General features: G+C 44.4%; 2 protein-coding genes, 1 long non-coding RNA gene and 1 other non-coding gene across 15 annotated transcripts; 2 read left to right on the forward strand and 2 right to left on the reverse strand.

Moving 5' to 3' along the window:
- The first annotated feature begins 29,600 nt into the window (after positions 1 to 29,600).
- slc12a7b (solute carrier family 12 member 7b) lies at positions 29,601 to 75,634 on the forward strand. Of its 10 annotated transcripts, none has more exons than XM_076085402.1 (26): positions 29,601 to 29,983; positions 49,161 to 49,255; positions 51,442 to 51,573; positions 53,267 to 53,413; positions 56,634 to 56,688; positions 57,480 to 57,610; positions 57,703 to 57,944; positions 58,060 to 58,271; positions 59,468 to 59,635; positions 59,733 to 59,831; positions 60,163 to 60,220; positions 61,423 to 61,597; positions 61,695 to 61,813; positions 61,962 to 62,060; positions 63,008 to 63,127; positions 63,768 to 63,872; positions 65,070 to 65,238; positions 65,714 to 65,909; positions 66,291 to 66,460; positions 66,667 to 66,798; positions 67,100 to 67,207; positions 67,543 to 67,659; positions 69,492 to 69,667; positions 71,235 to 71,249; positions 72,035 to 72,144; positions 72,431 to 72,564. In XM_076085402.1, the coding sequence occupies exons 1-25, from the start codon at positions 29,872 to 29,874 to the stop codon at positions 72,108 to 72,110; spliced, it is 3,228 nt and encodes a 1,075-aa protein (XP_075941517.1). In that variant the 5' UTR covers positions 29,601 to 29,871; the 3' UTR covers positions 72,111 to 72,144; positions 72,431 to 72,564. The 10 variants fall into 10 exon arrangements, with proteins under 10 accessions (XP_075941517.1, XP_075941520.1, XP_075941522.1 ...); XM_076085398.1 differs by lacking the exon at positions 72,035 to 72,144 and adding an exon at positions 73,239 to 75,634 and having other exon boundaries at positions 29,603 to 29,983; XM_076085399.1 differs by lacking the exons at positions 71,235 to 71,249; positions 72,035 to 72,144 and adding an exon at positions 73,239 to 75,634 and having other exon boundaries at positions 29,603 to 29,983.
- Positions 36,101 to 38,844, reverse strand: LOC142943722 (uncharacterized). Of its 3 annotated transcripts, none has more exons than XR_012952133.1 (2): positions 38,763 to 38,844; positions 36,101 to 38,036 (listed from the first exon to the last, which is right to left on the reverse strand). It is a non-coding gene; the product is annotated as an uncharacterized LOC142943722 (long non-coding RNA). The 3 variants fall into 3 exon arrangements; XR_012952134.1 differs by having other exon boundaries at positions 38,613 to 38,836; XR_012952135.1 differs by lacking the exon at positions 38,763 to 38,844 and adding an exon at positions 38,178 to 38,293.
- A 929-nt stretch (positions 75,635 to 76,563) lies between the features above and the next one.
- On the reverse strand, positions 76,564 to 76,635 carry trnag-ucc (transfer RNA glycine (anticodon UCC)). Its single transcript has one exon. It is a non-coding gene; the product is annotated as a tRNA-Gly (tRNA).
- An 8,336-nt stretch (positions 76,636 to 84,971) lies between these two features.
- Positions 84,972 to 115,850, forward strand: gfod1 (glucose-fructose oxidoreductase domain containing 1). The gene is made up of 3 exons (XM_076085440.1): positions 84,972 to 85,758; positions 107,471 to 107,664; positions 107,891 to 115,850. The coding sequence occupies exons 1-3, from the start codon at positions 85,506 to 85,508 to the stop codon at positions 108,629 to 108,631; spliced, it is 1,188 nt and encodes a 395-aa protein (XP_075941555.1). The 5' UTR covers positions 84,972 to 85,505; the 3' UTR covers positions 108,632 to 115,850.
- Positions 115,851 to 118,049: the final 2,199 nt, after the last annotated feature.

Genomic DNA, 118,049 nt, shown 5'->3' on the forward strand with positions numbered 1-118,049 from the left:
TTACCGACTTTGTGTCAGCCCCGTGGCATGGAACCCTAAAATGTTCAATGTTAAATTAGTTCAAGCGGTTAAGCAGACATACATTCGCCAAACCATAAAGTTGTGCTATTCATGAAGTCTTGTCCCTTGTAAAAACAAAAACAAACACACTTCTTAAAAGCCATAAAAGTCAAACACGGGTTAGCAGTTTGCCTATAAGTACCTACAGACACCTCTAGCTGCATCCGTATTGATGTCTGTATCGGACGATTTCAGAACTGAAATGTGCTGAAGGGAAGAAAAGCATGTGGAGGAGGTTAACTTTGACCAATAAGGAGATGAATTGAGTTCTTCGGAAGAGGTGAGGTCAGAGCATTGACCAGTCTTTCCACCTTTTGCTGCTGACAGCATTGAACGCACACGCTAACTTAAGTGTGGCAGATGTTCCCCTTCCCCTCTGTGACTGGTCCTTTAAGACGTTAACGTAGAAGAGTGTCATTGACCGGTATTTATGTTGACTTGATCGAGATAATGATTTGATCAGCGCCTGAGCACAGCAACTCAATAGTTACCAGCAATTAGCCAGTGCCCTCTTGCCCAAGCAATGACTTTGTTGTCAAGTGTGACATACCTCTGCGCTGTTGCAACGGAACAGATGAAACCCATGTTAAGAGTTCAGATAGAATTCTACCTGCCTGCTTGCGGACATCCATCGGCAGGTCTGGATAGATATAGATAGGGGAGACGTGTCTTCTACATACCTCACTGTAATGAATCTAAATCTAAATTCACTCTCTAATAATTTGATAACTCAACAAAATTTGTATAAGAACAGAAAACCCTCTTCTTCCTTTTCATCGTAACACTTTCGACTCAATTTTCTCTCTCTCTCTTTCTCTCTCTCTGCTCCGTCTGGTTCACCAGGTGGCAAAAAGCAGGTGAACTCTCCTTAAAGGAACATTCATGTAAACGTCACCAATGCCTGAATGACAAAAAGCCATCACCTTAACAGATAGATGAAGCCAGCGATGTTGTCAATGTCTTTGAAGAGGGCTTCAGAGTCAAGCAACCTTACAGATGGCGAGTATGACATGACTGTTGTGCATTAATTACAAACGGCATCAACAGCAAATTCAAACAGAAGCAGATCAGGAAACGTGCAATGGCTCCTGCCGTTATTTGAGAATGTAAAGATATTAAAGTTGTGAGGTTCCATAGTATGGCTACTTAACGCTTTAATCGAGGCCTACAGTCCGACTGCTTTCTCTGTCTTTTCTGTTTGTCTCCGCTGAAACGGACAGACGCAGACAGCATTGCTGTCAGAAATGTTTCTAGTAGTCTGAGGAGGTATGGACTCACTCACCCTGCAGACGAACTACCTCGGTGAGCGATGCGGCAGCAGTTTCAGCCAACTAAACAGGTACGAGTCCCACCTGCATACCCACGCTGAAGAAACGCCGCGCTGCTGCAACAAATGCGGGAAGCGTTTCAGTAGCCGGAGCTTGTATGGAAAAACACCTCTGCAGCTGCACTGGACCGCACACATGCGACCAATGTGGGAAGAGTTTCAGCTACTTGAGCCATTTCACCAGGCACCTGTGCGTCCATACCGGAGAGAAGCTGTGGCTAAGTGGAGAGCAGGGCCGTCTTTCAATCACAGAATCGGTGGTTCGATCCCCGGCTCTGCTAGTCGCATGTCGATGTGTCCTTGAGCAAGACACTTAACCCCAAAATTGCTCCCGTAGCTGAGCCTACGTGTATGAATGTGATAGAATCTGAATTGTAAGTCGCTTTGGATAAAAGCGTCTGCTAAATGACTGTGATGATGATGATGATGATGTGATGTAAGCTGTAGCAGTGTGACCAGTGCAAAAAGAGGTTCAGCTTGTTGAGCAGTTGCAAGGACCACCGGCGCGTCCACACCGGAGAGAAACCATACTGGTGTTCTCAATGCAAGAAATGATTCGCTTGGCCGAAATCCTTGAAGGTACACCGTTGCGCTGATGTAAATGATGAGAGCTTGACTGAGTGTAGGAGGGATTTATTTTATTATACCAGCACAGAGAATAGTGGCGGAGTCCGCCACTCCCGTGCTGGACTCGGATTGTCTCCATAAGTGTTGGGGATTGACAGGGAAATGATTTATGCATGTAATCTCAGCAAGGTCACCAACTTCACTGTGTGGAAAATGACTCGCACTCTGCGCAGCAGGAAATCAGAATGCTGTAGCAGTTATTACAAATGTTAATTTATTTAAAAAATGTAATTGAGCTGTATGGATCCATCAGACAGACACCAGACAAACAGATTCTGTTGTATTTCTTATAAAGCAGCTGCTCAAGGAGTGTTTTCTGTACTGTTGAAGCACTCTTAAAATATGTACATATACTGAAAGTAAAACAGAAACATCGCAACGTAAATATGGAAAACACATCAAAAACATCACTAACTTAACTTCAAAATGACTCAACAACACTTTGGGACTGGAACACTGCTCTCCTCATTGAAAGTCCTGTGTTTGTTTGACCCATCCGAACAAGGACATTAAAGACAACAAAGTAGAACAGAGAAACTAAGCATAAACATTTAACATTTAAGTGCAATATAAATATAAACTGACATGCAAAAAGCAAGAGTGGTGTTGTTATTGCACAGTGACTTACAATTTGTCGTGTCCATTCGGTGAGACTGGGCTGGAGTAGCAAACTGGTATTGATGAGTAACATTTTCTTCTTTTTTTTTAACAGTAATAACGCCCACTGGTGTTGGATTTCCACTAGTTCAGCACAGTAAATCTACAGCGTTTTCTTCTCTAAAGATGACACTTTACAAACAAAGAACAGTTTCATGAGGCTTGCTATGATCCAACATTATGATTATTAGATAATAATTTCATGAATCCAATATTATTAAAGCTGTAAACAATTCTAATTTAAAAAGTCCACTTCTATTTCTACCATTTTGTCTGCATCATGACGGAACCGTCATCTTTCATGTTTTAGCTACCCGGCTGTCGCTGACTCACCCAGCTGTGATTCACCTGCACACGTTGTACACGTGGTTACTGTCACACACACATGCAATGTGACTGTTTGACACAAGTCCAGATGTAAAGTGCACTCATATTCTCTCACACACACACACACACACATCTGTCCCTTATAGTGCAGCCTGTGGGATCTCGTTACTAACGGCGTGCCATCAGTCCCGTCACTATCTCCTACCTCCTCTGTAATCGCTGCCTCTGAGCTTCAGCGTGTCATCCCCTGTGTTTTCTGCCTAACAACCTTTCATCCGCTATCATAGCTGCTTTACACATTCAATGAAATCACATTTCATCTATTCATCCTATTGTTCAACCAAATGATCATAACATTCCATGTGGGGTTAAAAGGTGTTTATGAACAAAGAAAACAGCTCAGTGTCATTCTTTATGGTAACTTTTTGTAATTATTTTGTTTGCCATTTTTGCCTCAGATAGGACAGGTCAACTGGAAATAGGGGCAGCAAAGGGCCACAGGTCAGATTTTCCCCCAATTACACTAATTTTTATCCAATTATTAATTTAGTTCAATCAGTGTCTCACAAACTTTTTTTCTGGGGACCCATAATTAAAAAGAAATTCACAGAGGGCTCTATAAATCATGAGAGGAAGTTAAAGGCCGTTTTTTTTCCAAACATTTCCACGTCACCATCAGGTAAACCAGCCATTTAGAAGATATGTTCATTTAGTAAAACACAACTTTGTTTAGTTCATGTTATTGTCAACATGTTCTTTCAGGATGACAGAGTAGGGAGTGTTGGAGATGTGCTGACCACAGCGAAATCACAAGTGTAAAGTAGCCCAAAATATATTTAATCATTTAAATATATATAAAATATTTGTTTGCATTGCGGCTACGAGTGTGTGACTATTCTCAGGCTATCTCGTCAATTATCAGAACAATACATGCAGGCTCCCTCGTGCCGCTTAAAGGTGTACTGCTGCATAAAAGACTATTTAAGAAATTCTGCACATTGATTTGGAGAGCCTGATCAAGTCTTTGGGCATGACGTGTTTATATGAAGCATCTAAAAACCCTTACAGAGCAGAAGGTCAATACTTCAAATGTCTTGAAGATGGAAACAGGGAAAACCACACCTTAGTATAAAAATACAATTAGATATGATCACTACTGTTATATTGTCAATTGTTTATTATCTGTTTAGTTAAAGAATCATCAAGAGGAGTTTTAGCTGTTGACAAAAACTTAAAAATGTTCTCGTATATGTTTTATTTAAAAGCATATACGAGAACATTTTTAAGTTTTTGTTGTTCTCGTATATGCTTTTAAATAAAAGAAGCTCTTACTGTTCTCGTATATGCTTTTAAATAAAAGAAGCTCTTACTGTTTTTGTGTGAATGCATTTTCTGGTTCATCAGATTTTAAAAGCTTAATGTTAAATAAATGAACAAGCTGTAGAATTTCCTCATCACACCGGATCATTTTATTCTTCTAGATTAACACACCAAAATCCTTAAATTTAAGCTATTACCTAAAACAAAATCTTAAATTCATGATACACAAAAAGCAAAGAGAGTGTGTGTGTTAACATATATGTTATTTTGTAAATCCCGAACAGGATGAAGCCTTTCTCAACACGTGTGGGCGTGGCAGCTGGGGCCTCGGCTCCTCACAGCGTCTCACTCTCTTACATCACGGTCCCCTCTGAGATAACGTTCAGCCGGAGCAGCCCGGGATGTGCCGCCAGTGACCCGACGCCGTCTGTTGTGACAGGGGGAGCACAATGACACAGCAGAGGGGGCACCCGTTTCACAATAAGGGCTTCCCTTTCATATAGCGCAGACCCACATACACGGAAGCTCAGGGCACGCATCGCTGGCTGCAGTATGCACCCGAACACAGCTGAAGCAGACTGACGTAAACCACCGGGAGAGAACACTTAATCGCCCCATACCCACTCTGGATTTAGAACACCAGCAGGTTTGTCATGAACACCAGCAGGTTTCATGACATTATCATTTGAGTAAACCTTGGTCTCAGTTCTGAGACTGCATTTAAAGAGGGTCTGTGAGCAATGCTTAGAGTAGACTCAGCTTTAAAATGTGTTTACATTAGAATGGAGTGACTTGCAAAGAGAACACGTACAGATAATGATATGCCAGTTCCATAGGGATACATGTATCTGAGACCAGCACCCTGACAACAGCTTCACCTCAGCAGCCAGTCTGTTCAGGTCCCTCCCAGAGGACGGTCTCTATGACGACAGAGACAGATGTGAGGAGACTGTTTGTCTCTATACTTCTAATGAGCCGAGACTAATCATGAGAAGTGCAGTCAACACCAAACCTGCTCTGTTCTGTCCCTCCATGTGTCGGGGGAAAGGGAAATTTACAAGAAGACTAATAATAATCAAACTTAAGTGATTTTTTTTATTTATTCAAAATGACAGTATGGATTCAATATTCCGTTTATTTTCATAGCTGATGTAGTCAAACAAATGTAGAAAAGTATTTCTTTTATTTTGATAAAGAAAACCAAAATAAATGCTCTTGTTACAAAGAAATGAACTTTATCAGGCTCCCCGCTCCATCAATGCAACAATAATGAGCTGTTGATAAGGATCCCACGGAAGCCCACTTCTGACAAGAAAAGATAAAAAAGTAAAGTTAGACGTGATAAAAATAAAGATAGTCATGATAAGTCAACGTTTTTATGTCTTAATGAGTAAAAGTCAAAACTTTGACATTGTAAATCAAAAGTCTGATTAACTAAATCAAAATGATGAGACATGTAACATTTTTGAAAAGGCAAGTCATATATATACATTGTTACCTTTCCCCTTGCCATGTTCCTAGTAATATATATATTTATATATATATATATATATATATTAAGAATCATAAAAGAAGAACTACTTTGATCAGGCAATGTCTTTTAATGGTAAATGGACTGCTTGTTTGGCGCTTCTCTAGTCTTCTGACCACTCACAGCACTTTAACACACGTCATCGGTGGAGCCGGGGATCAAACGGCCGATCCTCTGATTACAGGACGGCCCTGCTCTACCAGAGCTGTAGGAAATCTATTTAGTGTCACAGTGCTTTTCAACAGCACTGTGACACTTCACATGAATGTCAGTTACAACGACCGAACAAACGTGTTTTTCTTTCTTCTCTTCAGAATTGGATCTCCATCATCTGTTTTACTGAAGGGGATGATGAAGAAGGCTCAGAGATGAAGGCTGACGTCCGTCGTCCCTAACAGCTGTGATTGTGCTGTAAAGGCCACATCTGTTCACCCAGCTTCAAAAAAGAAATAGTAATCTGCATTTCATTTTGTCCAGACTGAAGTCCCCCTGAGGAGCGGATAAGTAAAACAGCGTGGACGTGCAGGATAACTAATGACTTTGTCAGTCATGTAAACCAAAGGCACAGCCCTTCATTTGTAACGTTTGTAAAGTGAACTTTCTCATGTAAAGCACTTTCCCGTGACTCTGTTGTCATTTTTATCAGGAGCTGAAATGAATCAACTTTTACTCAACAGAGCCTCCCACCCCCCCACCCCTCACCCCTCACCCCCCACCCCCTCGCTCATCCAACTGTCCTGCCAGCTGTCTATTTTAGCTGTCCACGTAACACCCTTTAAGCAATTACTGCCTGAGTGGTCTCCTGGAGTTCAACCACAGTAAACGGCAGAGTATTTGACATGGTTGATGTGCCGGCTGAGAGGCTAATAATAGACAGCGCAAACACACCCAATCAGGGCTGGGTTTAGAAAGTCTTGTCAAGTATAAAGCCGTGGTCCTTGGCAATAATAAACTCTACATTATTTGTGTTGTTTTAAGTCATTTTATGTCACTTTGTAGTCATTTTGCATCTTGCTGTAGTCTTGCGTCTCTTTGTGCTCATTATGCGTCTCTTTATAGTCGTTTTGTGTGTTTTGTACTCTTTTTGTTTCTCTTTCATAATGTGTCTTGTGCACATGTTGGGTCTCTTTGCAGCAATTTTGCGTGTCTTTGTGTCGCTTGGTTGTCATTTTGCTTCTCTTTGAAGTCATTTTGTGTGTTTTTGTAGTTGTTTTGTGTCATGTTACATTTTGTGTCTTGTTGTGATACTTTTGTGTCTCTTTATAGTCATTTTATGACTCTTTGTGATCATCAGTCCCTTTGTTTCCAGGTCTAAGATACCAGGGAGTCTGTGCCACCCCTGGTCACCCTTCTGACAACAATAGGTAGTGTCCCATCATAGAGATTCATGGGCAATGTCTAGGAAAGTTTCAGTGTATGACTTAAACAATATTCATTCAGTCATTTATGGATTCATCACGCTGACGTGTGAGTTGCATTGGGGTGGGCTGTTTTATTATATCAAAAACAATTGAGTGGTCTGTCTAAAAAGCCAACAGGCTTTGTGCTAAACTATATTTGTATTGACCATGACACCATTGCAAGGAACTGTCTTGTTATGGCGTGTTACAGTTGTTCTGTGAAACAACCTGTTGTATTTAACAATGCAGCTTCTTGCGTAATTCACGTGATGGGGGTATGTTTTCAACCCTCCGACTTTATTCATCAGAGGGACGTGTGAATGGATTCCGCTTTAATTTTGTCGAACAGATGGGTCTTTTCCCAAAGAACAATTCATTAAATTGGGGTGGTGATCTTGATCTGGGATTTCCAGCACCAGATAATCAAATGTTTTAGTTTTTTTATGAGACCAACAGAGAAAGAAAAGCGTCCAAATTCAAAGCAGATATTATAGATATACACAAGATATATGCTGTTGTTGTGTATTGAAAATCTGGAGAATGCTTGAAGGAGTGCCCTGTGCTTTACAGTACGTATTTGGGTAACAAGGAGTTCTGAGGCCTGTCACTGTAGACTACAGTATGTGTCAAAACCTGCCTGGAAACATGAGAGGTCATCCTATCCTGAGGTATTGACAAACCATTTATTCTAAGCCGTAACATACCACAGTTGTTATGGCGAGGTGTTGGCAAATGACTAAACCATCACTGCTTTTAAAATTGGAATTATTTATTAAGTTTCCGTGGCAGGCTGTTGATAGTGGAGGAAGTGCAGAGGGAGTGTTAATTAGCCCGTCATTTTGAGACCATTGAAGAAGCTTGTAATGGGTTTAGTGTGAGATCAGGGCACCGTCTCACATGCACAATTCTAAAGCCATAATCAATCATTTATATATTTTATATATACTTCAGAGTTTGTTTAGAGTTAAGATAATGTATTTGTACCGGTTTGACATTAATTAAAAATATTTGATGACTGGAGGAAATATTAAGCTGAAACAGTATAAGGAAGTGAGTTTTTTTTAAATAAAAAAAATATATATACTTAGAAGGTATCATTAAGTTGATGCAAAACTTAGAAATTGCTCATTCCACAGTTTACAATTATTAAGCACTGTGATTTGCTTGCTGGGTGTGATTGACAGCGCTCCTTGGCCCTCCCAACCAATAAGCGAAGGCCAGGGGCGGGAACGCCTCTACTGTAATTAATCCTCCGATCAGCCCGTGAGCGCGTGTGTGTTCCGTTAAATGCCGTCCAGTGTGTTCGCCCTCACTTAGTGTGAACCGCAGAGGAAGCCGGACGGTGTGTTTTCCCCCCCTCCATTTAAAGTGCGACAAGAGGGGAGGGACATGGGCGAACGATTTGTGGTGGTCCCGGTTGACAGAGGAGTTGCGGTCGCCGGCGTGGGAGACCACTCGGACGCGGTCGTCTCTGACCCGGCGCTGGACTCCGTAGTGGAGGAGAAAGAGGCGGGAGAGGACTCCGTGTTCGAGCCGCAGGAGGACCCCAACGCCGTGGTGCCGATCCTGAAGTACAACAGGGAGCCCAACAAGTACGGTAAGACAGCTGCCGCTCACACACTCCCGTGTCCCACTTCTTATCTCGTTGATCTGTCAGAGGATTAGCTGTCGCGGTTCACTCGTTTGTCCTCCTCTCGTTAGCGCTAAGTACGTGTGCGTCAGTACCCCCAAAAACAGAAGCCGCGGCAAAACAGACCCACCGAGAGTCAATATGAATCACACTACAGTGTTTTTAAAAGTGCCGTAAAATCTTCATCTTCAGTTGTTGTGAAAATGTAATTAGTCAAACAGTCCACGTAACATATTGGCACATTACAGACAAGGCGGTGGAAGGTTTTGTTAGCTTAAAATGAAATATTTAAATTAGCATAAAATGTGTGCCTCACCTTAACGCGAGTTTTCTATTCACTAGCGTTACTGAGCATACACCGGCAGGAAAGACTTGACCAGCTATGACTAGCTTTTGTCACTTCTTGTTCCCTTTTTTAAATAGTGTAAATAACACAATTTGACTCTTAATTAATGTAGAACACACAGAAGAAACGCTGGTGTTCAAATAATCATCATAAGTTCTGCCTGCTTTGTCATACAAAATGGTTCCCCACTATGGGTTTGTATTTTTTTAGAGAAAATTATAACTTTACATAAATGACATAACATAGTCCGTTGTATGCACTTGAATGCACTGTAGGTTGACTGCTGCAGGTGTGTCATATGTAGAGTCTCTGGGTCTGAGCAGCAGTGGCTGCAGCTTAATTCTGAAGCCTTGTTCAACCAGATGCTCACAAACAAGGTGCTTCTATAGCAACAGGTTGAGGGATGGAAGGTTCTGGAATAATTGCCTAGCACACTGGCCGAGCCAGCATGCTGATTTACAGTAGGCCTGTGTGTGTGTGTGTGTGTGTGTGTGTGTGTGTGTGTGTGTGTGTGTGTGTGTGTGTGTGTGTGTGTGTGTGTGTGTGTGTGTGTGCGCGTGTGTGTGTGGACAATCTCTTCTTGTGTGTATTGATTGTCAATAGTTAGGGCACCACTGTGCCGAGCTGCAAAGATGGGCCTCTTTTTAAACGTGTGGTTTCCTTTGAATATACTTTGTTCTGATGAACATGGGTCTCTACTTTTCATTTACATTGTATTTCACGCAGACTTTTTCATGCGTCGCAGTAAAATGATCAAAAAGGAGGACGAATAGAAGTTTTGACCAGTAAGGAATAAAAAAGGTAAAATATGGATGAAAGATCTCTGATTGCACTGTACTGCTGATGAATCATGGTGAATGCAGAAGGTGTAGTTGCTGATGATGTATGTCCAACAGAAAAATGTCACACTGGGCCCAGTACCAGTCAGTCCCTGGCCCAAGTACAGCTACTGGTGGTGATTTAGAGTCCCGAAATGAGATGAGTACTAATGTGTTATATATCTTATCTGATTAAGTTTCTAAAAAGAAGACGGGTGTGAGTGGGCCTTGGCCTCGCGTGTCTGTCAGCTAGACCGTGACAGAGTATTTTGTGTGTTAGCAGTTATGATAGACACAGTTGATTAAGTTATTCAAGCCTGTGGGGACATTTGTCCTCTTCATGTGACCCAACCTAACTGACCCACAGGAGCGGAAGACGGCAATGTCCTCTACGTTGAACGTCTTTGTGTTTTGGACTGTTGAAGCTGTAACCTATTGACTGGTAGCTACTGGATGTGTCTGCTTAATACATTCCTGGATGATGAATTTGATAACCATGGCAGATAATGAGAGTAGATGATTTTTAGAGAATGGATGGTCAAGCTTTTTCCTTCACAGCCTCTTAGGCCGGGTTGCATCAACAAGGATTCATTTAAAAACCTGATTCAATCACAGACCTTTAAAACTCTCTTAAAATGAAGAATGATTCAATCTAAACCTGTCTTTAAACCTAGATTACATTTAATTCTGTTGCACCAAAACGTTAAACCAGTATTAACTTTAAACTTACACTGGAGGAGGTTTAGCTTCTTCTTTTTTAAATGGCTGCCTTTTTTGAGATGGATTGAGCAGAATAATTAAGTTCCTTGAAGAAAATGAAGGAACTGACTGAACCCAGTGGAGTTTTTTGCTGCTGATTTTCTCTCAAGATACCAATTTAGCAAGGAAACCGTTTTAGAGCAGAACAGGAAGATTGGACCAACATGCAGTCTCTTTTAATCTCACTATGCTGTTGTCTGTTGTTTTGTCTTCCGTTAATTTGGCCAACAACTAACAGAGCCCTGATTCTTTTTGAATCTGGATTTACTCATTTGGTTGAGTGTTATGCGATCAATAGTAAGATATTTGAACGTTTGGCTGAACAGGGACATTGTGTTACCCTTGCCATTGAGGTTGCTCAACACATGTATCGGAGGAGATTAAGTAACAGACTGTAAAGAGGAAGAAGCGGTTATGAAGAAGTGGAAATTGTAGCAAAGAAGATGGTGTTGTCTGAATGGGTGTGTTGCTCTTCTGTTGGAGCCTTCCAGGCGATGTGCTTGTTCCTTGTTGTGTGAAGCAGAGGCCAAGCTGTGAGAAGGGGAAATGAATGAATGAGCAAGGCTTGATGTATAAAGTATATTGTACACATTCTAAGAATGTACTGTACGTGTTTGAACTAGAATGCTCCGTAAGCACAGTGTCTTAACAAGAGACGTGATGAATATATAATGAAATCACATGAAGAGCTTTCAGGGTACAACAGATGATTCTCGCCTCAGAGACGTAGGATGACTGAGATTACATTTGGATTTATGAGAGATTAAGCGGGCAGTGAAAGATGAATGAGGTTCTACAGGGATAAGGGTCTCCAAAAGGTGGAGGATTTAAACGTTGGCAACACTCGGGGAAGAAACTGTCCATCTATCCCTCTGACAGTTCCAGGCAGCCACCTCCAGGTCTGAAATCTGAAGCCAATGCAGGAGTGCTTTAAACCTGCATTCTCTCTAGTGTCCACCAGGGGGCGACTCCTCTGGTTGTATAGAAGTCTATGAGGAAATGACTCTACTTCTCTCTTGATTTATTACCTCAGTAAACATTGTAAACATGAGTTTATGGTCTCAATCTCTAGTTTCAAGTCTTCTTCAATACAGCATGATGTTCATTTAGTACATTATGGTCCATTTAGGGTCAAACAGACCATAAAGCAGGGTATGCTTTAGGGCGGGGCTACACAGTGATTGACAGGTCGCTACCACGGCGTCCGTTCTGGGAGTTGTCCCTTTCACGGTGTGTTTTCAGTTCATGAAAGTTAATTAGAATGTTTTGAGTCAACAAAAAATGCACCACCTTCTTGTGTCACTTCTGGGTAATTTAGCAAAAAAACAAAAATGGCGACAACCAAAACGCCGAACCTGAGCCTTCAAAACGGCATACGTCCACTTCTTAAATACAGTCTTTGGGACTGTTCACACACGGCGGCTGCAGTGTGAGCGGGTTAGGTTTATGAATGTCCTCACCATGCATACGACGTTGGCACGCGTGTACGTGCGCCCTCATGTTTAAAAAGGCATGCACCTTGGGCTATCATGTGCTGCCCTCTGCTTTATTTGGAGCAAGCCGGCACTCAGACACCAACTGGGCCCCGGCGTCCACTACCCTCTCTGCTCCCCGTGTGGCCTCCCCGGGCCAATCCTGCAATGTGGGATGTTTGTTCCAGTTGCTCCTTATTTACACGCGACGCTCAGGAGAAAAGGGTGTGTCCCTCTCTGGGCAGACAGAAGGGTTTTCACAGAACTTTCCTCCTCTTTTGGGAAATGCACGCCGGCACAGTTTAGCCCAATACCAAGAAATGTCCTTTTCATCAACAACAGTGTACTTATTATAATGCAAGTTTAACCTGCCCGATGGGAAGAAACAAGAATGGGAGTCTTTCAGTGTCAATTTCAGCCGCAAATGAACTTTTACTCAATCCTGATCCAAAGGTATGCAGGGACACATTTATCTGTTCTCACTATTCATGACTCACTGCTTTATCTAATCTAGCTGTGGAAAGTCTTCACGTTTAGCTGTTGTCTGAACTGCAGAGGTTTTTGTTGACTGGCTCCAATCTAAACTGTAAGTCACATTGTTACTTTCAGCAGATACACATCACATTCAGGTACCACATATCAATTACAATTTCTAAACAATCTGCATTGCCAACTCCTGTCACGACTCTTCAGAGACAGTTTTCCGTAGCTATTAGTACCTTTAAAAATAACCGCATACTTTTGAACTCCTATGACACGTAAGTGTGTATCATCATCTGAGTTTTTTTCACAGAGCTTTACTCTGCTGCTTCTGTTTCCTTTTTTCCTTTTACCAACAGAAATATAGTTTGACACAACAGCAGCGTGTTATGTTCATTTTGGAGTAGCACATTAGAAAAGCTTTGATGAAAAGGGAAAATTAGATAAAAGAGTCGAGTTAAATGGATTATGGAAGTTGCCAAATAAATTCTGATGTCGCAAACGTTTAACTGGCATGACTGGTCAGCTGTTCCCACTTTCTGCGTCATCTCATATATATATATATATATATCTCTCTCGTCTTTGTCTCAAGACAGCGTTAAACATGGCCAATACTAGCCGACATGAAAGAACAATTAATACTTTCCTAACTTTCCTAAAATCCCTGAAGACTTCTCTCCATTTTCCTCTCATAGACTTGTTTTGTTTCTGGTTGGCGACCTCTACTTCTTCTAATCTGTTAATTGGCAGATTACAGCCATGCGTAAAGCGTAGCCTATGCTGCTAACTTCTGACCAAACTATGCAACTACAGTAGTTTATTTGCCACCAGTTGGTGGAAATGCACCTAATTTGCATTTCTTATTTGCAACATTTTAAAAGTCTGCTTAAAATTCACATGACAATCGGATGGAAGTGCAGCTTATGTCACAGCTGTCAACAAGTATGCTTTAAGGCTTACTGTGATTGACAGGTCGCTGCCGCTACCAGAGCCGTATACGGCATCTCTATGTAAATCCTTCGCATTCCAAATATGGTAACTTCGGTTCATTGGTTGCGAAATATACAACGGCAAAATTGCCGAACTCGAGGTTTCATAACGGCAGTCCACAAAGCAATGTGTGACGTCACGATGACTAGTCCACTTCTTCTAAACAGTCTATGATTGAGACAAATACACAGATTTGTTTACAACACCAATGAATCTGTCATCTCTCCTCTCTCTTTCTTATTAGCAAAGATCAGAATACAAAACATTCAGGATGCACTGACCATCACATTTGCCGGTTAAACGTTGACAGCGGCTGACCATCACTCTTATTCCATGAGGAACATGATAACAGGCCAAAAACAACAGCCCCCCGTGCTGCTACCTTGATGTGGTGGGGAGGCTTGCGTGCCTCAATGACCCTGTGAGCTATACTGACGGGGGCTTAGGTCCCTGGCAGGTTTAACCATGCCGGGCAGGTTACGGGTGAGGGGTCTGACAAAAGGCGGCACCTGGTCCTCCAGGTTTGGGAGTTGGGCTCAGGGTTAACAGCTCTGTCCTGTAAAAAGAAGTATTGTTACGGAAACAGCAACAAAAGTATCAAAAGCAACTAGATGTGATGGGTTTCCAGGTGTATCAATTGATGCCAGCATGAATGCCAGTGGTCAAAGCCATAAGGAAGCCACTGACAGGAAGTTGGAAGTTCTTCATATCAAGCACTAGACAAGGATAGGCTATTGGAATGTGCGTACAATGTATGAGTCAGGGAAACTTGCACAAGTGACAAATGAGATGAGAAGATACAACCTACACATACTAGGAGTAAGCGAAAGCAGATGGACAGGATCGGGACGTCTCAGAACCAGTACAGATGAAACAGTATTATACTCAGGGAGGGATGATGGCCACCATTCCGAAGGAGTAGCCATCATTCTACAAAAAGGAGTCGAGAAAAGTCTTATAGAGTGGGAACCGGTCAATAGCAGGCTAATGAAGATCAGGCTAAAAGGAAAACAAATCAACACAACCATCAACCAGTGTTATGCTCCAACAAATGATAGTTGTGAAGAAGCAAAAGACGAGTTTTATGAGCAGTTACAAGCTGAGCTCAACAACACACCAGGACATGACATGAAGATAGTGATGGGGGATCTGAACGCAAAAGTTGGAAGTGACAACACCGGCTATGACAGGGCCATGGGAGGACAGGGCTGTGGCATCATGAATGAAAATGGGGAAAGATTAGTGGAATTTTGTGCCAGTTATGACCTTGTCGTCGGAGGGACCTTATTTCCACACAAGAATATACATAAATTGACTTGGAATTCACCTAATGGGCGAGACAGGAACCAGATAGATCATCTGATGATAAATGGAACCTGGAGACACTCACTGTTTGATGTCAGGGTAATGCGAGGAGCAGATGTTGCTAGTGATTATCACCTTGTGTTAGCAGTGCTGAAAGTAAAGTTAAGGAAAGCTGGGAGCAGAAAGATAGGAAGACAACAGTTTGCCACTAAAAAGTTACAAGATCCTAAAGTGAAAAGCTCCTTCATAGTGCAGCTAAAGAATAGATTTCAAGCACTATCTGACCAAAGTGATATGCAACAGGATACAGACACAGATACAGATGAGATTAACACCAAATGGGAACAAGCAAAGCAAGCATATCTAGAAACCAGTAAAAAATGTCTGGGCATCAAACAGAAGGATAGAAAGGAGTGGATAACCGATGATACATGGCAAGCCATTGATATACGCAAGAGAGCAAAGAAGAAAGTCATGGAAGCAAAATCAGATAGGCTAAAAGAAAGATATAAAACTCAATATCGAGATGCAAACAAGGCTGTGAAGAGGAAGACGCGAGCTGACAAACGGGAATATCTGGATGACCTTGCAAAACAAGCAGAAGAAGCAGCCAAAAAGGTGAGCAAGGAAAGGTCTACAAGCTAACCAAGATTATTAGCGGCAAATACAGGGGGACATCTGATATACCAATAGAAGATAAACAGGGAAAGCTTCTTACAACGGAAGCAGACCAAGAAGCTAGATGGGCGGAGCATTTTGGCGAGATGCTGAACAGGCCTCCACCAACAACACAGGCCAACATCCAAGATGCAGAAGCAGATTTGGATATCAGCATTGAACCACCAACCAAAGATGAAATTATAATGCCGATTAAATCCTTAAGAAACAGGAAAACCCCTGGTCCAGATAACCTCAATGCAGAGCTCTTCAAAGCAGACCCGAATCTGGCAGCTACAATTCTTCAACCACTTTTTACCTCTATATGGGAGAATAAGAAAATACCTGATGACTGGTCAGAGGGGATCATCATCAAATTACCAAAGAAAGGTTCTCTAAGAAATTGTAACAACTGGCGTGGAATTACACTTCTGTCAATACCAAGTAAGATCATGGCAAAGATTATTATTAATCGAATAACAGATGCTGTAGACCAACATCTCCGAAAAGAACAGGCAGGTTTCAGAAAGGGTAGAAGTTGCAACGATCACATATTCACGTTACGTAACATCATAGAGCAGTGCACAGAGTGGCAGAGGGAACTGTATATAAACTTTGTTGACTTTGAAAAAGCATTTGACTCCATTCATCGTGAAAGCCTTTGGCGTATATTGCGGCATTATGGGATCCCTGAAGATATAGTTCATGTGATCCAAAGTTTTTATACCAACTTCACATGTAGGGTTGGAAACAGTCTCCAAAAATTCCAAGTAAAAACAGGTGTGAGACAAGGATGTGTGATGTCAGCTAGGGCTGCACGATTATGGCCAAAATCATAATCACGATTATTTTGATCAATATTGAGATCACGATTATTTATCACGATTATTCATTAATTTTAGGGACAACATCTTTTTATTGCACTTTCACGTTTAAATGAACAAGAACACTGCTTCCACTTCCATTGTTGTGCTACATTCTGGCTATTGTACAAATCTTTGCATCAGACTGGTCCTTATCACAGTGCATCTCGTAGAAGGAAAATATAAATAAAATAGTATCAACACTTTTTACCCAAAATTAAATCCACAGAGCACTGCTTTCACTTCCATGTTGTGCTACATTCCAGCTAATGTACGTCTCTGCATCAAAATAAAACGTATATGGTTCTTATTCACCTGAAGCATTTGATTTACCTTTCACACGACACCCGTGACCGTCTGCTCTCTGTTCTGTTGTCTGTCTCGCTACTCTTCTACTAATACCGGAGTCGACTGCAGACAGAACTTTTTTTGAGGCTGCCGCTGCAGGGTGCGCGCATGACACCTCCCATCTCGTTCGCCCCCTGGTGGTTGGCTGACTGTTAGTTGAAGAAGCACTTGATTTGATATGTAGCAGAGCACGCATTTTAAACGTCAATATCGCTGACGATCATGCTCATTTAATTGTGGCAGCCAAAATCGTGATCGCGATTAAAATTCGATTAATTGTGCAGCCCTAATGTCAGCTTTGCTCTTCAATATTACTATTGACTGGGTAATGAGACAAACAACTGAAGACCAAAATAGAGGCATTCTATGGACACTATTTTCATCACTTGAAGATCTAGACCAGGGGTCTCAAACTCGCGGCCCGTGGGCCAATTGCGGCCCGCGAGCCGATATTGTGCGGCCCCCTACCTAACATAAAAGTGTAATGTTAATGCGGCCCGCGCGTTTTTCTCACGCGCACCTTTTTGCCGAGTTGTTGCGCGAGTCGTTGTGGGCGTTTTATATTTACAACGTGAATTAGCGAAACTCGTCACTTGGTTGAAACGTGATTCAAGAGTGACACCAAGTGGAAGGAAAATATATCTCACCCAGTCCCAGTCATGTCTTTCTCAAAACCTGCCGTGAAGAGAAAAGTTGGCGAAGAGCACAGACAATTCCAGGAAAAGTGGGAGACGGAATATTTTTTTGTTGAGCACCGGGGCACTCCGACGTGTCTTATATGCACAGAGAAAGTCGCGGTACATAAGGAGTACAACCTCAAACGTCATTACTGAAAGAGACATGCCGAGGAGTATACAAAATACCAGGGAGATGAGAGAGAGGCCCGGGTCGGCGATCTTAAAACATGTTTACTGAGGCGACAAGATTTTTTTAAGAAAGCGAGTGACGCGGCAGTTGAAGCGAGCTATGTGGTGAGTGAGATGATCGCCAAGGCGGGAAAGCCATTCAAAGAAGGCGAGTTCATAAAAATTTGCATGTTACAGGCTGCAAGTATAGTCTGTCCGGAAAAAAAGAGTCATTTTAGCAACATCAGCCTTTCAGCCAACACAGTGGCAGAGCGCATTTCTGACCTGTCAGGTAACATATATGATCAACTGCGGGAGAAAGCCAAACATTTCTGTGCACTCTCAGTTGCTCTTGATGAGAGCACAGACATCACTGACACTGCGCAGCTCGCAATGTATGTCCGCGGAGTTGATGACAGTTTTGAAGTGATGGAGGAGTTGCTCACAGTGATTCCAATGCATGGCCAGACCACCGCTCAGGAGATATTCCGCCAGCTGTGTGATGCCATTGTGGATGCCGGTTTAACATGGAAGAGGTTTGCTGGAATAACAACCGACGGAGCACCATCAATGACAGGGAGGAAAAATGGACTGGTGGCACTTGTTCAAAGAAAACTGGAAGAGGAGGGTGTGGAGGAGGCCATTGCCCTGCACTGCATTATCCATCAGCAGGCCCTTTGCAGCAAATGCCTGAAGTTTGACAATGTGATGTCTGTTGTTGTGAAATGCATCAACCATATTAGATCCAGGGGCTTAAAGCACCGGCAGTTCCGCGCCTTTTTGGAGGAAATAGAGTCAGCATATGAGGATGTCCTCTACTTCACCGAGGTACGTTGGCTCAGCAGGGGAAACGCCTTGAAGAGGTTCTTTGAGTTGAGAGCAGAAGTGAAAGCCTTCATGGAGAAGGATGGGATGGCTGTTCCTGTGCTAAGTGATCCCAAATGGCTCATGGACTTAGCTTTTCTTGTTGACATCACACAGGAGCTGAATGTACTGAACAAGAAGTTACAAGGCCAAGGGCAGCTTGTCAGTGCTGCCTATGACAACGTCAGAGCATTCTCCACAAAACTTGTGTTATGGAAAGCCCAGCTCTCTCAGACAAACTTCTGCCATTTCCCAACATGCAAGGCACTCATGGGTGCGGGGCACACCATTCAGTGGTGAGAAGTATGCTGATGCCATTGTAAACCTACAGGAGGAATTTGATCACAGGTTTGCAGACTTCAAGACACACAGAGACACTTTTCAAATTTTTGCTGATCCCTTCTCCTTTGATGTGCAAGATGCCCCTCCTGTGCTTCAAATGGAGCTCATTGACCTGCAGTGCAATTCTGAACTCAAAGCCAAGTTCAGGGAGGTGAGTGGAATAACAGACAAGCTTGGACAATTTTTGAGAGAATTGCCCCCCACCTTCCCTGAGCTTTCCAGGATGTTCAAGCGGACCATGTGCCTTTTTGGGAGCACATATCTGTGTGAAAAGCTCTTCTCAACCATGAACTTTAATAAGTCAAAGTACAGGTCCAAACTTACTGATGAGCATCTTCAAGCCATACTGAGGGTCTCAACTGCTTCCTCCCTCAAGCCAAATGTGGCTGAGCTGTGTGAGAGGAAGCGCTGCCAGGTCTCTGGTAGCAAGGAGTAGGCAAGAGAAGCCTATGTTCTGAAGAACCGTTCATGTTCTGAAGAACCCGTTCATGTTCTGAAAAACCCGTTCATGTTCTGAAGAACCTGTTCATGTTCTGGAGAACCGTTCATGCTCTGAAGAACCCATTCATGTTCTGAAGAACCGTTCATGTTCTGAACTGTTATTAATGAAGATTGGATCAGTTGTACTTTTTTTTGGAATACTTGATGCGGCCCAGCCTCACCCAGACTCTATCTCCAGCGGCCCCCAGGTAAGTTGAGTTTGAGACCCCTGATCTAGACTATGGAGATGATCTCTCTCTTCTTTCACATACTCATCGACACATGCAGGAGAAAACATCCCGCCTCAGTGATTTTGGTCAGAAGATTGGCCTGAAGATCAGAAAAAAGAAAACAGAAGTGATGACTCTGAACATTCCCAATCCCTCACCAATTCAGGTTAACGGAGAAGATCTCCCTAAAACTGACGAGTTCACATATTTGGGCAGCACTGTCAGACACGATGGGGGCACAGATAAAGACATCAAGAATCGTCTTAATAAGGCAAGGAACGCTTTCAAAGTACTGAATAACACATGGAGGTCACAGCAGTACACCATCAAGACCAAATTTAAATTGTATCAGAGCTGTGTTTTATCCACCCTATTGCTCTATTATAATAATATATGATATTAATATAAAACCTATTGTACGGTTCTGAATGCTGGAGAATGACACAAGAAGACCTCAACAGACTATCAACCTTCCACACCAGAGTTTAAGACGAATACTGCACATTTTCTGGCCAAACACCATTTCAAATAAAGAACTGTAGGACAAATGCCAACAAGAAGGCATGGAGACCATCCTAATGAGAAGAAGATGTTAATGGATAGGACATGTGTTGAGAAAAGATCTTGCTGATATTACAAGAACAGCCTTACATTGGACACCAGAAGGGAAAAGAAAAAGAGGCTGACCAAGAAACACACGGTGAAGAACTGTGGAGAAGGAGATGCAGAGCCTAAACCACTCATGGGCCACTATCCAGCGACTCGCCCAGGACAGACAGGAGTGGAGACTTTTGTTGCTGCCCTACATGCCAAGAGGCATAAAGGGAAATGATGATGAGGCCAAAAAGAAACTTGTCTGTTGTCTGGTTGATGTGCTCTCTGCAGCCGGTGTATGTACATGGCCAAAGATCAGCGTTTGTGTAGTTCCAACAAATCCAACAGAGTGACACATCGTCTCCCTGATCGCGTCTCATTTCAGTCCCATTCTCCAGTTAGACTTTCATCCCCATCATCTCAATAATCCTAGCTTATTTAATATTTTTGAACCAGAACCAAGTTGCTAATGAAAAATAAGGCGTGTGAAATTCATATGCTATAGCTGTTGCTCAGATACATATTTAATCAACGTTTAGGTAAATATAAGTCTCAGATTTGACGACACCCAGCATTTAAGGACTCAAAAGGAGATCGGGGCCAAAAAGACTTGATCGGGACATCCCTAAATACTATGAATCAATGCACTGGACTGACTGGGTATGGAATCAACCTGAAATCCAGTTCTTATCTCGTCTTATGCTCTGTACATACACGGTATGCCAGTGTTTATTTCAGACACACAATGCGTGTGGCCACATTGATAACGGTAACAATTTTCCAGCAGCTGGAAGCCGCTGCTATGGACACTGAACAGACGTCGTGGGAAAAACTACGTAACATGTTCTTCCCCTGGAGGTTCTCTATACTTGCTGTTTGTTGGTAGTCGTGGGGGCTTTCCGGCTCTTGGTCAGCAGCATGTGGACGTCTAAGTCGGGCATTTACAGTGACTCATTTTGGCCTTATTGCCTTTGCTGTTGCAATAAATAGTGTTGTAGGACAAATTGAAGCCAAATGTTGCCTTTCTGTTATACTGTCTCAACCAGAATCATGCGTTTCATTTCTGCGTTCGATTCTGATGGTGTTGGTGTTTATTGTGTCCACCCCGGGTTTATGCAGGGGGGGGGGGGACAGCTATGTACAGTTGGTCGTGGTGTCGGTGGGTGTCAGATGTCAGAAATGTGTAGGGAGACGTGTGTGAGTATCATGTTCTGACCGTCTGTGAATGAAAAGGATAACCTTCTTAGCCCCTCCCCCTGTCACAAACAGCCTCAATAAGTGCAGGACAGTGAAAAGCCATGAACTGATACAGTGGAAGCGTCAATCATTTCCAGCATCTTTCCTCTAGGCCCCCTTCTGTTTCTGCTGAACTTGCGTGGCTGATATTAAAGTTCAGCTACTTGGCGTATTGAGAGATGTATGAGACAAAGCTGAACTGGCATCATGATATGCGTGACTACGTTTTCAAGCGCAGGCAGAAGTATTGACGTGTAAAAGGGTGATCAGGGGCCATTCCACATCCCTTTATGGCGAGATCACCACTTTACTTGCTCCTAAAACAATTCATGGAGCCAATACGGTTTCATTCATAATGTCAGCACTAAGCGTCTCATGTATTTGCAAGTAGCTCTAAACCTGAAATGGAGTTGTAGTTTGGAATAAGCCCTGAACCAGCATTCTCCAACAAAATTGTATTGTAGGAAGACACGCGTTGGCCTTCAAAAGGGAGGACAGTGTCACCTGAGTCTGCTGAGTCAAACGCCGTTTCATGGATGACTGGCGGGCAAATGTGCCGTTACCTGAGCCGGTCGAGGTGTGGCTGTGTCTGTCCATGTGTGCAGTGAAGTCATTACAGAGAGATACCATGCAGTGAGGAGAGTTTACCTTCATTATCATCGTCCCAATGGATTTCTCGTAGACGTTACGTTGCTCTGCAGACTACAGGTGTCACGATTTAGATTCTAAATCCATCCAAATGAATGTTCGATTTTAGACCTTCACAGTCAAAAGCAGGATGGGCGAGTTTGTTTTTGTTTGTCTCCACCCTCGCCTCTTCATGCACGTCTATAGACGAAAGATAAAGACACAGGGCCGGGGGATATGGAGAAAATCATTTATCAGGAGATTTTTGATAAATAATCATCAATAATATGGATATAATGACTAATGTGGAGGCTGAAATCTTCCCCACCGAGAGAAGGCCGGAGAGCACGCTCCACTGTTGTTCTACAGTAGAGTCGCTACTTAATAAATCTACCATAAACTGGTTTACAATTAAAAAGTATTTAATCCTACTGAAGCTAATACAATTACAGAATGAAGTACACTACTAACAGAATATATAATATATGATCCGCGCGGAAAAGCTATTCACTCGCGACTCAGCCTGGAAACACAGATGTTTCCAGGCTCAGAGCCGAGAAGAAAGAGTGAATTCCTTTCCAGCACTTCCTCTTACAGTTTGAAATCCCCTCCCTTTTGTCCATCTTAATTCCTATTGGCTAATTTCGGTTGCCTCCTCCTGGCATCAGGCTTCCGAAAACCCTCGAGCGGGTACAACCTGCAAATGTCTGTCTAGAAGTCTGACTTTCCCTTGGCTATTCTTCACAGTTTAATACATTCAATGACTGTCTTTTATGGCTTAACACTTCTACAATAAACATTCTATATAAAGATAAGGATTTGCAACTTTTGGTAAAAGCTTCACAAGTTTCACAAGCAAATATAAAGGTGCTACTAAGATACACTTCTAACTACAAATTCTAAAACACTTCTAATTATGATTTCTTAATTATGAATCATAAAACACTTCTATTATAATTTCTTAAAACATAGTTCTAAACCCAAATTTCCTACACTAAGTGGGTAAAGTCAAATAAGAGCAGTCTTGTAAGATGCTGTAATGGAGCCTTTAAAACCAGCAAAGGCAACACTTATGCCATATTATGATATAAGGAAATCCAAACTCCAAGACGATATCTGGTCTCATATCACGATATTGATATAATATCGATATATTGCCCAGCCCTAGCATGTCTACATCGCTTTGTACGGTAAAGCATGTGGGCGTCAACATGGTGCATTCAGGTGTACCTCGTAAACTCTGAGAAGCTCAAGCTGTCGTTGTACCCCCCTGCCATTTAGTGGATCCTTTTGTTGTTGTTAAACATTTACATGTGACCATACGGCCTTAGTGTGTGGCCTTAAAAGTCACATTGATCCGTGCCCCCCCACCACAGTTTCCCTTCAACACCTGAGTGTTTTCAGAAAGGAAACCATTTCACACTCCGACATTTGGAAAATCTGAGTGAGTAGAACTTGTTTCCACTCAGCTTCACTTGAGTCAGTGCTTGTAAAAAAACAACAACAAAAAAAACCTTTCCATTTGCCAGTTCCCCACCAATTATACTGGTTACGGTAAACACTGCCCGGTGTTTTAGATCGGTGCCACTTGGCAGATGTTATTTCAGCCTGTTGGTGAAAGTGCGTACAAATCATGGAACAAATAGTCTGTCATGATGGCGGTGTAACTGGTGAGCAGAGCGTCATTATTAGTCTCTCGCTATCTGCTGCATAATGGTGGGAGCAGTCAGTCAAATATGGGCCATCCTATTGCCAGTGTGTGAGTTTGTATTCTGTCGACTCAAAACTTCCAGCAGTCCCGGTAACAAATGTAAGGTCCATTCTTCAGGCGGCTCGTGTAAGGACATAATCTGTCACAAACAGCAAAATGTCTCCCGTGAGATGCCGTAGTTGCAGCATTTCTGCTGAATGGATAAGTGACGTCATGTTCTGCTCTCACACTTGAGCCCTAACAGCTTATAGGGAAACACAGTGTAGTATATGAAGGGGTTTTCTTTTGCCTACCTTCTGGCCTCTGTCAGTCAAAAATCCTGCAATGCAGTTTTAAGAGCAGGAGGAAGTGATAGAGGGAAGGTGTCATGTGACAAAGGCTATGACCCAAACTCACATGACACAATGAAGAGATGATGTCGCGGCTTGTTAGCCACCATGACTTCTTTTTCATTGTGTTTTCCACAGTCTTGCATTCAGTACAGTGATCCTCACAGGAGAGTTGTCCTTCCTCATGCCTCCTCCAGAGGGCGCAGTCAATTACTGGTGTCCGTTCAGTGCATGCTTCAAAGCTCTGGAGCAGGGCAGAGGGATGATGTCACAGTGAGCTTTTGTGACCTTGCTGCTGTCAGATTGTACCAGTGGTTTGAACTGTTGATTTGTCCGTGTCCTGCAGAACAATGTGCACTTCTCTATGGAGATTCAATCAGTATTTATTTGCAATTAATATGACATTGTATGCGTCATTTTACTCCTGTGTTTACTAAAGCTCAGCCATCTTGAACAGCAACAAACCACATTACAGGTTGTTGTTATCTTGTCTTGGTTATATTAAAGGACTTGTTAATCAATTGGAGGGTAACAACAGGTTGAATCCCCCTTTTGTTTACATTTTGATCATGTGTTGTGCTTTCAGAATGAATTGGAATATTGAAATTCCTTTTTCCCCATTTGGGCCCTCAAACATCTCTTCACAGTCTAATCTGTTATAAAGCATCCATACCGTGACAGAGAAGAGGAGCGGTGGAAAGAAGGAAACAACAGGTGGGATCACCTCCGTTGTGATTAAGGCTACATCCACACTAATACGTTTTAATACTAATACTAAAACGTATTACGATCTCCGTCCACACGGCGTTTCAGCATCGTTTTCAAATGATCTCTCCCTGAAAACGAATATCACGTGACTATTCACGTACACTGGGCATGCGGGTGGGTGCCGATGTAAACAGGAAGTAGTCAGTAGTGGTCTTTAAGAATGAAAGGTCGTGTTTGAGACTTAAGACCTTCTCTAAAATAGTCCTCTATAATAGTTCGTGGGAAGTTTTAGAAGTGTTATTTTTCAGACTTAGTTACAGCGCTGCGGGTCTTTCTCTCTCTTTCTCCCTCTCTCTGTCTCACACATCTAATTTACTTTAATATTAATACTTGCACATAAAGGTTTACTAGATTATGGGTCTGTAAATGTGGTCAACACACGTCTCTCACTCGTTTCCTCGGTTTCGTTGTGTCTGTTCTCACTCGTAGCTCTGCTGGTGGCTGAAGTCTCTGTCCTACTGGAGAGCAGTTCACGTGTTGTTCCTTTATAGTTTGTGTGTGGATTTCACAATAGTTGTGCAGAACAAAATAAGCATTAATAAGGACAGGAAAGTCCTCCGTTTTGTGTCCATCGTCCCCCTCAACACCGCTAACCGTGACTTCAGACGTCTGCTCCGTAGGGCTGATAACGCCGCTGGTCACGCCGCTCGCTAATCGCTCCAATAACAGCTGCTTCCTCCGTAATAATGCAGACTTTAACTGCACAACAGCTGCTAGTAAAGACAACAAGGTCAACAACGCCTGTAATCAGTTGTCCATGTAAAATTAACCTGGTAGTCGATCGATAATCAAGGCTGTTGTTGTTTGTGATCTTCCGGTAAAAGGTCACGTGATAGGGGCGTGACCAATCAGGGAAGGACACGTCGTGACTGCGAAGAACCAATCAAGTAGCGAACGCAGGTGTGGGCGTCATCGTTTCCAAACTTATCCGTTTTCCACCGTCCACACGAAGAGGCAACCCCGGCGTTTTCAAACTTGTCCGTCCTCGGGAGCGTTTTCAAACTCCTCCGGCGTAGTGTGGACGCTCAGTGTAAACGTAGCAAAACATCTGCGTTTTGAAATGGAAACGGAGTAGTGTGGACGACAGAGCTGCATGAGCTACTTCAGGGCACCCTGCTCTGAGTCCTTGGGATGTGCTGGTGCAGGCTGTCTCCTCCCACCCCCCCTCACTAGAATCAATCAATACATCTATTCTGGGGTTAGAAATGTGAGCCTTTAGAGAAAAAGTTCAGCTCAGTGGAACGGTTTGTTTTCTGGGCAGATGAATCCCTCGTCCAAACCATGTCCCATGCTTTTCAATGCAGTAGTGATCAGCAGTTTTTTGTTGCTACAGATCATCAGACTAGATTAAAATAAATTCAAAGCTATGGGTATACATACTCTTACCTTTTTAAATGAGGAGCGAGTCCTTCAGTGACCACGTTCACATTTACGTTAATCGAAATATGCACGGCTGCGTGTAAAAGGGAATATTAGCGGTGCCCATGTAAAAGCACAGAGAAATCCCAGATACCCTGTGACTTCAACGAGCCTAAGGCCAATAAGTGCTGACCAGCCAATGTTTTAGACTCACTGTTTATCTAAACCACCCCTGAACTTATTAATAACTGTTCTGACTAATCAACACAGTGAAGTCTTCACATTTAAGGCTATCATGTTTTCAGCCACTTCACTATTTTCTCTAGTGCTATTTATCCGTTCTCTTGTTCTGGTCGACTGTAGATATGTCTTTGATTGGTACAGACACTGCAGTAATCTTTTATAATAATTAGTGCTGGGCAACGATTAATCGCGATTAATCTCATTGTTATGGAAAAGTTCAACAATGAATTCAAAAGTAGTGTATTGCGCACTTTTATTTTAAAAGTACTGCTATATGAACAAAAGGGCAATAACATTTGGTTCACGAGATGCAGGTAGCATGTTTTACACTTAATGTGAATATAATTCATACTTTGTTGGCATCTTATTCTGAAAACCGGATGTTCATCTGAAGAAACCGGATGTTGTCTCACGTTAATCTGACTGACTATAGGATGTTTGCTGGCTTTTATCCCACTGTTCTTGTCGTCCTCTTGTTGTGTATATGTATTTGTCTTTCAATTAAAAAAAAAATAAAATTATAATAAATTTTAAAAGTGCGTTAACGCGTGATAAAATAATTGTCGGCGTTAATTAATGAATGCGTTAACGCGAAATTAACGCGTTAACTTGCGCAGCACTAATAATAATACAAGTATTCTCGCACATAAAGGCCTACGACAATGTACATGTGCAAAACGTCTACTACACGTTAGAAGCAGGAGGATTCTCGTGTGGTCCTATCATATTGTGTCATTGTTCTCTGAATGAGATTCACTCAGGAGTGCCTCTGTAAAGACCTTTCTTCATAGTATTTTATAATTTGATCATTTGCTCCTGCTCTGATTATTTTGCAGCAGAATGTAGAATGGGGTTACGTCATGAACACCCTTGTGTTCCTGTGTTTTCACATTGTGCATTGGCTGTGAGATATTGCATCACATCATGGTGAAAAACTTTTTCTAGCCTAACTAGTTTCCAGCCTCCACTATGGATTGTGGAAAAGTCCCTCATGAAAGGGACATTGTCCTCCCGGCCTGTCCCTGAGAAGCAGTCTGACTGTCTGGCCACTTAATCAGCACATGCCAGTTACATCACAGAGCAGGCAGCAGATGAGTGCTCTCTTTGTTACAATACTCGGTGAACGTTGAGTTGTCAGATCACAGTGTTGAATAATGCCTTCCTTTCACCGTGCACAGAAATAGTCCCCATGATTCTACAAATGTAGCTGTACAACCAAGCGGGCCTAGCCGGGAGCAGAAGGTGGAGTCGTAGACTGTTTATAAGAAGTGGATGTAGTCGTCGTAGTAGCCCCGCCCTAAATCATACTCCACTTTATGGTCTGTTTGACTCTAAATGGACCATAATGTACTAAATGAACATCATGCTGTATTGAAGAAGACTTGGAACTAGAGATTGAGACCATAAACTCATGTTTACAATGTTTACTGAGGTAATAAATCAAGAGAGAAGTAGAGTCATTTTCTCATAGACGTACCATGCAGCGTAAACACGGCATACATTAGTGTCCGCGCTCATCCACTAAACATTTGATTTGCCTGCAGCATGGAGCCAGTCTCTCATTTGCAACCACATCCACTTTCCGGAGTCATGATGTTTCTTTGAAACCTGACCTTCCATCTCCATAGCAGGACGTCTGGACTAAGTATTTCTGAAACATCTGGTTGGATGCGTGATGCTTTACAGATGGACTTATTACAGTATGTGACAAGAGAAGTGGTCAGATGAGTCCCTGAAAGCACCCCAAAAATGTTCCCTCTTGTTTGAGTGTAAGGTTTACAGGTGGACTATATTTAGGCTAGTATTTGTATGCAGGTGTTCTGTTGTGGCAGATTAGGGTCAATAAATAATCAATTATAGTTAAGAGTTGAAACTCTTGACTGGAGGTGTAAATGTAAACTGTTATGGGATGGAAAAGGTGATGGGTTTTTTACATCACTACCTCAAACAAATCATTATAGTTGGTCCACTCTGGTAAAGCCTTGTTATGGAAAATAAAGCAATCTAACTAAGCCGGCCTAAATATTTCAAAGCTCCCTCAAGATGTTTAATGAATCTTTACGGTCCACCCTGTCTTTGGAAATGAACTCTAGCCACTCCTCCTCCTCCCTCTCCCGTTCCCTACAGGCCTCCCACCCTCCACTGTATTGATCTTTGCGTGTTGTCATGTTGGGGGACCGAAGGGGGAGAGTGTAACTTGTCCTGGGTGGGTCTCCAGATGTTGAGCAGCCACACGAGGCTCCAGGGCCGTAGCAGTATGAAAGAGCTGCTGAGCGGCTTCTTTCCTCACGCGAGGTTTGCGATCAGCCCTTCCCATCACACAGGGGCGTTGGTCAGCCGGGGTGAGACCTAATACCCTGCACTCCTGACTTTGAGGAAATGACTCATTGTTTTTGGATTATTTTGGCATGTGACATTATTATTCACCTTCTCCCCCCATTTGTTGAAAAGAGACACTCTCTCAGGGTTTGAATCTGATAACAATGCCATAATTGTCGGGCGAGTGTGTGTGTCTGTGCTGTGCACACTGCACCCTCGCTCTGAAGAGATAACAGTGGAAGTTGACACTTGTATTGATTCTCACTCAGTGCCTCCCTCAGTAACATACCGTACATTACACTTATGAGATCTAATGCAGAAGTGCATGCATGTGTGCTAACCCTCCAGAGGGGCGTGTGTTTAGACGGCCAGCGTACGGCTTTAAATCGGCCCTGCCCATTTCTGACTATGCACATTGGGGTTAAATAACACTGCATAGGAAGTGAGGAAATGTGTGTATATATGTGTATATACTGTATATATACTCTATGAACAAAAGGCTTACATTGCCGGCTTTTGTTGCGCTCCACACGGAGCAACATTCCTGGTTAGAGGATCTGCCCTCGGGAACAGAGAGAGCCATGTGTGTACGCTCTCACACACTCATGAGCACAAACGCATGTCATGCTTTTTTGCTAGTGTGTGTATGTGTTTGTGGGTACTGCCCCCATTGGGCGGGGCAGTACCTTATTTGGATAGTGTGTGTGTGTGTGTGTGTGTGTGTAGGTGGACGGTGGGTTGGTCGGGGGTCACATGGGTGTACAGCAGAATCCCAGCAATAGAAAACAAAAACTCAGAAAGACCCGAGAGGGAGAGTAAAGTACACCAGGGCAGCGAGTCTAGATGGGAAAAAACAACCGACTGGGAAGGAGAAGAGAGGAGTCACAGCTGTTGGACAGAGAGAAGAGGGAGGAGGAGCAGCAGCAGAACAGAGAGGGAAGAGAGAGCAGAAAGAGATAAGAGTGTGGCAAACAGGAGACATTGAGGGGAAGCACATGTTGTAAAAAATGCCCACCAGCTTCACCGTGGTCCCAGTGAAGGACGGAGCCAGAAAGGGGAGCGAGGAGGAGGATGTGGACGACAACAATGCGCTGAAGGAGGAAGACGAGGAGGCCACAGGTGAGATTAGGATTTTTTTTTAGCTCAGTCAGGTTGTTGATTAACGCAAATGAGATATGGTCCTTAACTCACAGACGTCTGTTCTGAAGTGACACTTCACCGGTTTAAGTTGAGAAACACGTCTTCACTTTTCTGTGACAGTAGATGGAGAAGTGGGCACGGAAAGTTCCAGACTTTTGCTTACAGTATCCAGTGCTAGCTGACAATGTGGCTTCAGATCACGGGATGCTGTTTCCTATGTGGCTGGATAATGTGAGGGGAAGAGGGTGGATTTTAGGGAAAGGCTTGCTCATTTTACAGCAACTGCACGAGATGAGGGTTTCCCTCACGTGCCACTGCCACTCAAGGGAGTTTGGCATGACTGTTTGTTCCATGCCAGAGTTTCCCCTTTTTGGCCCCGTCTCTCCTTCCTGCTTCCCTTTATTTACCCCCCTCCCCCCCAACACACACACACACACACACACACACACACACCACCAGTCCCCTGTTTTTGCATTCAGTGTATTTAACCTGTTCCTCAACAAACCATTCATCTTTAGCATTTTCTGATCTACTTTTTTCTTTCTTTAATTGCTTTAATGTGCTGTCAGGTCTCCTAGTGTTGTAGTCACAAACACAGGGCCAACACAGATGCTCATCTCCTGACACCTCTCTGTGTTGATTGCCAGTGACACACAGCCTCCGACATGACTCCCCCCTCTGAAAACCATTCGTTGAACTTTAGTGTGCAACAGGATAACAGAACCGTTACACGGGGCCGTGGCTCGGGCAGGATGCATATTCCCAGTTCAGAATGTGAACACCAGGACCGCACTGTGCGAAGCCCGATATGTAACCTGTATTTATTGACAGGTGGTAGAAGGCCTGGGAACTAATCTGAACACATCTGAATACCTTTTTTCCTGGAATGGAGTTCACTCTATCTGGACATCAATGTAACATTAGAGTAGTACTGGGCGGTTGTGGTGGAAAATTTCTAGGTTAATCGGGAGGAGAGAGGTTTTGTTCTCCAATCAATAATGAAGTCATCAGAAGATTCGAAGTTGTCTTTTTCCGTTTATTCTCTTGCAAGAGGGAAGAAAGCACAGCAACTACGTATTCAGTAGACTGCGTGAAACCTTCTTCGAAGTGCAATATTCAACATCATTTATGCATACAAAAGTTCACGCCTTTACAACTTCAGATAATGCGTCAAAAGGGGAGTAAAAGTATTTCAGACAAAGGATGTCTGTTAGTCAAGGTCTCTGTGTCTCCGTCTTATCAACAAAGAAACAGTGTACAAGATAACAGATAACAAGACACCTGGATACTAAACTAATTAAAATCATCTCCTGACTTCCTCACATCGAGTAGTACATTCTTTAAACATTACACATGATACCATAACATAACCTAACTTATATATGTGGTCAAGATATCTGTATTACGATCTATACTATAACATAACCTAACTTATATATGTGGTCAAGATATCTGTATTACGATCTATACTATAACATAATTTCCCATTACACGGTATGACCAGAAATGTGTATCACGGTATTTTTTAAGATTCTGGCGCTTTCACGGTATATCACGGTATTTTTTATATAGGTTTATAATGGCTTCCTCTACTGTCAGGAGTACATAGAATATAAAAACATTTTAATGTCATCATGTATAAAGGCTTTGCTTACTAGAGGGTGTGCTCGTTTGTTCGTATTGTCGCCCCGGTCAGATGTACCTTGAATCCAGTGTTTTAATCATTGCTCTGAACCCGTCTTTCTCGACTGTCTGTAGCGGGACCATGTCCTTGCATCGGTGGATCCTTATTGCGTTCGTAATGTCGCTCCTCCGCTTGCTTTTCACTCGCGCTAACGTTACTGGTTGACGGCCGTCATCAACACGTTTTCTGCTGAGGTGATGGAGTAAGTTGCTCGTGTTACCACCAGCGGCTACAACAGCAGACCCAGCTCCTCTCTTGGGCTCAGACTCTATCGGTGCATCTCCGGTCAGTCTTTGTTCATCCTGCATCGCTCTGTTCTGTTCTTTAATGTAGCAACGGAGCCTCTCCCAGCTGTTAGCAGACTGTTGTGCTAGCTAGCGAGCTGTACCCAGCATGCCGTTCGGCGGTGTAATTTTATAAATGTACAATTATTGGTGTTACTAATTGTTAATGTGTCACAAACTGTTGTGTCGTGGTGTTTTGCTGTTAAAGAGCGTTAGTTGTGGGTTGTTAATTGTTGTTATAAAGTGATAACCATGACTAGAGGTCCCTCTCAATACACTTAACACAACTAGCTCCGACCGCAGCACGCTCAGCGGCGAACAATACATTCTGCTGCCTGTTGAAGAGCGACAGCAGTTGTTTCGGCTGTGCACCGGTATGACGGTGTGTGAAAAATGTATATCATACGAGAAATTAAAACCGGTATACCGCCCAGCACTACATTAGAGATCCGTTTTGGTGTATTAACCTGTCTGTCTTCTAAATATTCAACACAGAGAGGTCACGGAGTGCTTATTTAACAAACTCCTCTGTAACACTTCCTTTTCTTTCCGCCGTCAGACTGTTGTTAGTGAAGCTGCTGCTCTTTACCCACCTCACATGGCGCTGGGCGAATCGGTATTTAATTTCTGCTGCGGAGCTGCAATTACGGCTGCACGCCGGGTAGGACTTCACAGACGGTGGGAGAGAGAATGGCACCGGTTTACCTCGCGCATGTTTGTGCGCACGCAACCGTTTGCTTCAGACAACGGGCGACAACAGAGCACCAGGTCGGGGAAAGGGCATGCACCGGATCCGAAGCCACAAAATGACGTGCTGCGACTCGGACCTGTCGGAGCATCGGGACACTCTGTTGTGTTTGCACTGGTGCTGTCTGAAGGAGGACAATTCTGCCGTCCACATAAATCCACAGGTCAATGTTCAACGTGCAGAACAGAGGACTCAAACTGTATAATATGTGTACATTTTAGAATCAAATGATACGGACATGCTGGGCGGACTGGGTGGGGGTGGGTAGGGGTTGAAGGTTTTCATGAGTGTGCTGTGTAGGGAGCAGTCGCTGTTATTGATTATCCTGCTGGCTCGCTTCCTGTTGGCTGAGTGGGGGGAGGTGAGACCCCCCCCCCCACTCTGTAATGTAAAGCACTCTAGTTCTTCTCCGTCCCCCTCCAACCCTCCCTTTCTGGTTTCTGGGTTCCGTCTCTGTTCCCATCGCTTCTGAAAATAAAGCTTGTGTCCTGGTGAAGTGAAGGCATAGAGCAACGAATGACAGACCTCAGTCCCCTTTTTGGCTGTTTTTGTGTCGGCCCTTTCTACCTCTATTTCACCCGAGGAAAAGGTTAAAGCTCTGTGTTCTGCATCGGTGAAGCAGGAGCTGTTTTACTCCACCAGCCACACAAATATCACCCGTTCAAGCCTCATGGCCTGAACCGTAGTGGTTTTTATTTGCTTTTCCTTTTCCTTGCTCAGCTTACTCACACCAGACTAACCACTAGATGTTTCACAAAGCCGTCAGCTGGTTTGGTGTGGTGAGTCTGTCCCGCCTTGTCCTTTTTAGAACAACACAATAAGTTAATACAAAAGAAAAAGAGGGATTGTATGTGGAGCTGTGGTGTTGAAAGAAAAGTAACAAGTGTTCAAACCCCAAAGCAACACTGAACATGCCGACATGACACCTCGGTCAGTCCAGCGCTATTTGTTCTATTTGTTCCTCTCTTCTGCATGAATCCACATTCAACTACTTTGAAACACTTGAGTTTTGCCAATGAAACTCTCATATGAAACTGTTCTTGACTGCACTTGGAGAAGTTTCACTTCAGCACTTGACTGTGTGCTGCTGAGTACTGTAACTAATCTGTTAGTCTCCCTGGAACTACCAGCGCTGTGGTGATCTTTCTTATATTCTAAGAATTCTCTGGTTTAAAAATGAACCGTCCCATTTATTGTACAGCTCGTTTTTTTCTGTTGGTGATTCCACCGTGACTCAGTTTCAGGCTCTGAGGATCACACTGCCCTCTGTTGAAGCGGCTTCCTTTTGCTTTTATAGTCTTTTAATTAAAGGACTGTTTAGCCGTGTGGTTGAGATTGCAACCAACTGAATACCCCTTCGTTCACTCCTGCCTTTCCAAGACTGTGGTAACGTGAGCCACCGAGTGCAAAACGACATGCCAACGCCGTTCCTCTGCTCGGAGGCCATCCATACCATAATAAGACTACTTTAGGAGCAGCCGCAGTCAGACGGAGGCTGGCAGCACCAGGGCTTCACACTCTGCAGCTCACGTTTCACAAGCGTGTCTGTGAACATCGGTGGCCTTCAGGTTAACGTTAAAATGTGAATGGCTCTCTAGAGCCAGTGTTTGGTTTGTCCATTCAGGGCTTCTGTAGGAACATGGTGGTGCAACATGGCGGACTCTGTGAAGAGGGCCCGCTTCCTATGTCGATATGAAACACAACAGTTCTTAGTTTCACGGGATGACACACTAATGAAAACATAGTTATGAATATTCCATTTCTGCTTATAGATCCCTGAAATCCCTCACACTGGCCCTTTAAGGCTTATTTTCAGTTATCATCTGAAGCTGATCCATTCGGCAGTTGTATTAGAAATAGTTTAGATTAATAAAATCCATAGGGAGACCATATTTCCACAGAACACAGTGTTACAGATGTAGGTGATCAGAATCTCCACGGGACTGGGTGGGGTTGGATGATTTGCGAGAACCTTTGTGGTAGACGGCTGGTGCATCATGGGAAAAGCAATCCTGTGCAGACCTCCGGTATCGACTGCTCAAGAGAGAATGTGAGCCCTCACTTTGGCCACGACAGTGTCTGTTCATCTGCTCGGTGCTCAAAGCCACGCCTTGTGCGTGCATCATGTGTGCATGATGTGGAGCGTATGGCTTCTGTAGCAGTAGTGTGTGTGTGTTGATAGGGGTTGGTTATGACCCAATAAACGAACCCTTGTTGACTAAACGCAAAACTGTCCCTTGGTCCGTTTGCACCGTCCGTCCTTGAAATGTATTTCCTGTTTATTTGCCATTCCCGGTCCGCTGCTGTCCAGAGCTGCCGTCTGTGTGCGGCTCTTTTCTGGTCCTCCTGCTCCACTATTACGTTGATGACCCTCCAGGCTTTTGCATTCGGCCCTTATTGCTGGCTGTATTTTATAAGCGTCACATGCAATAGGTTTTCAGTAAGCTGCCATGCAATCATGATGGCAGTCTGAGTTTAAACTAGTTTCTTACAATCTATTTGAGTAATACATGTGTGACAGCCTAGATTATATTTTGGGTGACTTATCCATTTTCAGTGTAAAAGGAAACGTTTACCCAATAATCCTGATTTTACTCATGAGCATGGACCTTTTCATCCTCCAACCATTGTACCAAAACTCACAAATTGGATTGTTCACAACCAATACTTTAATCTCCAACCTAATCTTCATGTGTATATAATCTGTCTTTTTCTGTCAGAATGTACAGTAAATCTGGGCACTGCCTTAGCTTAGCCTTAAGCTACCATCAGTGTGGTTGAAATAAAGCAACACTTAGCCAGAGGGGAGCTTCTCAAAACCCCCAGTGATTCAGGGAGGGCTCCCTCAGTGTGGGAACACAGTGACCTGTGAGCATGCCTCTACACCATTCTGTTTTGGGTTATGACTCTAATGTTGAGAAAGAAGCCAGATTAAATGTATTATGAGATGTATGTGGAATGGCTTATTAGCTATAATCTACTTGTTTATGTACTAGTCTTCCTGTGTGTCCTTAGCAACATGTCTTTTCTTCTCTGTGAAGACAGACTTCCTAAATTCAGGTCAGGTCTTATAAAGTGGTGGTATGATGGTCAGGTTTTAAAGACTCGGGTACAAACCACTATAGTAAATTAAAACTGAAAGTAAAACGAAGGTAAGCAGTGAAACATTGTGTTCGTAAACTGAAACTAACTCAAAACTAAACGCTAATCCATTTCAGTTTTCTTTTGCTTTATACCTACCAAAAAAATCAGACGACATGAAATTGCGTCACCTCTCGGGGCGTCGAACCACAGGAGTTGAACAGACTCAACATTCCAGGAGATTGCTTAACATCGAACACTAAAGCAGCGCGAAGATTAAACCTACAACATTACAGCCGTTCTCCAAACATGTATTTTATTATGCAGCCTACATGTACTACATACTGTATATACTACTACATGTTGAATACTTCTGATACATTGTACCTTACAGAGACAAATTAAAACTATTGTAACAAGGAAACTACACATATAAAAACTGAAACTAAACCCAAATTAAAATCCAAAAGTCAAAACCAGCCTCTTGCAGGCCGCTGGAAGTAGCTTGGAAGCTCTGCTTTAGGTTATTGTTCCTGCAATGTTGCTCAACTCTGAGTGTGTGTTTGTGTTGGCCATCACTCAGCTTTGATCCATCTGTAACACAGCAGACCAATCACCCGCAGTTATTCAGTAGTGGCACCATAAACATGGGCCATGGAAACATTAAAATGAATCCCCCAAATGTAATATTTGCCATGCCCTTGATTGCCACATGCTTTTTGAATATTGAAAGCGTGGCATCACTGCTGACTAGAATAATCTATTGCAAAATCAGCATTAGCATCCATTCAATTCAGCTACAAACAGCTGTGCAACATACCCTATTCAAATAATTCAAATGTATGTCCACTGTATAGGTATTGGTCAAGGATGTCCATTGTTTCTGTGGAGTATGCTGATGGGCTTGTTTTGTCTGAGTGAAGACTGAATGCAGGCAACAGAGCAGATAGTTCCTTCAGGAATGTAGGGAGTGAGACACGAACTAGGACATGACATATCGGAATACTTGATTTAGCAAGGCCGGCCCTGAAGATAAATAAACATCTGTGCATTACATATTTAAAAAAACGAATAACAAACACCTCTGTTAAGCTTCAAGCATTTCCTAATCTGAGATTTGGCTAGACATGGGAGGTTCCCAAAGCTACTAAACTAGTACGAACGAACACATGTGACCGTCTTGAGGCTGGCAAAGATAAGGACATAAAAGACAGTCTTTACTTAGCCTGCACCTAGGAACAACACATCCTATGTAATCACATCTAAAGACCGTCAGAAGAGATGCCCAGCATCTTTCCAGATGTCCACGTTCTGATTCTGTGTCTGCCTTTGAATAAATCCTTCATAAAGCCACGACTTCTTCCAGAGCATCTCCTGGATACATTCCAGGGTAACGCTAAAAAAAGTATTTAACAATCTGGAGCCGTTCAGCCAGGTGAAACGTTTCATTCCCGCTGAATGGATGTTTTTACTCAGACTGTCCTGCCTTCACTGACCGCCGTGTCCTACTTCCTGCTGACTGATCTCCTCCCCACCAGTTCCCTGCTCTCAATGTGGTGTCTCTGATAAGCCCTCAACCAATGAGCACACAGTGTCGCTCTCTTTTCTCTCTCTATATTCTGTAGTTTGTGTGAGGCCCTTTAGGGTTCATATGGTTTTCACATAGACAGGACAAACATGGTAAACTCTTCCACTTCCTTATCTTTCGACTCTGGTCGTGGTTTTTGTGATCACATGCACCAGATGGTGAACTCAGAGATATTTTGTGTTCAAAGGAGCGGATAAACACATTTAATTTCCTATAAATTCTTCACAATAACAGCCCCCTGCTATTGTTGCTGCTTACTCTTCCACCTTGCAGCATTAGTAGACTTGTTTTTATTGAAGAATAGCCGCAAACAAAGCGCCGCTAATTCAGTAATAAACACATTTTCCTATAAATTCTTCACATTAACGTCCCCTGTTATTTTCTTATTGAAAAGCGTATATTCTGAAGCATCACAATCAGGAAATAAACACTCAGACAGCAGCGCTCAGCTGTGGGCTCCAGCCCCGGTTTTCCCTTTGCCCTCCTCGGTAGAGGAACTCCCATGTATATCTTGTCCGGATTGTAACCACATGCTGTCCACACCTCACCGAGATCTCAATGCGAGCCGGGCCACCTCGGCATGTGGTCTGGCTGACTGGATCCCAGTGCGAGCAAGGTCCGATCTCTGAGCGTTCAGCTAATGGGTCCTGGCGTGATCGGATGACAGAAGTCACATTGATAAGACAAGCGTAACCACATCCTTTGTTTACAAGCCTCGCAATTCAGATGTATCAGATGCCTATTACAGTGGACATGGTGTGACTTTGCTGTTCCAATCAGAAGCCTACCAATAAACATGATTAATGTGTCTCTCTGGTTAAAGTCTGGTTAGGACCAAGCTTCATTTTAATAGCTGTAAAATGTCCCCAGCCTTGGATGTGGTCACCAGCAGCTATCAGCAGTCCTCTCCACAGCTAAGTGCTGGGTCAATACGATTGATGTCTCTACATTTCCATTATCAAATGTGAGGAGACACCCATTTATTCATAGTGGTGGTTTTGGATGTAATCAGCTGTTTAAAGGTCCTCACTTTTGTGTTACAATTTCTATCTTAAAGACAGTACATCTTCAGCAAATTACAAGGAAACTATTTCTTTACTAATTGTTTACCAGCCACACAGCTGGTGAGCATAGCCAAGACTTTCATAAACGACAAATAGGGTTGCTATCACTTCTATTTGATTGATTCCATTATTCTTTGGAAAGAAAAAAAATAGTCCTACCTTTTTATTCATCAGTTAACTGTCAAATGCAGGTGATGTTGCATCATAGTCAAGAGGACAAAAGACTGAACAGTAGTAGCCAGCCTTGTATGCATGTGCAGCGTTTTCTTTAAATGATGACATAGTGACAACATCTGGAGAAGGACTGACCTGCTCTGTCAGCGTGCGTGTGCTCGTGTGTGACTTCCGTGGTCCACCTTCTGTCTGAGGTCGTATCAGAAGGAGATGCTTTGTTGCTTTGGGTGGAGACTGCTAAGTTAGAGGGGAAAGGTTCTGTCTGTCTGTGAGCAGTCAGGTGATGATGATGTTGTCCTCCTCACATGACCGTGATGCATTGGCACAATTGGGAAGCACTCTGTGATATAAGCAGATGCTGTTTCACTGTATTTACTTTAGATGACTTTGCAATTGAAAGTACAGGCGGATGTGAGCTATGTCTACAATTCCATCTTCCTTGTGTGCAACTGCCAACCAATATGTTTTCAGATTCGGTGGCATTCATAGTAATTAAAAAGCTGGTGGTGCTCATGATTTGTATGTTAGATCACAGCAGAGTACTTTGACTTGTGGAAGATTCATTTCCATCTATCTATCTATATATAGATATAGATATACTGTATATCTATATATCTATATCTATATATATCTTTGTCCATCTCATGCTCAGTGTGTACACATGGGAATGAGGATTCAGGCGTAACACTGAGTAACATCGATCCCGTAAGTCTTGGCTGACCCTCTTTCTCTTTTCTTTTTTCTGACATACTCTCACACGGTTTCATCTGCTACCACATATATGTTCCTCTTCTTACATGCTTAAACAAGTTCAATAAGTTCAATTTAAAGTCGCTCCATGATGAAAGATTGACTTGGACACGGTCCTCATTTAACCAGTGTCAGTCAGATCAATTGCCATGATGTCCCGTGTCACAGGGTGGATGTTGTATAATATCCGATAAACCCTCCCACCCCATATAGACACTGTACACACTGTCAGTAACCATCATCTCTCTCCTTCCTCTCCCCCTATGCTGTGTATTACATAACAGACAGTGTTGTTTACCTGAAGGGTTTAAAGGCTTAGGATATCATTAAGTGCAACACACACACACGCACACACACACACGCACAGAAAAATAACTATGACAGCAGCCATCTGACATCAAACCAACTGGAGCTTGATACTACTCAATCCGTCTTACTGCGTGATTTGATAGTCCCTCTTTAAGCTCTGCCTTGGACACATCTGTCAATTTAATAATGCAGGCAGCTGATGTTCAGTTCAGTCTTCACACAACGGGTGAAAGCTGGGTGGACGTCGCCGTTTATGAAGTCAAGTAGCCGGCAAGTTGTTGCTTTAGGAAATGATATTAATAAAGTTATCAAATCTAGGGATGGGTCATGATTTCTTTCAATTTTCGTATAGTCATCAAACAGTAAACAATGTAATTGTGTGATGCGACAGTCGTAGTATATTTGACTGTCTCATCCTGATGAAGGATACTCTTCTGACTGACGGCAGCAGAAACTGAGCTGCCGTCATGTCTGCGGCTTTAAAGGAACAGTGTCTAACTTTTAGGGGGGTTTATTGGAAGATATTCTATATCATATTCACGACTATGTTTAATCCTTAGATTAGACAAAAACCATATCTACGTAGGGAGCAGGTCGTCTTCCAGTATTGATGAGAGTAGCCCCTAGTTGTACTAACATGCTAAAGACACCTCTCTCTACCTGAAGGCCACCGTAGTTCTCTAACCTGCTTGGAAAGGGAGGGGCTGAGCTGAGGGGTATTTAGTTGGTTGCAATCTGCCACAAACCACTAGATGCCACTAAAACCTACACACGTCCCTTTAATGCAGTGTCTTCCTGCAGCCCGGAGCCTCTGCGTGGCTGCTGTGCTTTATAAAAAGTTCAGGATTAGCCTAATCTGGTTACGGGATTAGTGCCCCCTTCACATGCTCCGAGACGGGCAGATTACTGGGCGGTCCAAGACTCTGCTGGGACAGCGTCTTGATCGGCCATTGTCTAGCCCGCGGGCGGGGCAGCGGCACACCCTGGGCTCCTTATAGCTCACATTAGGATGGTGCTTTTGTCTATTAATATTTAGTTTTTTGACGATATAACAAAAAAAAAGTTTAATCAACAGTAATAACGGTGCAAACTACAGGATTTACCTGAATGCGTTGATGCTTTATTTGTTTCCATGGTAATCACGTCAGACATTGTATTCAAATCTCAAATATTAAAAACACTTATAGTTTGAACATTGTCATTCATTCATTTCATTAAAAATACTTTTGTGTTGTTGTACCTGTCTTACATCATGGCCTTATGTCGTGAAACGATGAGTCAATTAATGAATTAGTCGTCCAACAAAAGGCAGTCCACAAGTATTTTCATCATCAATTATTATTTTAAGGCATTTATCAAATCAACCAAATCCTAACTGGTTGTTCTTTGAAGACCTCACTTTAATTATGATGGGCGTTTTATTATTTTTTGGACATATTTCTAAACCAAACTTAATGATGAATTAGTCCACAGATTAATGCTCAGTTGCAACCCGACCTGTGTGTTTACGGGTTCCCCAGTCTCCGTTAACCATGTTCTATTCTATACGACCGGTCTGTTGGCGTTAACAGTGGTTGCCTGTGGTTGCATGGCTCCGCACCAGTACATCATATACATTATATATCTTATAAGATACAGGATGTTGTCGCAGCCTCCAGCTGTGTTGTCCTGCGTGCTCTCTGGGCCTATCCTGATCGATTGTCCGTCTCCACCTGGAGGTCAGATGGAAAATGAAACTGCTCACTGAGGCAGCACCTGCAGTTTAAAATAGTAGAGGATTATCGATTCACAATGATACCCTGCGCTGCTTTTGCTTCGGATGGCGAATGTTCGCTCCGCTTTCTCAGCAATCACAAATGTTTTCCCTGAAAAAAAGAAGCCCATTTTTGCATTGACATCCATCCATCATTCTGTCTCCAGCCACACAGCCCTAAAGCTGTCTGTCTGCTTCACTACTGCTTTTGTCGCTGTCTTTGCTCCTCCCTCTTTGTGTGTGTGTGTGTGTGTGTGTGTGTGTGTGTGTGTGTTTGAACATGCACGCATGTGTAGCGGGGATCAGAAGCTCAGGGAGGTGTGTGTGTGTGTGTGTGTGTGTGTGTGTGCGTGCGTGCGTGCAGGTCGGTGGGAGTGCGAGGGTGCTATGTGATGCATGGCTGATGTCGCTGACATCGTCGTCACAGGCCACTTTCCACACACACACACACAAACCCACGCGCTGTCACAGAAATAGCTGATCCTGACATTATCCACACAGCACAGGCTGCATTCCTGACTTCTGCACCTTACTAACAGTACCTCTGTACTTTGGACTGCCATTTACTGGAGTTCCCCAGGGACCACTACTAGGACCCCCTTCCCTTCCACACCCCCTTTTTCAGCCCCGCTCCTCAGAATGGAGCCGAGGGGAAGCTCTCGACGGAAGGGTAAGTTTTTAATAACTGAGCCCTTTGCTAGCGCCACTTTATGTAACCTATGTTGGGGATATTTGGTTACGCGTGTTGTGTTTTTGTTCTCTGCAGCTTTTCTTATTTATTTTTTAAAGGATTGCTTTGTAAGGCTGGTTGTTTTATTGATGATCTGGTATTATGTTTCTCCGTTTCTCACTTTAAAGGAGGCGTTGTTGTGTTGCCTACTAGATTAAGTGTGAATTGTTTAAGTGAGGAAAAGCCAATAGCTCTGCTCCGCTTCCGTTGTTCTGGGGCTCACTAAGTCAAAAGTCACGATCTATGAATGAACTGTAATGGTCACTGGGCAAAGAGTTGATGAATTCACCTAAACATGTATGAACTTTGCTGTCCAGCAGTTTAACTAAATCTGAACTAAAGAGCATGTAAATGAAGTCCGTTTGCGTTCATGTTTCTGCTGATTCTCAAACCTTAAAGCTTTCTTTTTGTACATGAAACTGGAGCTAACGGAACTGATTTTTGAACTCCCACTGCCTCCTAAAGCTAACCCTCTTTTATTTGATCAGCCATGGGCTAACTCCGCCAGCGTTAGGCAGCTTACAACGTCATCACAGTGTTGCAGCTTAGTGGTTATAAATAGGATGCGTGGTCATTTATCACCACAGTGACCATGAGAGGCGTGAGCCTTCGCCATTTAGCACATCCTCCGTGTACCTGTGCCTTGCAGGTGAATCTGTACCAATCAGTGAGCAGAGGGCTGATGGAGTCCCACTTTAGCCCGAGCTTCTCCTCAGCGAAGGGATGTGAGCGACAGAAGAAGGCGGTTTACCAACGTGACATTCAGTCTTTCAGCAAATGACAGACAGACGGACAGCAGCCGCCCCGATTCATAACTCCTTTCAACTGTGCAGTGCGTTGGCACAGGGAATCCCACTCCCTTATGTAACATCACTGACTGTGATGCTCTTTAATGATCAGATGTTGGGGCAGTCTAGCATGCATCAACAGGGAGGAGTTAAAAAACGCCTGCACTCGTAATAGCTTTTATCCTGCAACGATACCATGACTTTGAGCGAATGTTTTGTTCTCTGGCACTTGTGTCATCACCTATTTGAAGTAAATTTAAAGAATGAATCAAAAACGGTAGCTCACCAGGTCAGAGATCACTCCTAGAATGTTTTGTTGAAGATAGTCGGTACGGGCCTGGCATATGTGATGGAATCCACACCTCCTACTAACATGCTCCTGGTGACACCACTCTAAATGTTGCATCCATTTTTTCGACAATGCTCTGAGCACAACGTTGTCTTGGGCCAAAGCTTGAGCTGTCTTTTGGCAGCGAGCTCTTTCATTGATTATAATTTATTAAGTGTGCAATCAACTGAAGGTAGAGGGCTCAAAAATAATACACAGAGATGAGCCTCATGTTCCTCTGCAGGGTTTTTGGTGTTTGGGCCAATCGTGAATCATGCAACATCTGGTACAGTACAAAGAGGGAATAACCCCTTTTGAAACATCTGTGCTAAAAGGATGGTATTTCTAATATATATATATACCCATCTAACAAAAGTAATTGGATAAATGTCATCTACAAAGGATTTAACTGAGTTGAGCGTACGGTCATTGCCATTAAAATTCTCTATGCCCTCTAGCAATGTGCTATAGCGCAGGGACACTGCTGCCCACCTGCAGAAGTGGAACACACCTGCATTCATTCATCGACAATTACACAAGAGGCTTCACCTCCTCCCTCTCTCTTATAGACACATCAGCGGCTTCCTCGGAGTCCGTATTCAGTCTGGCTTTCAACCGCTTAAGTTTTGTGCTGTTGCTATTCATTTCTGACAGAGTAGCATAAATCATAGCGGCTCGCTAACAGGCTCAGACTGATGTAGAGAAGAACACCACGGTGAATTAGATTAAACAACACAATCATTGCATTGTTTGTTAGATCGGCTTTACTGTCCACAGTGATGACAAGGGCTGTTTTATGATCGGACACCTCTATGTTTACGTATATGCAAAAGAAAAGGAAAGGGGAAGTGTCGAGAAGAGTGCACACACACACACACACACACACACACACACACGGAGATGCAGTGTAGCCCCACATGCACTCTTTTACTGCCAAACAGTTAAATACAGCTCATGAACATCTTTCATACTACCCAGCAGTAAAGAAGGGACTCTGGGTCTCAGTGCAGGCGTGTTTTTGGTGAATTATCGGGATAATCGTGAATATCGTCACGTGTGACTTTGAAACAGTTGTCTGACTCACTATCATGGTAGACATGTAAAAAATAGAGAATTATAAAACGTATAAAATTGTTACTTAAAAAAAAGGTATTGATTTCTTTATGCAGGGGAACCTTTATGATGACCTACTTTAGGGTCGTTTGATTGTTTGTTTTTCACTAAAAAAGGATGTTTACTAAAAAAGATAGAAAGAAATATTTGTTTTTAACAAAAATGTTAAGTGATTCTTTTAGTGCCATTTTAAGAGTTTTACGCTGATATAGATAATTATTGGGATAATGAAAAGTCAATCACAATTACTGTGTTTTCCAGACCGTTAACTGCACCTCAATACTGTTTGATAAAAAGCCTTCAGGGTAGTTTCAGTTTAGAATGTGATACAATTTACTGTTGTTGTTGTTGTTGTTGTTGTTGTTGTTGTTGTTGTTGTAATATAAATGGAATATTCACCACAGTGCAGCTCCACTCATTAGTATGTAAGACTCCACTTGCCTCCATCATAAACAGACTCCACATCAGGATACATGCATTATGGTGCACACATGAGAGAATCACAGGATAAGTCTCGTGCCATTACGGAGGCATTGCTGGGCTTTAGAGATTGGACGTCCTTTGCAGCCATTATCAGCTTCACTTGGAGCTTTCATCTGCATTGCTACTCTCATTCCTCCCTGTAGAACAGGTGCACATTTGCCAACATTTACGTCATTTGCTCCTCACAAACACGTGTGCACGTGCAGTGCACTCTCAGCATTCCCTGAACTGACATGAGCAGCTGAGGTTGGGACTTTTTCGCAATGCAGGGTGGGTAATAATGTGAAAGAGCAGCACGTACCTGGTCAGTCATCATAACTGTGCTGGTTTTGGCTCAGCATGATCTGAACCTTTTTCTCCTCCAATTTCCAGCCTACAGGGAGGGACAGCTTAGGTTTTTATGATCCTAAGCCTAAATCATTCAGTTATTATTATTTCCAATAAGGCGAACCCAGGTTGGTCAGTTAAAGGTCAGTCGTCCAGCACCTTTTGTGTTGCCACATAAGATGATGCCCATATATGTATCATACAGAGGACATACACATGGATTTCCAGGAAGCAGAGTGAATCAGTCCAGGATAAATGGCGACTTGTGTAATGTGCACAGAGGCTAACATCTGTCACTGCTACTGTACAAGAATCTGGACCATGTCCCCGAGGACTGTTTGACAGCACACACCGAAGCACACTCACATGTACACACCAACAGTTAGATATGTAGACAGACATGTACATCTTCCATATCGCCCCCCTTATGTTCTTTGTCCCTGTGCTTCTTCTTTTGTGTATAATCTACTACCATTACTGCTGGAACTGCAGTATTTGGTTTCTACGAGGAGGATTTGTGGCAGATGGCACCTTTGCTTAGTCTGGGATAGTGAAGTGCAACTTGAGTTCACGGGAGGATTTAATAACATGGAGGTGGGACAAAAACCTTTGCCACACATCTGTCTCTTTAGATATTATCTAGCTTAAAGCGGCACGAGATCCTGGCTCCCATTGAACTTCAAGATCTTTGCAAACCTTACTTTTTTGAGTCCAATGTCTTTTTTTTTTTTTATTCCTCGTGAAAATTTGCAATACAAGACCAAACTGAAGTAATTATGTGGGTGCAGTGGTTAGCGCTCGTTCCCAACGCGGCTAAAGAATGAATTACATTAGCAAGAAGCTATCGTTAGCTTGCATTTACGGTGGCTCTGAATGGTCAAACCGCAGAAAAACCAACCTGTTCCGAAAGATTCTATGATGGACGAGAGTTTCAGAGTTGGTGTGTAAAAGTGACGGGCACAACGTGAGGTTGCATTTCTTTTTAAACGACAATTTCAGATACAAAATACAGCAAAGAGACATTTTTATTCCACATTAGGCAAAAAACAATCACGACCCAGAGCTCCAGTACAACGAGACATAATCTATTTAATTGAATTACTGTGTCATTAAATATGTTTTTAACTGTGTTGTCTGACTTATTGCAGCAGGTGCAGTTTGACCATTACACCTGAAGTGACTCCAATGATTCTGTTCCCTCCATGACTGACGTCAGGAAAACTCACCAGATCTGGAAACAGTGCTGCTGGTTTTAGCCTGCCACTGGGCCTCAAAGAGGATTTAGCTAGTATCATTTAAGATTACCTGTGGTGTTTAGAGTCCTGCCAAGCTAACCGGTGACTGACGGGTCCATTCACCCGTGGCTGCATCCTCGCTGTACAATGGTCATCTTAAATTCATTCCCCTTCATCCCAGCTTATTGAAACATTGTGCCGTCACCTATTATGTTCTGCTATCCCACTCACACTGCGTTTTAAAGAGCTACACAGAGCAAGGACATAGTGACTTTCCCTGTGATTACCAGCAAGCTAAGCCACGCTGCAAGCCTCTTATTCCCCATGCAGCTGGATCAAGCAGTAAAAGTTACACATAAAATCCCCACTGAGGGTTCAGAGTTCAGTTCCACTGATGAATAAAGAAGACAGGACGATCAATGGTGTTGAACGCAGCACTAAGGTCTAACAGGACAAGAACAGAGACTAGTCCTTTGTCTGATGCAATTAGGAGGTCATTAGTTATTTTCACCAGAGCTGTCTCTGCTATGATGCTTTCTAAATCCTGACTGAAAATAACTCCTCAAATAAACGATTGTTACGCAGAAAGTGACACAACTGATTCGCGACCTCAAGGATCTTAGAGAGGAAGGGAAGGTTAGAGATCGGTCCATAGTTAGCCAAGAGTGGGCTTCTTAAGAAGAGGTTTACTCACTGGTAAAACGTCTTCAAGCAGCCTAGTCGGAATGGAGTCTAAGAAACAGGTCGAAGGTTCAGACGTAGAAATTTTTGAAGTCAGTTTGTGAAGGTCGATAGGAGAGAAGAAGGTTCTACCTGTTGGTAAGCTGCCTGTGTTTAAGGATGCTGGTTGAGTGCAGGAGATTATTCATTTTATCTCTAATAGTCAGTTAGAACCTTTGTTTTATTCTTTGTCTTATTTGCTACGGCTGAGTTTTATTATGTGTTGGACTGGATCTACTGCAGCTGCTTACACCTTTTCTCTGAGACAGCAGCCTGAAGGTCATACTATGTTGACCTTCAGTATTATTGAGGAGAGAACAGGGCGAGTGGCTCTTCCTCCTGTTTCATTTGGATATTCTTTTCTTCCCTAAAATAACTCAAAATGTTTCTTTAGTGTGTACAACACTCTGCCTCCCAGTCATGAACCTGTGTGAATGCGTTTATGCTTTCAATCCTATGACGCAGGAAGGGACGCCCACATAGATCATTTTCTGGATGTAACATCCCTCGCTCTTCACACTTGGACTTGACTGCAGCGTGGGGGCTATCTTAGCCCCGAGCACCGGCTGTCAGTTCATTCAAAACATTTGCTCAGTGCGTTGCCGCGTCGGTTGCCGGGCCCCGGCAGCAAAGAGACAAACCAGCTCACAGTTTGGTTCTAGAATGTTGTCTCTGACGGCAGCGCGGCTGCTGCATGTGACGACTGTGTGACTTCTGATGCGGCCGGTAAAGTGGAGAGGAAGCAGAGAAGAGGGCGTGCTTCTCAAAATGACCATTGACTGAAATATAGGTGGTTTGGTTGAAAGAGTAAATGCCTGTAGAACCTAAGCTCATGGGGCAGGAGTTCAAAACAAGATCCAACTGTGTTCTGTTAAAGCGTATTATCCATTCTTCTCCAAGCATCATGAGTACTCGAGTGTACATCTACGATGACAATGAGACAGACGCTTACTGTCACATACGACTGTCTTGAAATACAAATTTTGTTTTAGTTAAAAACATAATTATACTTCCCATGAATATAAATGACATATAATCTTTATCACAAAGTTTTTTGCTCTTTAATTGGAAAAAGAAAAAAATGTCTCCTTCAAAAGGTATAAATATGGCGACTATTCACCACAGCAGGGGTGCTCATCAGTGTTCTTCTCTTTAGGAGAGTGTGTGGCTGCACATGCCAGGAAGAAATAATCTGTCATTTTAGAACCAATTGAAGGACAGACAGACAGACGGACACTCCTTCCATTTTAGTGAGAGGGTTAGTAGATCCCAAATACATAATCATAAGACTTGTTGCTAAGTACTCATTCATTTGCCAGACAGGCTCAACTTTAAGTGTGTGTGTGTGTGTGTGTGTGTGTGTGTGTGTGTGTGTGTGTGTGTGTGTGTGTGTGTGTGTGTGTGTGTGTGTGTGTGTGTGTGTGTGTGTGTGTGTGTGTGTGTGTGTGTGTGTGTGTGTGTGTGTGTGTGTGTGTGTGTGTGTGTGTGTGTGTGTGTGTGTGTGTGTGTGTGTGTATTAGCTCAGTTACATAGAGTGAGTCCACTTTTCCTATGAATTATTAATGCATATTATGAGAAGTCCTCATCGTGATCTGGATTATTAAAACGTAGATGCACATTAGAGCAAAGCAGAGACTCCAAAGTGGTTTTGGGGCATTTAGTCTCTCCACTGTTTTATGAATGGAAAAATCCTTTCACATCCATAATGGTTTGGAATTGTTGGCTCGCAACGTGATTTATTGTTTTTAGGTGTTATCATGGCAACATCCGACGTGCTTTCTGTGCAGAAGCAGAAGGTTGGTAGTGTGAAACAAAGTGAAACAAAGAAAGGACCTGAACACGAGACCATGAAATAATGGTTGGTCTTTGAGAAAGCTGGTTTTTGCAAATACACTTGACATTGGAAACGTGGAGTATTTCTTTGCCGTCCTACACTCATATATGTTAGACTGATACTTCATTTATTGTAAAGTAACAACTGTGCTGTGTTTCCACAGGGGATGGCGTCCCAAAGGAAAACAGTCCCTTCATCAACAACACAGACAACGACAAAGGCAACAACTACGATGGCACCAACATGGCCCTTTTTGAGGTAACCGCCTCATCATCAGCTGGATGTAGCCCTTGATCTCTGCGCAAAGGGGGGGTGCTAAGAGACATGACAGTAGCTGTGTTTCCATTCACATACTGTATTTTCATTCGCATATTGAAGTTTCACATCAAGTCTTCAATACAGCATGATGTTCATTAAGTAAATTATGTTCCTTTTTAAAGTCAAATAGACCATAAAGAGGAGTATGATTTAGGGCGGGGCTAGCTTGTGACTGACAGGTCTCTGCCACTACCAGAGCCGTATACGGCGTCTCTACGTCACTCCTCCGTAGTTCAAATATGGTCACTGGTTGCAAAAAGCCAAGATGGCGACGACCAAAACGTCAAACTCAAGGCTTCAAAACCGCAGTTCACAAACCAATGGGTGACGACAAGACGCCTACGGCCACTTCCTCTACACAGTCTATGCCCATGACGTGTGAATGCTGGTCTTCATCTCTTGACAACATGAAACATGACCAATAGAAGCTGACATGAAAGAACAATTAAAAAGCTGCTCAATTCAAACAAATCACTGAAGACCTCTTTCCATTTCTTTCTGGTAGATGAGTTAAAAATAGCCGACTGATTTAGTTTACTGGCAGATTACAGCCATGCGTCGCCTATAGCGCCAACCTCTGAGCAAACTACGCGGCAGTCGAGTCACTCCAAGACAGCTGATGCTAAGTGCTAAATTTGCATTCCCTTTTTTTCCCTTTATTTTTGTTTTGCAGCATTTCAAAGAAATTTCTTAAAATTCGCTCGGCAATTAGACGGAAACGCTGCTGATGTGATTCGTTTTGCAAATACATCAACATCTTTCATTCACGCCACAACTCTTTCTGCACTTTAAATGAGAACCAACTTGTCATGCTTAAGCAGGGGTGCCCACACTTTTTCAGCTTGCGAGCTACTTTTAAAATGACCAAGTCAAAATGATCTACCTACATTAAAAATGCTGAATATCTATTTATGTATTTATATATATATATATACTGAGTATACTTTATATTTACAATATATGTTGGCGTACCTTGCATAACTGCATGAACCCTTATGGCACAATACAATTCTGTACATCTTTTGGTCATTACTCAAGCAGACTTCAAATGATCATCAGTCATGGTGGAACGGTGTTTGGACTTAATGTTCTTCATGTGGGAAAAGGATGACTCGCATAAATGAGTAGAGCCGAATAATGCAGTCAAGAAGGGATCACATGTCCTCATGTTTGGGTACTTTTCCTCTGTGAGAAAACTGTCCATGAGCCCTGGACTTCAGCTGAATGTCAGCTTGCAGTGTCAAAATCTCATCCTCCACTCCAGACGAGTTCATGTTTGATGCGAGTAAATCAACCTCAATATCTTCCCGAAATGTGCAGCACATAAGTGTAGCGACTGGCTCGAGTAAAGCAAAGTCTCGAAAGCGTTTGTCAAACTCTGACAGACACTTGTCAATCTGCTCTGTGTAGCGCGCACTGTCAAGTTACGCGCACGCCTTCCGTTGAGTCTCCAGTTCTGACGCGAGGTTTTGGAAGTTTCCCAAATCATGGCGCTGCAGCTTTAGCTTCTTTAGTAGAAATAAATTGGAAGGCTAACTAATTAGCTCGCCGGAGTTTTGCAGTAGCTCGCGCGGTTGACCGCACTTACGTGGTGACCCGTGTGTTAGAAAATCAAGTGGCAAATGCCATGCGGACATCTCATTTTTTTTGAATGGCATGCGATCCACCCGCACTACCTCCACGATCGACGTATTGGGCACCCCTGTGCTAAAGCATCAGGGTCAGCTGCAGTGAACTCAACAAATAAACCAGGAGGTGGCTCTTTTCTTAGCTCAACAATGCGTCAATCAAAGACTTTACTTGCCATAAAGGCCGGTGCGCTCCTTCTGGAACTCTCGGTTGAACTCTTTCCAGGTGCTTTGCGCTGCCATTTGGCAGACCTTGGCGGTCTGTGGTCACTGGCCCCTGTAAACAATCAATTAGGCACCGCGGCTTGAGTTTTCACCACTTAGTCTGAAAGGAGCTGACCCAGCCGCTAAGATGCTTTGATCAGTTAACTAAATATTGCACTGTTTATTTTGACCCTGGAGGAGTTTGTCTTTTGAAGCATATTATATATATGGTGATGTAAGTTTGTGATCCTGCTCTTGTTCAGCATATTTACAAAAATATTTTCCTTATTGCAGGATGAGATCGAAAGCAACCCCATGGTGTCGTCCCTTCTCAACAAGCTGGCAAACTACACCAACCTCACCCAGGGGGCCCAGGAGCACGAGGAGGCTGACAATGATGAGGGGCCCAAGAAGAAAGAGGTCAAGGTACAGCAGCCTCGTTTGACACAAAGGTTACATCAGAGCGGTTAACAGTTGCATAATAACACTGAACTATCATTGCATAACGGGGGGGCCTTGACCCATGAAGCCCCGCTGTTTCTTTGTTTTTATTCAAATCTTTCTGGGGGTACGCAAACTTGATCACCTTTATTTCCCACTATAACATATAGTTATCCTGTTACTTTTGAGTGCAAAAGTATTCAATTTGGGCAAGTTAAATATTGTAAGAGAGTAAGTACAACTCCAGTCAGTAAGCCTGTTTAGCTTCATTCATTGGTTTTGTGCTTGAAAGTAGAAACTGAATAATTGGGCCCTTAAAGTTGCTGTGAGGAACTTGTTGTGAAACCGTCTCAGTGTAATACTGAAGCCTTTTTATTTTTCCTTTAGTAAAGGAGACCATCAGAGAGAAGATTGACTATTTCTACATAGTTCTTCTTAATGCTTGTCATCTGTTCTCTCGGCTCATATTTTGCATGAAATCAGATGAAGTCATGCAGGTTCACAAGAACCTTCTTCAGCTCAGACTCCAGCGGGGCCTCTGGCTTTGCTGCCGCCTTCAAACTGCTCCTCCAGGAGCAGAGCTTCTCCTCTCTGGGAGCCAACACCAACACCACACTGCTGGAGACCCAGGTCGTATTGCTGGATGGGAGGGAGCCACGGGAGAACCAGAACCAGGACTGAGCGGGGAAAGCTGTCAGACCCTGCTGCAGTAAAATGAGACGTGTTTTAAAGGGACTCTGGTGCTCGTAAACACTACCACTGTTGTCCTCAGGGACTGCCGAAATTGACACAAAATGAAAGAATGAAGAATTTTACTCAGCAATAGATCCCGTATTACCACAACAGAGGCTACTTTATATGAAGCCCAGTATTTAGTTTTACTAAAAAGAACCTGATGATTCAGAGATCAGCGGGGTTCTTAGAAAAGGAGAATGAAAAGTAGCCCCAGAACTACCATGCGGCACATAGATGCTTGGGTAACCACAGCTTCGGTCCCATGCCAGTTGCTCCATCCTGTCCCCTGCACGGAAAGAGGCCTCGGGCACCTCCCACCGGCTCGCAGGATCCGTCTTGGTCAAGACTTAAGCTGACACCATCTTCGCCCCTCTTTGTCTGGACCAGAAGGACTACTAGCACTCTACATTTGGAGAGAGATGGATAAAAAGGTGGCTGCTTGTCAATAACGAGATGATCGATTGGACGTTTTGTGTTTTTCTGACATGCGGTTGCGGGACTACAGTTTTCTCGCAAGGAACGCTTTCTTCTGTGGTGGAAGCATTGACGGATTCTCCACCAGTATTGTCGCTGGTTACTGGATGGTGTTGTGGTTTATGTAATAGTGTCACTGAGATGTCAGCGACACATCGGTTGTTCAGCGAAACGATGAAAAAGATGATTCAAACATGATTTTGTTTTTAAACCACAGCTTCTAAATTCAAAGCGTGGGAGCATGAATTTGGATCTTCATCACTATCATAACTGATTTCATTACTACCAAGTAAATAAAATGTCTTCCTTTTGAACTTCCCCTTTAGATATGTCTTTATTTCCCCACCTTTAATCCTTCTTTGTCTTCTTACTCTTGTCTTATTTTTTGCTGCTGATTGTTGATAACATTGCTGATAAATACCCCTCCCCTCCCCTCCCCCCCCTGCTCTGCACCTCGACCCCTCCACAGAGCCCTCAGATGGGGACCTTCATGGGCGTCTACCTCCCGTGCCTCCAGAACATTCTGGGGGTCATCCTGTTTCTGCGACTCACCTGGATTGTCGGCACTGCCGGCATCTTGGAGTCCCTGGCTATCGTCTGCCTGTGCTGCTCTTGTGTGAGTACTCAACCCTCTCTTTACCCTTATTACACTTTCTAGAAACATCTTAAAAATGGAGAGGAGAGGAAGGTTTTAACATCTGCAGCTCCCTCGTTGTTCTGTTTGAGGATGGTACAAACTGAAAGGAGCTGGAGTGACCCTTGATGTGGATATTGAGTGTCCTTTATCAAGGATCTAGAGCCATTAGAGCAATGACATGCACGATTATGTAAGAGTGCGCAGCGCTTAATGTACACATCCAGGGCTTTAATGTGTTATGACTACATTAGCACACCAGAGTGAATGTGTGTCTTTGTGACGCGGGAGGGGGCAGATAGGACCTCAACCTTTATTGGCAGACGGGGGCAAAACGTTGGACCGACGGCAGTAATGAGAGACAGGCAGGTTGACTTAGTGGTCACTGATCCCTCCTATATTTAGCCACTGTGACTCTCCATTTCCCATACGCTCCGCGCCTCTAATGTGTAATCCCTCCATCTGCAAAGTGTCAGAAACACAGCGACATGCACACCGTGCACACATGCACACCGTGGCTATATTTGCCGACCCCACGGCAGGCAATGGATTACTTCAGATTAATCAGGGAAAGTACCACGAACAGAAGTAAAACCTCGGGCACCCTCTGAGTCGAATGCCTTTCGCCTGATAGTGGAATGCTCTTATAGTATGACATGATCAATTTCACTTACAACATGGCCAAAGTGACCACGTTCCAGACTATGCTACGTCAAGAATTTAAAATCCCAAATGTATTTCCTTTGTCTTGTAACTGAAAGAAGCAGTCAAAGCCATGAATTTCAACTATTTCTGTTTTAATTTAGTAGAATAATTATGTGCTGTGAATGAAAATATTACCCTGCGTCTGTAGCGCCGTGAACTCACACCAGGCTGTGTAGCTGTAAAAAGAGTTTTCCCTGAAAGAAGTGGACGTTTTCATTTGTTACAATAGCTGACGTGGGTTGGGCGGGCTGCCCTCCACTGCGGCGCTGCTGTTGCATAACAACAGAGCCAAGCTTAGTCAAACAGATTAATGTTCATTTTCTCAGCTGAGGCCGCATCTGACTTTGCACTGATGGTTCCACATCAGCTACCTGCTTATAGGTCATGTTCTTTGTGCTCTTGACCAACACCAGAAATGTCTAAAAATAGCTAAAGGGAATTGACTTTAGCGTAGCCCAGTAATGATTTACTGTGAGCACTTTCTTCTTTCATACTCCCTTATTATTCATCACTCATAATTCAGTAATTCTACTTTTTGTCAATGTTCACACCGTTTCTGTTTTATTGCAACCAAGAGAACTACAGATGAGGCCAGTGCAGAGGCTCAGAGAGTCAGGATGGCTCTCATGAGACCAGGTCTCACGCTAACAGAAGAGAGTACAGAAGCTCTTGTTCATTAGCTCAGTACGCAGCGCATCACGTCATCATTAGCCTGGGCTGTGTAGAGCTCAACCACATGTATACAGCAAGTCCTTTTCCAATTCACAATGAAAATAAATCACTTTACAAAGGGATATTTTTGTTGTTGTTGTAATTTTAATGTAAATAAAGTGCCACAAAAGCATCAGAATAGACTAATAGAGCTTGTTTATTCAAACAAAAAGTGTCAGTGGAGGATCCCTCGCACCGCTCTCCAGAGGTCCGGGCTAAGCCCTGAATATCCTCACGTCCACAACTAGAATGCAGTTGCAGCTATGAAATGCAGTGAGACGTCTGATTCATCTGTGATTCAGGCCGAGTGTCGATCCTTGTGCCGGGTTGATTTAGTTAATAGTTCTAAGTTGAGTTAACACGTCAGTAAGAATTTCAATGAGATGAGTTTTGGGCCACATTCATTCATTCTATCAATAAACATGATTAATAAGCACGGTGAGTGTCCCTGCAGCAGCAGGTGTTTTGTGTCTTTAGGTCACTACAAGTAGCTGCTTCTCTATAGTGATAGATGGTTTTGTATTAAAGTGTTATTTGTGTCAAAGCTGCATCGCTGACATTACAGTTGTATATTTCTAATGATTGCAGTGACCTTACTCGTACTTGCTCTTTGTTGTTATATCTCCATCCTGTAATGTTAATAAGATAAGATGCTGTGTTGGAGTTCAGTCAACAGGATCTTTGTCTCAATGGCGGCGTTATGTATGAGAGGCAGTCGCCTGGACGCTACATTAGAGTCATTATTAGCTACATGTAGATGTTCACATGTTGAGCTATTTAGTGAGAAATGTCGAGCAGTTTGATTGTGTCAGTTTGGCTCACTTCTTAATGTGGATCATTAAAGAAATGTGACACACCAGAAGCAAGTTCATTTAGTTTTGTTAAGTGATGGCTTGTACTGGGTAACTCTGAGCTCCATGGATCTCAATGATGTTTGCTTAAAGCAGTTGTTGGACCATGTTTGTGTCTGACTGGCCTCTGGCTGAATTTCTTCTAGAAGCCCGTAAATCTCACAGAATCTGGTAAGAAATGTGTCCACATGGGAATTGCGTGGTCCTTTTTCAACATGTCTTTCAGTACTTCTCTTTGCTGTACCTGACTCAACACAAGCTCGTGTGGAGCTGCTTTAGGTTTCATGTGAAGCGGAAGTTAAACTTGTCAGCTAATTGGCTTTGCTCCAGATCGTCTGCCACTTTAAACTGGACGTCCGGCACAAGGTTTATCTCGGTCGTGTCCTTGTCCCTGCTTCCCTCCTCCTCCTCCTCCTCCTCTTTCCTTTGTCTTCTATTCTCTCACCTTCATGCTTTCTCCTCTCTCTCTTTCTTGCATCCTTTAAGTTTCCTCGTGTCTTTCTCTCTTTTCTCTTCTTTGTGCCTCTTATCTCGTCTCTCTGCTCTGCCCTCTCTCTCATCTGGAAGCCCTGTTAGGTAACAGGCTGATGTAAATATCCTCCGTCGCAAGGACTTTCAGGGAAAAGCTTGTATCCATTACCAATCTGAGAGATTAGAGCAAAAGCCCCTAAGAAGTATTGTAACCGGATTTATGCTAGACTAAGGACTCCAAGTCTCCTCTTTGTTTATGTGATTTATTAAAGAATTATTAGGTGGGCATGAAAAAGTGACCAAGGAGGTTTGTTTGTATTATTTTCATACTTTGTTTTGAATGTGTGATAACAGCATCACAAGCTCCCTTGTTCCAATGCATTATTGAGCGTCCCGTGTGTACGGTCTTTAGATTTGACTGTTTTGTTCTGATGTCTTTGTTCTTTACTGTCCTCTGTCAACAGACCATGCTGACAGCCATATCCATGAGTGCAATCGCTACCAATGGGGTTGTGCCAGGTAAGACGCTTCGTTACTCGGACATACACAAACTTAAGAGACAAGATTTGTCTTTTTTTCTGCTTACTTGATGTTCTAATGAGGCTGATGTGCTCACGGTGCAACTGGAGTGTTGCTATTTGACTGGTTGCTGAATAAACTTATTTTATAGGATATCTTATCACTGCCCCTTCCTCCTTTGGTTTATGGTAACGGATATAGGTGTCTGAGGATTTAAGGCACAGAAGTGTTTTAAGTCCCAGGGCTTGATCAAAACGTGACAACGATGTCCCTTGTTTAGTGCATCCGTGGATGTATTACAACACGTCTTAGTCCCTCAAAAGCTAATTTTTTGATTGTTAATTATTTTTCGTTTGTAGTCTGAGTAATATTGACCAGTCACATTCGAGCAGGCCTTGGTTGCATGCAGGTAAGCAGCCCGTGTGGAGCGCAAAAGAGGCGGAACGCATTGGCTAAACCGCAATCTGGGAACGCATTGGCTATCGGCCGACGAAGATTTAGCTTTTTATTGGTTTGAAATTAGCTTGTAGACTGGCAACCTGGGAAAGAACCCGGTCCTACACATAGTCTCTCAACTCCAGTCTCGCATCTCAAGTTGCTAATCGGACCGTAAACAATGAGCAGCACACTGAAAAGGAAATCTTGGCCCAGATATACACCACAACCTCAGGACTATAGCCCCTTGCCCCAAGAGGCTTATCCGTCGTTAGACGATGGGTTCAGAGATTCTTAAGAGAAGTTTCTTTTCCCTCATAAAACTCACTCCCACTACGCTCCTCTCTTTCTCCCAGCTGGAGGCTCCTACTACATGATTTCCAGATCTCTGGGCCCAGAGTTCGGTGGAGCTGTAGGTCTCTGTTTCTACCTGGGCACGACCTTCGCTGGCTCCATGTACATCCTTGGTACCATAGAGATTCTGCTGGTGAGTGAACACTCCGTCGACTACTTCGACAAAGCGGCCATCCTCTCCTGTATCTCCACCACCTACGTCTTTTTTCCCCCTTCTCCATACAGACCTACATTGTGCCTAAAGCAGCCATCTTCGTGGCAGAGAAGAAGGAGGACGAGGTGAATGCCCTGCTGAATAACATGCGCGTTTACGGCACGTGCTGCCTAGCGCTGATGGCCGTGGTCGTCTTCGTCGGGGTGAAGTATGTCAACAAGCTCGCGCTGGTCTTCCTGGCCTGCGTCATTCTCTCCATCCTGGCCATCTACGCTGGAGTCATCAAGACCATCTTTGAGCCACCGGACTTCCCGTGAGTCCGAACAATAACCTGCGATGTTGCGTGGAACCATGTGACGCAGAAATAGCATCAGACTAGATCATTTTAATCAGCGTGTGGTTTTAAAATGTCTCGCTCCTCCACGCAGTCTTTGCATGCTGGGGAATCGCACTCTGGAGAACCAGAACTTCGACAGCTGTCTCAAGACGAAGGTCATCGACAACTTGACGGTCACTACCAAGCTGTGGAACCTGTTCTGCGACGGGCCCGAGCTCAACGCCACCTGCAACGACTACTTTGTCCTCAACAATGTGACCGAGGTGCAGGGCATCCCCGGACTGACCAGCAAAGTCATTTCAGGTTGGAACACTGTGTTTCCTCTGGAGGTTTGGAGTAGAAGTGTGCAAATGTCCTCTAAAGTCCTCTAAAGCCCTTTAAACTTCCCCTCATGCACAATTAACTTGTCCAAGTTAATCAGAATTAGTTTTTGTCTCACTCAATCTCATCCTGTCATACTGGAGCAGCCAGATTTCATGAGAAAGAAGAGTGTCGATGTTTAAATACTCTCATCTCAGCGTGAATCTCTGCTATTGTTTCATTAAGTACAGTGCAAACTCAGAACATTCCTCAATCTTATGTAACTGTTGACGAGGACAAACTCTGCAAAAAAATACATTCCTGAAATATTTCTTGTGAAGCATCTGAGTCAAACGTGTGCAGACGTCATGTGATTATTTTACTCTCTCTGCTTTCTCCATTTCTATGTATTTATTTTGTTCCTCTCTAGTCTCTCTCAAATAGCTCCTCCTTCATCATCCTCTCTCTCCAAAATATGTTTCTTCCCCTTCCGATTCAAATCTGTTTTTCATTTTTGTCTATTTAATAGTCCGGACCGCTGCTCTTACTAGAGGAACTCCCCAGCTTTGACTACCAAAGCTCACTCAGCACCGAACATTCATGTGTTCTAAATCATCGGACACTGATATCAGATAAATGCTTGATCTGATGTTATCAGTTATATAGAAATAGTTAATAATGTGTCAGGACTGTACCGAATAGTTCAAAGCTCCATTCATAACGTTGACAGTTGCCTTTTCTATTCTTCTTTCTCTTTTTTGCATATTCATTGTGTTTGAACGCAGCATTTCTGCCCAGTAGCAGATGAAGACCAGGCTCCACTAAGATCATCAGTAGCTTCCAGCGGTGGCTTTCATTGTTTATGACTCGTGTCGTCCAAACTTTACCAATAACTCCAGAGAGTTGTAACGTCCAAAAGTCAATGTTTGTTGAAGGAAAAGATAGATGTAGTCATTTCAGAAATTCACAGCATGTTTTTATCTCACGAAATATGATGACAGACAAAAAAAGAAGACCTTCGGTACAGCCCTGGTATTAGTCACATGTTTGATTCTGCTCTATTCCTCTGGTTAGGTCAGCCAGAGAGTGGAATAGTTTTTTTGGAACACACTGTATTAAGGCTATAATGCCACAAGCATGGCCATAGTGCTTTTGTATCCACAACCAGTTGCTTGACCGCTGCCTCTTGTTTCTTGTAGAAAACATGTGGTCAGTGTATGGCCCTCTGGGTAAGTTGGTAGATGACCCGAAGCTGGCGTCAGTGGGGGGAGATGCCTCTGCCCAGGACAAGTACTTGCCCTATGTCGTCAACGATATCACCACCTTCTTCACGCTGATGGTTGGCATCTACTTCCCGTCCGTCACCGGTGAGACTGTGACACACCCACACACTCGACATAGTCGAAACTGATCAAATTTGTTTCATTTCTAAAGATGTGCTGTCGTGACCCTCCCCACCTCCAGGTATCATGGCTGGTTCAAACCGGTCAGGTGACTTGCGGGATGCCCAGAAGTCCATCCCCATCGGGACCATCTTGGCTATCGCCACCACCTCCTTCATCTGTATCCTTTAACCTTTCTGTGAGGATAATATCAGAAAGTCTTGTCACATGGCTACAACTGTACGTTTAACAATGTTCGTCCAGCTTAATCAGCTGGCCCTTAAATTGCTTAGTGTGGAGCTTGAGAATCACAACTTCAGTTGCCAGAAATAGCTGCCAGGTTTATAGGTTGTTGGCAGGAGAGCATTGGAAGAATCAAAGGCCTAATGCAGCAGAGCAGGTACCACCTGTAGGATTGTGGGTAGTGTGGATAACTTTAGCTTTAGAGCAACAGGAAAGGGAAAAGACTCTGCCCACGGGTTGAATTTACTCTCCTGAACAGTGCTCTCCAGACGTCACCTGCGTGGTTCTGTTCGGGGCCTGCATTGAGGGAGTTCTGCTTCGAGACAAGTAAGAGAATAAGTATAAAGCGGTACACGTTCCATCACTTCGGTTTTGTTCCCCCTCTTCTCTTTTAGTATCTTGAGGGCAGATGGATACGATTATGAAGTCGCTAAGTGCCCTCATCATTAGAGGCTCAGATGTTATGTTTTCAGATATTTTGTGATGTGAAAGGACTACTGTACCATCGCAAACACGTCTTTATCCCGAGTCCTGAGAAGTACTGTTGAACCTTTGAAGTAATTTGACGCTGTTCATAGAGCTCCATTGTTGTCTATTAAACACTCATCAATGAGCCACACTGTTGCATTGGCTGACATCGTCCTTCTTTACCATGAACACACGGCTGTGGTTTATTTTCAATTCATTATCGGTGCGGATTACATTGCAACCCGTTTAGCAGCTACACTATACTGGACCAGGTTCAACACTTGTCCCCATTAGTCACACAGACACAAAAACATGTGAATACAGGCTCCGAGTACCCAAGTCACTCTTTAATCGCTCATTAACCGTCCTGCTGCCAGAGGCTGAGAGTAGTCCCCAACAAATGCACCATTTCCTCTTCTTTGATTATTGTTTGCTTAGGATAGTAGTTCCAAGGTGGCTTTTATTCAGCCTCTTTTAAACATGAAAGTATTTATTTACAGATTTACGTCATTGGGGTGAAGAGGTTTTTTGCTGAGAACCTCAGACTGGCTGGGTCCCTTGTAAAGTTTTGACAGATGGACTAAAGCATGGTTGCTTTTGGTCTTCTTAAGGGATTTGATGACAAAAATAAAGAATAACACCAGCTTTATCCGTTGAAGACAGAAAACATGCAAAACACACGTTTCATAGTTCACGACACAAGGTCTTTTTGTGGCTATTTGAAAATATATATATTTTTTGCAAAGTATTTTTTTGCCTAATTAACTCGTCTTGATCTGTCATGAGTCAATCAGTCTGTTTCATATTTCTTTATATACAGCATGGTCCACATGTTTTAACACAAGGCATTCATTGATTCCATGTGTGTAAAACATTACATCTTCAGTGATGTACAACATGCTCTTATGGGTGCACAGATGCACCCACAATACCTGCTACTAAGATTTAACGATTTAGTTATTGAAATGAACTATTTGAAGTGCTGGTAACATACTTAATGTACATGATCTATGGCTGAATACAGACATCGATTAGTGTAAATGATTGTTTTTGCATTGCAGATTTGGTGACGCAGTGAAGGGGAACCTCGTGATAGGCACGCTATCATGGCCCTCTCCCTGGGTTATTGTGATTGGCTCGTTCTTTTCCTGCTGCGGGGCGGGGCTGCAAAGTTTGACCGGTGCCCCCCGCCTGCTGCAGGCTATCGCACGAGACGGCATCGTACCGTTCCTGCAGGTCAGACGCACACGGTCAACACAAATACAGTCCACGCCGTCCTCAGCCTCATGTGCTTTTATGCTTTAACGTCATACGTGACTGTGTGTGCTTTTAGGTGTTCGGTCATGGGAAAGCTAACGGAGAACCCACCTGGGCTCTGCTGTTGACCGCTGGGATCTGTGAGATCGGTATCCTCATCGCCTCCCTGGACGCCGTGGCTCCAATCCTCTCCATGTCAGTATCTGTTTGCATAGTCACATTACATCCTCTCTTTCCATAAAACCAGATCAGCAGAGAAAAGTCCATGATCCCTCAAGTATTTGACTTACAGTGGCTCATAAAGTGGAGGTTTAGATGATGAGTGAATGTCTTCCTCCCACAGGTTCTTCCTCATGTGCTACTTGTTTGTCAACCTGGCCTGTGCACTTCAGACGCTGCTGCGGACGCCCAACTGGAGACCACGCTTCAAATACTACCACTGGTGGGTGATGAGTCACTCAGTCTTACAAGTATATTGGTCACTCTCTACAGTGAAAGAAGATGATATTGTTATGAAATTATTATTCAAACTTTTAATTATTTTCAAAGTTATAATTTATTAAAAGTCACTGAGGTTCATCTGAGGCTTTTAACACTGCATGTTTAACAATCTGTCAGGCTTTTTTTAAGGTATAATATATAACTTTTCAGCATTATAATCTAAAAACAACGACACCTATGCTATTTATTTTTATGAATTATGACCTTTAATTATCCCAAATGTTTCCAACAAGTTTCCAACCCAGAGAAATCTGTCATTTTAATAAAGGTAACCTTTTGTTTAATGTGGTCGCCTATTAAAGTCGTAGCCTCTTTGCTCATGAGTCACCTCAGCGTTGTCTGCCAGAAGTTATAAATTGAACATTTTAGATCTTGGTCTTTTGTAACTGTATATTTTAACCAGATGAAGGATTAGAGTAATCCGATTTATGGATCTGAAGTTATCAGAGAAACAAGCTGAGCCAGCGTTAGCTCCAGCTCTCCTCGCAGGCCCTCCAGGACGTCCTTTGTCTGCCTAACAGCGTTGGAGAACCACCCATTTAAAATGTGAAACTGCTTCATTTTTGTGTTTTTATCAGTTCTAATCTCCGTGTGCCTTTGTTTCTGGAGAGGAGGAGACCTCTGCTGTAAAAACCTCCTAAATGATAAACACTGAAGGAAACCTAACCAGTAGAAAGTGACTACAACCTCGTGGCAGGAAATAGCATAATGTGTGTTTAACCTGTCAAGGACCTGCTGCTGAGATGAGTCTTTCCTCATGAAGTTTGTTCAGTGGGGTTTGTGTGATGATGGCCTGAAGTGAGTTCAGTTCAGCAATACAGACAACCCTAGCTGTCCGCTCTGTAAATGTAGTTACTGGAGTTGTAAAGTGTGTGTTTCCTCCTGCAGGGCTCTGTCCTTCCTGGGAATGAGCTTGTGTCTTGCTCTCATGTTCATCTGCTCCTGGTATTATGCTATTGTGGCCATGGCCATCGCTACCATCATCTACAAATACATTGAATACAGAGGGTAAGAATGACTGTGGATGCAATGGTTTTTCATAGGTGTACTGTAAAAAGGAAAATATGACATAAGTAAGGCTGGGGAATTGTGCTTGCAGAAAACAAACTAAATCAAAGTATGTGTAAAACTGATACATTATATAGAGAATATAAAATGCTTCAAGATACATGTATGTGATCAGACATCTTGGTATTTACTGCTATACCTACGAAATACTGCTTTAAATGCAGGATTTACCCGAGCTACTGAGGAGGGGAAAAACAGATTCCCACATTTAGGATCATCCACCTCATTATAACATGAGCCACATGTTCTATAGTTGTCCTCAGCTCGTGAGAACAGTGTGATCCTCCAGAATAAGAGAGACATTTAAAAAAGGCCTCTTGGATGACACCAAATGCAGCTGCTGAGCTCAACACAAAGGTGCTTGATGTACGTTGAAACAGGAAATGTTCTCACAGAGCCAAAGGAACTGGACTAAACTAGCAAAACACACAAGACACCATTTAAACCTGCAGGTGTGAAAACAGTGTGATACTGTTGAAATACATCCACTGGCTTTGGTTTTTAACAATCTGTGTGTGTTGTCATTTAGTTGCTTCCTGTGCGTGTCAGTAATTCATGGTGAATCATTTGTTGGCTGTAGGGCAGAGAAGGAGTGGGGAGACGGCATCCGTGGCCTGTCGCTCAATGCAGCCCGCTACGCCCTCATCCGCCTCGAAGAGGCTCCACCGCACACTAAGAACTGGAGGTACAGTGTGTGTGTGTGTGTGTCTTTATGCTTGCTACATAGTGAGGACCGAATCAAGTTTTTAACCAACCGAGTGAAGGCATTTTTGGAAAGTGAGTTGGCCTGTTTGAAGGTTAAGACTTTGTATTTCGGTTTAGGTTAGGGTCATGGTGATCTCTTCACACAGATATCTGCATATGAATGCAGAATCTGAAGGTAAAGGGAGAAGATTTTGGTATCGGAAGCATTCTGGTTTCCGTTTGCAGCCCCAGGAGACAAATTTGGTTTGAGCATGCGCTGATTGAATGCAGTCCGTGTGGAGAGCAAACGTGGCGGAACGCATTGGCCGAATTGCAAACTGGGAACTCGCCAGCTAATTGCTGACAATGATTTAGCTTTTCATTGGTTTAAAATGGTTCGTGAACTACCTACCGGTCGTACACGCCATCTCTCAACTCAAACTCCATGATGGCATCTCAAATGCTTAATCAGACTGCAAACAATAACCGGTGCATGGAGGAAGAAGTCTTGACCTGGGTATCTACTGGCTACACCGTTACCCCAGAACTATTGTTCGTTGTCCCCAGAGGCTATATCATCATTAGATCAATAGCCGATTGGCTCTGAGATTGTTGTTAGGGTAAGGGCTGGGGTCACACATTTGTTGTGGTGGTTAAACCAAGGGCCCTGGGAATGCATTATGTCAACGAGGGTCCTCACAAAGACAGGAGTACAGGGACGTGGGTGGGTGTGTGTGTGTGTTACAGTAGACACAGTGCCACCTGTCACCGTTGCTGTGGACAAAAGAGAGACAGGAATAGACACAGAGGGTGAATTTGAGTAATCTCTTGGTCCTAATCTGACAGAGGAGGTTGATGAGTCTTTATACTGTACTGAGGACCACACTGGCTGAGCTGACCTGTCCAAAACACCAAACCAGTTTCATCTACTTTCTTGCCACTCTCTGTGGATTGATGTGATGTTTCCAATGATACAGTTGGTGCTCATTGAAAATAACAGTTGCCCCTCTTGTGCCAAAGGTCTCCCTGCATAATCAGCAATAAAATGCTTTTCACAGCGGTGTTTACAAAGCAGTTGTATTGAACTGTGACACATAAATCTGACTTGCCCTCTCTCTCTCTCTCTCTCTCTCTCTCTCTCTCTCTCTCTCTCTCTCTCTCTCTCTCTCTCTCTCTCTCTCTCTCTCGATGTCTCCAGGCCTCAGTTGCTGGTGCTCCTGAATCTTGACTCGGATCAAGGAGTCAAACACCCCCGCCTGCTGTCCCTCACCACTCAGATGAAGGCAGGGAAAGGCCTCACCATAGTGGGGAACGTTCTAGAGGGGACCTATCTCACCAAAGACACAGAGGCCAGGAAGGCTGAGCAGGTATGTTGGTGATGTGTACACCAGCATGCATAGACATACATGCAAAACACAAATGCAGGCACAAGTATGTTGTTATTTAATCTGCACTCTGATAAAACACCAACTGTGTTTAATACTACTTTCTTTAGTATCTGCTCAGAATTGCTAAGAGTTACAGTCCAAATCAACAAAATGGTGTGGTTCCTTTTAGTTTGTTGGGCCCACGAACACATCTGTTGTGTCAGTCAGGATCTTAACAGGAAGCATTTTACACCCGGACTGCAGGTGAACTCTGCCATCTACTGGCCAAATTAAGGAGGTTGTTTGACCATGTCCTCAAAAGCATCAGTGGAATACTTTTCCTGCAAAAGCATCTTGTACAGAAGCTGAAATTCCAAATTACAGAGACTGCTGTATTCATGGGCATTGTCAATATGACGAGTCCTGAATGGATACTAACGAGAGTGCTGAATGGTAATCGTCTTTCTCTGTCCAGAACATCAAGTCCGCCATGTCAGAAGAGCGAACAAAGGGTTTCTGCCACGTCGTGGTGTCCTCAAACCTCCGAGATGGCGTCTCCCACCTCATCCAGTCCGCGGGGCTGGGAGGCATGAAGCACAACACGGTCCTCATGGCCTGGCCCGGCACCTGGAGGCAGGCCAACGACCCGCAGTCATGGAAGAATTTCATAGGTACTGAGCGGGAGACTGTTGAAAAATACATTGGAGTACATATGTAGGTAGAGAAACGCAGTAATCCGATGAGTATTGTGGACAATTACAGAAAATTCCATCCAAATTCATTTAGAAATGCATGGAAAGTAATGATAATACATCTTACATTGCATATTTGCACAGCTGCTTATGCAGTCCAATAAGTGGTCTGCAGTGTTTTAACTCCACCTTCTAGTACCGGCTCAACTAGCTCGGGCCCTCGAGGGAGGTGATACCAAGATAAGTACTACCAGGTGGTATCCACAACGTTTGACCAGGGAAACCCCAAAAAAGAGTGAGTTAAGCCGAGCCGTACCATGCGGTGGAAAAGACGCTCTCTCTTTCTCTCTGTCCATCCAGAGACGGTGCGGGAGTCCACCGCCGCTCATCATGCCTTGCTCGTGGCTAAGAATGTGGACAGCTTCCCCACCAACCTGGACCGCTTGGGGGAGGGCACCATCGACGTGTGGTGGGTGGTTCACGATGGAGGCATGCTGATGTTGCTGCCCTTCCTGCTGCGACAGCACAAGGTCAGTGCATATCTCTGAGATACCCTCAACGCCCACAAGTCATTGTTTCATGTATTGTTTTCGCCCAGAATCCTTCTTCAACACCGTCCTCCCGCTCCCCTCGGTGCTGCTTCATCTCACTAGTCCATCCATCTCCCTTCTGACTGACGGTCTCGCTTTTCCCCTTATGCCTTCTTCCATAACAACCATGTCTTTCGGTTGTCCAGGTGTGGAGAAAGTGTAAGATGCGCATCTTCACCGTGGCCCAGATGGACGACAACAGCATCCAGATGAAGAAGGATCTCCAGATGTTCCTCTACCACCTGCGACTGAATGCAGAAGTGGAAGTGGTGGAGATGGTGAGGCTTTGCATGATAGAATAGCACGCTGCATTGCATCTTGCAACGGCAATGATGCATCACTACACTGGAACGCAGTGGATTCATATGTTTTTATATTTGCAACACAAATTTCTATCACAGCTTTATTAAGTTGTGAGGTAAAAACAAGTACAAATGTGTTTCTCCATCAGCTACGTTCAGTTGGTCTATCCACTACTCCTACAGCATGAAGTAGATCCTTTTTCAGTTTCAGTACTCGCACGAGCGGACTCGCTCCAGATCGTAATTGACGACTTTGTTTCTGTCCTCTCCCGCGCAGCACGATAACGACATCTCGGCCTTCACCTACGAGAAGACGCTGGTGATGGAGCAGAGGTCTCAGATGCTGAAACAGATGCAACTCTCCAGGACCGAGAGGGAGAGAGAGGTAACGCACATCTACCAGAACACAAGCCTGCACTCACGGTCGCTTCGTCTCCGCAGCTGCATTCCAATTCAACACAAACAAATTAGATTAGATACTCATAACATTAGATCAGCAACACCTTCAAGAAGATGGCTTTCATTGTTACTGAATGTTGTTTGCAAGTGTAATAATCACATATAGGTCAGACTCTACAGTATGTCATTTGCATAAACGACTACATAGTTGAATCCAAACAGTGCTGTAGTAAATCTGGCCTACCACTGCGTTACATGACAATTGGCCCCCTCTCCTTGTTCACCTGCCATCGCCTCTCCGGGCCGCGCCGCACCGCTCAGATTCAGAGTATCACCGACGAGTCGCGTAACTCGATCCGGAGGAAGAACCAGGGCGCCGCCCCGAGCACGAACCGCAGCCGGCCGCCCTCCACGGCGGAGGAAACTCAGGAGGACGAGGTAGCCGATGTTGTCAACCCACTTGTCCCTCGCTGTTAGACGCACAAACCTCGTCTTCACAAAGCTGGATCTTTGGCTGCAGTCATCGCTTGTCCTTTGACAGCTCTAATTACTTTCATCACCATCATGGTTTTAAAATCTGGACTCAAATTGAACCCCCATACACTCTAGTCTGATGAGTATACAATATAATTGGAGGATGGAGGAGTAGTAACACTGCTGTGTGCCATAGGAAATGCATTTGCAGTCTAACTGTGGGTGCAGTTATTGAATTATATAAAGAAATGTAACTCACAGAGTAGTGATGCTAATCGGTGAGTTGTGTGGCACTACAAGTAGAGGAACATGTTGTGCTCTCTGGACAATCCATTGTGCTTTTTGGGCCATCTGTAGTCTTATCCACAGCATCAGCTCAGGGTACTTAGATGATGAGTTACCAGGTTACATCACAGCTTAAGCTGCTCCAGTTGGGCCAAAACCAGTTGGTCCGTGTAGAAAGTGACCAGTGTGACGTCCCAGTAAGCCCAGGACTACAAATCTGAAAAGTGCCATAAGGTCGCTGACAAAACAAGCGTCCGAATAGAGAAAGAGAAGCTGGTTCACGACTACAGATAGCGTCCACCTTGTACGTCTGACAAGTCCAGACTGCCCCGACAGTAGCGCCTCTAACTGTATAGTCACCAAGAGCTGCTTTGTGAACACCAGCCCATTGCACCTTGAAACTGCCGCCTGACGCCCCCCCCCCATAATCCCAGCTCATCCCCACCTCCTCGACAAGCGTGAGTTGAACGAGTGGACAGTATTGTCTCAGAAACCTCAACATAGTGTTGTATTATTATTGAGCATTACAACCTCACAGGGCTGTAGACCAGGAGTAATTAATACTCATCATTCTGACTTGACAATACTGTACTCTCTTTTTTTATTTTGTCATTTTAGCTTAATCCCAGTCATCTCCCTCCGGCCCCCCTCACGCCTGTAACACTGACACAGCAGGTTTCCAGAAACTCAACCCGCATCCTTCCTAAAAAAAGAGTGTGCATGTTGTTTACCACACAGCCTCCCATCTACATGTCTTTTCAGCAAAATGACGCATCAAAACATGTTTTATCAAGACACATTTATCAAACATGAACTGGTACCAAGGAGCACAGCGGCCATGCTCCATATCTTTATGATGGCAGATAATAATAACCCACCATCGGCTGAGGTTATGTAACTGTTGACATTAAGAGCAGAACCGATCAGAGTTGATGACACTTTATTCTAATGATAATGTAGTTGATCCCACTCTGCTGCGCTGTCTTCTCCCTGCACTACAGGCTGTGTTAGGGTACATACTCTGAGTAATGTGCAATAGTCTTTGGAAGGCCTGTATCTGGATTTAAGGCTCGGATAACGTCGTACTTTACCTCCCTGGTCTGGTTGATCTTCACCACCACTGCTCTGTTCCTGTCAGTCACTCATGGATGTTGTGTTTCAACCCTTGCCAGGACCTCCAGTCCGTGTTGCCCAGTGTGTATATTATGGTCCATGTGTGAACAGGTTTGTATTATTATTCCCTCTATAAGATTCGATCAACTTGTTGAAGGAAAGTTGTTGCTTGGTCCCGGTTTGCTTTCTCTCTGGCCCATCTCATCATTTATTCATCTCTATTGTTATCTTCTACTTCCCTCCATCAGTTCTTTTGTCTCTCTCGGATTCTCTTAGGCCTCCTCCCTGTCATCCTCTCCTTTCTGTCTTTAATTCCTCGTGTTTAATCTCGTCCCTCCACTGGAGTATGTCCCGCTTGACACTCTATTTCCTCATCCTTCCCTCTCCCTCCGCTCCAGGCCCAGCTCATCCACGACAGAAACACGGCGTCTCACGCCACGATAAACGACAAGGCCGAGGCCGGGACCGACCGGGTTCACATGACCTGGACCAAGGACAAGCTCTTCATGGAGCGCAACCGCAACCGCGAGTGCAACGCCAACGTGGCCGTGCGCGACTTGTTCAACATGAAACCGTAAGTACACGTTCTGTTTGAACACCAGACCAACGTCTGCACATTTGTAGCTCGGGAACTAAAAAAGGAGGGGAGGTGGATTGTTTTCCTTGTTGGTGTGTAGCTGTGAGGAACCTACTGTATATGCTACTGACAGATACTGTGACGGTGCAACACCATGTTATGGCATGGGCCTTGTGAGGGACAATTACACCATTTTGAGCAGGATTTTAAACATATGAAGTATTTGAAGGGTCTGAAGAGCAAACCACAACACACAGTACTGCCAATAGTTCAGGATGGTGCCTCGGCCTCCTGCAGGAGGACAGCATGTGTAGATGTAGTAGTCGTGGTAGTACTAGTAGTACTAGTAGTAATGAGCCTGACAGGGTGAAATGGGACGACCTTCTGCATGGCGTGTGTATTGGGGCTGTATTTGGTGTGCGCGTACACTTCCAGCCATTTCAGTCCTCGTGCATGGCCAGACCACGCAGATCACATGCACACCGTGTTGCTGTTTGGACTAACAGCCTCTCATCCCATACTGTCCATATCATAGACTGTGTATGGAGATGGACCACATGTCTGCCGCTTCCTCCCACTGCACAAAGATGAAGCCGGGAATATCCCGGATTACGGGGCGCAGCCATTTTGCATCGATGACGTCATTTGGAGCCTCAGTAGCGATCGGGGGGGTGGAGCCACGGTTGCGAGGTCCCGCCCAGAAACCCGCCCTAACCAATCACGAGGCTTGAGCACGTCCGCAGCGAGTTAGCATTAGCCACCTAGCTGCTGTACTTGACTGACATTTAGCACCACGGTGGCTCCGTAATATCTCTTTATGATGAACGTTTCATTTCACAGATTGGTGTTTGGGGAAACGTTATCTGTCTGCTGACACTGATATGAACACACGAAGGTCACACAGCGCTTGCTAACCTTAGTGTCAGTGGAAATGTTGCTGAGCTACCAAAGTCTGTCTTTTAAGAGCTTTATAAGCAAACATTCCTATAAAGGTCTTTATATACAGATCTTAAAGTTTGAAACAGACCATCACCGTTGTGGAAAGTTAAAGCAACGTCTCCTCTCAACACTTCTTCTCTACGTATAATTCCTGAGCCTCCGACTGCCCGGCTACTTCACCCAGAGCAGCTTTCAACCATGACGCCCAAATAGCATCAAATACCTCATTTAAACTAAACTGCTCAGAAAAAAGGGTTTTATAAGCTGCACTGCAGCCAACCACCAGGGCCGACCGAGATGTCCGGGCTTCACTTTCGGGGGAAGCCGTCATGTCGTCCTTCTTTATACACAGTCTGTGGTCCATACTATCGGGGTGTGGACTTCATCTGGTGTGTCCCGGTCCACTCACATTGGCTTACAGAGTTTTGTCATTCAACTGAGTCACACAGGACATGAAGACACAAAGCCTCACCACGGACGTCCTTGGGGTTTTCCGGTGGGTCCCCTTTGGGAGGACAGTACGAGCCGTTTGGGACAGTTGTAAGCATGCGCTGTGGTGGAGAGAGCTGATGTAGGAAGCATCTAAGCCTATTTCTGTTGTTCTGTCCCATTTCCCTCCTTCTAGAGAGTGGGAGAGTCTGTAAGTCGCCTTCTTTTTGCTCTAGGCCGTCTGTGTGTGCTGCTGCTGTGGTGACCTGTGTGTGTGTGTGTGTGTGTGTGTCTGTGTCCTTGTTTGTGTGCTCTAATAAGCATGGACTTCCTGTTCTAACAGTATGTTGGCAGAAAAGCCTCCATTGATTTAATGTGCATGTTCTATTGAAGGCATTGTTTGTATGCATCAGCAACTTTGTGCTTTCCATTTACATTTTTCAAAGTGATCAGCAAATACAGAAATGTACATTTGGTGTTGACATGAAAACCTGAATGTTTTCTTCTTCAGTGGAATGGAAAGCAGCACGTTGTGAGCTTGTCCTGGTCGTGCTGAATGGCTTGAGGCTGTCGACGTCTTGTGCTTTCATTGCTTTTGATCTAACATTGTTGAGGTGCAGATGAAGAGGCAGCATTTAAAGAGATGCTGATAACTATTAATAAACAGGATTCAGTCTGTTTGAAAGACTACAGCATGTACAGTACAATGCTATACTACGACACACTAAACAATAATACACACCACTTCAGGTGCGATGCTGCACGTCCCTTTTGTCTGAAAATGCTGCCTCTTTATTTGGAATTCAATCGGTTTCAGTCCCTTAACCGTGCCTTGATTTCATCATGCGTGTCCGAGTGTAAAACACAGAACGCTCCCTGATCAAATGTTAAACTATACAACGTGTATCAGTTATTAACATAGACGATCATGTGCTATACTGATGTTTTCTCTTGAAGTACACAGTGTATTAGTGATGTACTGTACTGCAAATACAGGTTTTATTCATTTGAAGAGGAAGACTCAAACATGTATGAGGATTCACTCAGGAGTGCAGCCATATTGCCACCATAGGCCTTTCTCCCGGAGGACATTTTGACATGTCGCAGTAGGTGTATATCATACAATGAATCACGGCTGTGTTCCATTTAGCTGCTTCAGTTTCACTTTTCTATAGTGAACACACAAAATACTCCAACAGCATACTGCTGATATGCTCTGAAAGAGGCCTATTGTAGTTTGATGCCAGCATAAAGCTAAACGTCTAGTTTCACATTTGATGAAGTAATGAAGCCTACAGAAGTCCCAGCAGCCACTGCTCCTCATCACCACAGATATTTAGGGTTCGTTTGTGTTGTCTGTCCTTTCTCACTGTGACCTTCTCGTCAAACCAGGAACCAGTCAAATGTCCGTCGGATGCACACGGCTGTGAAGCTGAACGAGGTGGTGGTCAACAAGTCGCAGGGAGCTCAACTGGTTCTGCTGAACATGCCCGGACCCCCCGGGAACCGAGGAGGAGACGAGAACTGTATCCTTGCAGCAGCTATGACCCCAGCCTTTATAGCACAGCTTATACTTGTTTTTATTTAACAGCGCTTATCAAATGACAACAAAGACCAACGTTAATTGTCATGTTTCATCTTTATTGACGTAAATGAATCTGGAGTTCAGCCCACATCCTTTAACGCCAGCCGACTAAACTCGCTTTTGCTTCTGCTCATAAACTTTGTCGTAACCTGCTGACATTTTTCCTCGCAAGTTCCCCGACCGGTCCTTAGCATTTAGAACTCAACAGAGGGGAGAAGGAAGTGAGATGGCTCATTCCTCAGCTACTTCCTACATCCGCTCCGGAAAGACCGATATGTTTACCAGACGCTCGATCGGGTTAGTGAGCCGCTAGATCTACTAGCCCGACGTGGCGTTTAACTTGCCCTGGGCAAGTGGGCAATGCTCCCTGTTGAGCGGTGCATACGGGATCATTAAGAGTCAGATGTTTCCATTAGGAGCTGGTGGAGACCAAGAACAGAGCTGAGAGAGGTTGAATGCTGGACTTGTAATGAAGGCTTATTGTGCTGGCTTACTGCTGGACACATGTAGTAGAGCAGCAGTTTGCTATATTAAGGTAAGAGATGATGATGTATTGTTGCTACTGCGTGTTACATTACTCCCGTGTGTTCTGTTTCTTGACCGCCGTCTTCTCAGACATGGAGTTCCTGGAGGTTCTCCTGGAGGGTCTGAACCGGGTGCTGCTGGTGCGAGGCGGCGGCCGTGAAGTCATCACCATCTACTCTTAAAAAAACACAAAACAAACTCACGCCCAACCCTGCACACATGGGCTGTTGCCATGGTGACGTTCACCGGGCATTTCCGGGGAGGAAGGGGGGGGGGGGGGGGTTGTTGGAAGGCGGGACCACTCGTGATTGACAGTTGGCTTGAAGGACCCCAGGACGAAGGATTGGCTGAGAGAGCGAGCCCCCCCATGTGGAAGATAGCGCATAGAGACACTTTAACATTGTTCATTTAACGCTGCCGTTATGTTCTGTTACATTTTTGTGTTCTTTCCCTCTTGTGTTGATGTGGTCACGTTCCCGGCGCTCACCGTGTAAAGGGAAGCAGGGAGTGATGTGTGTGCCGTTACGATGTGAACCTTCTGTGTTGCACTCTGGGAAGGTGCAGCGACTGAGAGAGGCGTGTCCAGAGAGGACAAGTTCTAGAGAGGTTCTGTAGACTGGGTATGGTTAATACTGGATCAGGTACAGTTTGGTGCCCTGCATGTTCTGCATCACCACTTCTGCTCCGCGTTCTCATTTAAAATGTCTTCACAGAACACGGCCGCACCTGTAGTTCAGAGCTCGTCCCTTCAGCAGCGTCTGTAGTCCTAGTGTCCCCCGTCAGTGATTCAGTGAAGGACCAGCCGGGAGGACGTGCACCACATGTTGGATCACCTTCTGCTTCAGATATATGGTACTGAACACTTGTTCGACACTATTGTTTCAATAGGGAGAAGAGCCATAGTCAATACCTAGGACCTTTTGTCAGCTTTATAGGACGACGTATGAAATGCACATTTATACATATTCATGGAGACTGAAGTAGAGCTCAGTTGGGAGATTGTTTTAAACCCCAGGGCTGTTTGACAGCGAGCTGTAGCTTAATGAACAAGCAGATTGGCTCACGTTAAATCTGCCCTCAGACTTGAGCAAAGTGTAAACCGTAAAATGCACAAACTGACTCGTGCATCGACGCAACTCTCACCATATCGCCGTAGTAACAGCACTGTTGACTTTGCACTACGCACCCCTCAGCACTTATTCCACTGCGCACTCTCACCCCGGTTCTATGGCCTGCAGTGACACTTCCTGCCGGTCAACACCACATTCTTCTGATCGAAGATGAGCGAGAAGCCGATAAATGAGCTCAAGGAATAAGGATGCAAACAGCCAGTGATTCCGTACTGTTTAATACTCGTGTGTCATTGTTTTTATAATAATTTACCAAACCAAACTCTCCAGACTTTGAGTCCCAGACTGAGTAGATTCATTGTAACGAGCATGTGTAGGAGAAAAAGTGCCAAAACGACTGAATAGAAGAAACTGTGGAAGGATCACTGGCACATCTTAGAGCATGGCGCTACGGCCACAGCTGCTCTTTACATTGACCATGTTGAAGAAAGAAAAGAAATGAAAAGCACAGTTATTTGTTGTTATGATAGAGCTTACTCTTGCTAGAATTCTTCATGCAAATGTGCTAATTCATAATCGAGCAAATGCAACCAGGCGATTTCAACCCCTCTCAACTTAGAGGGTTTCTTGTGTGAGGGAAGAAGACCAACACATGGAACCCTTCGTCTCGTGTACCTCCACAGTTTCTCTCTTCACACTAGCTGTGCAGTATTTCGTAAAGCAGAAAGCGGTGTTTTGCACGTCTTCGCGGAGAAAGAAACGAGAACTTGTGAACGTCAGTTCGGCAACATCCGTGTTTTTGTTGTGTTTTGTTCAGTTTGTGATGTAACTGTTTAGTTCTCCAGTAGGGTTTGTTACGTTATAATTGATCTTCTGTTACTTTAAGTGTTCGTTTTTCTTCTTTTCTGGAAGGAGGCCGAGAGAGGATGTCGAGTTTAATGTGTTTTGTCCCGACCCATAAGAGAAGCAGCGTAACACACAGGACTCAGGAGACAGCGTTCCCCTGGTCTGGAAGTATTGATGAACGCTCTATAAAGAACTGTCACTTTATGAAGATGAAACTATTTCAGCTTCACTTTGCTCAGTTTCACATTTTAGCCGCCAAAGATTTTAAACATAGTTCTGTATCAATAACACTTGAAATTGTATCGTTGTTAAGAAGTTTGAAACGTTGGAAGTCCTAAAGATAAATTATTAAAGATGTTTGTTTGTATTTTAATCTGGTTACTGAGCCGAGTAGCAGCTGTGAGTAAAGAAAACATGAAGCAGACGAAACCCTAAACAGACCACGCAAAATACATAAAAGCAGTTTTCTAGAGGAGAAGTGTGTGTTTCACAGCTCTAATGTTGGATGTGACTGGAGAATGTTATCTACCTCAAGGTGTCACTGAGGCTGAAAATAAATAATGAAAAACATGTTCGACCACATCTCTCTTTCATAACTGATGTCATATATGTATTCATGAAAGAAAGAAAAAGAAGCCTCTGCGATGTGAGAGGACCAGCGTGTGTGTGTGTGTGTGTGTGTGTGTGTGTGTGTGTGTGTGTGTGTGTGTGTGTGTGTGTGTGTGTGTGTGTGTGCCCCGTTGGGTTTCTGCTGTTGTCCGTCGTCAGCCGGCAGGCCTCGCGTGCAGGAACAGGAAGTCAGTTGTGGGCGCACATAGAGAGGAAGGTAGCCCTGTAAATTGTATTTGTGCCTCTGAGTAATTATTAAAAGTGCTGATAATAACAACGCAAAACCTGTCTGAGTCCTGATTCTAGTCACACACACACCACTCACACTGATTTGATATTCATGAAACAATGGTGGCATTCAGGGATGCTGGCCTCGGTGCGTACTAACGGGGCCGCTGGCCTCGGTGCGTACTAACGGGGCCGCTGGCCTCGGTGCGTACTAACGGGGCCGCTGGCCTCGGTGCGTACTAACGGGGCCGCTGGCCTCGGTGCGTACTAACGGGCTACCGTATGAAAGATATGGTAGCCTGCGGGCTAAATGTTAATTTGTATGTAGTTAATTCATCATGGATGGAGCACGCAGGTTTTTAATCGTTTTATTAATACTACAAGTACAAAAGGTCAACGATATAGCTCCGAGTCTAAAGTGACATGATGGTATAGTGTAGTAGAAAAGCCTCAAATAAGGGTTATTTTTTTTCGTATTCATTCCTTTATTTATTTATCGATAGTTGAGTTGGATTTTTTTGTCCTCCATAATTGTATACACATAAATAGTGTGTCTAATTGATGAAGCAGAACTTGTCCTTGTCGACAGGTTTTGACCCACGTGGCGAGACTCCTCTGGATCTCTGATCCATCACCATCACTATTTGGGCCCTAAAAAGGTTTGCGATGGCCGGGAATCGAACCCGGGTCAACTGCTTGGAAGGCAGCTATGCTCACCACTATACCACCATCGCATGAAAAATCATGGAATTCCACTAGAACCATGTCGGTGTAGAGGAGGGGTGGAGCGGAGGAGAAGGTACATCAGTAAAAGAGGACGAGAGAAGATATCTTTACTGTAGGCTTCCCTCATGTGAACAACTTTCAACAGAGCTCGGGTCTTCAGACAGCCTCTAGAACCACTCTGTGGTGGCGTGGAAACGTTGCCGTGGATGGTGTGTTTCCTACGTCCAGTCTATTCCACAAGTCTGGTTTTGTTGAGGCGAAGGAGGAGGAGTCTTCACTGCGTGCTGATGGACAGAGAGGACACTGAGCTTTATTAAAGTCACACGCACATAGTTTAGTATGCATTCAATCAGATTGATTGAGATAGATTTGTGAAATCTTTCTGTGAATGCCCGTTTTGCTCAGTCAGATCGGACTGTCCACGCAGCTGTAGACGTACAGAGGTCCAGACCTGGGGACCAGGTCTCCCTGAGAGGATTCAAACCTACAGTCTACTACACAAAATGATGTCTATTTACTTTATTGTGGAACACTTGTTTTACGCTTTTCACAATTCTACAGTTCTTCTTGGAAGAGAAAATAACTTTTAAATTGAATCTGCTCACGCGGACATGCAACATATGAGTAGTGGTCACGAGGAGATGAGGCTTCATATCAAGGGGTCACAAGCAATAAAAGGTAGGCGACTTAAAACCTGTTCACAAACAGTGAGTGGAGGTTTTATTGTTGTGTATTCTGGACATTGTGTGCAGACTAGTGGAGTCACGTTGGTAGGACAGCATCTATCCACCAGAGGGCAGCCTTGCATTCCCTAAAACTGGCTTCCTGCTGCGTGAGATGGAAGCCACTGATGTAAACATTCATCTCTGAGTCAAATCCAGCATGCTTGTCAACACACATCCACACATCCTGTACAAGTTACATCAGCCGTACCGTTTCAAAGCAATAGTTATGTAACTTTAGGAGGAAGTTGTGTATAGCTGGTTGCAACAACACTCTCAACCCGTTACCTAATAATCCAGTGTTCACTAAGGCTACTGGTTCCTTTGATTTTAGCAGAGAAAGCCACACATTCTGCCAGAAGACTCGTCTCAGACGGGAACACCCTTGAGCTGTGGCCCTTGGCTGACCTTTGACCTCTTGCAGCCCGCGGTTGCCTTTCTCCACTTTCTCTGCACAATCTGTCCGTCCAAAGTACCATCCTCTCTCTTCTGTTTGCTCGGTGCATTGCTGACCAGATCGATAGGAGAGGCTGGATGTTGACGGTCGAAACTGCATAGATGTGTGTGTGAGACTGAAAAGACATGAAGACATTTTCTCATTGATCCTCAGCAGCAGCACTACAGACAAAAACAACAGATAAGTGATGTGTGCACTTCGGTGTAATATAGTTTGCCTGTGCAGGTATTGATTGGAGCTTTCTGACGTTCAGCTTTTTCCATCTATTGAGATGTTGATTAACCCCGTCAGCTGTAGGTCAGCAGAGGTCCTGCTGGTAGAAGGCTCTCACATGGATGCTACATGTCAGGGACTGAGCAAGTTTTATTTTAGGCTAACAGGTTACTAAAAGGACACAACCTTCGTAAGTTTTAAATATAAGAAGTTCATTATTTGTTATCTTTATGAGAAGAAAGAGGCTGAGGGATTGCCTCCACGCGGCTCTCGTCATGGTGACGGCTGAGCCGGCGGTTAGCGGCTAACGGTGCTAACAGTGCTAACAGTGACAGTGCTGCAGTGTTTGCTGCACGAGAGCGGGGCAGAGCGACGGCCATTAGCTAGCAAGCGGGAGCGAGCTAACATGCGCTACAAAAAGCACGCGGCTGGACAAGTTCCGTAAAGAAAGCACAGAGAGGCTCTGATAACAACACACACAAAGAGAGAGACTTCATTCTCTGTTCAGGTAGACGTTACTCCACTGTATCTTTTCATAGATATGAGTTGTTTGCTGCTACATTACTGCTCAGAATATCGAATTCAGCAACTTTAAAAAAGAACTCTACCTATTTAACGTTGCACTCCTTTAACACTGTCACCATCTAACTAACCATCTGCTTGGGTTAGTCGACCTCCCCAACATCTGCACACAGACAGACAGCTCGCCTTCAACGTGCATTAAAGACACAAAGCAAGTTTTCATCATATATGTTTACTTCAATCTACAAAACTCAGTGGGATAATCAGACCTCTGCTAATATGCTAATTGTGTTTTCACATCATTTTCATCAAGCAGGAGAAGTGCACGTTCCTTTATAATGAACATTTCAACATATACACAAACAAAAAAAGTCCTTGACTCAAGGTGTGCCAGTCCCATCCACAGAGCAGCTCTGTAGCTCACTACAAAGAAAATGACAGTTTAGAGATAAGAAAAACAAACAGAGGATAAGTGTTGACAGTACAAAAAAAGAGCTCCATGTTTGCACTCTCGAAAATGCTAATAAACGTATGCAAATTCAAACTGTGGTGGCTTGTTTGACTATACAAAGGTTTCCTGTAACTGATCGCAAACACACATGAGAGCTTTCCGTCTCTTGGTGTGGCTGCAGCACATCTCGCAGTACACTGTGGCTCCGACAATGGCTGCAATTCAAAACACTCACAGTTGGGACACAGAATAAAACAGATACAGTCAGTTCAGTTGCCAAGTGTGTTTTTCTAGATGATGTATGGAAGAGCAGCACACAGTGGACTCCGCCATGATGAGAATCAAATCCTCTCTTTAATTGAAATGCTTCTGATCCCTGCTGCAGATTACAAAGCAGCTCAACTCCATCATATCTTAAACCTTCAAAGAACAACAAAAACGTCTTTCCTGTTGACAGTTTGTGTCTAGTTGCATCCTGTCAGGCTGTGTTACAGGGCTCTGTGGAGCGGTAAGGGGTGCAGCATAGGGTTCGGCTGCGTGCAGCAGTGAGTGAAGCTGGACAGCAGAGCTTGGTGGAGTGTGTGCAGGCTGAAGGGAAAGCCTACAAGAGATACAGATTCTGAATGAGCTGTGTCTGGCAGAAATGTACAGACAGCAATCAATAACCAGGAGAAAAAGAAGACAACTTGGAATCCATTACAGCTACCAGCATGGTGACTGATAACAAATATACACAACAATGTGAGAACACATACAGTACATGAGGAGACAACAGGTTTTAAGCACCATCATATCATATCATATACTGTATATTGAAGGGACTCTTATTGTTTCGGTCCAGCAGCCAGGGGGTTAAACTGGGAAGGAGCGCAGTGAAAGCTGCATCAAGTGGCACAAAGACAGGAAATGGTCCAAGCTTGTCATTAAAATAAAAATGTAACATATGTAATACAACCACAACTACTACTATTATTGTCATAATGATAATAATCATAACAATTCTAATAATAAAGCCAATGCCATTGCTGAATTGTATGGTGGGCGAACAATGTATAAAGAAATATATATATACTGGAATAAGAACTAGAAAATTCCGCAGGAAATTTTGATAGTGTGGCTTCTACTAATATATACACACGCCGATGTTACCGGTAGTGTCGTTGAGGTTCGATTGAGATATCGCTTCTCTCGTTTCTGCATTTTTGATTCATACTCTTGGATAGAATCTTGAATTTGTGGGGCTTTTATTTTGAAAGGGTGGGACTGGGTGGGTGAGAGTATTCAACTTTTATTTCAGACTCATGAATCCATATAGTATCAAAAAACACAAATACAACAATATATAAGATACAATACAATACGAGGACACCAAGACACGTGTAATCATTGCAGTTAAAATGATTTTAGAGTAAATGGTGCATAGTTACAAAATCATTTCACTCCAGGTTGATAGCAGACCACCTCAAGGTGTCACTCAGAGAGAACCAGGACATTCTGATGTAGCATTCCAAAATTAAAGCCCTTCAAATCACATTCACTAGACAATTTGTCTAATTTCAGATTAGATTTTAGAGGAAATGGTGCATAGTTACAAAATCGCACCTGGTGTTAGAGGCAGACTGATTAAGAAACGTTGCAGTAAACAGTGATTTTGAACAAAACCCCTGCCTCTTTTTAACAAAAAGCAGGAGTCTGAGCGCCAAAATATTGATACCGTGAGAAAGATAAGACTCTGGCAAACGCGCTGATGTGTTTTTTATGTTTGTGGTGTTAATAATGTGAGCTCCAGAGCAATAGACAAAACTGGTACCGTCTGCGTTCTTTGAGAAATTAGTGGTGAGATTTAACATGGAGTCTAATGGAGCAGTTGGTTGGAGTTCATGTCGCTCTGCGGCTCTTTGAGCCAAATGTGTAAGTCCGTTGGATTCCATAGACACTTGACTGCAACCAGCACAACATTTCCAAGCTTTTTGGCCAAAATGGTGTATAAAGAGTAAAAATTGTGGGAGCTGGAGCAATTTGTTTGGAAAAATCACAGAAGATTTTCCTGCTCTGCTCCACTCTGACAGTTATGCTCTCACTCTAGCTCTTAACGAGCCGTGCAATACACACCCATTATAAAATCTGAAATGGACCCAAAATTTTCCTGAAACTTAATCTGTGACTTCATGAAAACTGTGCTAGCTATCAAAATGTCCCTTTGGCTCAATAAAGTGCAGCGTTTTGTCTACGTTTTAAACTTTGAATCATGTTTCTACGTTAATGTACGGCTAGTCAATATGGGCCCAAAGTAATGCCGAGGGTCCCCTTTAAAGGGGACGTAGAGGGAGTACACACATGTGTACTCTGTGTACAATTCACTTTTGCGAAACGAATAAAGAAATAAAGAAATAAATAAAAAATACCCGTGTAACAAAGAGATTCTGGGCGAAACAACCATGGGAGCCATTTGAGACACTGCAAAACACAATTATACATGAACTAAGATCATATCTAGAAGATATTTATAAGTTTTACCACAAAACCACATTTTTTTTGGGCAAAAAACTGCGTACTATGGTTTTTGTTTTGGTCTCTCATGAGAAAGCGCGGAGCGATCATGGCGGATGAACACATCTAGCAGGACCGTCATTCGACACGGCTTCGACTAGCGGTTTCGAAATGACTCTCTTTCAAACCGTTCAAAAGTTATATATATATAAGCCAACATCAGCCACAGGTCACCAGAAAAAAAATTGGGTAAAAAAAAAGTACGTTTTGATGGTTTTCATGATGAAAAACGGATTTATTCCATTGAATTTTCGAGCAGCTGCTTCCTGCTTCTCCTGCTTGGTGTCTGTGAGTGAAATCGCTGGTCTCCGAGAATGAATGAGAAAATGGCAGGCGATTCAGCAAGGTGGACCAATGCATGTAGACAGGGGGGTTCGGCCAGCATTTCCAGATTTTTAGTCAGTAAACAGGCACGGATCATTCCAAACACCCCCGCATGGCTCCCGTTGGACTATCCCGCATCCAAAAAGGTGTCTCATGAATAAATGGGCCAATCACAGGCGTTACCAGGCTCACATACACACACATAAGCTGTGTCTCAATTCAGGGGCTGCATCCTTCGGAGGCTGCATTAGTAGACCGGTAGCGTCACAGCGCTGCGACTAGTGCTGTCCCATTTCACATTTTTGTTGAAGAGTCCTTCAATGCAGCCGACGAATGCAGCCTTCTGGTCCCAGATTTGGAGGACACATCTGATGTATCCTTCGCGGCCCAGCATATCCCAAGATGCATTGCGTGCCGGTGCGCTATTACCGGCAGCTCGGCTGCCTGCATCCGACCGTAGTAAGCCTTGTAAAGTAACTTTTAATAACTTCACTTTCAAACCTCAGAGGTTGAATAATATCTTACTGAGTTTGTGATGATTTTACAGATGATTTATACTTTATATCATGTCCATAAACGGACCAACGTGAGCTCAGGTAGACAGGTTGTGAACCTGAAATATCACTTTAAGTCCGGTAACGTTTCAAATGTTGAGATTAACTACACGAATACACTGAATTTGAGTATTTTGCTGATTCTGTTCTTGTTTTGTTACAGAGAGCAGGAGCTGAGGGGAGAACGATGGACAAACATTCAGCAACCGTAGCTTTGAATTAAGACATTAGTCCATTTGTAATATCTCCATGTGACCATCCTGTACTTAAGGTTACAGTTACATGAGCTCTCATTCTGTACAAAGCCTTCACTAATAACACAACCAGTAGATCCTTCTCATGTGTTCATGTTGCTATCACAGAGAGGACAGTTGTGATGTCACCTTTTTATTTTATTTATTTAAATTGACATAAGACATCCATGTAAATGATTTCTATGTGAATATGTATATATTCTGCTGTGTAAAATGTGTCAATCTTCTAAGTTTGCATCCCTGTGTGAACATTATTGATAAATGTTTCTCTTTTCATCAACTTATTTAAAAAATATAAAGTATATGCACATGTGTTACTGAGAATTAATAAACACATTTGCTGACATTTGTTTTGCTGCTGTTAATATTAACTGTCTTGATTGATTTCCTCTGCCTTAGGATTGCTATATATATATATATATATATATATATATATATATATATATATATATATATATATATATATATATATATATATATATATGTACATGTAAATATATATATATATATATGTACATGTAAATATATATGTATGTGTGAATGAAATGAAATAAAGTTATTGATAAATTAATTTTATTACAAGAACTATAACTGATTGAAAATTAGTTGTTAGTAACTGATTTAATTAACTGATTATTAATATAGAAAAACAATATTATGAAAAAGATCTATGAATTAATTATTGAATATATGAAAACTGATTAAAACACTAAACTAAAACCTTTCCAGTATATATACTGAATAGGTTTTAGTTTAATATATATATATATATATATATATATATATATATATATACACACACACACACACACACTATAAATGTATATATATATATATATATATATTTATAGTGTGTATATTATATATATATATTATATATATAATCCTGTTGAGCAGGGATTTTAGGGACGGGAGCAGCAAGAGGGGGGCGGGGCGGGAACAGCTGTTGACGCAAACAGGAAGTCCTCTGTAGCGTAGGCCGTCTCATTTCGTATACAGCACGGTCTAGCCTTTGCGGTCCTCAAAGGACCCGGCCCACGTAGACCACGAAGGCTGGGTCCTCCGAAGGATGCAGACCCTGAATTGAGACACAGCTATAGTCAGGCATTTATTTTTATGATTGACAGATATGACACCTCAAAACTGCTCAAAATTAATCCAAATTATGTCAAACTGCTTTATTAGGATTATTGAACACTCTTAGTGATAAGACAAGTGAATATATAGTTAATATTTAATTGTATAGTATATACAATTAGAATACAGCAATGCAACTGCTGGTTCCGAAAATCAGAATTTTGCTTGACTCAGACCATTTATGCTGGCCTGCTTCACTCAATCGAAGTAAAATATGTTGTGGGGACATGTAAAACGTGTTGTGCTATGTCTGTGGTGTAATTTTAGGCCAAGATCTGCATTATTTAAAAAAAAAATGTTCAATACAAGTGCTTTTTTTCAGGCGAACCTGAAACTTTTTCAATTTGAGCTGTGCCATAAGTGTATCTGTTATTAACCAGTAACATGTACACAATATTTACACAATTCAACACATCTCACAAGTGTTACCTGTATTATGCCATCAAAATTATTAAAATAGACTCTCTTGAGTATGGGTATGCAATTTTCGAGCAGAGGCCTAAATATAGGGCTAGGGCTTAGGTGTTTTTTTTTTTGCTCTCTTCACGCCAAAACCCCATTCAAGTGAATGGAGACATTTTGCTCCGTTTTTCGGGATTTTCGGGAAAACCGCTGGGCGAATCTCTCCGAAAAATAGATAGCACACTATTCCCGATTAGGCCGCACGTTTTGATGTACTTGTTGCGCAGGTGTTGGCAACGCTGTGTGAGGAGAAGCACGCCAAACTTTCTGGATAAACATGAGTATTTAGCCCGATGGATTATATAGAGTGTGCACAAAGCCACACTGAATGATACGGATCTAACGTTTGTCCTATGATCCCATCCCACGTTGTTGTATTAACATAATCTTACCTATTTTACAATAAGACCATGCTTACAATAAATATTACAAAAAATAAATATAAATGCATGGTGGAGGTGGTTGCTCATGCAACTACAGTTTACTTCATTTATTTGTGCTTTGAGGTGTGTGTAATACAAAACTGTGCTGTATTTTTCAAGTCTTCTTTTTTTCTACTCCATACATAACATAGACTTCAACGGTGGCTAATATCAAGCGTGCAAGTAATACTTTTATTTTGACACTTCGATACCAGTAGCGCTTCCTGTCACCGTCTCTGACTTGACTGCGCATGTCTGAGCTGCAGCATGAATCGCAGCCTTCACCGTAGTATCGCTGCTGCTGCTGCTGGATCCTCCGGGGACAGAGACAGCGACCGCCGCCTTTCTGTCAGCGCGCCGTCAGATAAAGCACCTTTCCGGCTCTCATGTGTTCCCTCTCGCGTTAGCTGGAAGGGAGGATCCTGCTGGAAAAAAAGGGGCGTACAGACCCTGGGAGGGGGGTGACATGCCCTTCACTGCTTGGCGCAGTCAGTGCGTTGATCTCCGTCAGACGCGGACGAGGTAAAGACCGGAATGGTGCGTTTGAATTGTCATTTCTAACGCAGAGGCCCGGTTTGTCATCTGTTTTTGGATTATTTTCCGTTGTGGGGGCTGGAGGATAACGAAATTACATGCCCGCTCTGAGAGCCGGAGCGCCGGGGGAAATGCAGCACAGCGGGTGTTTGGCTGCAGGTGGATGGCCAACCTGACGGTCTCTGCCCGCCGCTTCCCTCCCGTTCAGCCGGTCTGGCGTCATCCGGAGCTCTTACGACAAAACTGAAAACAGAGATCGACGAACAAACCCGAGTCATGCTTCCAGGGGTCGGCGTGTTCGGCACCAGCCTGACCGCCAGGGTGATCATCCCGCTGCTGAAGAACGAGGGCTTCGCCGTCAAGGCGCTGTGGGGCCGGACGCAGGAGGAGGCGGAGGAGCTGGCCAAGGAGATGAACGTGCCGTTCTACACCAACCGGATCGACGACGTGCTGCTGCATCAGGACGTGGATCTGGTCTGCATCAACCTGCCGCCGCCTCTGACGCGGCAGATCGCGGTGAAAACGCTGGGTGAGTGCTGCTGCTGGGCGGGCTGGATGCTGCGGCTCCCCCGGTGGGGTGGTGTTGGAGGTGTGGGGGGTTCATTGTCCTGCAGTGGAGCAGACATAAAGTCCAGTGAGGTAGGAGTTCAGTTAATAGGTGGGGCTGCTGGGGATGAGCGGCATCACGGATATCTTGACATCAGCCCTTATTTACCCATGAAGCTGACCTCTTGGCTGACCTACAGGAGGCTGCAGTGCTCTTGAGCAAGGCCCTGCAGGTGCAGCAGTTTGTGCAAGAGCTTTATCATTCCCTCCACTGAGCACAGGCTTTAAGAAATGTGACCTTCACTGACAGGATGTAGTGATAGAGGCCTGCTTGTCTTCAGTATCGCTACCAAGGAGACCAGCCCCACATGCAGGACTGACTGTCTGTCAGGGGCTCCTTTGGTCAAACTGGACTTAACCCGTGTTTGTGAAACAGAGGAGGCCTGAATACGGGAAGAAAGAAAAACGAGAGCCACACACAAAGAGAGGTTGTTCTAGTTTAAATCTGGAGCAGTGCGGCTTATTTTGGAGCTGCTGTGAAAGAATGGAGGCGAGGACCAGTGAGCTGCACTCCACACAGGCTTTATTTACCGTTTGGCAGCAGAGCTCAGCTGGCAGCAAAGCTCTGATAGGTCAGGATGGTGACTGGAGAACAAATGGGACCAGAGATGCTCAGCACGGTTTGAACTGGATTATATCTGGAGACTAAGCTACCAAACAGTCTGCAGTTAGACTGCAAGTAGTGATGTACAGAAGGAGCCTTACTGTACGACAGAGACGGTGGTCTGAACCACTGACGGGGTAAACGACAGCGTGGCTCTTACATGTTTTCAGAGCTGGAGGTTCTTCTTGGCATCAAAGCTTTCAGAAATATGAAACATCAGAAGGCTGGTGCCCCAGTTTCTCATCTTATAGGTTTACAGTATTATTTCTGCTTTCAGGCTTCAATCAAACAGCTGTGAAACGCTTCTCTGGTGTCACCGTATCAGCATTAATCCAAAGTACCAGCTTTAGTGCTGCAGTAAGTGGACAAGAGGCAATGGACAATATCCTTGTGAATAACGTCTCTAGCTTTTTGCAGAGCTTTCAACCACACCGTGTGGCCTTCCTCAGCGATGGAGTTTGCCTTGTCTTGTCATAGAATTGTAATTTTCATCATATGGTCACAGAGATAGCTCCATCTGCTGTGGAAGACCATAATAAGTTGACATTTTAGTCATTGTTTTCCTGTTTTTGGTCAAAATACTGAAGATTAGGGTAGAAAATAAACAGGAAGCGTACTTTTGAAGCTGCTTTTCCTCACTTCTGTTATTGATTCATCTGAGGATTGTTTTCTCAGTCAGTGTGGTTCTCATCAGTAATGCAGCAGTGAGGGGGGGGGCAGAGCGACCTGACAGCATTAGCCCCGTCTGTCAGTGTGTGAGGGGCGGAGATGTGTGTGAGCGTGAGCTCCACAGCGAGTTGTCTTGTGACGAGCTCCTTCTGACTTCAGCTGAGTGTCACGAGTCCTCACCAGACTTGTTTGACACGTGATCTTTTTTGATTTTTAATGCAAGTTCTCCCCCCATGATCATCACGTTGAGTTAGAATTTCAAGGGCCACATGCATCTGCGGGCGCATTGGTTGAATTGGGTGTGTTTTCCCTTTTGGAAACACAGTGTCCTTAAAGTAGCCTGAGCCTCCCAGTGGGAACGGGTAACTTGTGCCTCCCAGCGTGGAGATAAGGGCCTCTGTGGCACCATTCATCCTCACACTGCTGCTACTGTTGGCTCATTGGCTTCAGTCAACTCTGTGGAGTGGCAACGTTGAGCTAACAAGAGGCGCGGAGTACAGCAGACAGTGTTTGTTCACAGCACGACCACACTAATGTCAATATAGACCGTACGCGCACACGCGCTAAAGCAAAGGCTACGCTAACACGTGCACGTGCAACCGCACACAGGGAGTGAAGTCCAGCTGTATGAAAGTTCCACAATCCAGCTGAGCCAGTGAGCCAGACTCAACCTGCACATCGCTCACGTGTACAGTGACCATTTCTTCCTCTCTGTCCTCCCTGTGAGAGAAGCCGCCTCTCCTCCTCACCCGCTGTCACCCAGACAAGTCTGGGTCCAGTCCTGTGTGCGTCCTGTGTGCGTCCTGTGAGAGTCCTGTGTGCGTCCTGTGTGCGTCCTGTGTGCGTCCTGTGAGAGTCCTGTGAGAGTCCTGTGTGCGTCCTGTGTGCGTCCTGTGTGCGTCCTGTGTGCGCCCTGTGAGTCCTGTGTGCGTCCTGTGTGCGTCCTGTGTGCGTCCTGTGTGCGTCCTGTGTGCGCCCTGTGAGTCCTGTGTGCATCCTGTGTGCGTCCTGTGTGCGTCCTGTGTGTCCTGTGTGCGTCCTGTGTGCGTCCTGTGAGTCCTGTGTGCGTCCTGTGTGCGTCCTGTGCGTCCTGTGTGCGTCCTGTGTGCGCCCTGTGAGTCCTGTGTGCGTCCTGTGTGCGTCCTGTGTGCGTCCTGTGTGCGTCCTGTGTGCGTCCTGTGTGAGTCCTGTGAGGGTCCTGTGTGCGTCCTGTGTGAGTCCTGTGAGAGTCCTGTGAGAGTCCTGTGAGCGTCCTGTGAGAGTCCTGTGAGAGTCCTGTGAGCGTCCTGTGAGAGTCCTGTGTGCGTCCTGTGTGCGTCCTGTGTGAGTCCTGTGTGCGTCCTGTGTGCGTCCTGTGTGAGTCCTGTGAGAGTCCTGTGAGAGTCCTGTGTGCGTCCTGTGTGAGTCCTGTGAGAGTCCTGTGAGAGTCCTGTGAGAGTCCTGTGTGCGTCCTGTGTGCGTCCTGTGTGCGTCCTGTGTGCGTCCTGTGTGCGTCCTGTGTGAGTCCTGTGTGCGTCCTGTGTGCGTCCTGTGAGAGTCCTGTGTGCGTCCTGTGTGCGTCCTGTGTGAGTCCTGTGTGAGTCCTGTGTGAGTCCTGTGTGAGTCCTGTGTGCGTCCTGTGTGCGTCCTGTGTGCGTCCTGTGTGCGTCCTGTGTGAGTCCTGTGTGCGTCCTGTGTGGGTCCTGTGTGCGTCCTGTGTGCGTCCTGTGTGCGTCCTGTGTGCGTCCTGTGTGCGTCCTGTGTGCGTCCTGTGTGCGTCCTGTGTGCGTCCTGTGTGCGTCCTGTGTGCGTCCTGTGTGCGTCCTGTGAGGGTCCTGTGTGCGTCCTGTGTGAGTCCTGTGTGAGTCCTGTGTGCGTCCTGTGTGCGTCCTGTGTGGGTCCTGTGTGGGTCCTGTGTGCGTCCTGTGTGCGTCCTGTGTGAGTCCTGTGTGAGTCCTGTGTGAGTCCTGTGTGCGTCCTGTGTGCGTCCTGTGAGAGTCCTGTGAGAGTCCTGTGTGCGTCCTGTGTGAGTCCTGTGTGAGTCCTGTGTGCGTCCTGTGTGCGTCCTGTGTGCGTCCTGTGTGAGTCCTGTGTGAGTCCTGTGTGAGTCCTGTGTGAGTCCTGTGTGCGTCCTGTGTGCGTCCTGTGTGCGTCCTGTGAGAGTCCTGTGTGCGTCCTGTGTGAGTCCTGTGTGCGTCCTGTGTGCGTCCTGTGAGAGTCCTGTGTGAGTCCTGTGTGAGTCCTGTGTGCGTCCTGTGTGAGTCCTGTGTGCGTCCTGTGAGAGTCCTGTGTGCGTCCTGTGTGGGTCCTGTGTGGGTCCTGTGAGGGTCCTGTGTGCGTCCTGTGTGCGTCCTGTGTGCGTCCTGTGTGAGTCCTGTGTGAGTCCTGTGTGCGTCCTGTGTGCGTCCTGTGAGAGTCCTGTGAGAGTCCTGTGAGCGTCCTGTGTGAGTCCTGTGTGAGTCCTGTGTGCGTCCTGTGTGAGTCCTGTGTGCGTCCTGTGTGAGTCCTGTGTGAGTCCTGTGTGAGTCCTGTGTGAGTCCTGTGTGAGTCCTGTGTGAGTCCTGTGAGAGTCCTGTGTGCGTCCTGTGTGCGTCCTGTGAGAGTCCTGTGTGCGTCCTGTGTGCGTCCTGTGTGCGTCCTGTGTGAGTCCTGTGTGAGTCCTGTGTGAGTCCTGTGAGAGTCCTGTGAGAGTCCTGTGAGAGTCCTGTGAGAGTCCTGTGAGAGTCCTGTGTGCGTCCTGTGTGCGTCCTGTGTGCGTCCTGTGTGCGTCCTGTGTGAGTCCTGTGAGAGTCCTGTGTGCGTCCTGTGTGCGTCCTGTGTGCGTCCTGTGTGCGTCCTGTGTGAGTCCTGTGAGAGTTCTGTTGGAGGGCAAACATGAAACAGCTAATTCAGTCCAAGTGCACAAAGTTCTGAGAGTTCAGTTTTGGTCCAGCAATTTCTTGGGGCGATAGTGACTTTAAAGGCTCTGTTGTTGTCAGTATTTATATCTGTTAACATATTATGTGTTGCACCAATAAAATCACGTAGGGTTGTAACTAACGATTCATTTCAAGATGGATTATTCTGTTTTTTTTATGGATCAATTCCTTATTGTGTCTATACAATGTCAGAAATAAGTGAACAATGCTCATCAGGGATTCATTGAACCCAAGTTATTATCTTAAATAGCTTGTTTTGTTTGACTAACAGTCATAAAAACTCAAAGATATTTAATTTACAGTGAAGTAAAGCAGCACGTCCTCACGTTGTAGAAGCGCAGAACGTTTTGCGTCGTCGCTCGATAAACGACCTTAACGATTAATCGACTTATTATTATTTCAGCGACGTGAAGATGTGTGGGTTGATGAGAACTGAAGAAAATGGAGAACAGCCAGGGCACATGGAAAGATAGTGAGGCTGTCCAATCTTGTCGCTCTACAAAATATACAGTACGTTTGTCATTGTCCAGTGAAAAGCTCGTATTTCTTCAGGTAAATATAGCAGTATAATGTGAAAGAATGGGCTGCTTGTGTGAGCTCGTGAATATTTGAACTGTTGGTGTTTCGGAGATCAAAGTTACGTGTTTTCTACCTTTTGAAGAGATACTAACAAAGTAGTGCCAAACCTCTCAGCCACAGTGGAGTGAAACCTTTGTTCAGAGACTAGACGCGTAGTGGGAATGTTGTGAAATAAGTAAAATTCTGAGTATATGAGCGTCACCCGAAATGACAGTTCCAATGATGACGTCAATATATATTGCGTCACCATGATGCATGACACGTCCAGGGAAGTGGTACCCAGTCAGAGAGCAGAGCCGCCGGGCTGGGTGACAACGCAGCTCTGACTTCCTCTTCTGTCAGGGTGTGTGAGCTGATGCTAAGCTGGCCTTCTTGTTGCTAACCTCCAGCTGATAAGTGTGATCAGACTTCTGTGTGAACGTGTATTATCTTCTGTCTTAACTTGTCTCGTAGCCCTGTTGAGTTGAAACAGAAGGGTTCGGCTGGATAAATTGCCTGCGTTGAAGTCGAAACCTAAAATCATTACACATCCAATTAAAGAGAGGCGTGAACAGAGTAAAGGGTGGGATAGAATATAATGACATGAAGCATACAGGGCGATGAGGAAAGTGGAAAAACTCTGCTACAAGTCAAGAACATGCTCCACATGTCGTTCAGGTTTTACCAGAGCCGGCTCGTCCCCCCAGCCCAGCAAACCAGTCGGTCTTGTTCAGCAGCATCTCTCCTTCCACAGGGATGCCCCCCCCCCCCCCCTTCTCTTTCTTATGACTGCGGCATTCCTGAGGCGTCTGATGTCATGTGATGATGTTGGGAAGGAAACCTCACACAAAGAGAGGTTGTTGAGAGGTTGTGTGTGTGTGGTCTGCTGCCACACACACACACACACACACACACACACACACACACACACACACATCATTCTGCTATTAAAGACAAACTCGTGAGCCTGAAGTATTGAAGTATGATTTATTTTTTTTGAACCAGTGGAGATTGAAGCTTCTTAGTTTTTTCATCCAGAACCATTAGCATTAGCATACATTAGCATTTCCATCAGACTGCAGAATTCAGACTGGTTTCTTTATGTGTCACAGCCTAACATAAGGTGCATTTTAGTATGTTAGTATGTTATTATGTAAGGTCTCTTAAAGGCAGTGGGTCTAACATGTTTTCAGAGCTGGAGGTTCTTCTTGGCATCAAAGCTTTCAGAAATATGAAACATCAGAAGGCTGGTGCCCCAGTTTCTCATCTTATAGGTTTACAGTATTATTTCTGCTTTCAGGCTTCAATCAAACAGCTGTGAAACGCTTCTCTGGTGTCACCGTATCAGCATTAATCCAAAGTACCAGCTTTAGTGCTGCAGTAAGTGGACAAGAGGCAATGGACAATATCCTTGAGAATAACGATAAAATAACTCCGAGCTCCAAGCTGTTTTGCAGAGCTTTCGACCACACCTTATGGTCTTCCTCGGCGGACAGAGTTTGCTTTGTTGTCGTAGAATTGTAATTTTCATCACGTTGTCACAGAGAAAGCTCGTCCGCTCAACTCGGACTGAACTCCTCAACGAATCTGTTGAGGAGGACCATGGGATGTGTCTGAAAGCTCTGGAAAAAGCTAGTAAGTTGACCTTTAGTCATTTGTTTGGTCAAAATACTAAAGAATATGGTGTTTAGCCCAAGAACTATGTTGGATACTCTTGTTGGATGTACTGTACAGAACATTGTTCCAAATTATTTCACCTAAAGTCTTGTCATTTATGTTGTAGGGCTGTAGCTAATGACTATTTACAGATTAATCTATAATAATGTTTTCTCAATCGATTAAGCATTTGATCTATAAAGTGTCGGGATATAGTGATCGATGTCCTTGAAACTGCTTTGCTGACAGAATACAGCAGGCCTTTCATCACCTCCGCTGTGTGTGTGGTTGGGCCCCGATGCTGAGAGGGAATCCGAGAGCTGAACTGAAATGTTACACGGGCGGGAGTTTCAGGTGCACCCTCCGTCCCCCTTTGTGCACTTTTGTTTTGACGGCGGGGGGAGGAAGTGGTGGGAGAGGAGCCCCTTCGGCTCAGCTCCGTGAGGCCTGGAGAGCTTCACAGAGATGAGCAACAGGCGTGGAAGCGCATCTTTTTATAGCAGTTGACGGCAACTTCATGACTCTTGTGTAAAATCCCCTTCATGGCTCGGTTCCATAAACTTATCAGGTTTGCGAAATGGAACAAATTCTGTCATAACATGAAGTGAAGACGTAACAGAAACCACGAGGGAACTGAAATAGGTCAGGCAGTAACATTAGTAATATGCAATGAGAGTCAATACATCTTATCTAGACCACAAAGAGCCGCTGCAAGGCCTGCGCCAACCTTTTTAAAGTATAACCAAAATGAATGTGAGCTCTCTCTCACATCAGTGATGGAAGCTATCAGGTATCAGGTCAGTGGGTGCCGAGCTGCCGACTGGACCGGACCCTGCTCTCCAAGAATAGCATCTAATACTCCCATGACATGTTGAATTAAAGCAGATGAGCAGGCTGATTCATTACCCATCCTCCGCTGCGTCATAGATTTTCCTCCCGAACTCTCTGTTAGCTGCACTAACAGAGAGTTTGATACGGGTCAAATGACCTCTGGCTGATTCTGTTACTGCGCCTGATGGAGTCTCCCACCTCCTCATACCAGCTCACTGTCTTTGAATTAGGCTGTGACTGCCTATATTTTAGCTCCACCCTAATGAGCACCTCCTGTGATGTCACATGTCCACATAAGGTGGGCCATACTTGGCGCTCAAGACCTGCTGAATATATATAAAACTATAAAGGTGCAATCAGTGGAGCCACAACTGGCTCCCACTTTCTCGACTGCCAGTGTATCAGCTGTGTTTTCTGTCGGTCCGTCAGCTGTTAGCTTATAGCTAAACACGCCGTCCAAAACAATAGTGAGCAAACTATATTTCACCTTTATCTATAATATATATCTACTATATCTCTGGCCGTAGAGTGAATACAACCCACAATTGACTCACGCAACTGAGCGGTGGCAACGTACAGCAATGTGTGTGCTGGGAACTCCGTTAGCTGTTAGCCGTTAGCCAACCACGCCATCTAAATCAATAAAAGTGAGCACTCTGAGTGCAGAGTGGCATCTATTAGTCGCATCAGCTGTGTCGTAACTAGCGGCCCCTACCAGCTGGGGGCCAGTTAAGAGGACTGAGTCAGCAGTCAATCAATAGCAGTATCAAACAGGCAATGAAAGGTGTTTTAAGAGAGTGTGAGTCACTGCGACCACAAAAGGGTCCTTGAGCATGCAGCCATAAATGAGCACCCAAAATATTATTCCGTTTGGTGTCGCAGTATGCAAGATTAGCCGCGGACAGACACAGAGATTCACAGCCGACCTCATTATCTCCTGGTGGGTTCAAAAACAAGCAAATTCCATCACAGTTTAGGTCATTTTGAGGTGAATTCATATTCACTTTAGTGATTTGTTACGGTGAGAGCTAATCTGGGTGAGAGTAAAGTGCAGAAGTTTTTGTTCTTTGTATTCACATGGATTGCATGGTAGTGATGGTTCATCCGCACTCTGATGAGCTCTCAGACACCTGCTCTGAAGGGCCAGCCAGAGGCAAAGAGCTATTTATAGCCTGACCGCAAAGGGCACGCAGGCGTCATCATAAATACATGTTCCCCACCACTGATGCAACTGCACTTCCGACCACTGATGAGCTCATTGGCAGCCCACTCAACTTTGTTTTTAAAGGGCTCAAAAGACCCAAAATGTACAGAAGGGGTGACGACAGTCACGGAAAGGTGGTAGAGATGAGACTGTTCTACTGCAGCCAAAGATGTAATTGTTTGTGGAAAAGTAATTGTTTGTGTACACTTATCAACCACAGACTATTTTCAAAAATCTCCCCAGGTACATTTACTAACAGCCTTAAAAAACTAACTACGATTAAGTACAATCCAACATATTGTAACCTGGCTTGAAAAAGACTTTCCAGACCAGACAGAACGGCTGCCTTTCCTCCAGTGTGACTTCCCTTGTATTCATCAGTCTGATGGATCAGGGGTCTCGGGGCTGGAGCTGTGTTTCGGAGCGGCTCCAGACTGAGTCCGCTGAGAGAATGCCACAGATAGACAAGTACGCTGCCATTCCCAGGCCTTCTTTCTCAGCGGCGCCGCTTGTTGTTTTTTCAGCCCCACCAGTTTCCCACTATAGGTCACGTTCACGTTCTCCCGGGCGCTCCATTAGTATGCTAATGACAGTGTGTGTGTGTGTGTGTGTGTGTGTGTGTGAGTGTGAATGAAAGACTAAGGGACGATGAGGAGAAGTGAGGAAGAAAAGCGGAGAGAAAGCCGGTCTTCCTGTGAAATTGCCTTTGTGTGTCGGATGAATGGCTGGATGGGGGAGGCTCCGTCAGCCCGCCGCCACGCTGCGCTGACAAGTGAGCATTCCTGGAGGAAAAACGGGGAAAGTGGAAGACCTCCCCGCTCCCTGCAGAGAGATGCTTTTTCTCCTGCATGGACCCATAAGGTTCTGCTGCGTGCCCGAGAACTTCGGGGTGCAGGTTTTGGATGACGAACCACATTGTGTTGTTAAATCCAGAGGGGCGAGAGAGAGGGCAAGCTTGTGATATGGACTCATCAGGATTGGATTGGAGGCAGCATTATTAGACTGGAGGCTTAATGAGGATTTTATTTTCTCTATTATTAAATCTGAACAGAGGAAAAAACGGCTTTGTGTTCTTGGCTTTGTGTTAACCGCGGACATGGACGCGGTCTTAAACCTCAGGGCGTCCTTTTGAAATAATAATACATTTGTATCTTTGTCCTGATGAAAACCTGCCTCTGTGGCATTAACAGGAATATTTTTTAATATTAATATAGAGATCTGGCAAAAATGAAAAAGCAACATCTTGTAGTATGTGGTCCTTTAGGCTCCAGAACGGCTTCAGTGCTCCTTGTCGTAGATTGTCTAAGGAAGACTGGAAGTGTCACTCTGAAAGAAAACCAGCGCAGCAGCTGGGAAATCTCACAACGTCCATTCTTTTATTTTTTGTTGCCTTCCCCTTCCTGGTTTGACGTCTGCCACGTGTCCCGTGACATCGACCAATGAGAGAACAAAGTGCTCCTCTGTGCACTGGCAGAGCCACGGTAGAGTAGGCTGTGTGAGGATGCAGCATGTTGAACCGTTACACTGAGTTATTACACGGCCTTTGATTGGTGCATTACATGTATCACATTACAGTAAGCTTACTGTACATTATCCCTTACTTAATGACACCTGCTCCCCCTCTCTGGGACTGGGAAGGATGAAACGCAGAGCTCAGAGCGTATGAATGCTTTCCAACCTCCCTTTAACTCATAAACTGTGATTACACACGCAGCATATCTCTCGGCCTGGTAACGGGGAGGAATGTATGACTCTGTGATCGCCTTATCCGACACAGTGACCGTCTCAGGGACACAAACATCATGTCGTCCTCTGGAACCTCCCTTAGGTCCAGATCTGGTGGCAGTGAATAGCACAGCATGACTCACCTCATCTTCAGGTATCGCTACCAGCCATTATCAACAATGTGTCTTTATATGTTATGGATGAAGTGTTGCTTATAATAATAGTACTTTGTTGTAGTTGTTGTGTTGGTCAACCTCTGCTCTGCGTCAGTGTTGCTATCATATCTTGTTATGACACGCAGCTAAATGAACTTATAGGCTCTCTGCTCTTCTGCCTTAAAATACTTCACTTGTGTGTGTGTGTGTGTGTGTGTGTGTGTGTGTGTGTGTGTGTGTGTGTGTGTGTGTGTGTGTGTGTGTGTGTGTGTGTGTGTGTGTGTGTGTGTGTGTGTGTGTGTGTGTGTGTGTGTGTGTGTGTGTGTGTGTGTGTGTGTGTGTGTGTGTGTGTGTGTGTGTGTGTGCGTGCGCGTGCGCGTGTGTGTGGCTGACTGAGCTCACCGCTGCATGCCAAAACAAAGATACCTGCGTAATTCAGCGGTGCTGTTGGGAAATCACTTGTGAAATTCCTCCGTCTTGCACAAACGCATCGAGCAGCGTGTGCGTACCAGCCCTCCTCTTCAGCTCGTCCTGATCATTTTATCACAAAGTGTTACTGACCGTGTCATCCTCTTCATCTGGCCCTTTAATCTCTCAGCTCGTCATGTGTATTCCCCAGGTGAAGCCCGTTCCATTATCGGCGCGCTCAGATGTCCTTAATGTGCCAATGTTCAGGAATAGGCCCGTCTGTGTTTCTTAATTGGCCGTCTGGGACAGGAGGACAGGAGGACAAGCGGCAGCTGCAGACCTGAGAGCAGGCCGGGCTGACTGTCCGTCAGGGTCTGTTACTGTTACTACGCATGTTCAGGCCTCATTCAGTGTACTATGCCGTGAAACTGTATACCTGCAGTTTAACACAATGAATGCCATGTAACATGGCATTCATTGTGTTAAACTGCAGGTATACAGTTTTTGTTTTTTACAGCTTTACAGTCAAACATCTGCAACAGGAAGTGATATTTTGGTACCTTCACCGCAGTGTGTCTCGCTTCCTGTTTTGCGTGCTGCAGGCGGAAGCAGCGTGCTTGTGTGACACTGAGGAGTCTTCTCAATCACTTCCTGCCAACGACACCCAGAAACACGATGCTTCACCGTCACCGTTCTCTTTCTCTCCGAGCTCACGTGGAACACAATCTGCCATCCAGGTCAGAGATGGAGGGACGATGGATGGAGCAGTGAACACCCGTCTCTCCACTGTGTCTCTCCAAGTCTAAAATATCATCCTGCTTTCAGGTTTATGTCACCCAATGCCTCGTTTCCATTTGTCTTTGGAGCGAGAGCACCCAGCGTGACTCAGTCATACTGTAGCATAAACCGGGAGCAGTAGAAGAGAATGATGCTGAAGTCTCGGTAAAGAAGGTCCAGATGCATGAAGCGGCCATCTGAATTATAATCTTTAGTGTTTAAAGGAACAGTTCAAAATACTGGGAAATCTGCGTGTTCGCTTTCTTTCTGAGAATGTGACGAGAAGTTCAATGTTAGTGTGTGATGCGCGCTGTAGACGACACTAACGAGAGCAGCAGGACTGAAGCACAGCAGTGCATTGTGAAACAAGAGCAAAGCAATGAGCTGGAGGGCGCTTTTGCGATTTAGTTATTTCTTTTAACCTTTTTGACCGAGCCAGACTAGTTTCCCTGCTTCCAGACTGTGTGCTACGCTAGGCTAACAACATCCTGACTCCAGCTCTGGACTGAATTCAGAGACATGCAATGGATGTCAGCTGGGGAAAAACTAATGTTTCCTCAAATGTTGAACTACTGTGTTAAAGGTGCTTAATAAGCAATTGAGAGCATATCTACTGCCTCAACACGGCGATCACAGCTAACGGTGCTCACAGTGCAAAACAAGGGCAGCAGTGCTGACAGTTAACCTGGGGGGGGGGGGGCGTTATGAGCTGCACATTACTCCTCTATATCTTTACATAGCAGACAGTTGTTTTCTGCTTTATTAAGGTTGTGAATATCTCACAGAGAAGCTTCAATGGAGACAGTGGATCAGTGAGCCTGCATCGCTCTGTCTCTCTGTAATGCTGCAGGAGCAGGAAGCTACACTTTAGTGACGTGTTTAGTATCGGTGGAATGAACTAAGAGCATGCAAACAATACAATATAGAACCCGAGGACAAGATAGTGAACATCTGAAGTGACCCCTCAAAGATGAACAGTGCACATTATAGTTAGAAGCCCGAATGAGGTCAGTTGGTGGCAGGGAGCCGCTGTGGTCCGGTGCAGTGTGATGATGAGCGGTCAGATTAGATCAACGTGGAGGGATGCAAATATGGGAACTGTACGTACTCGGCTATTCAAATCCAAACCTAGTGGATATCTCACAATGACAGAATTCACAATGAAGGAGGTCAGACTGCACCTCACAATCGTGTTTTGTTTTCTTTGCGGTATTTGGTTGTTTGTTTGCTGCGCAGTCATTGCACAAGCGCTTTGCATTTGTCACCTTGTTTACCTCACACCCCAGAAGAGCCATAAAGGAATCACTGTGTCACTGTATGGGCGCCCTCGTCTGCCGTCTGCCAGACAAAGTGAGTTAGATCCTCCAGAGCAGCCCGGAGACAACCTGCCAAATCCAACTGTGGCAGAAACAAACGGGCCAAAAAGAAAAAGGTATGAAAGGCAGCACTTCAACTCGTCCCGCCGTCTCTACAGGGCAGCACTGTGTCAATAGTTTACGGGTCATCTCGGTTGATTTCTGTAACATCATTGTTGGTCTCATGTTAGTGACTCAGAGCCTCGGACTGCGTTGTGTGTCATGTCTCAGTGGTCACATTGTGATTGGGCGGCGTTCCCAACAAAGACTGTTTATAGAGACAGGAAACGCTGCTTCCCCTCTGCTATGATATCAGTGACATTTAATGCGATACCGCTGTCACCGTGATGTGTGTGAAACTGTGTCCTTTTGAAAGATGACGAGGAGCCGCCTGCACCACATCTCTGTAAGTTCAAACCCAATCTACACATCGCTGTCGACTATTTTTAAAACTACTTTTGATGAAAATAAAACTGCTGAAATGACCAAACATTGTGCTAATAACACGAGACTACAGTTAGATTCATTGGATATCTCCCTCTCCCTCTCCCTCTAAACTGCATCAATAAACTCTGAAAACATATTTCTCCAGCTACGCAGATATAAGTAACTCGTACGTGTATAAAGGATACAACCATCCACATTCAACCGAGCATCAGTGAGCTCCCTCCTCCTCCTCCTCCTCCTCCAGAGCGGCCCTGACAGTGAGGCCCACAGCTGTTGGGTCGTAGCGTCCTCGCCCCGCGGTGAAAGCGATTCAGTGAAGACGTCTCTCTCCGTTAGTTTGGGCTGAAGTGCGCCTCAGGACATTCATGGTTATTAATGAGCGCTCGCTGTCTTCTATAACGACGTGGTACGAGTGTGTTCTTTTCCCCGGCTCATGTCTGAGCATCGTCCTAAATCAAAAAGGTGGAGTTCCTCCGTCAGCACATAGTATGGAGGTAAGAGAGGCAACTGAGCAACGATCACGTGCAGTGAGTCATGTGCTGCTTACAAGAGCAGCGTGTAGATGTGTGTTAGTGCTCACAGCTGTGTGTGTGGAAGGAAAATGCATTACTTTAAGTGGCCAGTAACTATTGGCTCTGTGCTGCTCATTAGCATTGAGAGCTTCCTCCTTCATTCAGGCCCCTCGTGCAGCCTCGTCTGACACAGAGATGCCCTTCATGGTCCTGACAGAAGCCACCAGAAAGAGCTCACCGTGTGCTGGTCAAAGCCTGACTTTTCCCAATGAGATCAACCGAAGCAGCCCCTCTTCTCCTGCATTGCTTCTAGATTGACATCCATAGAGAGCGATGGAGAAGGTGATGGAATGTGTAGGTGCACGTTTTATCCTGACTCTGTTTTGTCCACGTAAATGGACGATACGTGGACAGCCAACTCTGTCTTAAATCATAGTCCATATTTCTAAAAACACCTGTTTCTATGATTATATCTTACCAAACACCAGAGTCCCTGGAAGAAACACGGAGGGAAGACAGATGGAGGATTGAATTACAAGTACTATGGCCGTCTTAAGACACCTGAGGTTGCCACCTGGCACACAGCCTCGGGAGAGACCTCAAATATAAAGACAAGACAAATGAGACCAGAATTAGCTCTACAGCGCAGCCTGTCCCTCTGCCTCCCTCTGTGCCGCTCGTTAGCTCGTTAGCTCTGGAGACGGACCTTCAGTTAGCGGCTGTAGCAACTCAAACTCAGCGGCTGGGCTCAAAGCGGCTGGTGGAGCGCTGGGTCTAACCTGTGTAACTGCAGCAACACAAACCCGACCAGTCCAGGATCCGCACATTTTCTGTTGCTAACGTTTCGAGTTGCTACCGCCGCTAGCCGAAGGTCTGTCTCCAGAGATGACCGCTCCCGCCAAAGTAGTCGAAGAGCGAGGCCAGAGGGCCGCGGGTTGCGCAGGCTAGATAATGCTTGTCTCATTTGTGGTCTGATAAACAGTAAATTCATCACATTTCAGAGCCCCTCATTGCTCTTTTACAAGCTGCTGTCACTGTCACAGTGAACCTAAATACAAACGGTTTTACATCTTGCAAAATAGTGCACCTTTGACTTTTTATTTTTGTCCCACCGCATGTCCCTTCCTGGCCTCCGTACTAAGCGAATATTGTGTGGTTCCTTGTAAAAAAAGAATGCATCACTTACCAATGCAAAGCTTCCCACGGTTTAGCTCCACACTGTTCTTTAAATACTGTATATTGATATGATATTGATGCTCCTTATCGGTTCAATCATTCATTTTTGAAACCTCCCCTCGCCGCCACTTTTAATATAACTTATTTTGGCCAAACTCTGTCCCCAGAACACTATGAGCAGTCACGGCACCGTTTCTATGGCTCAAAGAGTCACTTACCTGTAATTATTGATGAGCGCTGCCAGGCTCAGTGTGTTGTTCACTGCAGCTTTCCTCAGACCTGTGAGCGGTCCTGTGGCCAATTGCTCACACACTGCAGGGCTCTATCAATTCAGCCCCTCTTCATAGCCGCTATAATGGCCGCTATAATTTATTCTGCGGTACTAATTAATGAATTGGGACACACAGGGGCCATTTTAACCCACATGTAAACAAGCTGAACTGCTCTTTGAATCTCCTTAATTTGGCAATTACAGGAACAGAAAACCTGTTTCTGGTCGATCTCCCTGCTTGACCTGATGAAGGCAGATAAAGGTTCTAACAGTAGAATGCAAATAGGGCAGGGAGGGTCTGAGATGAGTCTCTGTGTGGAGGCAGACAGGTGTGTGTGTGTGATTAGGAAGGAGGGGTAGCAGTTCAGCTCAGCAGTTAATTAGACCCTGAGGGTCACACACACTGATCACACACACACACACAAACACGTTTGCCTTTGAATTAGTTTTTGTTGCTCCGATATGGAAGCGTATGTATTAGTCTCCATTTTGCACATTAGAGTACTCGATGCAGAACATCAAATGCTAATAAATGTTCAACGGTAATGTTTCGGCCTCTGTGACATCTGTTCACACGGGCTTACCACCGTGGTTACAGTTCTCTGTGTTATATCCAAATCTCTCTTCACTGCTCGATACCGCTAGAAGTACCAGAGTTCTTTTTGTGAGTTGGGTGAACTGTCCCTAAAATATCATAGTACTTATTAAAGTGGTATTACCATAACATGAGTTCATAAGCGCTGCTGCATCTGTTACTAATGCTCTGTTGCTCGTGTTAGAAGGGTCAGTGGTTGTGTGCAGTGGTACAAACCTTTAAGAAGTTGGTACCGAGTTATTTTTGCTAAAAAAAAGAAAGAAAGTGGATTTGGAGAAGAAAGCCACACGAGTGTTTTGACAGCTTCAGATCAGCTAACTGTTCCTTGCGGCGCGTCTGTGCTGACGTGGTGCACACCCATCACCACTAACATGTGCTGTAAGTGCACGCATTAGGAACCACGTGGCCGGAAGCCGCTCCCTCGGTGACTATTCATCTCCAGAGCAGTGAGCCGGTCTGGTGAGCGGGGTTAATGGCAGCACTTTAACACATTTAGGAATGCTGAACTCCTTGCAGCTCGAGGGCATCAGCTGGAGGGGGAAGCCAGCTGAGTGACACTAAAGCTCGTCATCGTTCTGAGCTCTGCTGTGTGGTAATGGAGCTGAAGCTGCAACGCAGACGATACAGAGAATACAGACCCCAAATACAATCTGCAGTTGTTTTTATCATCAGGGTGTGAGGTGGAGTCCATTTGCCTTTTCTGTCAAAGACGTAAGACTGTGTTGTGTGATTACTGTAAACTGAAGGAAACGCACAACAACACAAAAACCCACCCGTAGAGCTCTCAGAGCTATTTCAGGACCATCACCGTTCTCACAAATATTGCGATTGTAATTTGACTTGCAGTATTTTCTATAAATGTCATGATGGGCCTGTTTGTATTCATAGTCTACATTAGTTTCATCATCACAAACGTCTCACATTCAGAGCTTTTATAACATAGTGACCCGTCGCTAGCTTCATCACCTCCATGCTTCTTATTCTTTCAAACATACAAAGACATAGTTTGGTGTCTGTTTGTGAACAGAACCATCTCTGGCTCAGCACAAATAGTACAAGAGCTCAAAACACTTGTTAATTATGTATTAGAATCACAAGCTTTGAAAATGTCTTTAATTGCAAAGTAGATATAAAAACAATCATCCGGTGCTAAACGTTAACCGTTTGTATTGTTGGACTTAAAGGGCCCCTTCAATGCTCTGATACAGTCTTATGTCAAAGTGACAACTCAACAGTCCAACTGACATTGAACGGCATTTTGATTTGTCTGCTTCTGTTCTGAGAAACAATTGTCCAGTGTTCTACTGTCCACCTCATAACTCCATTCAAACACAAATAAACACATTCAATTGCATTAAACCGAAGCCGATGACAAGCTCCAGTCTTACGCATTGACTGAATGTCCCTGCATGACAGCAGAGGGCCGTGCCTCCTCACTGTTCACCCATCACCGCTATCAAGGTCTCTATATACATGCCGAGTTCAGACGGGGAACACATGTCGGTCGCACAATGGCGGCAAAATGAGTCATCAGGAAGCTTGTTTTCTCTGATTTATATCCTGCGTGTGAGCTATACGCTGACGACAACGTACAGTTCTCCATGCCCCCCCCCCCCCCCCCCCCCCCCTCCTCGTAATTGCTTTAAGCTAAATTTAATTTGGGATAATCAGCAGAAAGACGAGCCTGGCTTGTCTCTCTAACTGTACTGAAGCCAGTGTGTGCTCAGCTCGCCGTAACACACCATACTGATAGCGATATAAGACATCCCAGGAGGTTGTTGGTTGGAGTCTTGCTAATATTTGAACTTCACTTCTAGTTTCTGACACAGAGCAGGCCCGTTCTGCAAGGATGGGTCAGTAGTCCCTCTTTGAACATCTGCGAATGCCCTCGCTCCATTACACTGTGTGCGCGTGCGCGTGCGCGCGTGCGTGCGTGCGTCCGTCCGTCCGTCCACAGGCCTAATAGACAAAGCTAATTACTCTGCAGTGCTTCGGGGTTGGAGGATGCTTTGTGATCTTTCAAGCCCACTCGCTTCCCTTTGTCCGATCTCGGCGCTGCCACACACGTGTTTAGTCATGCACACACACACACACACACGCTCTCACATACACGCTGCAGACTGTGTGTTCTAAGCAGACAGGCAAACAGTTGAGCGACCCTCTGTAATAGATGTTGTTAGCAAACACAAATGAACACGTCCAGCGTTTACAGAGCAACATTATCATTCCTTTGGAGTCGTGCTTGTGTCCACCTGATGATCATTGTCCGGTAGTCGCTCTCTTGTGTCTCTTAAGCTGCTAAATGATCCGTTCTGTTCACCAGCTAGTTGATAACTGAGGCTGTTTGCAACCTTTTGATATCTAAATATTGATCCGTGCAGCTTTAAAGTACATTTGTAATATGAGACACGAGCAGACATGCAAACATTTACATCCAAGAAGCTGGAGCCAGAAAACGTTTGATCGTGTTTTATACCAAGAAATAACTTAAATGATTAAATCATTGACAAAACTATCATTGATTCATTTTCAGTCGATCAACGGCTCAATTAATCAACTAGATATTCAGCTCTTAATGCAACAACAATACATTCTGATACTTGAATGATGAAGGCGCTTGCAAATGACAAGTTAAATGTAAACCGTACTTTAGTGTTTCATTGTCACCTCTTTGCTTTAGATTTCATGAAACTATTTCTTTTTGCTTTTTAGAAAATGTACCAAAACACTGTCAACGAGGAGTAGAGATAATAATGAGAATAAATATGAACCAACATGTAAATCATACCCTCTAAACTAAAAAGGAAATCTGGTTTGAATGGACCGTGAGTATGAGAAACATAAAGTTATGTTGAGTAAATCTAACATCCCTGATGGTACTTAAACAAAACATGATACTATTTAGCACTGCATTTAGATCATGAATGATGAGTTACCAGTGTCTCTGAGATTCAAATCATTTTCATGAGCTTGTATGAATGTAGTAAAGCTCCTCCCTGACTCGTCTCCATCCTGCAGGAGCACGTGCACGGCGCTCCCGACCGGCTCCCCTCGCTTTTCTATTTCTGGCATCTTTGGGCACAGGGCCCATTGTGCCGACATCCTTCTTAATCCACCTGCTCTTCTGCTCTGTGCTGATTTCCAGCTGTTGCCACTGTTTAAGATGGACTTCCCTTCATTTTGGCACAGGAAACACATTGTCTCTTTCTTTGTTTTAGGCCAGCAGAAAACGGTCAGAAATGCTGTTTCCAGCGTCATGTCAAGTGCACTGTGTCACCGCTGCCGTGGCATGTTTCCATCCTTCCGTCATAGAACAATAAACAATAAGCAATTACAGGCCAGACGAGTCGGCCCTGCTGTCAAGAACAAATATGTCCGCCTCGCCCTCTTAAACCCAACCTGACCTTCCTGCACAGCCTTTCCTTCCTCAGCATTACAGATCAGCTGAGGTGTGAGCGCATAAAAACAAATGTCAGGCAGCGCTCTGCTGCACACTTTAAGCCCTGTGCTGCTCACTTGTGAGGCCGTGTGCTGCGGTGACTGTTGGTGCTCAGTGGAACACGCTGCAGCCGTGCAGCGAGGAGCCAGACGATGTGTGTGGCAGCGAGTCGAGGGGAGCGCTGGACTGCACAGAGTCGACCTCCACTCGTCATGATGCAGCTGCTCTCTCTCTCTCTCTCTCTCTCTCTCTCTCTCTCTCTCTTGGCCTTTATGTGTCTCTGGGTCTCCCGTGTCTCTGTTCCTTTTATCAGGAACTCTGTGTGTTTATTCCCATGAAGCATCGTAACCTGTCCTCCCTGCTTCTGTCTCAGCAAGCATGTTAAAAAGTAGACGTGCGTGTCTCTTAAAGGATCTTGAGTATTGGGTTCTAGATAGGTCGTTGACCTCGGTTCGCAGTGATTATCAGTAATGATATGCTTTGTATGTATTGTGGCAAAAGGTGCGATGAAAAATGTGGGTGCACCTAAATGATGGGCCTGTGCACCTAAATGAAAATGTGAGGCGCCCCGTCACAACCCTGCCATCTCCACGTCCCGCTGCCATCGGTCCTGTAAACCATTCAGCAGACTTGCTGGACAGTCTGACCCAGTTGCACCATAATTACAGGCAGCTCATCGTTAATGTGCAATAGCTGATAATTAATGCCGAAATGCTGCACACGGCACATTTGAATGAAGATCCAGTGAGTCATCTGTTCTCTCCAATTAGTCTCACTTTAGTGAAATTAAGGAATTGATATTTGTTTTTCAGTAGCTGATCATGAGCGGAATATGTGCTGGTAAATGATCCGCCCGCAGTCGTGAGGAATGAGGAGAATGAAAGCGCCTCCCTGCCTTTGAGTCTGTATGTTTGCGCATCACTGTCTGAAAGAACACGGCCTCGCTGTTCATGACAGTAGACAGACATGTTAACCGCCTGCACTTGGATTTGTTTGAGGAGCTTCAGGCCTCAGGTCTTTCAGACAGCATGATGTGCTTCCAGTCTGTGAGGTTAGCGGATTCTCCCTGACAGGACATCAGTAGCCTGCACCAGAGGGCGAACAGGCAGCCACCGTGCACTGCTGCTGAACGGGGCAAACAGGGGAACTGTGGTCGAGTACCACCTGTTCAGCAGCAATGTCTATGATGTTCCTTTATGCTATACACGCCTGCTTCATTAAGTTATAGTGACCTTTTTTCTGGCTTTCACTACCAAACTAGGCTAAATTCTAAGAATCCATTTGACCTTTGTACCCTATAAATCAGCTGTAATACTTGTATGATATCTATAGGATTGCTGTTGTCTCTCTCACTGTCACTCTGTCTTTAAACTCCCTTGGTCTCTACTTGAGCTACTCCTTCTTACTATTGCACTTTAGCACGTTCCTGTTCCGTAAATGTCACTTGTCGCCCTCATAGACTCAAAAAATTGTTGTTTGGAGAAAGGCTGTAATATTAACCAACACATATTTGCAAATTGCACATTATACCTTTTAATATGAAGATTGTTAGAATGGCCGAAATCTATTTCCAGTCGACTGTCCAGTAAAAAGAAAAAACTAAATGTTTCTGTCTGTCTCTCCTCACATTACTGCAGCATCCTGTTCTCTCCGTTGTGTTTGGGTGTTGCTGGCACCAGTGGACCTTTCAATATGCTGGAAGTGATTTTAATTAGGTTTCATACAGCGCCTACAGGCTCTTTATCGCCTCCCTTCTCAATCTCCTATGCACCTGCCGGGCTCGTCTTTTGTTATCAGCCTTCCATCAGGCCTCCTGTAATACCAGTGAAGCCTGTCTAGAGCTCTCCAAGCTGTGCAGTCTCACCATACATCACATAGTTATGACTGCAACATCTTCCATGCCTGCCAACAGTAAACCCCTTTCTTTCGGCGTTCAGGGATACAGATTTTATCCTCGCAAGATTTAGCTAATTTTAGCAGGGTAGCCTGCATCAATAAGCAGTCTCCCTAACATTTTGCTAATGATAATAATGTTGACTAAATACAGTACATACAGTATATGTTGTGTCTTTTTGCAAGTCATCCCCTTTGTCATTAAGTTCCCATGACTCAGGGAGGAAGCCCAGAAAGTGTTGTAATTCTTGAGTCAGCTATTGTGGGAGTTGCCACATTTTGCTGCTCTGCATTGTTTCGTGAGGGAATGTTTTCATGCTCAAGAGGATATTATGGCTAACTGCATTACTTCTCTCTCTCCTCCACTCTTGTCCCCTACCCCCTCGTTCATCTCAACATTGACAGAAAAGATGAACAAAGCTCACATGGCTCATTCCCAACTGTCTCTCCTCTCTTTGAAAAGGTATCGGAAAGAACGTCATCTGCGACCGGACAGCAACGCCTCTGGATGCCTTCCGAATGATGTCAGCGGCCCAGTACTACCCCAAGTTGCTGAGCATTATGGGAAATGTGTTACGTTTCTTGCCGGCCTTTGTTCGAATGAAGGAGCTGTTAGAGGAGGGCTACATCGGGGAGCTCCTGGTCTGTGAGGCGCAGGTAAGCCTAAATCTATAATAATGACAACAATGTGATACTTTCTCTTGAGGTCTGTTTGAGTAAGAGCAGCGCCCACAGAACTTGCAAGATATCGGTGTCTCACTCAAAGTCACTATTGCACTGTGGGTACTTTCTGACACAAGATTTGACCTCAGATACTTCTGTAGTCCTGATCGCATTCAAGTGAAAAAAAGATCTAATCTAGTTTTAAATCTTTGCCCTCAAGGTCCACAGCGGTAGTCTCCTGGGGAAGAAATACAACTGGAGCTGCGATGACCTGATGGGAGGCGGCGGTCTGCATTCGGTGGGCAGTTACATCATCGACTTGCTTACGTTTCTGACTGGTCAGCGTGCAGCAAAGGTCCATGGCTTCCTCAAGACCTTTGTCAAGCAAACGGATCACATCCGGGGCATCCGTCAGATCACCAGTGACGACTTCTGCACGTTCCAGATGGCTCTGGAGGGGGGCGCCTGCTGCACCGTCACGCTCAACTTCAACATGCCTGGGGAGTTTCGGCAGGAGGTGATCGTTGTGGGGACGGTCGGAAGGTTAACGGTCACGGGGACCGACCTGTACGGACAGAAGATCTGCGAAGGCGGAGAAAGCGGTGGAGGTCCTGAACTCCTGCTCAAAGACACAACGCCTCTTGAGAATGCCTCATTACCGGAGAAGGCCTTCAGTGACATTCCGTCACCGTATCTTACCGGAACGATCCGCATGATCCAGGCTGTGCGGCAGGCCTTTCAGGACCAGGACGACAGGCGGACGTGGGACGGGAGGCCTCTGACCATGGCCGCTACCTTTGAGGATTGTCTTTACGCGCTTTGCGTGGTGGATACCATCAAGAAGTCCAACCAGAGTGGAGAGTGGCAGAACATTGTGGTGATGACAGAGGAACCGGAGATCAGCCCGGCCTATTTGATCAGCGAGGCCATGCGGCGGAGTAGGATGTCACTCTACTGTTAGTATCCGGCTGATGGGCGGAACCCTTTGAGATGGCTGGACGCCCTGAGCAGTAGAGGAACCGCAATGTGATCAATAATCTAACCTTTATTTATAAGGAAGCCTTTCCTTTCTTTGCTTTTAAAAGAAGACTTGAGTCCTTCCAAGGAGACACTTGTAATTAAAACTGATTCATACAGCGGAGGCAGAGCAGGGAGTGAGACTAATGCTACTGTGTTCTGCTTGACCATAAGGATATTGCGCCTCTCGTTTCTGCTTCTCTTCTACTATGACTGGGTCTGGAAGACAACTCCTTACACTGTGGGTCCAAACGAGGACAGCCAAGGAGGAACTATAGTCCTCTCAGTTGAAACTGTGCCGCCGTATTGTTGCTGTAGTCTGAAGTACTTGCTAGTTTTACCAAGTGAATGTCTTGAAAAGAAAATCTGTGTGTGTGTGTGTGTGTGTGTGTGTGTGTGTGTGTGTGTGTGTGTGTGTGTGTGTGTGTGTGTGTGTGTGTGTGTGTGTGTGTGTGTGTGTGTGTGTGTGTGTGTGTGTGTGTGTGTGTGTGTGTGTGTGTGTGTGTGTGTGACAAATCAATAGTTTGGCTGGTGGGTTGTTCAGAGGGGTTTACCCTCTGTTTGGCGTATGCAATATATCCAGGCGGCAGCAGAATCACCTTTGTTAAGGGTGGAAACACACTCTGGTGTGCCTTTATGCAGTAACAGTAGCCTGTGCATCAGTTTGCGAGTCCTGTATGAGTGGCTAGTGCAGTGATGCTTTGGTGTTCTTCTTATTTATTTTGTGCGTTTTCTATTGTCATGAAGCATGGCCATGATGCATAAAATTCTCTGTGTGCATACCTGCACTGAGCCTGAAGTGTGGCTATGATTACAGTCTTGCACTAAGTTGCGAGTAAATGCAGAGCAGTGTGAGGGTTTGATCTTGATATTACAATGCAATGGGTTCACACTTGCATCAAGCCACCGTGGTTGAGCATATAGCATGCTTTATAGAGCTTCTTTAACATGCACAGTGGAATGCAGGTATGTCAGTCTGCTTCACATACAAGTTCAGTTTGGACTCACACCTACAGTAAGACTGTAAACTTTGCATCTCTTCTAGTTTCCGTTATAGGTGTTAAAGGTTACGGCTGGTGTTATTCTACGTTCCTATTAACATGTCTGTGGAACGGGCCCCCGAGCCCTTTGAGTCATATTGAAGATGTAAACTACACATTTAGTGCTCGAGTGAGAAGTGATAGAATATCAGCGCCCTTATCTTTAGAACAGTGCAACAGCATTCCATTAGAAGACCATGTAATTAGTAAAGAGAGCCAATGAAGAAGACACTAGCGCCGCAGCTTTTAAATCGCAATTGTGATTCCAATTGAAATGTGTGATTTCTACCATGCATGCAGACATCCCACCTGACTCTCTGTGTTTGGATCAGTTTTGCAGTCGCAGAAAATCCAACCACACGTTGTGTTCTACTCCCGGACACTCACACGCTGAGATCCAGTGTGACTCCAGCTTTAGTATCTGTGCAGCTGAGAGAACAGCACCGACCTACAAGCCAAAAGATTGATCTTCTCTTTGAACGCATCTCTGTCCCCCCCCCGTGTGTTTTAAACTCTTAAACTCTGCTGAGATACTATCGTGTGTAACGACTACTGAAAATGTACATATGAAAACATGATGAAACAATATGCGTTTGTCTAAAGGAATAAACAAGTACTGTATGTATTTTATTTGTAAAAACCAAGGAGCTTATTTATTCTTTGTTTTCTGTATTCTTTGCTGTTGAAGGTTGTTTTTGGCAGACTGACCTGCAGTGTGTTTGGGAGAGCGGCAGCAGACTGAGGCCTTGGAGCGTTCATCTTCTCGTCCCCGTCTGTGAATTATTGACCAAAACAAGCTCTTCTTTTAACGCGGTTATGAAAAGCTGCACGCCGTAAACACCCCGGCTAACTAGTCCGAGTCCAACACTGATAAGCTATCGCTCTTAAGATAACTCAAGTTACACGATTGACCCGTGTGTACCGAGCGCCTTATCAAATCTGCATATAGACTCAGTCCTGTGAACATGCTCTATGACTGTGTGATTCATGGCTCTGTGCTGGAATAGCCTCTGGCTGTTGAGTCTGACTTGGATGTAAATTATCTCCCACTGGTTGGCCGACGGACCCGTACGGGGAACCTAAGGTGAGCGTCTGACATTAGCCCCCGAGCCCTGAGACTGGTTGAGTCCACCGGTCTAATACTGTGTCTCCTGCAGAGGAAAAGTCCCACCGTTAACATTTACATGGTCACACACACAAATCATAATCGTTAATCATTTGTTTCCACTTGCTTCACCACTGAGATCCATTTTCTGCCACGGTTATTAGGGCCCGAGCAACTGACAACGCCGGGCCAGCGAAGGCCCTATTGAAATTGTACCCGTTTAGGTAAACGTACGCATGGTTGGAGGACTTGCCATGCATGAAAACTCACCAAATTTTGGGGACTTGTCAGGCCTGGTGAAAATAGCCATCTGAAAAAGAATGCATCTTTCTGTGTTAAGAAATGGCTCTCTAGCGCCCCCTACAAGTCGGACCAGCGACGCCCCTCGGCCAGTATGTCCGATTGACTTGAAATTCAACACACATGTCCACTTGAGCTAGAGCTACAAAAAAGCCAATCAGACCCCTAAGCTCCGCCTACTTAGATTTTCCGCCATATTGAATTTAGTGTAAAACACATTTCTGCGAACTCCTCCTACATGCTTAGTCCCATTACTACCAAATTTGCTGTGGATCATTACTGGATCTACGTCATCAAAAGTTATCAAAAGCTTTTTGATATCTCTTTTCGTTTACAAGATATGTACCAATAAACTTCTTAGGGGCGTGGCTTACTATCAATACATATAACCTCTCAACCGTTTGTCCTAAAATTACCAGATTTTCAGCATATGTGCACATTGCGTCCTCTAACATACCCTGAGATTTATTTTGCATTCAACAACTAGGGGGCGCTAGAGTAAACCCTCGAAGTTGTGCTTTTTGTCACTTTTTGCAGATTTCAGCCTTCGCACTTTAACGAACTCCTACAGATTTTAAGCGATCAACTTCTACTTAGGTCAGGATGCTCTTAAGATCTTTGTGATTAAAAGTTATCAAAATAGAGAGTTTTCATCAAAGAACCTTGACGTGGCGTGGCGGCCATTTTGCCTCATTGTTTATGAAAAAATAAGTTCTTATAAGTTGTTATAACTCCAAGGTACATTATCCAATCCGCACAAAACTTCTTATGCATGATGCTACTTCAAGCCTAAACATACTTCAATTGAAAACAATTCAATAACTCATAGCGCCGCCTACTGGCTAAAGGAAATGTCATATTCTATACTTTTATTTATACCTCCTAGCCAGGTGACCTGATTAGTCAAAAATTTGGTAAGGATAGCCTTAAGACATTGATGATGCATCATCATGAATATTGTGAGTTTTTGTTGAACGCTGTTGCCGTGGCAACGCATCGTTCGCCATGAAAGAGGAAGCTGATGGTTTAGTGGGTTGGGATGCTCAAAAACTCATGGAACTTTGTACATGTGTCACAAGTCATATGAAGAAATAGTTTATACAATTTTCTTTATTGGCCGTTTTAAATTGCCTCTATAGCGCCCCCTACAATATTTCAAAAGAGCAGCCCCAGCGCTACGTTTTGGCTACATATATGAAGCTTGGTAGGCACATGTGTCCTATGGAGACTTAAAGAAAAGTCTCTTGGGACCATGCTCCCAAGTCGGCCATTTTCAATTTTGTATGAATTTATACAATATTTCGACGATGCAGCCCTCGCAGTACGTTTCACTATCTATATACGTATACAATTTAGATGTATAACATTTGGTAAACAGATGTATCACATGTAGACTTACAAAAAAGCCCCTGGAGCTCTAAACCCAACCGGAAGTCAGCCATTTTGAATTTAGTGAAAGAAACACATTTTTGCGAACTCCTACACGCTGGCTCCGATTTCTACGAAATTTACTGTGGATCATAATTGGATCTAGATCATCAAAAGTTATCAAAATCTTTTTGATATATCTTTGCGTTTACAAGATATGGACCAATACACTTCTTAGGGGCGTGGCAAAATATCAATTCACATAACTTCTCAACCATTTTTTCTAAATTCCCAAAATATTCAGCATATGTGCACATCACATCCAGTAACATACCCTGAGAATTGTTTTGCATTCGACCACTAGGGGGAGCTACAGTAAACCCGCAAAGCCTACTGGCTAAAGGAAATGTCTGATGTAACTCAGCTGGACTTGTTCCAAACGGTCCCAAACTTCACATGCTTGATAACACTCATGGCCTGAGGATGTCTACAAGCTAATTTTCCCTAATACTCACAGCGCCACCTGATGGCGAAAGGAAATCTGCGTTTTTTGACAAACACCATCCGATTTACATGACTTTTACACAATGTGGTTTACACTTGATATAGAGCTACATAATGCACGTGTTCTGTAGCGCCAGGCAAAAGATGTTTCAGACGCAACAGTGACTCACAACATCAGCTTTGGATTCACTCTCAGTTTGTAGCTGGTTTATCCGTATCCGTATCCACACAGACTCCTCCTCCTCCTCCTCCATGGAGAGGAAGTCAAACAGCTCAGCAGACTCATCCTCAGCAGCTTCCCCGGGTGCTGTGGTGAACCAGAGGGCTTTTTCCTTCAGCAGCAAAATAACAGCAAAAGACTTAATTTCCTTTCTTCAGTACCCATTACGATGCTGACAATGATAGCGATGCAATGCTCTCACATCACCACCTTCATACTCATAACCGTCTACTGCTTATTGTTGACATCTATGCATGGATCGCTCATGAGAAACGGTTCATTTTGGAGGCGAACAAAGTCAAAGAGGGGCTTCATCTGCCCTTGGAGACCGTTACTTAGCAACCGGATGCCTCGTTGTGGAAACTAGGTCCTTTCTTCTTCTCTCTCCTTTCTTTCCCCTCACACAGTAACACAGTATCACAGTAACACACTGCCCTCACCTCCTCTGCATGTCAGCACTCTCCCCCTCCTCCCCCCTCGTTCTCTGACTGACTGGTCAAAGGGTCAGTGAGTGGTGAGAAAAGATAACGCTTTGTGATCTGCTCTTCACTGATCAGTCTTCTTCACGGGGTAGCCCGCAACATCAGTTTCTCCTTTCTTTCTCTCTTATCTCCCCTCCCTCTCTCTCTCTCTCACCCTCTTTTATATCTAGTGGGAGTCAGGTTGAAGCCTGGAGGACAAGCTCATGCTCCCTCAGACCTTCCCTCAAAACCTCTTCTCCCCTCATCACCTCTCCTCTCCCCTCATCACCTCTCCTCTCCTCTCCTCTTTAAGTACTTTAGTAACCAGGACAGAAGTAACCAAGCCCCCTTTAATAGAAGTGAGATAGAGGTAGTGAAAGCCTTTCCTCAGCTGGTTTAGGGATGCTGACTGCTGCTCTGTCTTCATGTACCCTTACCTTGTTCGAAGAGAAACAAATATCCATCTCGATGCTGTATTGTGACTATATCCAATCATTGTCATGTCTGTATATTGTGGATGCGTGGACCTCTGTACATACTGTACTTTGAGCTCTCAAACGCGTCCTTATGGGTTTTAATCTAGAGAATGTACTTCCCGTAGGAATTGTTCATATTTTCTACCCGTTATGGGCGACATGACATTGTTAGGAGGTGGTCCCATGTCACAGCAATAGAAGCCCCTCTGAGTTCACTGCGTGCTGTAAAGTGTGATGGTGCACTTCTGTCAAATAACGCCGTCCCCTCCCCCTCTCTCTCTTTTCGTTGGCTGTGTGACTCCTGCCTCAGTGTCTCATCTCCCTGCACGTGTGTGTGTGTGTGTGTGTGTGTGTGTGTGTGTGTGTGTGTGTGTGTGTGTGTGTGTGTGTGTGTGAGAGAGAGACATGGTTTACAGCTGTAGCACTTGTCTCATGCTGCAGTTTCTATGGAATAAAACAATATGTTTAATCCATAAAGACTCTAATTTGATTTTCTTATGAATATCATTTGGTTGCATGGATGCCAGCTGAACACATTTAAGGGGAGATGCTCCAGGAGAATAGTGAACATTTGAATTTATGGATATCGCCATGAAACTCCCTCAGTGGATTATTTCTATCTGAAAATATATGTTTAGATATGCAAATGAAGCATCATCTTATTGTTGGAATGCTGTTAAGCATTCCAACTATTGTTATCCTGTTTCTCTTTATTCCTCTTTATTTTATATTTCTTCCGTACACTTTTTGCTACTTAACTCCTTCCACATTTTTTAAGCTACAGAAACCGTTCAACTATCAAAATGTTCAGCTCTTTCAGCTCATGACTGCTATATCTTTTCATATTTGTAATCTTTTAACTTTGTGAAATATTAAGCTATTTGCAATTTTCTTTTGAATGGGATCTCTATGGAGAAAATCTTCAAATCCTGTTAAACTTCTTCAACTTTCAAAGCCTTCTTCTTCTCATACTTTCAGCTACAGACACCATAGTGAGACATTTCAACTACAAGGGTTTTCAGCAGTGCAGTTTAAATGCTTTCAGGCTTCAACATTTTTCAGATAGGTAGTGTCCCATTTCTTAATTTTCAGCAATTTTTTTACAATTCATTTCAGCTTTCAGCATTCCAACACATTTTCAGCAGGAAATGCATTTTCTAGTTGAACACTGAACATGTTGGGGTTGTATAGTTGATATATTATAGTCAGAGGTTTCTACTGGATATCACTCCATCAATCAAACAATACTGTCAGCAATCATTTAAACATATATATTTTGGTCATGTTTGTGGGAATATAATGTTGTATAAATCAGGATATGAATTATATGTGAGCAAACCCCTCTGTGTATAGAGAGGAATGAACAGTAAAGTTTGGTGTATGTAAGCGCTGCTGAAGAGGAGATTTATGGATCAAAAACTCATTTTAAAGATGTGTTTTGTAAAATGACGTACGTTTTAAAGACACTACAGCTGAATAAGGTAAAACTATTTAGTAACTGATGTCACCATGAAGCTTCCCCAGTTAATTACTTACATTAAAACAATTGTTTTTTTTTTCATTATAAGTTTTCTGCGATGTTATGTTTAAATATGCTAATGAGGCATTATCTGATGGTAACTGTTGGTGAATTTAGGAGAAATCTACAGACTCAAATAGATGAGGTAGTGAAATAAACCCCTAACTGTGTGTTTTGGATGTTTTCTTTCCACTCTTTTTAAAGACGATGAGTTATGGGAGCAAAATAGCCCAAAATCTCACCAGCACATGAAAAACAATGCTTTTCATTAGATTGTCTCACTTTGTCTCTGCATGCATGTGGCTCTGAGATGTAAATGATACAGAAACACCTGCTGCTGCTCAGAGGCTTGTTTGTTGTTTCATGGGAGGACCAGGAGTCCTTCAGCTTCTCCTTGGCTGCAGACATGTGGAGAGTCTCTGCTGACCCCTGCTGGCTGCTGAACACATGTTTGCAAACTTTGAAATCCAGAACAAGTAATTGCTGCAGTATTCGCTAATGGGAATTCTTCAAATTAAAAATATGTTTAAAAGATTAGTTCATTGTTTTTTATGATAACATATTCTTGTTAAATGTTATGAATGAATTTCCTTTGTATACATATACACTACAAAAGAATAAGAAAAACCTGAAACTTCTGATTTAATCAAATGCGGTTTTACAGATTTTGAGATTTTCCAAGTAGTCTAGTTTCAAAAGCTGGAGAAAAAGGTTTCAGCCAACGACCCCTCGTCAGTTTAGAGAGACCTGGAAGTACTCACCAACTACAGGAGACCATCCCCCCCACTGAGGCCAATCACCAACTGGCTGACGACCTGAATTTTTTCTACTGCAGGTTTGATAAGCCCACTTTCACATCTCCCACCATCAAACAACCATCTACACCTGCTGCCTCCTCCTCACCTCTCCCAACCGACCCCCCACCGGCACTGAGGATCTGTGAGGAGGATGTGAGTCGGCTCTTCCACAGACAGAAGATCAGGAAGGCACCAGGCCCAGACGGTGTGTCCCCTTCCTGCCTGAAAGTCTGTGCTGACCAGTTGGCCTCCATCTTCACACAGATCTTCAACCGATCACTGGAGCTGTGTGAAGTCCCCTCCTGCTTCAAACGCTCCACGATCATCCCCGTCCCCAAGAAACCCTCCATCACAGGATTAAATGACTACAGGCCCGTCGCCCTGACGTCTGTGGTCATGAAATCCTTTGAGAAACTGGTGTTGACCCATCTGAAGGACAGCACAGGGGCCCTGCTGGACCCCCTGCAGTTTGCCTACCGTGCAAACAGGTCGGTGGATGATGCAGTCAACATGGGACTGCACTACATGCTGCAACACCTCGACTCCCCAGGGTCATATGCAAGGGTTCTGTTTGTGGACTTCAGCTCCGCGTTCAACACCATCATCCTGGAAATACTCCAACCCAAACTCTCCCAGCTCACTGTGCAGCCTCCACCTGTCAGTGGATCACTAACCTCCTGACTGACAGGACGCAGCAGGTGAGGCTGGGAAAAATCACATCCAGTACCCGGACTATCAGCACTGGCGCCCCCCAGGGATGTGTGCTCTCCCCACTGCTCTTCTCCCTCTACACAAACGACTGCACCTCAGAGGACCCGTCTGTTAATGAAGTTCACAGACGACACAACGGTCATCGGCCTCATCAGGGACGGTGATGAGTCTGCGTACAGACGGGAGGTTGAACAGGTGGTCCTCTGGTGTGGTCAGAACAACCTGGAGCTGAACAGGCTCAAAACTGTGGAGATGACAGTGGACTTCAGGAGGAGCCCCCCCCCCCCCTCACCATACTCAACAGCACTGTGTCTGCTGTGGAGACCTTCAAGTTTCTGGGATCCACAATCTCCCAGGACCTGAAGTGGGCCCCCAACATCAACACCATCAGAAAAAAGGCCCAGCAGAGGTTGTACTTCAACCTGCCTCAGGAGCTGCTGATCCTGTTCTACTCCACCATCATCCAGTCTGTTCTATGATCAGCCACCAAACAGGACAGGAACAGACTGCAACGGATTGTCAGGTCTGCAGAGAGAATCATTGGTTCTAGCCTGCCCTCCATCCTGGACTTGTTCACCTCCAGAGTCAGGAAACGGGCTGAAAGATCACTGCAGACCCTTCACATCCTGGACACAAGCTGTTCCAACTCCTCCCCTCTGGAGGGAGCTACAGGGCTCTGTACGCCAAAACCACCAGACACAGGAACAGCTTCTCTCCACTGGCCGTCACTCTGATGAACAATGAATAAGTTATACTGCACTACTACCACCATTTACAATTCATGCCATTGTCTATAGGTTTATGTTCACATGTGTGTGTGTGTGTATATATATATATATATATATATATATATATATGTAT

This window comes from Anarhichas minor, unplaced genomic scaffold (assembly GCF_050575085.1).
Source record: "Anarhichas minor isolate MPS153535 unplaced genomic scaffold, ASM5057508v1 ptg000155l, whole genome shotgun sequence".
NCBI classification, from domain to species: Eukaryota; Metazoa; Chordata; class Actinopteri; order Perciformes; family Anarhichadidae; genus Anarhichas; species Anarhichas minor.

Bases quoted from the DNA above. Each gene is read 5' to 3' on its own strand.
- gfod1 (XM_076085440.1), top strand. From the start codon at position 85,506: ATGCTTCCAGGGGTCGGCGTGTTCGGCACCAGCCTGACCGCCAGGGTG. The intron at 85,759-107,470 runs GTGAGTGCTGCT...CTCTTTGAAAAG, and splicing joins GATCGCGGTGAAAACGCTGG to GTATCGGAAAGAACGTCATC. The intron at 107,665-107,890 runs GTAAGCCTAAAT...TTTGCCCTCAAG, and splicing joins TCCTGGTCTGTGAGGCGCAG to GTCCACAGCGGTAGTCTCCT.
- slc12a7b (XM_076085398.1), top strand. From the start codon at position 29,872: ATGCCCACCAGCTTCACCGTGGTCCCAGTGAAGGACGGAGCCAGAAAG. The intron at 49,256-51,441 runs GTAACCGCCTCA...TCCTTATTGCAG, and splicing joins CCAACATGGCCCTTTTTGAG to GATGAGATCGAAAGCAACCC. The intron at 59,832-60,162 runs GTATCCTTTAAC...AGTGCTCTCCAG, and splicing joins CGCCACCACCTCCTTCATCT to ACGTCACCTGCGTGGTTCTG.